The sequence below is a fragment of the Camelus dromedarius genome, chromosome 8 (genome assembly GCF_036321535.1).
Source record: "Camelus dromedarius isolate mCamDro1 chromosome 8, mCamDro1.pat, whole genome shotgun sequence".
NCBI classification, from domain to species: Eukaryota; Metazoa; Chordata; class Mammalia; order Artiodactyla; family Camelidae; genus Camelus; species Camelus dromedarius.
The window spans coordinates 14,230,699-14,374,877 of NC_087443.1; positions in this window are offsets into that span (position 1 = coordinate 14,230,699).

The following is a 144,179-nucleotide window of genomic DNA, read 5'->3' on the forward strand; positions in this document are numbered from 1 at the left end:
TCTTGTTGGGAACACAAAGTTTATTTTCAGTCGGAAACTGCACTACATTCATATATATGGGGAGGTACTAGCTCCAAATCGGTTGTACAGAGAAAACTGCAGGGATTTTAAACCGGCACTAGGAAACAGACTGAGATTCCACAATAAGTGTTTCTCCTGCCAACAGATCAATTTGTGCTTGTTGAACGAACGTCTCTCCACATGCTCAGTTCTGACAGTTAAGTGTGTGTTAAAGATTTCCTTCACATAGATTGTTGGGAACACAAGTTTTCTTTTCAGTTGAATACTGCACTACATACATATATATATCGATGTACAAGCTCTAACTCGGTTTTACAGTGAAAACTGTAGGAACTTCAAACCTGTACAAGGAAACAGACATACAATCTGCAGTATGTGTTTCTCCTGCAACGATTTTCCTTTGTGGTAGTTGAACGCACGTCTCTCCACATGCTAAGTTCTGAGAGATAAGTGTGTGTGAAAGCCGTCCTTCAACTAGCTTGTTGGGAACACAAAGATTCTTAGAGTTGGAAAATGCAATTCTTTCATATATACGGGTATTTACTACCTCCAACTGGGTTTTAAAGTGAAAAATTCAGGAACTTCATATCGGCACTTAGAAACACAATGAGAAACCACAGTATTAGTTTTACCTGCAAAACATTCCCTTTGTGCTAGTTGAACGAAGGTGTCTCCAGATGCTCAGTTCAGAGTTACGTGTGTGTGAAAGCCGTCCTTCACCTAGCTTGTTGGGAACACAAAGTTTCTTTAATGATGAATCTGCACTACATACATATATACGAGTAGGCACCAGCTCAAGCTGGGTTTTACTGTCAATAACTCAACCTGGCAGTTGGAAACAGACGGAGAAACCACAGTAAATTTTCCACCTGCAACATGTTCCCTTTCGGCTAGTTGAACGATAGTCTCTCCATATCCTCAGTTCTGAGATATAAGTGTGTGTGAAATCCTTTCTTCATATATCTTGTTCGGAACACAAAGTTTCTTTTCAGTCAGAAACTGCACTACATACTTATATAAGGGGGATGTAAAAGATCAATCTCGGTTTTACAGTGAGAACTGCAGGAACATCAAAACGGAACCAGGAAAAATCCTGAGAAACCACAGTAATGGTTTTTCCTGCAATATGTTCACATGATGCTAGTTGAATGAACGTCTCTACAGATGCACAGTTCTTAGAGATAAGTGTGTCTTAAAGCCGTCCTTCACCTATCTTCTGGGAACACCTAGAATCTTTACTGTTGGAAACTGAACTACATACATATATAACGGTAGGTACAAGCTCCAACACGGATTTACAGTGAAAACTGCAGGAACTTGAAACGGGCACTAGGAAACAGACTGAGAAAATAAAGTAAGTGTTTCCCCAGCAATCCGCTCCCTTGTGCTAGTTGAACGAACGTCTCTCCAAATGCTCAGGTCTGAGAGATAAGTGTGTGTGAAAGCCGTCCTTCACTAGCTTGTTGAAACACAAATTTTCTTTTCAGTTGGAATCTGCAGTACATTCATATATCTGGGGATTTCCTAGCTCAAACACGGTTTTAAGGTGAGAAATGCAGGAACTTCAAAACGGCACTAGGAAATAGGCAGAGAATCTACAGAAACTGTTTCACCTGCAAACATTTCCCTTTGTGCTAGTTGAACGAACTTCTCCCCACATGCTCTATTCTGAGCGATAAGTTTGTGTGAAAGCCGTCCTTCCCCTAGCTTGTTGGGAACACAAATTTTCTTTACTTTGGAAACGGCACTACATACATATATATGGTAAGGAACAAGCTCCAAATTGGCTTTACAGTAAAAACTGCAGGAACTTTAATCCGGCACTAGTTAAAATACTAAGAATGCACAATAAGTGTTTCTCCTGCAGACTGTTCCCTTTGTGCTACTTGAAAGAACGTCTCTCCAAGTGATCAGTTCTGAGAGACAAGTGTGTATGAAAGCCGACCTTCACCCAGCTTGTTGGGAACACAAACTTTCTTTTCAGTCGGAAAATGCACTACATAAAAATATATGGGGATGTACAAGCTCCAAATCGGTTTTAAAATGGAAAATGCAGGAACTTCAAATCGACACTAGGAAACAGTCTGAAAAATCACAGTAATTGTTTCTCCTGCAACCCGTTCCCTTTGTGCTAGTTGAAAGAAGGTCTCTGCACATTCTCAATTCAGAGATATAAGTGTGTGTGAAAGCAGTCCTAAACCTATGTTGTTGTGAACACATAGTTTCTTTCAGTTGAAATCTGCTCTACATACATATATATATGGGGAGGTACTAGCTCCAACTCGGTTTTACAGTGAAATCATCAAGAACGTCAAACCGGCAAGGAAAGAGTCTGAGAAACCACAGTAATTCTTTCCCTGCAACACGAGCCCATTTTCCTAGTTGAACGAACGTCTCTCCACATGCTCACTTCTGAGAGATAAGTGTGTGTTAAAGCCGCCTTCACCTACATAGTTCGGAACAAAAAATTTCTTTTTAGTTGGAAACTGCAAAACATAAATACATATGGGGAGGTTCTAGCTCCGAATAGGTTTTACAGTGAGAAATGCAGGAACTTCAAAACGGCTCTTGGAAACAGATTGAGAATCCACAGAAATTGTTTCTCCTTCAACCCGTGCCCTTTGTGCTAGTTGAACGAACATCTCTCCACATGCTCAGTTCTGAGAGGTAACTGTGTGTGAAAGCCGTCCTTCACCTAGCTTGTTGGGAACACAAAGTTTCTTTACTGATGGAAACGGCACTACATTAATATATAAGAGTAGGTACTAGCTCCAACTAAGTTTCATAGTTAAAACTGCAGGAAATTCAAACGGGCACTAGAAAAAAAGACAGAGAATCCGCAAAAATTTTTCTCCTGCAATCGGTACTCTTTTTGGTAGTTGAACTAACGTAACACCACATGCTCATTTCTGACAGATAATTGTGTGTGAAAGCCGTCCTTCACCTAGCTTGTTTGGAATACAAAGATTCTTTAAGTTTGAAATTGCACTACATACATATATATTGGTAGGTATTATCTCCAAATCGGTATTACAGTGAGAACTGCAGGAACATCAAAATGGCACTAGGAAACAGACTGAGAAACCATAGTAATTGTTTTTACTGCAACACATTCCGTTTCTGCTAGTTGAACGCACGTCTCTCCACATGCTCACTTCTGAGAGATAATTGTGTGTGAAAGCATCCTTTACCTAGCTTGTTGGGAACAGAAAGAATCTCTTCAGTTGAAACTGCCCTACATACATATAAATGGGTAGGTACTAGTTCCAAATGGTTTTATGGTGAGAACTTCAGGGACTTCAAAACGGCACTAGGAAAAAGATTGAGAAACCACAGTAATTCTTTCCCTGCAAACAGTGCCCTTTTTGCTAGTTGAACGAAAGTCTCTCCACCTGCTCACTTCTGAGAGATAAGTGTGTGTTAAATCCTTACTTCACCTAGATTGTTGAGAACACAAAGTTTCTTTTCTGTTGGAAACTGCACTACAAATATTTATATGTGGAAGTACTACCTCCAATAACGTTTTACAGGGAAAATTGCAGGAAATTCAAACTGGCGCTTGGAAACATACTGAGAAATCATAGAAAGTGTTTCTCCTGCAACACGCTCCCTTTGTGCAAGATGAACTCACGTCTCTCCACATGCTCAGTTCTGAGAAATAAGTGTGTGTGAAAGGAGACCTTCAACTAGCATGTTGGGAACACAAAGTTCCTTTTTAGTTGGAAACTGCACTACATACATATATATGAGTAGGTTCTAGCTCCAACACGGTTTTACATTGAGAACTGCAGGAACTTCAAAACGGCACTTGGAAAAAGTCTGAGAATCTACAGAAATTGTTTCCCCTGCAAACTTTTCCCTTTTTGCTAGTTGAACGAACGTCTCTCCACATGCTCAGTTGGGAGAGATAAGTGTGTGTTAAAGCCGTCCTTCACCTAGCTTGTTGGGAACACAAAGTTTCTTTACTGTTGGTACCTTCAATACATATATATATGGGTAGTTACTAGCTCCAACTTGGTTTTACAGTGAAAACTGCAAGAAATTCAAACCAGCAGTAGGAAACTGACAGAGAAACAACAGTAATTATTCTTCCTGCCACACGTTCCCTTTGTGCTATTTGAACGAACGTCTCTCCGTATCCTCAGTTCTGAGACGTAAGTGAGTGTGAAAACCGTCCCTCACATAGCTTGTTGGGAACACAAAGATTCTTTTCAGTCGGAAACTGCACTACATACATATATATGGGTAGGTACGTACTCAATCACGGTTTTACAGTGAGAAATGTAGGAACTTCAAACCAGCCCTAGGAAAAAGACTGAGAATCCAGAATAAGTGTTTCTCCTGCCAACAGTTCACTTTGTGCTTGTTGAACGCACGTCTCTCCACATGCTAAATTCTGAGAGGTAAGTGTGTGTGAAAGCCGTCCTTCAACTAGCTTTTTGGGAGCACAAAGATACTTTACAGTTGGAAAATGCAATACTTTCATATATATGGGTTTGTACTACATCCAACTCGGTTTTAAAGTGAAAAATTCATTAACTTCACACTGGCACTAGGAAAAAGAATGAGAAACAAAAGTAAATTATTTTCCTGCCACCCTTTCACTTTGTGCTAGTTATACGAACGTCACTTCACATGATCTGTACTGAGAGATAAGTGTGTGTTAAATCTGTCCTTCACCTAGCATGTTGGGAACACAGTTTCTTTCAGGTGGAAAGGGCAATACATACATATATATGGGGAGTTACTAGCTCCAACTCGGTTTTACAGTGAGAAATGCAGGAACATCAAACTGGCACTAGGAAACAGACTGACAATCCAGAATAATTGTTTCTCCTGCAAACAGTTTCCTTTGTGCTTGTTGAACGAACGTCTCTCCACATACGCAGTTCTGACAGATAATTGTGTGTTAAAGCCATCCTTCACATAGCATTTTGGGAACACAAGGTTCCTTTTCAGTTGGTAAATGCAATACAAATATATATATCGGGAGGTACTAGCTCCAAATCGGTTTTACAGTGAAAAATGAAGGAACTTCAAACCAGCACTAGGAAACACACACAGAATCCACAGTAAGTTTTTCCCATGAAACACGTTCCTTCTGTGCTATTTGAAAGAAATTCAACCACATGCTAAATTCTGAGAGATAAGTCTGTGTGAAAGCCGCCCTTCACCTAGCTTGTTTGGACACACAGTTTCTTTTCAGTTGGAGACTGCACTACATACAAATATATGTGGTGGTACAAGCACCAACTAGGTATTAGGGCGAGAACATCAGGAACTTCAATATGGCAGTAGGAAACAAACTGAGAAAAAACAATAAGTGTTTCTCCTGCAAAACTCTCTATTTGTGCTACTTAAATGAACGTCAATCCACATGCTCAGTTCTGAGAGATAAGTGTGTGTGAAAGCCTTCTTTCACCTAGCTTGTTGGAAACACAAAGTTTCTTTTCATTTGCCAACTACACTCAATAAACATATATGGGAATATACTACCTCCAACTCGATTTTACAGTGAAAACTGCAGGAACTTCAAACCGGCACTAGGAAACAGACTGAGAAACCAGAGTAAATGTTTATCTGGCAACCCGTTCCCTTTGTGCTAGGTGAACAAACGTCTCTCCACATGCTCAATTCTCAGGGATAAGTGTGTGTGAAAGCCAAACTTCACCTAGCTTGTTGGAACCACTAAGTTTCTTTTCACTTGGAAAATGCACTACATTCATATATATGGTGATGTAGTTGCTCCAAATCGGTTTTACGATGAAAACTGCAGGAACATCAAAACGGCACTAGGAAACAAACTGAGAAATCACAGTATTTGTTTTTCCTGCAAAACCTTCCCTTTTTGCTAGTTGAACGAAGCTGTCTCCAGATGCTCACTTCAGAGGTATAAGTGTGTGTGAAAGCATTTTTTCATATATCTTGTTGGGAACACAAAGTTTATTTTCAGTCAGAAACTGCACTACATTCATATATATGGGGAGGTACTAGCTCCAAATCGGTTGTACAGAGAAAACTGCAGGGATTTTAAACTGGCACTAGGAAACAGACTGAGATTCCACAATAAGTGTTTCTCCTGCCAACAGATCAATTTGTGCTTGTTGAACGAACGTCTCTCCACATGCTCAGTTCTGACAGTTAAGTGTGTGTTAAAGATTTCCTTCACATAGATTGTTGGGAACACAAGTTTTCTTTTCAGTTGGATACAGCACTACATACATATATATATGGAGGTACAAGCTCTAACTCGGTTTTACAGTGAAAACTGGAGGAACTTCAAACCGGTACAGGGAAACAGACCTACAATCTGCAGTATGTGTTTCTCCTGCAACAATTTTCCTTTGTGGTAGTTGAACGCACGTCTCTCCACATGCTAAGTTCTGAGAGATAAGTGTGTGTGAAAGCCGTCCTTCAACTAGCTTGTTGGGAACACAAAGATTCTTAAGAGTTGGAAACTGCAATTCATTCATATATATGGGTATTTGCTACCTCCAACTCCGTTTTAAATTGAAAAATTCAGGAACTTCAAATCGGCACTAACAAACACAATCAGAAACCACAGTATTAGTTTTTCCTGCAAAACATTCCCTTTGTGCTATTTGAACGAAGGTGTCTAGAGATGATCAGTTCAGAGAATTAAGTGTGTGTGAAAGCCGTAATTCACCTAGCTTGTTGGGAACAGAAAGTTTCTGTAATGATGAAACTGCACTACAAACATATATATGAGTAGGCACCAGCTCAAGCTGGGTTTTACTGTCAATAACTCAACCTGGCAGTTGGAAACAGACGGAGAAACCACAGTAAATTTTCCACCTGCAACATGTTCCCTTTCGGCTAGTTGAACGATAGTCTCTCCATATCCTCAGTTCTGAGATATAAGTGTGTGTGAAATCCTTTCTTCATATATCTTGTTCGGAACACAAAGTTTCTTTTCAGTCAGAAACTGCACTACATACTTATATAAGGGGGATGTAAAAGATCAATCTCGGTTTTACAGTGAGAACTGCAGGAACATCAAAACGGAACCAGGAAAAATCCTGAGAAACCACAGTAATGGTTTTTCCTGCAATATGTTCACATGATGCTAGTTGAATGAACGTCTCTACAGATGCACAGTTCTTAGAGATAAGTGTGTCTTAAAGCCGTCCTTCACCTATCTTCTGGGAACACCTAGAATCTTTACTGTTGGAAACTGAACTACATACATATATAACGGTAGGTACAAGCTCCAACACGGATTTACAGTGAAAACTGCAGGAACTTGAAACGGGCACTAGGAAACAGACTGAGAAAATAAAGTAAGTGTTTCCCCAGCAATCCGCTCCCTTGTGCTAGTTGAACGAACGTCTCTCCACATGCTCAGGTCTGAGAGATAAGTGTGTGTGAAAGCCGTCCTTCACTAGCTTGTTGAAACACAAATTTTCTTTTCAGTTGGAATCTGCAGTACATTCATATATCTGGGGATTTCCTAGCTCAAACACGGTTTTAAGGTGAGAAATGCAGGAACTTCAAAACGGCACTAGGAAATAGGCAGAGAATCTACAGAAACTGTTTCACCTGCAAACATTTCCCTTTGTGCTAGTTGAACGAACTTCTCCCCACATGCTCTATTCTGAGCGATAAGTTTGTGTGAAAGCCGTCCTTCCCCTAGCTTGTTGGGAACACAAATTTTCTTTACTTTGGAAACGGCACTACATACATATATATGGTAAGGAACAAGCTCCAAATTGGCTTTACAGTAAAAACTGCAGGAACTTTAATCCGGCACTAGTTAAAATACTAAGAATGCACAATAAGTGTTTCTCCTGCAGACTGTTCCCTTTGTGCTACTTGAAAGAACGTCTCTCCAAGTGATCAGTTCTGAGAGACAAGTGTGTATGAAAGCCGACCTTCACCCAGCTTGTTGGGAACACAAACTTTCTTTTCAGTCGGAAAATGCACTACATAAAAATATATGGGGATGTACAAGCTCCAAATCGGTTTTAAAATGAAAAATGCAGGAACTTCAAATCGACACTAGGAAACAGTCTGAAAAATCACAGTAATTGTTTCTCCTGCAACCCGTTCCCTTTGTGCTAGTTGAAAGAAGGTCTCTGCACATTCTCAATTCAGAGATATAAGTGTGTGTGAAAGCAGTCCTAAACCTATGTTGTTGTGAACACATAGTTTCTTTCAGTTGAAATCTGCTCTACATACATATATATATGGGGAGGTACTAGCTCCAACTCGGTTTTACAGTGAAATCATCAAGAACGTCAAACCGGCAAGGAAAGAGTCTGAGAAACCACAGTAATTCTTTCCCTGCAACACGAGCCCATTTTCCTAGTTGAACGAACGTCTCTCCACATGCTCACTTCTGAGAGATAAGTGTGTGTTAAAGCCGCCTTCACCTACATAGTTCGGAACAAAAAATTTCTTTTTAGTTGGAAACTGCAAAACATAAATACATATGGGGAGGTTCTAGCTCCGAATAGGTTTTACAGTGAGAAATGCAGGAACTTCAAAACGGCTCTTGGAAACAGATTGAGAATCCACAGAAATTGTTTCTCCTTCAACCCGTGCCCTTTGTGCTAGTTGAACGAACATCTCTCCACATGCTCAGTTCTGAGAGGTAACTGTGTGTGAAAGCCGTCCTTCACCTAGCTTGTTGGGAACACAAAGTTTCTTTACTGATGGAAACGGCACTACATTAATATATAAGAGTAGGTACTAGCTCCAACTAAGTTTCATAGTTAAAACTGCAGGAAATTCAAACGGGCACTAGAAAAAAAGACAGAGAATCCGCAAAAATTTTTCTCCTGCAATCGGTACTCTTTTTGGTAGTTGAACTAACGTAACACCACATGCTCATTTCTGACAGATAATTGTGTGTGAAAGCCGTCCTTCACCTAGCTTGTTTGGAATACAAAGATTCTTTAAGTTTGAAATTGCACTACATACATATATATTGGTAGGTATTATCTCCAAATCGGTATTACAGTGAGAACTGCAGGAACATCAAAATGGCACTAGGAAACAGACTGAGAAACCATAGTAATTGTTTTTACTGCAACACATTCCGTTTCTGCTAGTTGAACGCACGTCTCTCCACATGCTCACTTCTGAGAGATAATTGTGTGTGAAAGCATCCTTTACCTAGCTTGTTGGGAACAGAAAGAATCTCTTCAGTTGAAACTGCCCTACATACATATAAATGGGTAGGTACTAGTTCCAAATGGTTTTATGGTGAGAACTTCAGGGACTTCAAAACGGCACTAGGAAAAAGATTGAGAAACCACAGTAATTCTTTCCCTGCAAACAGTGCCCTTTTTGCTAGTTGAACGAAAGTCTCTCCACCTGCTCACTTCTGAGAGATAAGTGTGTGTTAAATCCTTACTTCACCTAGATTGTTGAGAACACAAAGTTTCTTTTCTGTTGGTAACTGCACTACAAACATTTATATGTGGAGGTACTACCTTCAACAACGTTTTACAGGGAAAATTGCAGGAAATTCAAACTGGCGCTTGGAAACATACTGAGAAATCATAGAAAGTGTTTCTCCTGCAACACGCTCCCTTTGTGCAAGATGAACTCACGTCTCTCCACATGCTCAGTTCTGAGAAATAAGTGTGTGTGAAAGGAGACCTTCAACTAGCATGTTGGGAACACAAAGTTCCTTTTTAGTTGGAAACTGCACTACATACATATATATGAGTAGGTTCTAGCTCCAACACGGTTTTACATTGAGAACTGCAGGAACTTCAAAACGGCACTTGGAAAAAGTCTGAGAATCTACAGAAATTGTTTCCCCTGCAAACTTTTCCCTTTTTGCTAGTTGAACGAACGTCTCTCCACATGCTCAGTTGGGAGAGATAAGTGTGTGTTAAAGCCGTCCTTCACCTAGCTTGTTGGGAACACAAAGTTTCTTTACTGTTGGTACCTTCAATACATATATATATGGGTAGTTACTAGCTCCAACTTGGTTTTACAGTGAAAACTGCAAGAAATTCAAACCAGCAGTAGGAAACTGACAGAGAAACAACAGTAATTATTCTTCCTGCCACACGTTCCCTTTGTGCTATTTGAACGAACGTCTCTCCGTATCCTCAGTTCTGAGACGTAAGTGAGTGTGAAAACCGTCCCTCACATAGCTTGTTGGGAACACAAAGATTCTTTTCAGTCGGAAACTGCACTACATACATATATATGGGTAGGTACGTACTCAATCACGGTTTTACAGTGAGAAATGTAGGAACTTCAAACCAGCCCTAGGAAAAAGACTGAGAATCCAGAATAAGTGTTTCTCCTGCCAACAGTTCACTTTGTGCTTGTTGAACGCACGTCTCTCCACATGCTAAATTCTGAGAGGTAAGTGTGTGTGAAAGCCGTCCTTCAACTAGCTTTTTGGGAGCACAAAGATACTTTAGAGTTGGAAAATGCAATACTTTCATATATATGGGTTTGTACTACATCCAACTCGGTTTTAAAGTGAAAAATTCATTAACTTCACACTGGCACTAGGAAAAAGAATGAGAAACAAAAGTAAATTATTTTCCTGCCACCCTTTCACTTTGTGCTAGTTATACGAACGTCACTTCACATGATCTGTACTGAGAGATAAGTGTGTGTTAAATCTGTCCTTCACCTAGCATGTTGGGAACACAGTTTCTTTCAGGTGGAAAGGGCAATACATACATATATATGGGGAGTTACTAGCTCCAACTCGGTTTTACAGTGAGAAATGCAGGAACATCAAACTGGCACTAGGAAACAGACTGACAATCCAGAATAATTGTTTCTCCTGCAAACAGTTTCCTTTGTGCTTGTTGAACGAACGTCTCTCCACATACGCAGTTCTGACAGATAATTGTGTGTTAAAGCCATCCTTCACATAGCATTTTGGGAACACAAGGTTCCTTTTCAGTTGGTAAATGCAATACAAATATATATATCGGGAGGTACTAGCTCCAAATCGGTTTTACAGTGAAAAATGAAGGAACTTCAAACCAGCACTAGGAAACACACACAGAATCCACAGTAAGTTTTTCCCATGAAACACGTTCCTTCTGTGCTATTTGAAAGAAATTCAACCACATGCTAAATTCTGAGAGATAAGTCTGTGTGAAAGCCGCCCTTCACCTAGCTTGTTTGGACACACAGTTTCTTTTCAGTTGGAGACTGCACTACATACAAATATATGTGGTGGTACAAGCACCAACTAGGTATTAGGGCGAGAACATCAGGAACTTCAATATGGCAGTAGGAAACAAACTGAGAAAAAACAATAAGTGTTTCTCCTGCAAAACTCTCTATTTGTGCTACTTAAATGAACGTCAATCCACATGCTCAGTTCTGAGAGATAAGTGTGTGTGAAAGCCTTCTTTCACCTAGCTTGTTGGAAACACAAAGTTTCTTTTCATTTGCCAACTACACTCAATAAACATATATGGGAATATACTACCTCCAACTCGATTTTACAGTGAAAACTGCAGGAACTTCAAACCGGCACTAGGAAACAGACTGAGAAACCAGAGTAAATGTTTATCTGGCAACCCGTTCCCTTTGTGCTAGGTGAACAAACGTCTCTCCACATGCTCAATTCTCAGGGATAAGTGTGTGTGAAAGCCAAACTTCACCTAGCTTGTTGGGAACACAAAGTTTCTTTTCAGTAGGAAAATGCACTACATTCTTATATATGGTGATGTAGTTGCTCCAAATCGGTTTTACGATGAAAACTGCAGGAACATCAAAACGGCACTAGGAAACAAACTGAGAAATAACAGTATATGTTGTTCCTGCAAAACATTATCTTTGTGCTAGTTGAACGAAGCTGTCTCCAGATGATCAGTTCAGAGGTATAAGTGTGTGTGAAAGCCGTACTTCATATATCTTGTTGGGAACACAAAGTTTATTTTCAGTCGGAAACTGCACTACATTCATATATATGGGGAGGTACTAGCTCCACCTCGGTTTTATAGGGAAAACTGAAGGAATTTCATACCGGCACTAGGAAACAGACTCAGAAACCACAGTAAGTGTTTCCCCAGCAATCTGCTCCCTTATGCTAGTTGAACGAACGTCTCTCCAAATGCTTAGTTCTGAGAGATAAGTGTGTGTGAATGCCGTCCTTCACCTAGCTTGCTGGGAACACAAAGTTTCTTTTCAGTGGGAAACTGCACTACATCCATATATATGTGGAGGTACAAGCTCCAAATCTGTTTTACTGTGAAAATTGCAGGAAATTCAAACCGGCACTAGGAAACAGACAGTGAAACCAGAGTAAATGTTTCTCCTGCAACCGGTTCATTTTGTGCCAGATGAAAGAACGTCTCTCCATATGCTCATTTCTGAGAGATAAGTGTGTGTGAAAGCCGTCCTTCACCTAGCTTGTTAGGAACACAATTTTTTCCTGTTGGAATCTGCACTACATCTATATATAATGGTATTTACAAGCTCCAACTCAGTTTTACAGTGAAAACTGCACGAAATTCAAACCAGGACTAGGAAACAGACTGAGAAACCAGAGTATAAGTTTCTCCAGCAACCCGTTCCCTTTCTGCAAGATGAACAAACGTCTCTCCACATGCTCAATTCTCAGGGATAAGTGTGTGTGAAAGCCAAACTTCACCTAGCTTGTTGGAACCACTAAGTTTCTTTTCACTTGGAAAATGCACTACATTCATATATATGGTGATGTAGTTGCTCCAAATCGGTTTTACGATGAAAACTGCAGGAACATCAAAACGGCACTAGGAAACAAACTGAGAAATCACACTATTTGTTTTTCCTGCAAAACCTTCCCTTTTTGCTAGTTGAACGAAGCTGTCTCCAGATGCTCAGTTCAGAGGTATAAGTGTGTGTGAAAGCATTTTTTCATATATCTTGTTGGGAACACAAAGTTTATTTTCAGTCAGAAACTGCACTACATTCATATATATGGGGAGGTACTAGCTCCAAATCGGTTGTACAGAGAAAACTGCAGGGATTTTAAACTGGCACTAGGAAACAGACTGAGATTCCACAATAAGTGTTTCTCCTGCCAACAGATCAATTTGTGCTTGTTGAACGAACGTCTCTCCACATGCTCAGTTCTGACAGTTAAGTGTGTGTTAAAGATTTCCTTCACATAGATTGTTGGGAACACAAGTTTTCTTTTCAGTTGGATACAGCACTACATACATATATATATGGAGGTACAAGCTCTAACTCGGTTTTACAGTGAAAACTGGAGGAACTTCAAACCGGTACAGGGAAACAGACCTACAATCTGCAGTATGTGTTTCTCCTGCAACAATTTTCCTTTGTGGTAGTTGAACGCACGTCTCTCCACATGCTAAGTTCTGAGAGATAAGTGTGTGTGAAAGCCGTCCTTCAACTAGCTTGTTGGGAACACAAAGATTCTTAAGAGTTGGAAACTGCAATTCATTCATATATATGGGTATTTGCTACCTCCAACTCCGTTTTAAATTGAAAAATTCAGGAACTTCAAATCGGCACTAACAAACACAATCAGAAACCACAGTATTAGTTTTTCCTGCAAAACATTCCCTTTGTGCTATTTGAACGAAGGTGTCTAGAGATGATCAGTTCAGAGAATTAAGTGTGTGTGAAAGCCGTAATTCACCTAGCTTGTTGGGAACAGAAAGTTTCTGTAATGATGAAACTGCACTACAAACATATATATGAGTAGGCACCAGCTCAAGCTGGGTTTTACTGTCAATAACTCAACCTGGCAGTTGGAAACAGACGGAGAAACCACAGTAAATTTTCCACCTGCAACATGTTCCCTTTCGGCTAGTTGAACGATAGTCTCTCCATATCCTCAGTTCTGAGATATAAGTGTGTGTGAAATCCTTTCTTCATATATCTTGTTCGGAACACAAAGTTTCTTTTCAGTCAGAAACTGCACTACATACTTATATAAGGGGGATGTAAAAGATCAATCTCGGTTTTACAGTGAGAACTGCAGGAACATCAAAACGGAACCAGGAAAAATCCTGAGAAACCACAGTAATGGTTTTTCCTGCAATATGTTCACATGATGCTAGTTGAATGAACGTCTCTACAGATGCACAGTTCTTAGAGATAAGTGTGTCTTAAAGCCGTCCTTCACCTATCTTCTGGGAACACCTAGAATCTTTACTGTTGGAAACTGAACTACATACATATATAACGGTAGGTACAAGCTCCAACACGGATTTACAGTGAAAACTGCAGGAACTTGAAACGGGCACTAGGAAACAGACTGAGAAAATAAAGTAAGTGTTTCCCCAGCAATCCGCTCCCTTGTGCTAGTTGAACGAACGTCTCTCCACATGCTCAGGTCTGAGAGATAAGTGTGTGTGAAAGCCGTCCTTCACTAGCTTGTTGAAACACAAATTTTCTTTTCAGTTGGAATCTGCAGTACATTCATATATCTGGGGATTTCCTAGCTCAAACACGGTTTTAAGGTGAGAAATGCAGGAACTTCAAAACGGCACTAGGAAATAGGCAGAGAATCTACAGAAACTGTTTCACCTGCAAACATTTCCCTTTGTGCTAGTTGAACGAACTTCTCCCCACATGCTCTATTCTGAGCGATAAGTTTGTGTGAAAGCCGTCCTTCCCCTAGCTTGTTGGGAACACAAATTTTCTTTACTTTGGAAACGGCACTACATACATATATATGGTAAGGAACAAGCTCCAAATTGGCTTTACAGTAAAAACTGCAGGAACTTTAATCCGGCACTAGTTAAAATACTAAGAATGCACAATAAGTGTTTCTCCTGCAGACTGTTCCCTTTGTGCTACTTGAAAGAACGTCTCTCCAAGTGATCAGTTCTGAGAGACAAGTGTGTATGAAAGCCGACCTTCACCCAGCTTGTTGGGAACACAAACTTTCTTTTCAGTCGGAAAATGCACTACATAAAAATATATGGGGATGTACAAGCTCCAAATCGGTTTTAAAATGAAAAATGCAGGAACTTCAAATCGACACTAGGAAACAGTCTGAAAAATCACAGTAATTGTTTCTCCTGCAACCCGTTCCCTTTGTGCTAGTTGAAAGAAGGTCTCTGCACATTCTCAATTCAGAGATATAAGTGTGTGTGAAAGCAGTCCTAAACCTATGTTGTTGTGAACACATAGTTTCTTTCAGTTGAAATCTGCTCTACATACATATATATATGGGGAGGTACTAGCTCCAACTCGGTTTTACAGTGAAATCATCAAGAACGTCAAACCGGCAAGGAAAGAGTCTGAGAAACCACAGTAATTCTTTCCCTGCAACACGAGCCCATTTTCCTAGTTGAACGAACGTCTCTCCACATGCTCACTTCTGAGAGATAAGTGTGTGTTAAAGCCGCCTTCACCTACATAGTTCGGAACAAAAAATTTCTTTTTAGTTGGAAACTGCAAAACATAAATACATATGGGGAGGTTCTAGCTCCGAATAGGTTTTACAGTGAGAAATGCAGGAACTTCAAAACGGCTCTTGGAAACAGATTGAGAATCCACAGAAATTGTTTCTCCTTCAACCCGTGCCCTTTGTGCTAGTTGAACGAACATCTCTCCACATGCTCAGTTCTGAGAGGTAACTGTGTGTGAAAGCCGTCCTTCACCTAGCTTGTTGGGAACACAAAGTTTCTTTACTGATGGAAACGGCACTACATTAATATATAAGAGTAGGTACTAGCTCCAACTAAGTTTCATAGTTAAAACTGCAGGAAATTCAAACGGGCACTAGAAAAAAAGACAGAGAATCCGCAAAAATTTTTCTCCTGCAATCGGTACTCTTTTTGGTAGTTGAACTAACGTAACACCACATGCTCATTTCTGACAGATAATTGTGTGTGAAAGCCGTCCTTCACCTAGCTTGTTTGGAATACAAAGATTCTTTAAGTTTGAAATTGCACTACATACATATATATTGGTAGGTATTATCTCCAAATCGGTATTACAGTGAGAACTGCAGGAACATCAAAATGGCACTAGGAAACAGACTGAGAAACCATAGTAATTGTTTTTACTGCAACACATTCCGTTTCTGCTAGTTGAACGCACGTCTCTCCACATGCTCACTTCTGAGAGATAATTGTGTGTGAAAGCATCCTTTACCTAGCTTGTTGGGAACAGAAAGAATCTCTTCAGTTGAAACTGCCCTACATACATATAAATGGGTAGGTACTAGTTCCAAATGGTTTTATGGTGAGAACTTCAGGGACTTCAAAACGGCACTAGGAAAAAGATTGAGAAACCACAGTAATTCTTTCCCTGCAAACAGTGCCCTTTTTGCTAGTTGAACGAAAGTCTCTCCACCTGCTCACTTCTGAGAGATAAGTGTGTGTTAAATCCTTACTTCACCTAGATTGTTGAGAACACAAAGTTTCTTTTCTGTTGGTAACTGCACTACAAACATTTATATGTGGAGGTACTACCTTCAACAACGTTTTACAGGGAAAATTGCAGGAAATTCAAACTGGCGCTTGGAAACATACTGAGAAATCATAGAAAGTGTTTCTCCTGCAACACGCTCCCTTTGTGCAAGATGAACTCACGTCTCTCCACATGCTCAGTTCTGAGAAATAAGTGTGTGTGAAAGGAGACCTTCAACTAGCATGTTGGGAACACAAAGTTCCTTTTTAGTTGGAAACTGCACTACATACATATATATGAGTAGGTTCTAGCTCCAACACGGTTTTACATTGAGAACTGCAGGAACTTCAAAACGGCACTTGGAAAAAGTCTGAGAATCTACAGAAATTGTTTCCCCTGCAAACTTTTCCCTTTTTGCTAGTTGAACGAACGTCTCTCCACATGCTCAGTTGGGAGAGATAAGTGTGTGTTAAAGCCGTCCTTCACCTAGCTTGTTGGGAACACAAAGTTTCTTTACTGTTGGTACCTTCAATACATATATATATGGGTAGTTACTAGCTCCAACTTGGTTTTACAGTGAAAACTGCAAGAAATTCAAACCAGCAGTAGGAAACTGACAGAGAAACAACAGTAATTATTCTTCCTGCCACACGTTCCCTTTGTGCTATTTGAACGAACGTCTCTCCGTATCCTCAGTTCTGAGACGTAAGTGAGTGTGAAAACCGTCCCTCACGTAGCTTGTTGGGAACACAAAGATTCTTTTCAGTCGGAAACTGCACTACATACATATATATGGGTAGGTACGTACTCAATCACGGTTTTACAGTGAGAAATGTAGGAACTTCAAACCAGCCCTAGGAAAAAGACTGAGAATCCAGAATAAGTGTTTCTCCTGCCAACAGTTCACTTTGTGCTTGTTGAACGCACGTCTCTCCACATGCTAAATTCTGAGAGGTAAGTGTGTGTGAAAGCCGTCCTTCAACTAGCTTTTTGGGAGCACAAAGATACTTTACAGTTGGAAAATGCAATACTTTCATATATATGGGTTTGTACTACATCCAACTCGGTTTTAAAGTGAAAAATTCATTAACTTCACACTGGCACTAGGAAAAAGAATGAGAAACAAAAGTAAATTATTTTCCTGCCACCCTTTCACTTTGTGCTAGTTATACGAACGTCACTTCACATGATCTGTACTGAGAGATAAGTGTGTGTTAAATCTGTCCTTCACCTAGCATGTTGGGAACACAGTTTCTTTCAGGTGGAAAGGGCAATACATACATATATATGGGGAGTTACTAGCTCCAACTCGGTTTTACAGTGAGAAATGCAGGAACATCAAACTGGCACTAGGAAACAGACTGACAATCCAGAATAATTGTTTCTCCTGCAAACAGTTTCCTTTGTGCTTGTTGAACGAACGTCTCTCCACATACGCAGTTCTGACAGATAATTGTGTGTTAAAGCCATCCTTCACATAGCATTTTGGGAACACAAGGTTCCTTTTCAGTTGGTAAATGCAATACAAATATATATATCGGGAGGTACTAGCTCCAAATCGGTTTTACAGTGAAAAATGAAGGAACTTCAAACCAGCACTAGGAAACACACACAGAATCCACAGTAAGTTTTTCCCATGAAACACGTTCCTTCTGTGCTATTTGAAAGAAATTCAACCACATGCTAAATTCTGAGAGATAAGTCTGTGTGAAAGCCGCCCTTCACCTAGCTTGTTTGGACACACAGTTTCTTTTCAGTTGGAGACTGCACTACATACAAATATATGTGGTGGTACAAGCACCAACTAGGTATTAGGGCGAGAACATCAGGAACTTCAATATGGCAGTAGGAAACAAACTGAGAAAAAACAATAAGTGTTTCTCCTGCAAAACTCTCTATTTGTGCTACTTAAATGAACGTCGATCCACATGCTCAGTTCTGAGAGATAAGTGTGTGTGAAAGCCTTCTTTCACCTAGCTTGTTGGAAACACAAAGTTTCTTTTCATTTGCCAACTACACTCAATAAACATATATGGGAATATACTACCTCCAACTCGATTTTACAGTGAAAACTGCAGGAACTTCAAACCGGCACTAGGAAACAGACTGAGAAACCAGAGTAAATGTTTATCTGGCAACCCGTTCCCTTTGTGCTAGGTGAACAAACGTCTCTCCACATGCTCAATTCTCAGGGATAAGTGTGTGTGAAAGCCAAACTTCACCTAGCTTGTTGGGAACACAAAGTTTCTTTTCAGTAGGAAAATGCACTACATTCTTATATATGGTGATGTAGTTGCTCCAAATCGGTTTTATGATGAAAACTGCAGGAACATCAAAACGGCACTAGGAAACAAACTGAGAAATAACAGTATATGTTGTTCCTGCAAAACATTCCCTTTGTGCTAGTTGAACGAAGCTGTCTCCAGATGCTCAGTTCAGAGGTATAAGTGTGTGTGAAAGCCGTACTTCATATATCTTGTTGGGAACACAAAGTTTATTTTCAGTCGGAAACTGCACTACATTCATATATATGGGGAGGTACTAGCTCCACCTCGGTTTTATAGGGAAAACTGCAGGAATTTCATACCGGCACTAGGAAACAGACTCAGAAACCACAGTAAGTGTTTCCCCAGCAATCTGCTCCCTTATGCTAGTTGAACGAACGTCTCTCCAAATGCTTAGTTCTGAGAGATAAGTGTGTGTGAATGCCGTCCTTCACCTAGCTTGCTGGGAACACAAAGTTTCTTTTCAGTGGGAAACTGCACTACATCCATATATATGTGGAGGTACAAGCTCCAAATCTGTTTTACTGTGAAAATTGCAGGAAATTCAAACCGGCACTAGGAAACAGACAGTGAAACCAGAGTAAATGTTTCTCCTGCAACCGGTTCATTTTGTGCCAGATGAAAGAACGTCTCTCCATATGCTCATTTCTGAGAGATAAGTGTGTGTGAAAGCCGTCCTTCACCTAGCTTGTTAGGAACACAATTTTTTCCTGTAGGAATCTGCACTACATCTATATATAATGGTATTTACAAGCTCCAACTCAGTTTTACAGTGAAAACTGCACGAACTTCAAACCAGGACTAGGAAACAGACTGAGAAACCAGAGTATAAGTTTCTCCGGCAAACCGTTCCCTTTCTGCAAGATGAACAAACGTCTCTCCACATGCTCAATTCTCAGGGATAAGTGTGTGTGAAAGCCTTCTTTCACCTAGCTTGTTGGAAACACAAAGTTTCTTTTCATTTGCCAACTACACTCAATAAACATATATGGGAATATACTACCTCCAACTCGATTTTACAGTGAAAACTGCAGGAACTTCAAACCGGCACTAGGAAACAGACTGAGAAACCAGAGTAAATGTTTATCTGGCAACCCGTTCCCTTTGTGCTAGGTGAACAAACGTCTCTCCACATGCTCAATTCTCAGGGATATGTGTGTGTGAAAGCCAAACTTCACCTAGCTTGTTGGGAACACAAAGTTTCTTTTCAGTAGGAAAATGCACTACATTCTTATATATGGTGATGTAGTTGCTCCAAATCGGTTTTATGATGAAAACTGCAGGAACATCAAAACGGCACTAGGAAACAAACTGAGAAATAACAGTATATGTTGTTCCTGCAAAACATTCCCTTTGTGCTAGTTGAACGAAGCTGTCTCCAGATGCTCAGTTCAGAGGTATAAGTGTGTGTGAAAGCCGTACTTCATATATCTTGTTGGGAACACAAAGTTTATTTTCAGTCGGAAACTGCACTACATTCATATATATGGGGAGGTACTAGCTCCACCTCGGTTTTATAGGGAAAACTGCAGGAATTTCATACCGGCACTAGGAAACAGACTCAGAAACCACAGTAAGTGTTTCCCCAGCAATCTGCTCCCTTATGCTAGTTGAACGAACGTCTCTCCAAATGCTTAGTTCTGAGAGATAAGTGTGTGTGAATGCCGTCCTTCACCTAGCTTGCTGGGAACACAAAGTTTCTTTTCAGTGGGAAACTGCACTACATCCATATATATGTGGAGGTACAAGCTCCAAATCTGTTTTACTGTGAAAATTGCAGGAAATTCAAACCGGCACTAGGAAACAGACAGTGAAACCAGAGTAAATGTTTCTCCTGCAACCGGTTCATTTTGTGCCAGATGAAAGAACGTCTCTCCACATGCTCATTTCTGAGAGATAAGTGTGTCTGAAAGCCGTCCTTCACCTAGCTTGTTAGGAACACAATTTTTTCCTGTTGGAATCTGCACTACATCTATATATAATGGTATTTACAAGCTCCAACTCAGTTTTACAGTGAAAACTGCACGAACTTCAAACAAGGACTAGGAAACAGACTGAGAAACCAGAGTATAAGTTTCTCTGGCAACCCGTTCCCTTTCTGCAAGATGAACAAACGTCTCTCCACATGCTCAATTCTCAGGGATAAGTGTGTGTGAAAGCCAAACTTCACCTAGCTTGTTGGAACCACTAAGTTTCTTTTCACTTGGAAAATGCACTACATTCATATATATGGTGATGTAGTTGCTCCAAATCGGTTTTACGATGAAAACTGCAGGAACATCAAAACGGCACTAGGAAACAAACTGAGAAATCACAGTATTTGTTTTTCCTGCAAAACCTTCCCTTTTTGCTAGTTGAACGAAGCTGTCTCCAGATGCTCAGTTCAGAGGTATAAGTGTGTGTGAAAGCATTTCTTCATATATCTTGTTGGGAACACAAAGTTTATTTTCAGTCAGAAACTGCACTACATTCATATATATGGGGAGGTACTAGCTCCAAATCGGTTGTACAGAGAAAACTGCAGGGATTTTAAACCGGCACTAGGAAACAGACTGAGATTCTACAATAAGTGTTTCTCCTGCCAACAGATCAATTTGTGCTTGTTGAACGAACGTCTCTCCACATGCTCAGTTCTGACAGTTAAGTGTGTGTTAAAGATTTCCTTCACATAGATTGTTGGGAACACAAGTTTTCTTTTCAGTTGGATACTGCACTACATACATATATATATCGATGTACAAGCTCTAACTCGGTTTTACAGTGAAAACTGTAGGAACTTCAAACCTGTACAAGGAAACAGACATACAATCTGCAGTATGTGTTTCTCCTGCAACGATTTTCCTTTGTGGTAGTTGAACGCACGTCTCTCCACATGCTAAGTTCTGAGAGATAAGTGTGTGTGAAAGCCGTCCTTCAACTAGCTTGTTGGGAACACAAAGATTCTTAGAGTTGAAAAATGCAATTCTTTCATATATACGGGTATTTACTACCTCCAACTGGGTTTTAAAGTGAAAAATTCAGGAACTTCATATCGGCACTTAGAAACACAATGAGAAACCACAGTATTAGTTTTACCTGCAAAACATTCCCTTTGTGCTAGTTGAACGAAGGTGTCTCCAGATGCTCAGTTCAGAGTTACGTGTGTGTGAAAGCCGTCCTTCACCTAGCTTGTTGGGAACACAAAGTTTCTTTAATGATGAATCTGCACTACATACATATATACGAGTAGGCACCAGCTCAAGCTGGGTTTTACAGTCAATACTGCAGGGGCTTCAACCTGGCAGTTGGAAACAGATGGAGAAACCACAGTAAATTATTCACTTGCAACATGCTCCCTTTCTGCTAGTTGAACGAATGTCTCTCCATACCCTCAGTTCTGAGATATAAGTGTGTGTGAAAGCCGTTCTTCACATATGTTGTTGGAACACAAAGTTTCTTTTCAGTCGGAAAATGCACTACATACTTATATAAGGGGACGTAAAAGATCCATCACAGTTTTACAGTGAGAACTGCAGGAACATCAAAACGGATCCAGGAAACATACTGAGAAACCACAGTAATGGTTTTACCTGCAACAGGTTCACATGATGCTAGTTGAATGAACGTCTCTCCAGATGCACAGTTCTGAGAGATAAGTGTGTCTTAAAGCCGTCCTTCACCTATCTTCTGGGAACACTAAGATTCTTTACTGTTGGAAACTGAACTACATACAAATATAACGGTAGGTACAAGCTCCAACACGGATTTACAGTGAAAACTGCAGGAACTTGAAACGGGCACTAGGAAACAGACTGAGAAAATAAAGTAAGTGTTTCCCCAGCAATCCGCTCCCTTGTGCTAGTTGAACGAACGTCTCTCCACATGCTCAGTTCTGAGAGATAAGTGTGTGTGAAAGCCGTCCTTCACTAGCTTGTTGAAACACAAATTTTCTTTTCAGTTGGAATCTGCAGTACATTCATATATCTGGGGATTTCCTAGCTGAAACACGGTTTTAAGGTGAGAAATGCAGGAACTTCAAAACGGCACTAGGAAATAGGCAGAGAATCTACAGAAACTGTTTCACCTGCAAACATTTCCCTTTGTGCTAGTTGAACGAACTTCTCCCCACATGCTCTATTCTGAGCGATAAGTTTGTGTGAAAGCCGTCCTTCCCCTAGCTTGTTGGGAACACAAATTTTCTTTACTTTGGAAACGGCACTACATACATATATATGGTAAGGAACAAGCTCCAAATTGGCTTTACAGTAAAAACTGCAGGAACTTTAATCCGGCACTAGTTAAAATACTAAGAATGCACAATAAGTGTTTCTCCTGCAGACTGTTCCCTTTGTGCTACTTGAAAGAACGTCTCTCCAAGTGATCAGTTCTGAGAGACAAGTGTGTATTAAAGCCGACCTTCACCCAGCTTGTTGGGAACACAAACTTTCTTTTCAGTCGGAAAATGCACTACATAAAAATATATGGGGATGTACAAGCTCCAAATCAGTTTTAAAATGAAAAATGCAGGAACTTCAAATCGACACTAGGAAACAGTCTGAAAAACCACAGTAATTGTTTCTCCTGAAACCAGTTCCCTTTGTGCTAGTTGAAAGAAGGTCTCTGCACATTCTCAATTCAGAGATATAAGTGTGTGTGAAAGCAGTCCTAAACCTATGTTGTTGTGAACACATAGTTTCTTTCAGTTGAAATCTGCTCTACATACATATATATATGGGGAGGTACTAGCTCCAACTCGGTTTTACAGTGAAATCACCAAGAACGTCAAACCGGCAAGGAAAGAGTCTGAGAAACCACAGTAATTCTTTCCCTGCAACACGAGCCCATTTTCCTAGTTGAACGAACGTCTCTCCACATGCTCACTTCTGAGAGATAAGTGTGTGTTAAAGCCGCCTTCACCTACATAGTTCGGAACAAAAAATTTCTTTTTAGTTGGAAACTGCAAAACATAAATACATATGGGGAGGTTCTAGCTCCGAATAGGTTTTACAGTGAGAAATGCAGGAACTTCAAAACGGCTCTTGGAAACAGATTGAGAATCCACAGAAATTGTTTCTCCTTCAACCCGTGCCCTTTGTGCTAGTTGAACGAACATCTCTCCACATGCTCAGTTCTGAGAGGTAACTGTGTGTGAAAGCCGTCCTTCACCTAGCTTGTTGGGAACACAAAGTTTCTTTACTGATGGAAACGGCACTACATTAATATATAAGAGTAGGTACTAGCTCCAACTAAGTTTCATAGTTAAAACTGCAGGAAATTCAAACGGGCACTAGAAAAAAAGACAGAGAATCCGCAAAAATTTTTCTCCTGCAATCGGTACTCTTTTTGGTAGTTGAACTAACGTAACACCACATGCTCATTTCTGACAGATAATTGTGTGTGAAAGCCGTCCTTCACCTAGCTTGTTTGGAATACAAAGATTCTTTAAGTTTGAAATTGCACTACATACATATATATTGGTAGGTATTATCTCCAAATCGGTATTACAGTGAGAACTGCAGGAACATCAAAATGGCACTAGGAAACAGACTGAGAAACCATAGTAATTGTTTTTACTGCAACACATTCCGTTTCTGCTAGTTGAACGCACGTCTCTCCACATGCTCACTTCTGAGAGATAATTGTGTGTGAAAGCATCCTTTACCTAGCTTGTTGGGAACAGAAAGAATCTCTTCAGTTGAAACTGCCCTACATACATATAAATGGGTAGGTACTAGTTCCAAATGGTTTTATGGTGAGAACTTCAGGGACTTCAAAACGGCACTAGGAAAAAGATTGAGAAACCACAGTAATTCTTTCCCTGCAAACAGTGCCCTTTTTGCTAGTTGAACGAAAGTCTCTCCACCTGCTCACTTCTGAGAGATAAGTGTGTGTTAAATCCTTACTTCACCTAGATTGTTGAGAACACAAAGTTTCTTTTCTGTTGGAAACTGCACTACAAATATTTATATGTGGAAGTACTACCTCCAATAACGTTTTACAGGGAAAATTGCAGGAAATTCAAACTGGCGCTTGGAAACATACTGAGAAATCATAGAAAGTGTTTCTCCTGCAACACGCTCCCTTTGTGCAAGATGAACTCACGTCTCTCCACATGCTCAGTTCTGAGAAATAAGTGTGTGTGAAAGGAGACCTTCAACTAGCATGTTGGGAACACAAAGTTCCTTTTTAGTTGGAAACTGCACTACATACATATATATGAGTAGGTTCTAGCTCCAACACGGTTTTACATTGAGAACTGCAGGAACTTCAAAACGGCACTTGGAAAAAGTCTGAGAATCTACAGAAATTGTTTCCCCTGCAAACTTTTCCCTTTTTGCTAGTTGAACGAACGTCTCTCCACATGCTCAGTTGGGAGAGATAAGTGTGTGTTAAAGCCGTCCTTCACCTAGCTTGTTGGGAACACAAAGTTTCTTTACTGTTGGTACCTTCAATACATATATATATGGGTAGTTACTAGCTCCAACTTGGTTTTACAGTGAAAACTGCAAGAAATTCAAACCAGCAGTAGGAAACTGACAGAGAAACAACAGTAATTATTCTTCCTGCCACACGTTCCCTTTGTGCTATTTGAACGAACGTCTCTCCGTATCCTCAGTTCTGAGACGTAAGTGAGTGTGAAAACCGTCCCTCACATAGCTTGTTGGGAACACAAAGATTCTTTTCAGTCGGAAACTGCACTACATACATATATATGGGTAGGTACGTACTCAATCACGGTTTTACAGTGAGAAATGTAGGAACTTCAAACCAGCCCTAGGAAAAAGACTGAGAATCCAGAATAAGTGTTTCTCCTGCCAACAGTTCACTTTGGGCTTGTTGAACGCACGTCTCTCCACATGCTAAATTCTGAGAGGTAAGTGTGTGTGAAAGCCGTCCTTCAACTAGCTTTTTGGGAGCACAAAGATACTTTACAGTTGGAAAATGCAATACTTTCATATATATGGGTTTGTACTACATCCAACTCGGTTTTAAAGTGAAAAATTCATTAACTTCACACTGGCACTAGGAAAAAGAATGAGAAACAAAAGTAAATTATTTTCCTGCCACCCTTTCACTTTGTGCTAGTTATACGAACGTCACTTCACATGATCTGTACTGAGAGATAAGTGTGTGTTAAATCTGTCCTTCACCTAGCATGTTGGGAACACAGTTTCTTTCAGGTGGAAAGGGCAATACATACATATATATGGGGAGTTACTAGCTCCAACTCGGTTTTACAGTGAGAAATGCAGGAACATCAAACTGACACTAGGAAACAGACTGACAATCCAGAATAATTGTTTCTCCTGCAAACAGTTTCCTTTGTGCTTGTTGAACGAACGTCTCTCCACATACGCAGTTCTGACAGATAATTGTGTGTTAAAGCCATCCTTCACATAGCATTTTGGGAACACAAGGTTCCTTTTCAGTTGGTAAATGCATTACAAATATATATATCGGGAGGTACTAGCTCCAAATAGGTTTTACAGTGAAAAATGAAGGAACTTCAAACCAGCACTAGGAAACACACACAGAATCCACAGTAAGTTTTTCCCATGAAACACGTTCCTTCTGTGCTATTTGAAAGAAATTCAACCACATGCTAAATTCTGAGAGATAAGTCTGTGTGAAAGCCGCCCTTCACCTAGCTTGTTTGGACACACAGTTTCTTTTCAGTTGGAGACTGCACTACATACAAATATATGTGGTGGTACAAGCACCAACTAGGTATTAGGGCGAGAACATCAGGAACTTCAATATGGCAGTAGGAAACAAACTGAGAAAAAACAATAAGTGTTTCTCCTGCAAAACTCTCTATTTGTGCTACTTAAATGAACGTCAATCCACATGCTCAGTTCTGAGAGATAAGTGTGTGTGAAAGCCTTCTTTCACCTAGCTTGTTGGAAACACAAAGTTTCTTTTCATTTGCCAACTACACTCAATAAACATATATGGGAATATACTACCTCCAACTCGATTTTACAGTGAAAACTGCAGGAACTTCAAACCGGCACTAGGAAACAGACTGAGAAACCAGAGTAAATGTTTATCTGGCAACCCGTTCCCTTTGTGCTAGGTGAACAAACGTCTCTCCACATGCTCAATTCTCAGGGATAAGTGTGTGTGAAAGCCAAACTTCACCTAGCTTGTTGGGAACACAAAGTTTCTTTTCAGTAGGAAAATGCACTACATTCTTATATATGGTGATGTAGTTGCTCCAAATCGGTTTTATGATGAAAACTGCAGGAACATCAAAACGGCACTAGGAAACAAACTGAGAAATAACAGTATATGTTGTTCCTGCAAAACATTCCCTTTGTGCTAGTTGAACGAAGCTGTCTCCAGATGCTCAGTTCAGAGGTATAAGTGTGTGTGAAAGCCGTACTTCATATATCTTGTTGGGAACACAAAGTTTATTTTCAGTCGGAAACTGCACTACATTCATATATATGGGGAGGTACTAGCTCCACCTCGGTTTTATAGGGAAAACTGCAGGAATTTCATACCGGCACTAGGAAACAGACTCAGAAACCACAGTAAGTGTTTCCCCAGCAATCTGCTCCCTTATGCTAGTTGAACGAACGTCTCTCCAAATGCTTAGTTCTGAGAGATAAGTGTGTGTGAATGCCGTCCTTCACCTAGCTTGCTGGGAACACAAAGTTTCTTTTCAGTGGGAAACTGCACTACATCCATATATATGTGGAGGTACAAGCTCCAAATCTGTTTTACTGTGAAAATTGCAGGAAATTCAAACCGGCACTAGGAAACAGACAGTGAAACCAGAGTAAATGTTTCTCCTGCAACCGGTTCATTTTGTGCCAGATGAAAGAACGTCTCTCCACATGCTCATTTCTGAGAGATAAGTGTGTCTGAAAGCCGTCCTTCACCTAGCTTGTTAGGAACACAATTTTTTCCTGTTGGAATCTGCACTACATCTATATATAATGGTATTTACAAGCTCCAACTCAGTTTTACAGTGAAAACTGCACGAACTTCAAACAAGGACTAGGAAACAGACTGAGAAACCAGAGTATAAATTTCTCTGGCAACCCGTTCCCTTTCTGCAAGATGAACAAACGTCTCTCCACATGCTCAATTCTCAGGGATAAGTGTGTGTGAAAGCCAAACTTCACCTAGCTTGTTGGAAACACTAAGTTTCTTTTCACTTGGAAAATGCACTACATTCATATATATGGTGATGTAGTTGCTCCAAATCGGTTTTACGATGAAAACTGCAGGAACATCAAAACGGCACTAGGAAACAAACTGAGAAATCACAGTATTTGTTTTTCCTGCAAAACCTTCCCTTTTTGCTAGTTGAACGAAGCTGTCTCCAGATGCTCAGTTCAGAGGTATAAGTGTGTGTGAAAGCATTTCTTCATATATCTTGTTGGGAACACAAAGTTTATTTTCAGTCGGAAACTGCACTACATTCATATATATGGGGAGGTACTAGCTCCAAATCGGTTGTACAGAGAAAACTGCAGGGATTTTAAACCGACACTAGGAAACAGACTGAGATTCCACAATAAGTGTTTCTCCTGCCAACAGATCAATTTGTGCTTGTTGAACGAACGTCTCTCCACATGCTCAGTTCTGACAGTTAAGTGTGTGTTAAAGATTTCCTTCACATAGATTGTTGGGAACACAAGTTTTCTTTTCAGTTGGATACTGCACTACATACATATATATATCGATGTACAAGCTCTAACTCGGTTTTACAGTGAAAACTGTAGGAACTTCAAACCTGTACAAGGAAACAGACATACAATCTGCAGTATGTGTTTCTCCTGCAACGATTTTCCTTTGTGGTAGTTGAACGCACGTCTCTCCACATCCTAAGTTCTGAGAGATAAGTGTGTGTGAAAGCCGTCCTTCAACTAGCTTGTTGGGAACACAAAGATTCTTAGAGTTGGAAAATTCAATTCATTCATATATACGGGTATTTACTACCTCCAACTGGGTTTTAAAGTGAAAAATTCAGGAACTTCATATCGGCACTTAGAAACACAATGAGAAACCACAGTATTAGTTTTACCTGCAAAACATTCCCTTTGTGCTAGTTGAACGAAGGTGTCTCCAGATGCTCAGTTCAGAGTTACGTGTGTGTGAAAGCCGTCCTTCACCTAGCTTGTTGGGAACACAAAGTTTCTTTAATGATGAATCTGCACTACATACATATATACGAGTAGGCACCAGCTCAAGCTGGGTTTTACAGTCAATACTGCAGGGGCTTCAACCTGGCAGTTGGAAACAGATGGAGAAACCACAGTAAATTATTCACTTGCAACATGCTCCCTTTCTGCTAGTTGAACGAATGTCTCTCCATACCCTCAGTTCTGAGATATAAGTGTGTGTGAAAGCCGTTCTTCACATATGTTGTTGGAACACAAAGTTTCTTTTCAGTCGGAAAATGCACTACATACTTATATAAGGGGACGTAAAAGATCCATCACAGTTTTACAGTGAGAACTGCAGGAACATCAAAACGGATCCAGGAAACATACTGAGAAACCACAGTAATGGTTTTACCTGCAACAGGTTCACATGATGCTAGTTGAATGAACGTCTCTCCAGATGCACAGTTCTGAGAGATAAGTGTGTCTTAAAGCCGTCCTTCACCTATCTTCTGGGAACACTAAGATTCTTTACTGTTGGAAACTGAACTACATACAAATATAACGGTAGGTACAAGCTCCAACACGGATTTACAGTGAAAACTGCAGGAACTTGAAACGGGCACTAGGAAACAGACTGAGAAAATAAAGTAAGTGTTTCCCCAGCAATCCGCTCCCTTGTGCTAGTTGAACGAACGTCTCTCCACATGCTCAGTTCTGAGAGATAAGTGTGTGTGAAAGCCGTCCTTCACTAGCTTGTTGAAACACAAATTTTCTTTTCAGTTGGAATCTGCAGTACATTCATATATCTGGGGATTTCCTAGCTGAAACACGGTTTTAAGGTGAGAAATGCAGGAACTTCAAAACGGCACTAGGAAATAGGCAGAGAATCTACAGAAACTGTTTCACCTGCAAACATTTCCCTTTGTGCTAGTTGAACGAACTTCTCCCCACATGCTCTATTCTGAGCGATAAGTTTGTGTGAAAGCCGTCCTTCCCCTAGCTTGTTGGGAACACAAATTTTCTTTACTTTGGAAACGGCACTACATACATATATATGGTAAGGAACAAGCTCCAAATTGGCTTTACAGTAAAAACTGCAGGAACTTTAATCCGGCACTAGTTAAAATACTAAGAATGCACAATAAGTGTTTCTCCTGCAGACTGTTCCCTTTGTGCTACTTGAAAGAACGTCTCTCCAAGTGATCAGTTCTGAGAGACAAGTGTGTATTAAAGCCGACCTTCACCCAGCTTGTTGGGAACACAAACTTTCTTTTCAGTCGGAAAATGCACTACATAAAAATATATGGGGAGGTACAAGCTCCAAATCGGTTTTAAAATGGAAAATGCAGGAACTTCAAATCGACACTAGGAAACAGTCTGAAAAACCACAGTAATTGTTTCTCCTGCAACCCGTTCCCTTTGTGCTAGTTGAAAGAAGGTCTCTGCACATTCTCAATTCAGAGATATAAGTGTGTGTGAAAGCAGTCCTAAATCTATGTTGTTGTGAACACATAGTTTCTTTCAGTTGAAATCTGCTCTACATACATATATATATGGGGAGGTACTAGCTCCAACTCGGTTTTACAGTGAAATCATCAAGAACGTCAAACCGGCAAGGAAAGAGTCTGAGAAACCACAGTAATTCTTTCCCTGCAACACGAGCCCATTTTCCTAGTTGAACGAACGTCTCTCCACATGCTCACTTCTGAGAGATAAGTGTGTGTTAAAGCCGCCTTCACCTACATAGTTCGGAACAAAAAATTTCTTTTTAGTTGGAAACTGCAAAACATAAATACATATGGGGAGGTTCTAGCTCCGAATAGGTTTTACAGTGAGAAATGCAGGAACTTCAAAACGGCTCTTGGAAACAGATTGAGAATCCACAGAAATTGTTTCTCCTTCAACCCGTGCCCTTTGTGCTAGTTGAACGAACATCTCTCCACATGCTCAGTTCTGAGAGGTAACTGTGTGTGAAAGCCGTCCTTCACCTAGCTTGTTGGGAACACAAAGTTTCTTTACTGATGGAAACGGCACTACATTAAAATATAAGAGTAGGTACTAGCTCCAACTAAGTTTCATAGTTAAAACTGCAGGAAATTCAAACGGGCACTAGAAAAAAAGACAGAGAATCCGCAAAAATTTTTCTCCTGCAATCGGTACTCTTTTTGGTAGTTGAACTAACGTAACACCACATGCTCATTTCTGACAGATAATTGTGTGTGAAAGCCGTCCTTCACCTAGCTTGTTTGGAATACAAAGATTCTTTAAGTTTGAAATTGCACTACATACATATATATTGGTAGGTATTATCTCCAACTCGGTATTACAGTGAGAACTGCAGGAACATCAAAATGGCACTAGGAAACAGACTGAGAAACCATAGTAATTGTTTTTACTGCAACACATTCCGTTTCTGCTAGTTGAACGCACGTCTCTCCACATGCTCACTTCTGAGAGATAATTGTGTGTGAAAGCATCCTTTACCTAGCTTGTTGGGAACAGAAAGAATCTCTTCAGTTGAAACTGCCCTACATACATATAAATGGGTAGGTACTAGTTCCAAATGGTTTTATGGTGAGAACTTCAGGGACTTCAAAACGGCACTAGGAAAAAGATTGAGAAACCACAGTAATTCTTTCCCTGCAAACAGTGCCCTTTTTGCTAGTTGAACGAAAGTCTCTCCACCTGCTCACTTCTGAGAGATAAGTGTGTGTTAAATCCTTACTTCACCTAGATTGTTGAGGACACAAAGTTTCTTTTCTGTTGGAAACTGCACTACAAATATTTATATGTGGAGGTACTACCTCCAACAACGTTTTACAGGGAAAATTGCAGGAAATTCAAACTGGCGCTTGGAAACATACTGAGAAATCATAGAAAGTGTTTCTCCTGCAACACGCTCCCTTTGTGCAAGATGAACTCACGTCTCTCCACATGCTCAGTTCTGAGAAATAAGTGTGTGTGAAAGGAGACCTTCAACTAGCATGTTGGGAACACAAAGTTCCTTTTTAGTTGGAAACTGCACTACATACATATATATGAGTAGGTTCTAGCTCCAACACGGTTTTACATTGAGAACTGCAGGAACTTCAAAACGGCACTTGGAAAAAGTCTGAGAATCTACAGAAATTGTTTCCCCTGCAAACTTTTCCCTTTTTGCTAGTTGAACGAACGTCTCTCCACATGCTCAGTTGGGAGAGATAAGTGTGTGTTAAAGCCGTCCTTCACCTAGCTTGTTGGGAACACAAAGTTTCTTTACTGTTGGTACCTTCAATACATATATATATGGGTAGTTACTAGCTCCAACTTGGTTTTACAGTGAAAACTGCAAGAAATTCAAACCAGCAGTAGGAAACTGACAGAGAAACAACAGTAATTATTCTTCCTGCCACACGTTCCCTTTGTGCTATTTGAACGAACGTCTCTCCGTATCCTCAGTTCTGAGACGTAAGTGAGTGTGAAAACCGTCCCTCACGTAGCTTGTTGGGAACACAAAGATTCTTTTCAGTCGGAAACTGCACTACATACATATATATGGGTAGGTACGTACTCAATCACGGTTTTACAGTGAGAAATGTAGGAACTTCAAACCAGCCCTAGGAAAAAGACTGAGAATCCAGAATAAGTGTTTCTCCTGCCAACAGTTCACTTTGTGCTTGTTGAACGCACGTCTCTCCACATGCTAAATTCTGAGAGGTAAGTGTGTGTGAAAGCCGTCCTTCAACTAGCTTTTTGGGAGCACAAAGATACTTTACAGTTGGAAAATGCAATACTTTCATATATATGGGTTTGTACTACATCCAACTCGGTTTTAAAGTGAAAAATTCATTAACTTCACACTGGCACTAGGAAAAAGAATGAGAAACATAAGTAAATTATTTTCCTGCCACCCTTTCACTTTGTGCTAGTTATACGAACGTCACTTCACATGATCTGTACTGAGAGATAAGTGTGTGTTAAATCTGTCCTTCACCTAGCATGTTGGGAACACAGTTTCTTTCAGGTGGAAAGGGCAATACATACATATATATGGGGAGTTACTAGCTCCAACTCGGATTTACAGTGAGAAATGCAGGAACATCAAACTGACACTAGGAAACAGACTGACAATCCAGAATAATTGTTTCTCCTGCAAACAGTTTCCTTTGTGCTTGTTGAACGAACGTCTCTCCACATACGCAGTTCTGACAGATAATTGTGTGTTAAAGCCATCCTTCACATAGCATTTTGGGAACACAAGGTTCCTTTTCAGTTGGTAAATGCAATACAAATATATATATCGGGAGGTACTAGCTCCAAATCGGTTTTACAGTGAAAAATGAAGGAACTTCAAACCAGCACTAGGAAACACACACAGAATCCACAGTAAGTTTTTCCCATGAAACACGTTCCTTCTGTGCTATTTGAAAGAAATTCAACCACATGCTAAATTCTGAGAGATAAGTCTGTGTGAAAGCCGCCCTTCACCTAGCTTGTTTGGACACACAGTTTCTTTTCAGTTGGAGACTGCACTACATACAAATATATGTGGTGGTACAAGCACCAACTAGGTATTAGGGCGAGAACATCAGGAACTTCAATATGGCAGTAGGAAACAAACTGAGAAAAAACAATAAGTGTTTCTCCTGCAAAACTCTCTATTTGTGCTACTTAAATGAACGTCAATCCACATGCTCAGTTCTGAGAGATAAGTGTGTGTGAAAGCCTTCTTTCACCTAGCTTGTTGGAAACACAAAGTTTCTTTTCATTTGCCAACTACACTCAATAAACATATATGGGAATATACTACCTCCAACTCGATTTTACAGTGAAAACTGCAGGAACTTCAAACCGGCACTAGGAAACAGACTGAGAAACCAGAGTAAATGTTTATCTGGCAACCCGTTCCCTTTGTGCTAGGTGAACAAACGTCTCTCCACATGCTCAATTCTCAGGGATAAGTGTGTGTGAAAGCCAAACTTCACCTAGCTTGTTGGGAACACAAAGTTTCTTTTCAGTAGGAAAATGCACTACATTCTTATATATGGTGATGTAGTTGCTCCAAATCGGTTTTATGATGAAAACTGCAGGAACATCAAAACGGCACTAGGAAACAAACTGAGAAATAACAGTATATGTTGTTCCTGCAAAACATTCCCTTTGTGCTAGTTGAACGAAGCTGTCTCCAGATGCTCAGTTCAGAGGTATAAGTGTGTGTGAAAGCCGTACTTCATATATCTTGTTGGGAACACAAAGTTTATTTTCAGTCGGAAACTGCACTACATTCATATATATGGGGAGGTACTAGCTCCACCTCGGTTTTATAGGGAAAACTGCAGGAATTTCATACCGGCACTAGGAAACAGACTCAGAAACCACAGTAAGTGTTTCCCCAGCAATCTGCTCCCTTATGCTAGTTGAACGAACGTCTCTCCAAATGCTTAGTTCTGAGAGATAAGTGTGTGTGAATGCCGTCCTTCACCTAGCTTGCTGGGAACACAAAGTTTCTTTTCAGTGGGAAACTGCACTACATCCATATATATGTGGAGGTACAAGCTCCAAATCTGTTTTACTGTGAAAATTGCAGGAAATTCAAACCGGCACTAGGAAACAGACAGTGAAACCAGAGTAAATGTTTCTCCTGCAACCGGTTCATTTTGTGCCAGATGAAAGAACGTCTCTCCATATGCTCATTTCTGAGAGATAAGTGTGTGTGAAAGCCGTCCTTCACCTAGCTTGTTAGGAACACAATTTTTTCCTGTAGGAATCTGCACTACATCTATATATAATGGTATTTACAAGCTCCAACTCAGTTTTACAGTGAAAACTGCACGAACTTCAAACCAGGACTAGGAAACAGACTGAGAAACCAGAGTATAAGTTTCTCCGGCAACCCGTTCCCTTTCTGCAAGATGAACAAACGTCTCTCCACATGCTCAATTCTCAGGGATAAGTGTGTGTGAAAGCCTTCTTTCACCTAGCTTGTTGGAAACACAAAGTTTCTTTTCATTTGCCAACTACACTCAATAAACATATATGGGAATATACTACCTCCAACTCGATTTTACAGTGAAAACTGCAGGAACTTCAAACCGGCACTAGGAAACAGACTGAGAAACCAGAGTAAATGTTTATCTGGCAACCCGTTCCCTTTGTGCTAGGTGAACAAACGTCTCTCCACATGCTCAATTCTCAGGGATAAGTGTGTGTGAAAGCCAAACTTCACCTAGCTTGTTGGGAACACAAAGTTTCTTTTCAGTAGGAAAATGCACTACATTCTTATATATGGTGATGTAGTTGCTCCAAATCGGTTTTATGATGAAAACTGCAGGAACATCAAAACGGCACTAGGAAACAAACTGAGAAATAACAGTATATGTTGTTCCTGCAAAACATTCCCTTTGTGCTAGTTGAACGAAGCTGTCTCCAGATGCTCAGTTCAGAGGTATAAGTGTGTGTGAAAGCCGTACTTCATATATCTTGTTGGGAACACAAAGTTTATTTTCAGTCGGAAACTGCACTACATTCATATATATGGGGAGGTACTAGCTCCACCTCGGTTTTATAGGGAAAACTGCAGGAATTTCATACCGGCACTAGGAAACAGACTCAGAAACCACAGTAAGTGTTTCCCCAGCAATCTGCTCCCTTATGCTAGTTGAACGAACGTCTCTCCAAATGCTTAGTTCTGAGAGATAAGTGTGTGTGAATGCCGTCCTTCACCTAGCTTGCTGGGAACACAAAGTTTCTTTTCAGTGGGAAACTGCACTACATCCATATATATGTGGAGGTACAAGCTCCAAATCTGTTTTACTGTGAAAATTGCAGGAAATTCAAACCGGCACTAGGAAACAGACAGTGAAACCAGAGTAAATGTTTCTCCTGCAACCGGTTCATTTTGTGCCAGATGAAAGAACGTCTCTCCATATGCTCATTTCTGAGAGATAAGTGTGTGTGAAAGCCGTCCTTCACCTAGCTTGTTAGGAACACAATTTTTTCCTGTAGGAATCTGCACTACATCTATATATAATGGTATTTACAAGCTCCAACTCAGTTTTACAGTGAAAACTGCACGAACTTCAAACCAGGACTAGGAAACAGACTGAGAAACCAGAGTATAAGTTTCTCCGGCAACCCGTTCCCTTTCTGCAAGATGAACAAACGTCTCTCCACATGCTCAATTCTCAGGGATAAGTGTGTGTGAAAGCCTTCTTTCACCTAGCTTGTTGGAAACACAAAGTTTCTTTTCATTTGCCAACTACACTCAATAAACATATATGGGAATATACTACCTCCAACTCGATTTTACAGTGAAAACTGCAGGAACTTCAAACCGGCACTAGGAAACAGACTGAGAAACCAGAGTAAATGTTTATCTGGCAACCCGTTCCCTTTGTGCTAGGTGAACAAACGTCTCTCCACATGCTCAATTCTCAGGGATAAGTGTGTGTGAAAGCCAAACTTCACCTAGCTTGTTGGGAACACAAAGTTTCTTTTCAGTAGGAAAATGCACTACATTCTTATATATGGTGATGTAGTTGCTCCAAATCGGTTTTATGATGAAAACTGCAGGAACATCAAAACGGCACTAGGAAACAAACTGAGAAATAACAGTATATGTTGTTCCTGCAAAACATTCCCTTTGTGCTAGTTGAACGAAGCTGTCTCCAGATGCTCAGTTCAGAGGTATAAGTGTGTGTGAAAGCCGTACTTCATATATCTTGTTGGGAACACAAAGTTTATTTTCAGTCGGAAACTGCACTACATTCATATATATGGGGAGGTACTAGCTCCACCTCGGTTTTATAGGGAAAACTGCAGGAATTTCATACCGGCACTAGGAAACAGACTCAGAAACCACAGTAAGTGTTTCCCCAGCAATCTGCTCCCTTATGCTAGTTGAACGAACGTCTCTCCAAATGCTTAGTTCTGAGAGATAAGTGTGTGTGAATGCCGTCCTTCACCTAGCTTGCTGGGAACACAAAGTTTCTTTTCAGTGGGAAACTGCACTACATCCATATATATGTGGAGGTACAAGCTCCAAATCTGTTTTACTGTGAAAATTGCAGGAAATTCAAACCGGCACTAGGAAACAGACAGTGAAACCAGAGTAAATGTTTCTCCTGCAACCGGTTCATTTTGTGCCAGATGAAAGAACGTCTCTCCACATGCTCATTTCTGAGAGATAAGTGTGTGTGAAAGCCGTCCTTCACCTAGCTTGTTAGGAACACAATTTTTTCCTGTTGGAATCTGCACTACATCTATATATAATGGTATTTACAAGCTCCAACTCAGTTTTACAGTGAAAACTGCACGAACTTCAAACCAGGACTAGGAAACAGACTGAGAAACCAGAGTATAAGTTTCTCCGGCAACCCGTTCCCTTTCTGCAAGATGAACAAACGTCTCTCCACATGCTCAATTCTCAGGGATAAGTGTGTGTGAAAGCCAAACTTCACCTAGCTTGTTGGAAACACTAAGTTTCTTTTCACTTGGAAAATGCACTACATTCATATATATGGTGATGTAGTTGCTCCAAATCGGTTTTACGATGAAAACTGCAGGAACATCAAAACGGCACTAGGAAACAAACTGAGAAATCACACTATTTGTTTTTCCTGCAAAACCTTCCCTTTTTGCTAGTTGAACGAAGCTCTCTCCAGATGCTCAGTTCAGAGGTATAAGTGTGTGTGAAAGCATTTCTTCATATATCTTGTTGGGAACACAAAGTTTATTTTCAGTCAGAAACTGCACTACATTCATATATATGGGGAGGTACTAGCTCCAAATCGGTTGTACAGAGAAAACTGCAGGGATTTTAAACCGGCTCTAGGAAACAGACTGAGATTCCACAATAAGTGTTTCTCCTGCCAACAGATCAATTTGTGCTTGTTGAACGAACGTCTCTCCACATGCTCAGTTCTGACAGTTAAGTGTGTGTTAAAGATTTCCTTCACATAGATTGTTGGGAACACAAGTTTTCTTTTCAGTTGGATACAGCACTACATACATATATATATGGAGGTACAAGCTCTAACTCGGTTTTACAGTGAAAACTGGAGGAACTTCAAACCGGTACAGGGAAACAGACCTACAATCTGCAGTATGTGTTTCTCCTGCAACAATTTTCCTTTGTGGTAGTTGAACGCACGTCTCTCCACATGCTAAGTTCTGAGAGATAAGTGTGTGTGAAAGCCGTCCTTCAACTAGCTTGTTGGGAACACAAAGATTCTTAAGAGTTGGAAACTGCAATTCATTCATATATATGGGTATTTGCTACCTCCAACTCCGTTTTAAATTGAAAAATTCAGGAACTTCAAATCGGCACTAACAAACACAATCAGAAACCACAGTATTAGTTTTTCCTGCAAAACATTCCCTTTGTGCTATTTGAACGAAAGTGTCTAGAGATGATCAGTTCAGAGAATTAAGTGTGTGTGAAAGCCGCCCTTCACCTAGCTTGTTGGGAACAGAAAGTTTCTGTAATGATGAAACTGCACTAAAAACATATATATGAGTAGGCACCAGCTCAAGCTGGGTTTTACTGTCAATAACTCAACCTGGCAGTTGGAAACAGACGGAGAAACCACAGTAAATTTTCCACCTGCAACATGTTCCCTTTCGGCTAGTTGAACGATAGTCTCTCCATATCCTCAGTTCTGAGATATAAGTGTGTGTGAAATCCTTTCTTCATATATCTTGTTCGGAACACAAAGTTTCTTTTCAGTCAGAAACTGCACTACATACTTATATAAGGGGGATGTAAAAGATCAATCTCGGTTTTACAGTGAGAACTGCAGGAACATCAAAACGGAACCAGGAAAAATCCTGAGAAACCACAGTAATGGTTTTTCCTGCAATATGTTCACATGATGCTAGTTGAATGAACGTCTCTACAGATGCACAGTTCTTAGAGATAAGTGTGTCTTAAAGCCGTCCTTCACCTATCTTCTGGGAACACCTAGAATCTTTACTGTTGGAAACTGAACTACATACATATATAACGGTAGGTACAAGCTCCAACACGGATTTACAGTGAAAACTGCAGGAACTTGAAACGGGCACTAGGAAACAGACTGAGAAAATAAAGTAAGTGTTTCCCCAGCAATCCGCTCCCTTGTGCTAGTTGAACGAACGTCTCTCCACATGCTCAGGTCTGAGAGATAAGTGTGTGTGAAAGCCGTCCTTCACTAGCTTGTTGAAACACAAATTTTCTTTTCAGTTGGAATCTGCAGTACATTCATATATCTGGGGATTTCCTAGCTCAAACACGGTTTTAAGGTGAGAAATGCAGGAACTTCAAAACGGCACTAGGAAATAGGCAGAGAATCTACAGAAACTGTTTCACCTGCAAACATTTCCCTTTGTGCTAGTTGAACGAACTTCTCCCCACATGCTCTATTCTGAGCGATAAGTTTGTGTGAAAGCCGTCCTTCCCCTAGCTTGTTGGGAACACAAATTTTCTTTACTTTGGAAACGGCACTACATACATATATATGGTAAGGAACAAGCTCCAAATTGGCTTTACAGTAAAAACTGCAGGAACTTTAATCCGGCACTAGTTAAAATACTAAGAATGCACAATAAGTGTTTCTCCTGCAGACTGTTCCCTTTGTGCTACTTGAAAGAACGTCTCTCCAAGTGATCAGTTCTGAGAGACAAGTGTGTATTAAAGCCGACCTTCACCCAGCTTGTTGGGAACACAAACTTTCTTTTCAGTCGGAAAATGCACTACATAAAAATATATGGGGATGTACAAGCTCCAAATCGGTTTTAAAATGAAAAATGCAGGAACTTCAAATCGACACTAGGAAACAGTCTGAAAAATCACAGTAATTGTTTCTCCTGCAACCCGTTCCCTTTGTGCTAGTTGAAAGAAGGTCTCTGCACATTCTCAATTCAGAGATATAAGTGTGTGTGAAAGCAGTCCTAAACCTATGTTGTTGTGAACACATAGTTTCTTTCAGTTGAAATCTGCTCTACATACATATATATATGGGGAGGTACTAGCTCCAACTCGGTTTTACAGTGAAATCATCAAGAACGTCAAACCGGCAAGGAAAGAGTCTGAGAAACCACAGTAATTCTTTCCCTGCAACACGAGCCCATTTTCCTAGTTGAACGAACGTCTCTCCACATGCTCACTTCTGAGAGATAAGTGTGTGTTAAAGCCGCCTTCACCTACATAGTTCGGAACAAAAAATTTCTTTTTAGTTGGAAACGGCAAAACATAAATACATATGGGGAGGTTCTAGCTCCGAATAGGTTTTACAGTGAGAAATGCAGGAACTTCAAAACGGCTCTTGGAAACAGATTGAGAATCCACAGAAATTGTTTCTCCTTCAACCCGTGCCCTTTGTGCTAGTTGAACGAACATCTCTCCACATGCTCAGTTCTGAGAGGTAACTGTGTGTGAAAGCCGTCCTTCACCTAGCTTGTTGGGAACACAAAGTTTCTTTACTGATGGAAACGGCACTACATTAATATATAAGAGTAGGTACTAGCTCCAACTAAGTTTCATAGTTAAAACTGCAGGAAATTCAAACGGGCACTAGAAAAAAAGACAGAGAATCCGCAAAAATTTTTCTCCTGCAATCGGTACTCTTTTTGGTAGTTGAACTAACGTAACACCACATGCTCATTTCTGACAGATAATTGTGTGTGAAAGCCGTCCTTCACCTAGCTTGTTTGGAATACAAAGATTCTTTAAGTTTGAAATTGCACTACATACATATATATAGGTAGGTATTATCTCCAAATTGGTATTACAGTGAGAACTGCAGGAACATCAAAATGGCACTAGGAAACAGACTGAGAAACCATAGTAATTGTTTTTACTGCAACACATTCCGTTTCTGCTAGTTGAACGCACGTCTCTCCACATGCTCACTTCTGAGAGATAATTGTGTGTGAAAGCATCCTTTACCTAGCTTGTTGGGAACAGAAAGAATCTCTTCAGTTGAAACTGCCCTACATACATATAAATGGGTAGGTACTAGTTCCAAATGGTTTTATGGTGAGAACTTCAGGGACTTCAAAACGGCACTAGGAAAAAGATTGAGAAACCACAGTAATTCTTTCCCTGCAAACAGTGCCCTTTTTGCTAGTTGAACGAAAGTCTCTCCACCTGCTCACTTCAGAGAGATAAGTGTGTGTTAAATCCTTACTTCACCTAGATTGTTGAGAACACAAAGTTTCTTTTCTGTTGGAAACTGCACTACAAATATTTATATGTGGAAGTACTACCTCCAACAACGTTTTACAGGGAAAATTGCAGGAAATTCAAACTGGCGCTTGGAAACATACTGAGAAATCATAGAAAGTGTTTCTCCTGCAACACGCTCCCTTTGTGCAAGATGAACTCACGTCTCTCCACATGCTCAGTTCTGAGAAATAAGTGTGTGTGAAAGGAAACCTTCAACTAGCATGTTGGGAACACAAAGTTCCTTTTTAGTTGGAAACTGCACTACATACATATATATGAGTAGGTTCTAGCTCCAACACGGTTTTACATTGAGAACTGCAGGAACTTCAAAACGGCACTTGGAAAAAGTCTGAGAATCTACAGAAATTGTTTCCCCTGCAAACTTTTCCCTTTTTGCTAGTTGAACGAACGTCTCTCCACATGCTCAGTTGGGAGAGATAAGTGTGTGTTAAAGCCGTCCTTCACCTAGCTTGTTGGGAACACAAAGTTTCTTTACTGTTGGTACCTTCAATACATATATATATGGGTAGTTACTAGCTCCAACTTGGTTTTACAGTGAAAACTGCAAGAAATTCAAACCAGCAGTAGGAAACTGACAGAGAAACAACAGTAATTATTCTTCCTGCCACACGTTCCCTTTGTGCTATTTGAACGAACGTCTCTCCGTATCCTCAGTTCTGAGACGTAAGTGAGTGTGAAAACCGTCCCTCACATAGCTTGTTGGGAACACAAAGATTCTTTTCAGTCGGAAACTGCACTACATACATATATATGGGTAGGTACGTACTCAATCACGGTTTTACAGTGAGAAATGTAGGAACTTCAAACCAGCCCTAGGAAAAAGACTGAGAATCCAGAATAAGTGTTTCTCCTGCCAACAGTTCACTTTGTGCTTGTTGAACGCACGTCTCTCCACATGCTAAATTCTGAGAGGTAAGTGTGTGTGAAAGCCGTCCTTCAACTAGCTTTTTGGGAGCACAAAGATACTTTACAGTTGGAAAATGCAATACTTTCATATATATGGGTTTGTACTACATCCAACTCGGTTTTAAAGTGAAAAATTCATTAACTTCACACTGGCACTAGGAAAAAGAATGAGAAACAAAAGTAAATTATTTTCCTGCCACCCTTTCACTTTGTGCTAGTTATACGAACGTCACTTCACATGATCTGTACTGAGAGATAAGTGTGTGTTAAATCTGTCCTTCACCTAGCATGTTGGGAACACAGTTTCTTTCAGGTGGAAAGGGCAATACATACATATATATGGGGAGTTACTAGCTCCAACTCGGTTTTACAGTGAGAAATGCAGGAACATCAAACTGGCACTAGGAAACAGACTGACAATCCAGAATAATTGTTTCTCCTGCAAACAGTTTCCTTTGTGCTTGTTGAACGAACGTCTCTCCACATACGCAGTTCTGACAGATAATTGTGTGTTAAAGCCATCCTTCACATAGCATTTTGGGAACACAAGGTTCCTTTTCAGTTGGTAAATGCAATACAAATATATATATCGGGAGGTACTAGCTCCAAATCGGTTTTACAGTGAAAAATGAAGGAACTTCAAACCAGCACTAGGAAACACACACAGAATCCACAGTAAGTTTTTCCCATGAAACACGTTCCTTCTGTGCTATTTGAAAGAAATTCAACCACATGCTAAATTCTGAGAGATAAGTCTGTGTGAAAGCCGCCCTTCACCTAGCTTGTTTGGACACACAGTTTCTTTTCAGTTGGAGACTGCACTACATACAAATATATGTGGTGGTACAAGCACCAACTAGGTATTAGGGCGAGAACATCAGGAACTTCAATATGGCAGTAGGAAACAAACTGAGAAAAAACAATAAGTGTTTCTCCTGCAAAACTCTCTATTTGTGCTACTTAAATGAACGTCAATCCACATGCTCATTTCTGAGAGATAAGTGTGTGTGAAAGCCTTCTTTCACCTAGCTTGTTGGAAACACAAAGTTTCTTTTCATTTGCCAACTACACTCAATAAACATATATGGGAATATACTACCTCCAACTCGATTTTACAGTGAAAACTGCAGGAACTTCAAACCGGCACTAGGAAACAGACTGAGAAACCAGAGTAAATGTTTATCTGGCAACCCGTTCCCTTTGTGCTAGGTGAACAAACGTCTCTCCACATGCTCAATTCTCAGGGATAAGTGTGTGTGAAAGCCAAACTTCACCTAGCTTGTTGGGAACACAAAGTTTCTTTTCAGTAGGAAAATGCACTACATTCTTATATATGGTGATGTAGTTGCTCCAAATCGGTTTTATGATGAAAACTGCAGGAACATCAAAACGGCACTAGGAAACAAACTGAGAAATAACAGTATATGTTGTTCCTGCAAAACATTCCCTTTGTGCTAGTTGAACGAAGCTGTCTCCAGATGCTCAGTTCAGAGGTATAAGTGTGTGTGAAAGCCGTACTTCATATATCTTGTTGGGAACACAAAGTTTATTTTCAGTCGGAAACTGCACTACATTCATATATATGGGGAGGTACTAGCTCCACCTCGGTTTTATAGGGAAAACTGCAGGAATTTCATACCGGCACTAGGAAACAGACTCAGAAACCACAGTAAGTGTTTCCCCAGCAATCTGCTCCCTTATGCTAGTTGAACGAACGTCTCTCCAAATGCTTAGTTCTGAGAGATAAGTGTGTGTGAATGCCGTCCTTCACCTAGCTTGCTGGGAACACAAAGTTTCTTTTCAGTGGGAAACTGCACTACATCCATATATATGTGGAGGTACAAGCTCCAAATCTGTTTTACTGTGAAAATTGCAGGAAATTCAAACCGGCACTAGGAAACAGACAGTGAAACCAGAGTAAATGTTTCTCCTGCAACCGGTTCATTTTGTGCCAGATGAAAGAACGTCTCTCCACATGCTCATTTCTGAGAGATAAGTGTGTCTGAAAGCCGTCCTTCACCTAGCTTGTTAGGAACACAATTTTTTCCTGTTGGAATCTGCACTACATCTATATATAATGGTATTTACAAGCTCCAACTCAGTTTTACAGTGAAAACTGCACGAACTTCAAACCAGGACTAGGAAACAGACTGAGAAACCAGAGTATAAGTTTCTCCGGCAACCCGTTCCCTTTCTGCAAGATGAACAAACGTCTCTCCACATGCTCAATTCTCAGGGATAAGTGTGTGTGAAAGCCAAACTTCACCTAGCTTGTTGGAACCACTAAGTTTCTTTTCACTTGGAAAATGCACTACATTCATATATATGGTGATGTAGTTGCTCCAAATCGGTTTTACGATGAAAACTGCAGGAACATCAAAACGGCACTAGGAAACAAACTGAGAAATCACAGTATTTGTTTTTCCTGCAAAACCTTCCCTTTTTGCTAGTTGAACGAAGCTGTCTCCAGATGCTCAGTTCAGAGGTATAAGTGTGTGTGAAAGCATTTCTTCATATATCTTGTTGGGAACACAAAGTTTATTTTCAGTCGGAAAATGCACTACATTCATATATATGGGGAGGTACTAGCTCCAAATCGGTTATACAGAGAAAACTGCAGGGATTTTAAACCGGCACTAGGAAACAGACTGAGATTCCACAATAAGTGTTTCTCCTGCCAACAGATCAATTTGTGCTTGTTGAACGAACGTCTCTCCACATGCTCAGTTCTGACAGTTAAGTGTGTGTTAAAGATTTCCTTCACATAGATTGTTGGGAACACAAGTTTTCTTTTCAGTTGGATACTGCACTACATACATATATATATCGATGTACAAGCTCTAACTCGGTTTTACAGTGAAAACTGTAGGAACTTCAAACCTGTACAAGGAAACAGACATACAATCTGCAGTATGTGTTTCTCCTGCAACGATTTTCCTTTGTGGTAGTTGAACGCACGTCTCTCCACATCCTAAGTTCTGAGAGATAAGTGTGTGTGAAAGCCGTCCTTCAACTAGCTTGTTGGGAACACAAAGATTCTTAGAGTTGGAAAATGCAATTCATTCATATATACGGGTATTTACTACCTCCAACTGGGTTTTAAAGTGAAAAATTCAGGAACTTCATATCGGCACTTAGAAACACAATGAGAAACCACAGTATTAGTTTTACCTGCAAAACATTCCCTTTGTGCTAGTTGAACGAAGGTGTCTCCAGATGCTCAGTTCAGAGTTACGTGTGTGTGAAAGCCGTCCTTCACCTAGCTTGTTGGGAACACAAAGTTTCTTTAATGATGAATCTGCACTACATACATATATACGAGTAGGCACCAGCTCAAGCTGGGTTTTACAGTCAATACTGCAGGGGCTTCAACCTGGCAGTTGGAAACAGATGGAGAAACCACAGTAAATTATTCACTTGCAACATGCTCCCTTTCTGCTAGTTGAACGAATGTCTCTCCATACCCTCAGTTCTGAGATATAAGTGTGTGTGAAAGCCGTTCTTCACATATGTTGTTGGAACACAAAGTTTCTTTTCAGTCGGAAAATGCACTACATACTTATATAAGGGGACGTAAAAGATCCATCACAGTTTTACAGTGAGAACTGCAGGAACATCAAAACGGATCCAGGAAACATACTGAGAAACCACAGTAATGGTTTTACCTGCAACAGGTTCACATGATGCTAGTTGAATGAACGTCTCTCCAGATGCACAGTTCTGAGAGATAAGTGTGTCTTAAAGCCGTCCTTCACCTATCTTCTGGGAACACTAAGATTCTTTACTGTTGGAAACTGAACTACATACAAATATAACGGTAGGTACAAGCTCCAACACGGATTTACAGTGAAAACTGCAGGAACTTGAAACGGGCACTAGGAAACAGACTGAGAAAATAAAGTAAGTGTTTCCCCAGCAATCCGCTCCCTTGTGCTAGTTGAACGAACGTCTCTCCACATGCTCAGTTCTGAGAGATAAGTGTGTGTGAAAGCCGTCCTTCACTAGCTTGTTGAAACACAAATTTTCTTTTCAGTTGGAATCTGCAGTACATTCATATATCTGGGGATTTCCTAGCTGAAACACGGTTTTAAGGTGAGAAATGCAGGAACTTCAAGACGGCACTAGGAAATAGGCAGAGAATCTACAGAAACTGTTTCACCTGCAAACATTTCCCTTTGTGCTAGTTGAACGAACTTCTCCCCACATGCTCTATTCTGAGCGATAAGTTTGTGTGAAAGCCGTCCTTCCCCTAGCTTGTTGGGAACACAAATTTTCTTTACTTTGGAAACGGCACTACATACATATATATGGTAAGGAACAAGCTCCAAATTGGCTTTACAGTAAAAACTGCAGGAACTTTAATCCGGCACTAGTTAAAATACTAAGAATGCACAATAAGTGTTTCTCCTGCAGACTGTTCCCTTTGTGCTACTTGAAAGAACGTCTCTCCAAGTGATCAGTTCTGAGAGACAAGTGTGTATTAAAGCCGACCTTCACCCAGCTTGTTGGGAACACAAACTTTCTTTTCAGTCGGAAAATGCACTACATAAAAATATATGGGGAGGTACAAGCTCCAAATCGGTTTTAAAATGGAAAATGCAGGAACTTCAAATCGACACTAGGAAACAGTCTGAAAAACCACAGTAATTGTTTCTCCTGCAACCCGTTCCCTTTGTGCTAGTTGAAAGAAGGTCTCTGCACATTCTCAATTCAGAGATATAAGTGTGTGTGAAAGCAGTCCTAAATCTATGTTGTTGTGAACACATAGTTTCTTTCAGTTGAAATCTGCTCTACATACATATATATATGGGGAGGTACTAGCTCCAACTCGGTTTTACAGTGAAATCACCAAGAACGTCAAACCGGCAAGGAAAGAGTCTGAGAAACCACAGTAATTCTTTCCCTGCAACACGAGCCCATTTTCCTAGTTGAACGAACGTCTCTCCACATGCTCACTTCTGAGAGATAAGTGTGTGTTAAAGCCGCCTTCACCTACATAGTTCGGAACAAAAAATTTCTTTTTAGTTGGAAACTGCAAAACATAAATACATATGGGGAGGTTCTAGCTCCGAATAGGTTTTACAGTGAGAAATGCAGGAACTTCAAAACGGCTCTTGGAAACAGATTGAGAATCCACAGAAATTGTTTCTCCTTCAACCCGTGCCCTTTGTGCTAGTTGAACGAACATCTCTCCACATGCTCAGTTCTGAGAGGTAACTGTGTGTGAAAGCCGTCCTTCACCTAGCTTGTTGGGAACACAAAGTTTCTTTACTGATGGAAATGGCACTACATTAATATATAAGAGTAGGTACTAGCTCCAACTAAGTTTCATAGTTAAAACTGCAGGAAATTCAAACGGGCACTAGAAAAAAAGACAGAGAATCCGCAAAATTTTTCTCCTGCAATCGGTACTCTTTTTGATAGTTGAATTAACGTAACACCACATGCTCATTTCTGACAGATAATTGTGTGTGAAAGCCGTCCTTCACCTAGCTTGTTTAGAATACAAAGATTATTTAAGTTTCAAATTGCACTACATACATATATATTGGTAGGTATTATCTCCAAATCGGTACTACAGTGAGAGCTGCAGGAACATCAAAATGGCACTAGGAAACAGACTGAGAAACCATAGTAATTGTTTTTACTGCAACACATTCCGTTTCTGCTAGTTGAACGCACGTCTCTCCACATGCTCACTTCTGAGAGATAATTGTGTGTGAAAGCATCCTTTACCTAGCTTGTTGGGAACAGAAAGAATCTCTTCAGTTGAAACTGCCCTACATACATATAAATGGGTAGGTACTAGTTCCAAATGGTTTTATGGTGAGAACTTCAGGGACTTCAAAACGGCACTAGGAAAAAGATTGAGAAACCACAGTAATTCTTTCCCTGCAAACAGTGCCCTTTTTGCTAGTTGAACGAAAGTCTCTCCACCTGCTCACTTCTGAGAGATAAGTGTGTGTTAAATCCTTACTTCACCTAGATTGTTGAGAACACAAAGTTTCTTTTCTGTTGGAAACTGCACTACAAATATTTATATGTGGACGTACTACCTTCAACAACGTTTTACAGGGAAAATTGCAGGAAATTCAAACTGGCGCTTGGAAACATACTGAGAAATCATAGAAAGTGTTTCTCCTGCAACACGCTCCCTTTGTGCAAGATGAACTCACGTCTCTCCACATGCTCAGTTCTGAGAAATAAGTGTGTGTGAAAGGAGACCTTCAACTAGCATGTTGGGAACACAAAGTTCCTTTTTAGTTGGAAACTGCACTACATACATATATATGAGTAGGTTCTAGCTCCAACACGGTTTTACATTGAGAACTGCAGGAACTTCAAAACGGCACTTGGAAAAAGTCTGAGAATCTACAGAAATTGTTTCCCCTGCAAGCTTTTCCCTTTTTGCTAGTTGAACGAACGTCTCTCCACATGCTCAGTTGGGAGAGATAAGTGTGTGTTAAAGCCGTCCTTCACCTAGCTTGTTGGGAACACAAAGTTTCTTTACTGTTGGTACCTTCAATACATATATATATGGGTAGTTACTAGCTCCAACTTGGTTTTACAGTGAAAACTGCAAGAAATTCAAACCAGCAGTAGGAAACTGACAGAGAAACAACAGTAATTATTCTTCCTGCCACACGTTCCCTTTGTGCTATTTGAACGAACGTCTCTCCGTATCCTCAGTTCTGAGACGTAAGTGAGTGTGAAAACCGTCCCTCACATAGCTTGTTGGGAACACAAAGATTCTTTTCAGTCGGAAACTGCACTACATACATATATATGGGTAGGTACGTACTCAATCACGGTTTTACAGTGAGAAATGTAGGAACTTCAAACCAGCCCTAGGAAAAAGACTGAGAATCCAGAATAAGTGTTTCTCCTGCCAACAGTTCACTTTGTGCTTGTTGAACGCACGTCTCTCCACATGCTAAATTCTGAGAGGTAAGTGTGTGTGAAAGCCGTCCTTCAACTAGCTTTTTGGGAGCACAAAGATACTTTACAGTTGGAAAATGCAATACTTTCATATATATGGGTTTGTACTACATCCAACTCGGTTTTAAAGTGAAAAATTCATTAACTTCACACTGGCACTAGGAAAAAGAATGAGAAACAAAAGTAAATTATTTTCCTGCCACCCTTTCACTTTGTGCTAGTTATACGAACGTCACTTCACATGATCTGTACTGAGAGATAAGTGTGTGTTAAATCTGTCCTTCACCTAGCATGTTGGGAACACAGTTTCTTTCAGGTGGAAAGGGCAATACATACATATATATGGGGAGTTACTAGCTCCAACTCGGTTTTACAGTGAGAAATGCAGGAACATCAAACTGGCACTAGGAAACAGACTGACAATCCAGAATAATTGTTTCTCCTGCAAACAGTTTCCTTTGTGCTTGTTGAACGAACGTCTCTCCACATACGCAGTTCTGACAGATAATTGTGTGTTAAAGCCATCCTTCACATAGCATTTTGGGAACACAAGGTTCCTTTTCAGTTGGTAAATGCAATACAAATATATATATCGGGAGGTACTAGCTCCAAATCGGTTTTACAGTGAAAAATGAAGGAACTTCAAACCAGCACTAGGAAACACACACAGAATCCACAGTAAGTTTTTCCCATGAAACACGTTCCTTCTGTGCTATTTGAAAGAAATTCAACCACATGCTAAATTCTGAGAGATAAGTCTGTGTGAAAGCCGCCCTTCAGCTAGCTTGTTTGGACACACAGTTTCTTTTCAGTTGGAGACAGCACTACATACAAATATATGTGGTGGTACAAGCACCAACTAGGTATTAGGGCGAGAACATCAGGAACTTCAATATGGCAGTAGGAAACAAACTGAGAAAAAACAATAAGTGTTTCTCCTGCAAAACTCTCTATTTGTGCTACTTAAATGAACGTCAATCCACATGCTCATTTCTGAGAGATAAGTGTGTGTGAAAGCCTTCTTTCACCTAGCTTGTTGGAAACACAAAGTTTCTTTTCATTTGCCAACTACACTCAATAAACATATATGGGAATATACTACCTCCAACTCGATTTTACAGTGAAAACTGCAGGAACTTCAAACCGGCACTAGGAAACAGTCTCAGAAATCACAGTAAGTGTTTCCCCAGCAATCTGCTCCCTTATGCTAGTTGAACGAACGTCTCTCCAAATGCTTAGTTCTGAGAGATAAGTGTGTGTGAATGCCGTCCTTCACCTAGCTTGCTGGGAACGCAAAGTTTCTTTTCAGTGGGAAACTGCACTACATCCATATATATGTGGAGGTACAAGCTCCAAATCTGTTTTACTGTGAAAATTGCAGGAAATTCAAACCGGCACTAGGAAACAGACAGTGAAACCAGAGTAAATGTTTCTCCTGCAACCGGTTCATTTTGTGCCAGATGAAAGAACGTCTCTCCACATGCTCATTTCTGAGAGATAAGTGTGTGTGAAAGCCGTCCTTCACCTAGCTTGTTAGGAACACAATTTTTTCCTGTTGGAATCTGCACTACATCTATATATAATGGTATTTACAAGCTCCAACTCAGTTTTACAGTGAAAACTGCACGAACTTCAAACCAGGACTAGGAAACAGACTGAGAAACCAGAGTATAAGTTTCTCCGGCAACCCGTTCCCTTTCTGCAAGATGAACAAACGTCTCTCCACATGCTCAATTCTCAGGGATAAGTGTGTGTGAAAGCCAAACTTCACCTAGCTTGTTGGAACCACTAAGTTTCTTTTCACTTGGAAAATGCACTACATTCATATATATGGTGATGTAGTTGCTCCAAATCGGTTTTACGATGAAAACTGCAGGAACATCAAAACGGCACTAGGAAACAAACTGAGAAATCACAGTATTTGTTTTTCCTGCAAAACCTTCCCTTTTTGCTAGTTGAACGAAGCTGTCTCCAGATGCTCAGTTCAGAGGTATAAGTGTGTGTGAAAGCATTTCTTCATATATCTTGTTGGGAACACAAAGTTTATTTTCAGTCGGAAAATGCACTACATTCATATATATGGGGAGGTACTAGCTCCAAATCGGTTGTACAGAGAAAACTGCAGGGATTTTAAACCGGCACTAGGAAACAGACTGAGATTCCACAATAAGTGTTTCTCCTGCCAACAGATCAATTTGTGCTTGTTGAACGAACGTCTCTCCACATGCTCAGTTCTGACAGTTAAGTGTGTGTTAAAGATTTCCTTCACATAGATTGTTGGGAACACAAGTTTTCTTTTCAGTTGGATACTGCACTACATACATATATATATCGATGTACAAGCTCTAACTCGGTTTTACAGTGAAAACTGTAGGAACTTCAAACCTGTACAAGGAAACAGACATACAATCTGCAGTATGTGTTTCTCCTGCAACGATTTTCCTTTGTGGTAGTTGAACGCACGTCTCTCCACATCCTAAGTTCTGAGAGATAAGTGTGTGTGAAAGCCGTCCTTCAACTAGCTTGTTGGGAACACAAAGATTCTTAGAGTTGGAAAATGCAATTCATTCATATATACGGGTATTTACTACCTCCAACTGGGTTTTAAAGTGAAAAATTCAGGAACTTCATATCGGCACTTAGAAACACAATGAGAAACCACAGTATTAGTTTTACCTGCAAAACATTCCCTTTGTGCTAGTTGAACGAAGGTGTCTCCAGATGCTCAGTTCAGAGTTACGTGTGTGTGAAAGCCGTCCTTCACCTAGCTTGTTGGGAACACAAAGTTTCTTTAATGATGAATCTGCACTACATACATATATACGAGTAGGCACCAGCTCAAGCTGGGTTTTACAGTCAATACTGCAGGGGCTTCAACCTGGCAGTTGGAAACAGATGGAGAAACCACAGTAAATTATTCACTTGCAACATGCTCCCTTTCTGCTAGTTGAACGAATGTCTCTCCATACCCTCAGTTCTGAGATATAAGTGTGTGTGAAAGCCGTTCTTCACATATGTTGTTGGAACACAAAGTTTCTTTTCAGTCGGAAAATGCACTACATACTTATATAAGGGGACGTAAAAGATCCATCACAGTTTTACAGTGAGAACTGCAGGAACATCAAAACGGATCCAGGAAACATACTGAGAAACCACAGTAATGGTTTTACCTGCAACAGGTTCACATGATGCTAGTTGAATGAACGTCTCTCCAGATGCACAGTTCTGAGAGATAAGTGTGTCTTAAAGCCGTCCTTCACCTATCTTCTGGGAACACTAAGATTCTTTACTGTTGGAAACTGAACTACATACAAATATAACGGTAGGTACAAGCTCCAACACGGATTTACAGTGAAAACTGCAGGAACTTGAAACGGGCACTAGGAAACAGACTGAGAAAATAAAGTAAGTGTTTCCCCAGCAATCCGCTCCCTTGTGCTAGTTGAACGAACGTCTCTCCACATGCTCAGTTCTGAGAGATAAGTGTGTGTGAAAGCCGTCCTTCACTAGCTTGTTGAAACACAAATTTTCTTTTCAGTTGGAATCTGCAGTACATTCATATATCTGGGGATTTCCTAGCTGAAACACGGTTTTAAGGTGAGAAATGCAGGAACTTCAAGACGGCACTAGGAAATAGGCAGAGAATCTACAGAAACTGTTTCACCTGCAAACATTTCCCTTTGTGCTAGTTGAACGAACTTCTCCCCACATGCTCTATTCTGAGCGATAAGTTTGTGTGAAAGCCGTCCTTCCCCTAGCTTGTTGGGAACACAAATTTTCTTTACTTTGGAAACGGCACTACATACATATATATGGTAAGGAACAAGCTCCAAATTGGCTTTACAGTAAAAACTGCAGGAACTTTAATCCGGCACTAGTTAAAATACTAAGAATGCACAATAAGTGTTTCTCCTGCAGACTGTTCCCTTTGTGCTACTTGAAAGAACGTCTCTCCAAGTGATCAGTTCTGAGAGACAAGTGTGTATTAAAGCCGACCTTCACCCAGCTTGTTGGGAACACAAACTTTCTTTTCAGTCGGAAAATGCACTACATAAAAATATATGGGGAGGTACAAGCTCCAAATCGGTTTTAAAATGGAAAATGCAGGAACTTCAAATCGACACTAGGAAACAGTCTGAAAAACCACAGTAATTGTTTCTCCTGCAACCCGTTCCCTTTGTGCTAGTTGAAAGAAGGTCTCTGCACATTCTCAATTCAGAGATATAAGTGTGTGTGAAAGCAGTCCTAAATCTATGTTGTTGTGAACACATAGTTTCTTTCAGTTGAAATCTGCTCTACATACATATATATATGGGGAGGTACTAGCTCCAACTCGGTTTTACAGTGAAATCACCAAGAACGTCAAACCGGCAAGGAAAGAGTCTGAGAAACCACAGTAATTCTTTCCCTGCAACACGAGCCCATTTTCCTAGTTGAACGAACGTCTCTCCACATGCTCACTTCTGAGAGATAAGTGTGTGTTAAAGCCGCCTTCACCTACATAGTTCGGAACAAAAAATTTCTTTTTAGTTGGAAACTGCAAAACATAAATACATATGGGGAGGTTCTAGCTCCGAATAGGTTTTACAGTGAGAAATGCAGGAACTTCAAAACGGCTCTTGGAAACAGATTGAGAATCCACAGAAATTGTTTCTCCTTCAACCCGTGCCCTTTGTGCTAGTTGAACGAACATCTCTCCACATGCTCAGTTCTGAGAGGTAACTGTGTGTGAAAGCCGTCCTTCACCTAGCTTGTTGGGAACACAAAGTTTCTTTACTGATGGAAATGGCACTACATTAATATATAAGAGTAGGTACTAGCTCCAACTAAGTTTCATAGTTAAAACTGCAGGAAATTCAAACGGGCACTAGAAAAAAAGACAGAGAATCCGCAAAATTTTTCTCCTGCAATCGGTACTCTTTTTGATAGTTGAATTAACGTAACACCACATGCTCATTTCTGACAGATAATTGTGTGTGAAAGCCGTCCTTCACCTAGCTTGTTTAGAATACAAAGATTATTTAAGTTTGAAATTGCACTACATACATATATATTGGTAGGTATTATCTCCAAATCGGTACTACAGTGAGAGCTGCAGGAACATCAAAATGGCACTAGGAAACAGACTGAGAAACCATAGTAATTGTTTTTACTGCAACACATTCCGTTTCTGCTAGTTGAACGCACGTCTCTCCACATGCTCACTTCTGAGAGATAATTGTGTGTGAAAGCATCCTTTACCTAGCTTGTTGGGAACAGAAAGAATCTCTTCAGTTGAAACTGCCCTACATACATATAAATGGGTAGGTACTAGTTCCAAATGGTTTTATGGTGAGAACTTCAGGGACTTCAAAACGGCACTAGGAAAAAGACTGAGAAACCACAGTAATTCTTTCCCTGCAAACAGTGCCCTTTTTGCTAGTTGAACGAAAGTCTCTCCACCTGCTCACTTCTGAGAGATAAGTGTGTGTTAAATCCTTACTTCACCTAGATTGTTGAGAACACAAAGTTTCTTTTCTGTTGGAAACTGCACTACAAATATTTATATGTGGAGGTACTACCTTCAACAACGTTTTACAGGGAAAATTGCAGGAAATTCAAACTGGCGCTTGGAAACATACTGAGAAATCATAGAAAGTGTTTCTCCTGCAACACGCTCCCTTTGTGCAAGATGAACTCACGTCTCTCCACATGCTCAGTTCTGAGAAATAAGTGTGTGTGAAAGGAGACCTTCAACTAGCATGTTGGGAACACAAAGTTCCTTTTTAGTTGGAAACTGCACTACATACATATATATGAGTAGGTTCTAGCTCCAACACGGTTTTACATTGAGAACTGCAGGAACTTCAAAACGGCACTTGGAAAAAGTCTGAGAATCTACAGAAATTGTTTCCCCTGCAAGCTTTTCCCTTTTTGCTAGTTGAACGAACGTCTCTCCACATGCTCAGTTGGGAGAGATAAGTGTGTGTTAAAGCCGTCCTTCACCTAGCTTGTTGGGAACACAAAGTTTCTTTACTGTTGGTACCTTCAATACATATATATATGGGTAGTTACTAGCTCCAACTTGGTTTTACAGTGAAAACTGCAAGAAATTCAAACCAGCAGTAGGAAACTGACAGAGAAACAACAGTAATTATTCTTCCTGCCACACGTTCCCTTTGTGCTATTTGAACGAACGTCTCTCCGTATCCTCAGTTCTGAGACGTAAGTGAGTGTGAAAACCGTCCCTCACATAGCTTGTTGGGAACACAAAGATTCTTTTCAGTCGGAAACTGCACTACATACATATATATGGGTAGGTACGTACTCAATCACGGTTTTACAGTGAGAAATGTAGGAACTTCAAACCAGCCCTAGGAAAAAGACTGAGAATCCAGAATAAGTGTTTCTCCTGCCAACAGTTCACTTTGTGCTTGTTGAACGCACGTCTCTCCACATGCTAAATTCTGAGAGGTAAGTGTGTGTGAAAGCCGTCCTTCAACTAGCTTTTTGGGAGCACAAAGATACTTTACAGTTGGAAAATGCAATACTTTCATATATATGGGTTTGTACTACATCCAACTCGGTTTTAAAGTGAAAAATTCATTAACTTCACACTGGCACTAGGAAAAAGAATGAGAAACAAAAGTAAATTATTTTCCTGCCACCCTTTCACTTTGTGCTAGTTATACGAACGTCACTTCACATGATCTGTACTGAGAGATAAGTGTGTGTTAAATCTGTCCTTCACCTAGCATGTTGGGAACACAGTTTCTTTCAGGTGGAAAGGGCAATACATACATATATATGGGGAGTTACTAGCTCCAACTCGGTTTTACAGTGAGAAATGCAGGAACATCAAACTGGCACTAGGAAACAGACTGACAATCCAGAATAATTGTTTCTCCTGCAAACAGTTTCCTTTGTGCTTGTTGAACGAACGTCTCTCCACATACGCAGTTCTGACAGATAATTGTGTGTTAAAGCCATCCTTCACATAGCATTTTGGGAACACAAGGTTCCTTTTCAGTTGGTAAATGCAATACAAATATATATATCGGGAGGTACTAGCTCCAAATCGGTTTACAGTGAAAAATGAAGGAACTTCAAACCAGCACTAGGAAACACACACAGAATCCACAGTAAGTTTTTCCCATGAAACACGTTCCTTCTGTGCTATTTGAAAGAAATTCAACCACATGCTAAATTCTGAGAGATAAGTCTGTGTGAAAGCCGCCCTTCAGCTAGCTTGTTTGGACACACAGTTTCTTTTCAGTTGGAGACTGCACTACATACAAATATATGTGGTGGTACAAGCACCAACTAGGTATTAGGGCGAGAACATCAGGAACTTCAATATGGCAGTAGGAAACAAACTGAGAAAAAACAATAAGTGTTTCTCCTGCAAAACTCTCTATTTGTGCTACTTAAATGAACGTCAATCCACATGCTCAGTTCTGAGAGATAAGTGTGTGTGAAAGCCTTCTTTCACCTAGCTTGTTGGAAACACAAAGTTTCTTTTCATTTGCCAACTACACTCAATAAACATATATGGGAATATACTACCTCCAACTCGATTTTACAGTGAAAACTGCAGGAACTTCAAACCGGCACTAGGAAACAGACTGAGAAACCAGAGTAAATGTTTATCTGGCAACCCGTTCCCTTTGTGCTAGGTGAACAAACGTCTCTCCACATGCTCAATTCTCAGGGATAAGTGTGTGTGAAAGCCAAACTTCACCTAGCTTGTTGGGAACACAAAGTTTCTTTTCAGTAGGAAAATGCACTACATTCTTATATATGGTGATGTAGTTGCTCCAAATCGGGTTTATGATGAAAACTGCAGGAACATCAAAACGGCACTAGGAAACAAACTGAGAAATAACAGTATATGTTGTTCCTGCAAAACATTCCCTTTGTGCTAGTTGAACGAAGCTGTCTCCAGATGCTCAGTTCAGAGGTATAAGTGTGTGTGAAAGCCATAATTCATATATCTTGTTGGGAACACAAAGTTTATTTTCAGTCGGAAACTGCACTACATTCATATATATGGGGAGGTACTAGCTCCACCTCGGTTTTATAGGGAAAACTGCAGGAATTTCATACCGGCACTAGGAAACAGACTCAGAAATCACAGTAAGTGTTTCCCCAGCAATCTGCTCCCTTATGCTAGTTGAACGAACGTCTCTCCAAATGCTTAGTTCTGAGAGATAAGTGTGTGTGAATGCCGTCCTTCACCTAGCTTGCTGGGAACACAAAGTTTCTTTTCAGTGGGAAACAGCACTACATCCATATATATGTGGAGGTACAAGCTCCAAATCTGTTTTACTGTGAAAATTGCAGGAAATTCAAACCGGCACTAGGAAACAGACAGTGAAACCAGAGTAAATGTTTCTCCTGCAACCGGTTCATTTTGTGCCAGATGAAAGAACGTCTCTCCACATGCTCATTTCTGAGAGATAAGTGTGTCTGAAAGCCGTCCTTCACCTAGCTTGTTAGGAACACAATTTTTTCCTGTTGGAATCTGCACTACATCTATATATAATGGTATTTACAAGCTCCAACTCAGTTTTACAGTGAAAACTGCACGAACTTCAAACCAGGACTAGGAAACAGACTGAGAAACCAGAGTATAAGTTTCTCCGGCAACCCGTTCCCTTTCTGCAAGATGAACAAACGTCTCTCCACATGCTCAATTCTCAGGGATAAGTGTGTGTGAAAGCCAAACTTCACCTAGCTTGTTGGAACCACTAAGTTTCTTTTCACTTGGAAAATGCACTACATTCATATATATGGTGATGTAGTTGCTCCAAATCGGTTTTACGATGAAAACTGCAGGAACATCAAAACGGCACTAGGAAACAAACTGAGAAATCACACTATTTGTTTTTCCTGCAAAACCTTCCCTTTTTGCTAGTTGAACGAAGCTGTCTCCAGATGCTCAGTTCAGAGGTATAAGTGTGTGTGAAAGCATTTCTTCATATATCTTGTTGGGAACACAAAGTTTATTTTCAGTCGGAAAATGCACTACATTCATATATATGGGGAGGTACTAGCTCCAAATCGGTTGTACAGAGAAAACTGCAGGGATTTTAAACCGGCACTAGGAAACAGACTGAGATTCCACAATAAGTGTTTCTCCTGCCAACAGATCAATTTGTGCTTGTTGAACGAACGTCTCTCCACATGCTCAGTTCTGACAGTTAAGTGTGTGTTAAAGATTTCCTTCACATAGATTGTTGGGAACACAAGTTTTCTTTTCAGTTGGATACTGCACTACATACATATATATATCGATGTACAAGCTCTAACTCGGTTTTACAGTGAAAACTGTAGGAACTTCAAACCTGTACAAGGAAACAGACATACAATCTGCAGTATGTGTTTCTCCTGCAACGATTTTCCTTTGTGGTAGTTGAACGCACGTCTCTCCACATGCTAAGTTCTGAGAGATAAGTGTGTGTGAAAGCCGTCCTTCAACTAGCTTGTTGGGAACACAAAGATTCTTAGAGTTGGAAAATGCAATTCATTCATATATACGGGTATTTACTACCTCCAACTGGGTTTTAAAGTGAAAAATTCAGGAACTTCATATCGGCACTTAGAAACACAATGAGAAACCACAGTATTAGTTTTACCTGCAAAACATTCCCTTTGTGCTAGTTGAACGAAGGTGTCTCCAGATGCTCAGTTCAGAGTTACGTGTGTGTGAAAGCCGTCCTTCACCTAGCTTGTTGGGAACACAAAGTTTCTTTAATGATGAATCTGCACTACATACATATATACGAGTAGGCACCAGCTCAAGCTGGGTTTTACAGTCAATACTGCAGGGGCTTCAACCTGGCAGTTGGAAACAGATGGAGAAACCACAGTAAATTATTCACTTGCAACATGCTCCCTTTCTGCTAGTTGAACGAATGTCTCTCCATACCCTCAGTTCTGAGATATAAGTGTGTGTGAAAGCCGTTCTTCACATATGTTGTTGGAACACAAAGTTTCTTTTCAGTCGGAAAATGCACTACATACTTATATAAGGGGACGTAAAAGATCCATCACAGTTTTACAGTGAGAACTGCAGGAACATCAAAACGGATCCAGGAAACATACTGAGAAACCACAGTAATGGTTTTACCTGCAACAGGTTCACATGATGCTAGTTGAATGAACGTCTCTCCAGATGCACAGTTCTGAGAGATAAGTGTGTCTTAAAGCCGTCCTTCACCTATCTTCTGGGAACACTAAGATTCTTTACTGTTGGAAACTGAACTACATACAAATATAACGGTAGGTACAAGCTCCAACACGGATTTACAGTGAAAACTGCAGGAACTTGAAACGGGCACTAGGAAACAGACTGAGAAAATAAAGTAAGTGTTTCCCCAGCAATCCGCTCCCTTGTGCTAGTTGAACGAACGTCTCTCCACATGCTCAGTTCTGAGAGATAAGTGTGTGTGAAAGCCGTCCTTCACTAGCTTGTTGAAACACAAATTTTCTTTTCAGTTGGAATCTGCAGTACATTCATATATCTGGGGATTTCCTAGCTGAAACACGGTTTTAAGGTGAGAAATGCAGGAACTTCAAGACGGCACTAGGAAATAGGCAGAGAATCTACAGAAACTGTTTCACCTGCAAACATTTCCCTTTGTGCTAGTTGAACGAACTTCTCCCCACATGCTCTATTCTGAGCGATAAGTTTGTGTGAAAGCCGTCCTTCCCCTAGCTTGTTGGGAACACAAATTTTCTTTACTTTGGAAACGGCACTACATACATATATATGGTAAGGAACAAGCTCCAAATTGGCTTTACAGTAAAAACTGCAGGAACTTTAATCCGGCACTAGTTAAAATACTAAGAATGCACAATAAGTGTTTCTCCTGCAGACTGTTCCCTTTGTGCTACTTGAAAGAACGTCTCTCCAAGTGATCAGTTCTGAGAGACAAGTGTGTATTAAAGCCGACCTTCACCCAGCTTGTTGGGAACACAAACTTTCTTTTCAGTCGGAAAATGCACTACATAAAAATATATGGGGAGGTACAAGCTCCAAATCGGTTTTAAAATGGAAAATGCAGGAACTTCAAATCGACACTAGGAAACAGTCTGAAAAACCACAGTAATTGTTTCTCCTGCAACCCGTTCCCTTTGTGCTAGTTGAAAGAAGGTCTCTGCACATTCTCAATTCAGAGATATAAGTGTGTGTGAAAGCAGTCCTAAATCTATGTTGTTGTGAACACATAGTTTCTTTCAGTTGAAATCTGCTCTACATACATATATATATGGGGAGGTACTAGCTCCAACTCGGTTTTACAGTGAAATCACCAAGAACGTCAAACCGGCAAGGAAAGAGTCTGAGAAACCACAGTAATTCTTTCCCTGCAACACGAGCCCATTTTCCTAGTTGAACGAACGTCTCTCCACATGCTCACTTCTGAGAGATAAGTGTGTGTTAAAGCCGCCTTCACCTACATAGTTCGGAACAAAAAATTTCTTTTTAGTTGGAAACTGCAAAACATAAATACATATGGGGAGGTTCTAGCTCCGAATAGGTTTTACAGTGAGAAATGCAGGAACTTCAAAACGGCTCTTGGAAACAGATTGAGAATCCACAGAAATTGTTTCTCCTTCAACCCGTGCCCTTTGTGCTAGTTGAACGAACATCTCTCCACATGCTCAGTTCTGAGAGGTAACTGTGTGTGAAAGCCGTCCTTCACCTAGCTTGTTGGGAACACAAAGTTTCTTTACTGATGGAAACGGCACTACATTAATATATAAGAGAAGGTACTAGCTCCAACTAAGTTTCATAGTTAAAACTGCAGGAAATTCAAACGGGCACTAGAAAAAAAGACAGAGAATCCGCAAAATTTTTCTCCTGCAATCGGTACTGTTTTTGGTAGTTGAACTAACGTAACACCACATGCTCATTTCTGACAGATAATTGTGTGTGAAAGCCGTCCTTCACCTAGCTTGTTTAGAATACAAAGATTATTTAAGTTTGAAATTGCACTACATACATATATATTGGTAGGTATTATCTCCAAATCGGTACTACAGTGAGAGCTGCAGGAACATCAAAATGGCACTAGGAAACAGACTGAGAAACCATATTAATTGTTTTTACTGCAACACATTCCGTTTCTGCTAGTTGAACGCACATCTCTCCACATGCTCACTTCTGAGAGATAATTGTGTGTGAAAGCATCCTTTACCTAGCTTGTTGGGAACAGAAAGAATCTCTTCAGTTGAAACTGCCCTACATACATATAAATGGGTAGGTACTAGTTCCAAATGGTTTTATGGTGAGAACTTCAGGGACTTCAAAACGGCACTAGGAAAAAGATTGAGAAACCACAGTAATTCTTTCCCTGCAAACAGTGCCCTTTTTGCTAGTTGAACGAAAGTCTCTCCACCTGCTCACTTCTGAGAGATAAGTGTGTGTTAAATCCTTACTTCACCTAGATTGTTGAGAACACAAAGTTTCTTTTCTGTTGGAAACTGCACTACAAATATTTATATGTGGACGTACTACCTTCAACAACGTTTTACAGGGAAAATTGCAGGAAATTCAAACTGGCGCTTGGAAACATACTGAGAAATCATAGAAAGTGTTTCTCCTGCAACACGCTCCCTTTGTGCAAGATGAACTCACGTCTCTCCACATGCTCAGTTCTGAGAAATAAGTGTGTGTGAAAGGAGACCTTCAACTAGCATGTTGGGAACACAAAGTTCCTTTTTAGTTGGAAACTGCACTACATACATATATATGAGTAGGTTCTAGCTCCAACACGGTTTTACATTGAGAACTGCAGGAACTTCAAAACGGCACTTGGAAAAAGTCTGAGAATCTACAGAAATTGTTTCCCCTGCAAGCTTTTCCCTTTTTGCTAGTTGAACGAACGTCTCTCCACATGCTCAGTTGTGAGAGATAAGTGTGTGTTAAAGCCGTCCTTCACCTAGCTTGTTGGGAACACAAAGTTTCTTTACTGTTGGTACCTTCAATACATATATATATGGGTAGTTACTAGCTCCAACTTGGTTTTACAGTGAAAACTGCAAGAAATTCAAACCAGCAGTAGGAAACTGACAGAGAAACAACAGTAATTATTCTTCCTGCCACACGTTCCCTTTGTGCTATTTGAACGAACGTCTCTCCGTATCCTCAGTTCTGAGACGTAAGTGAGTGTGAAAACCGTCCCTCACATAGCTTGTTGGGAACACAAAGATTCTTTTCAGTCGGAAACTGCACTACATACATATATATGGGTAGGTACGTACTCAATCACGGTTTTACAGTGAGAAATGTAGGAACTTCAAACCAGCCCTAGGAAAAAGACTGAGAATCCAGAATAAGTGTTTCTCCTGCCAACAGTTCACTTTGTGCTTGTTGAACGCACGTCTCTCCACATGCTAAATTCTGAGAGGTAAGTGTGTGTGAAAGCCGTCCTTCAACTAGCTTTTTGGGAGCACAAAGATACTTTACAGTTGGAAAATGCAATACTTTCATATATATGGGTTTGTACTACATCCAACTCGGTTTTAAAGTGAAAAATTCATTAACTTCACACTGGCACTAGGAAAAAGAATGAGAAACAAAAGTAAATTATTTTCCTGCCACCCTTTCACTTTGTGCTAGTTATACGAACGTCACTTCACATGATCTGTACTGAGAGATAAGTGTGTGTTAAATCTGTCCTTCACCTAGCATGTTGGGAACACAGTTTCTTTCAGGTGGAAAGGGCAATACATACATATATATGGGGAGTTACTAGCTCCAACTCGGTTTTACAGTGAGAAATGCAGGAACATCAAACTGGCACTAGGAAACAGACTGACAATCCAGAATAATTGTTTCTCCTGCAAACAGTTTCCTTTGTGCTTGTTGAACGAACGTCTCTCCACATACGCAGTTCTGACAGATAATTGTGTGTTAAAGCCATCCTTCACATAGCATTTTGGGAACACAAGGTTCCTTTTCAGTTGGTAAATGCAATACAAATATATATATCGGGAGGTACTAGCTCCAAATCGGTTTTACAGTGAAAAATGAAGGAACTTCAAACCAGCACTAGGAAACACACACAGAATCCACAGTAAGTTTTTCCCATGAAACACGTTCCTTCTGTGCTATTTGAAAGAAATTCAACCACATGCTAAATTCTGAGAGATAAGTCTGTGTGAAAGCCGCCCTTCAGCTAGCTTGTTTGGACACACAGTTTCTTTTCAGTTGGAGACTGCACTACATACAAATATATGTGGTGGTACAAGCACCAACTAGGTATTAGGGCGAGAACATCAGGAACTTCAATATGGCAGTAGGAAACAAACTGAGAAAAAACAATAAGTGTTTCTCCTGCAAAACTCTCTATTTGTGCTACTTAAATGAACGTCAATCCACATGCTCATTTCTGAGAGATAAGTGTGTGTGAAAGCCTTCTTTCACCTAGCTTGTTGGAAACACAAAGTTTCTTTTCATTTGCCAACTACACTCAATAAACATATATGGGAATATACTACCTCCAACTCGATTTTACAGTGAAAACTGCAGGAACTTCAAACCGGCACTAGGAAACAGACTGAGAAACCAGAGTAAATGTTTATCTGGCAACCCGTTCCCTTTGTGCTAGGTGAACAAACGTCTCTCCACATGCTCAATTCTCAGGGATAAGTGTGTGTGAAAGCCAAACTTCACCTAGCTTGTTGGGAACACAAAGTTTCTTTTCAGTAGGAAAATGCACTACATTCTTATATATGGTGATGTAGTTGCTCCAAATCGGTTTTATGATGAAAACTGCAGGAACATCAAAACGGCACTAGGAAACAAACTGAGAAATAACAGTATATGTTGTTCCTGCAAAACATTCCCTTTGTGCTTGTTGAACGAAGCTGTCTCCAGATGCTCAGTTCAGAGGTATAAGTGTGTGTGAAAGCCGTACTTCATATATCTTGTTGGGAACACAAAGTTTATTTTCAGTCGGAAACTGCACTACATTCATATATATGGGGAGGTACTAGCTCCACCTATGTTTTATAGGGAAAACTGCAGGAATTTCATACCGGCACTAGGAAACAGACTCAGAAACCACAGTAAGTGTTTCCCCAGCAATCTGCTCCCTTATGCTAGTTGAACAGACGTCTCTCCAAATGCTTATTTCTGAGAGATAAGTGTGTGTGAATGCCGTCCTTCACCTAGCTTGCTGGGAACACAAAGTTTCTTTTCAGTGGGAAACTACACTACATACATATATATGGGGATTTTCTAGCTCAAACACGGTTTTACGGTGATAATTGCAGGAAATTCAAAACGGCTCTAGGATATTGTCTGAGAATTTACAAAATTTCTTTCTCCTGCAAACATTTCCCTTTGTGCTAGTTGAACGAATTTCTCTCCACATGCTCAATTCTGAGAAATAAAGTGTGTTAAAGCCGTACTTCACCTTGCTTATTAGGAACACAAGGATTCTTTTCAGTTTAAAAATGCACTACATATAAATATATGGGGAGATACTAGCTCCAAATCTGGGTTTACATTTAAAACTGCAGGAACTTCAAAACGGCACTAGGAAATACACAATCCACAGAAATTGTTTCTCCTTCAAACCGTGCCCTTTGTGCTAGTGGAATGAACATCTCTCCACATGGTCAGTTCTGAGAGGTAACTGTGTGTGAAAGCCGTCCTTCACCTAGCTTGTTGGGAACACAAAGTTTCTTTACTTTTGGAAACGGCACTATATTAATATATAAGGGTAGGTACAAGCTCCAACTCGGTTTTACAGTAAAAACTGCAGGAACTTCAAACGGGCACTAGGAAAAATACAGAGAATGCACAAAAATATTTCTCCTGCAACCGGTAATCTTTGTGGTAGTTGAAATAACGTAACACCACATGCTCATTTCTGATAGATAATTGTGTGTGAAAGCCGTCCTTCTCCTAGCTTGTTTGGAATACAAAGATTCTTTAAGTTGGAAACTGCACTACATACATATATATTGGTAGGTATTATCTCCAAATCGGTATTACAGTGAGAACTGCAGGAACATCAAAATGGCACTAGGAAACAGACTGAGAAACCACAGTAATTGTTTTTCCTGCAACACGTTCCGTTTCTGCTAGTTGAACGAACGTCTCTCCACATGCTCAGTTCTGAGAGATAAGTGGGTTTTAAAGCCGTCATTCACATAGCTTGTTGGGAACACAAAGTTTCTTTTCAGTGGGAAACTGCACTAAATCCATATATATGTGAAGGTACAAGCTCCAAATCTGTTTACTGTGAAAATTGCAGGAAATTCAAACCGGCACTAGGAAACAGACAGTGAAACCAGAGTAAATGTTTCTCCTGCAACCGGTTCATTTTGTGCAAGATGAAAGAACGTCTCTCCACATGCTCATATCTGAGAGATAAGTGTGTGTGAAAGCCGTCCTCCACCTAGCTTGTTGGGAACACAATTTTTTCCTGTTGGAATCTGCACTACATATATATATATTGGTATTTACTAGCTCCAACTCAGTTTTAAAGTGAAAACTGAACAAACTTCAAACCGGGACTAGGAAACTTACTGAGAAACCAGAGTATATGTTTCTCCGGCAACCCGTTCTCTTTCTGCAAGATGAACAAACGTCTCTCCACATGCTCAATTCTCAGGGATAAGTGTGTGTGAAAGCCAAACTTCAAATAGCATTTTGGGACCACAAAGTTTCTTTTCAGTTGGTAAATGCACTACATTCATATATATGGGGAGGTACTAGCTCCAAATCGGTTGTACAGTGAAAACTGCAGGAATTCTAAACCGGCACGAGGAAACAGACTAAATATCCACAATAAGTGTTTCTCCTGCCAACAGATCAATTTGTGCTTGTTGAACGAATGTCTCTCCACATGCTCAGTTCTGACAGTTAAGTGTGTGTTAAAGATTTCCTTCACATAGATTGTTGGGAACACAAGTTTTCTTTTCAGTTGGATACTGCACTACATACATATATATATGGAGGTACAAGCTCTAACTCGGTTTTACAGTGAAAACTGGAGGAACTTCAAACCGGTACAAGGAAACAGACATACAATCTGCAGTATGTGTTTCTCCTGCAACAATTTTACTTTGTGGTAGTTGAACGCACGTCTCTCCACATGCTAAGTTCTGAGAGATAAGTGTGTGTGAAAGCCATTCTTCAACTAGCTTGTTGGGAACACAAAGATTCTTAAGAGTTGGAAACAGCAATTCATTCATATATATGGGTATTTACTACAACCAACTAGGTTTTAATGTGAAAAATTCAGGAACATCAAATCGGCACTTAGAAACAGAATGAGAAACCACAGTATTAGTTTTTCCTGCAAAACATTCCCTTTGTGCTAGTTGAACGAAGGTGTCTCCAGATGCTCAGTTCAGAGAATTAAGTGTGTGTGAAAGCCGTCCTTCACCTAGCTTGTTGGGAACAAAGTTTCTGTAATGATGAAACTGCACTACAAACATGTATATGAGGAGGCACCAGCTCAAGCTGGGTTTTACAGTCAATACTGCAGGGACTTCAACCTGGCAGTTGGAAAAAGACGGAGAAACCACAGTAAATTTTCCACCTGCAACATGATCCCTTTCTGCTAGTTGAACGAAAGTCTCTCCATATCCTCAGTTCTGAGATATAAGTGTGTGTGAAAGCCGTTCTTCACATATGTTGTTGGGAACACAAAGTTTCTTTTCAGTCGGAAACTGCACTACATACTTATATAAGGGGACGTAAAAGATACATCTCGGTTTTACAGTGAGAACTGCAGGAACATCAAAACGGAACCAGGAAACATACGGAGAAACCAAAGTAATGGTTTTTCCTGCAACAAGTTCACATGATGCTAGTTGAATGAACATCTCTCCAGATGCAAAGTTCTGAGAGATAAGTGTGTCTTAAAGCCGTCCTTCACCTATCTTCTGGGAACACCTAGATTCTTTACTGTTGGAAACTGAACTACATACATATAAAACGGTAGGTACAAGCTCCAACACAGATTTACAGTGAAAACTGCAGGAACTTGAAACCGGCACTAGGAAACAGACTGAGAAAATACAGTAAGTGTTTCCCCAGCAATCCGCTCCCTTGTGCTAGTTGAACGAACGTCTCTCCACATGCTCAGTTCTGAGAGATAAGTGTGTGTGAAAGCCGTCCTTCACTAGCTTGTTGAAACACAAATTTTCTTTTCAGTTGGAAACTGCACTACATACATATATATGGGGATTTCCTATCTCAAACACGGTTTTAAGGTGAGAAATGCAGGAACTTCAAAACGGCACTAGGAAATAGGCAGAGAATCTACAGAAATTGTTTCTCCTGCAAACGTTTCCCTTTGTGCTAGTTGAACGAACATCTCCCCACATGATCTATTCTGAGAGATAAGTTTGTGTGAAAGCCGTCCTTCCCCTAGCTTGTTGGGAACACAAATTTTCTTTACTTTGGAAACGGCACTACATACATATATATGGTAAGGAACAAGCTCCAAATTGGCTTTACAATAAAAACTGCAGGAACTTCAATCCGGCACTAGTTAAAATACTAAGAATGCACAATAAGTGTTTTTCCTGCAGACTGTTCCCTTTGTGCTACTTGAAAGAACATCTCTCCAAATGCTCAGTTCTGAGAGACAATTGTATTTGAAAGCCGTCCTTCACCTAGCTTGTTGGGAACACAAAGTTTCTTTTCAGTCAGAAAATGTACTACATAAAAATATATGGGGTGTGTATAAGCTCCAAATCGGTTTTAAAATGAAAAATGCAGGAAATTCAAATCGACACTAGGAAACAGTCTGAAAAACCACAGTAATTGTTTCTCCTGTAACCCGTTTCCTTTGTGCTAGTTGAAAGAATGTCTCTCCACAATCTCAGTTCAGAGATAAATGTGTGTCTGAAAGCCGTCCTAAAACTAGCTTGTTGGGAACACATAGTTTCTTTCAGTTGAAAACTGTAATACATACATATATATGTGGAGGTATTAGCTCCAACTTGGTTTTACTGTGAAATCTTCAAGAACGTCTAACCGGCAAGGAAATAAACCGAGAAACCACAGTAATTCTCTCATTGCAACCCGTGCCCTTTTTGGTAGTTGAACGAACGTCTCTCCACATGCTCACTTCTGAGAGATAAGTGTGTGTTAAATCCTTACTTCACCTAGATTGTTGGGAACACAAAGTTTCTTTTTAGTTGGAAACTGCACTACATATATATATATGGGGAGATACTAGCTCCAAATAGGTTTTACAATGAAAATTGCAGGAACTTCAAACTGTCACTTGGAAACATACTGAGAAATCCTAGAAAGTGTTTCTCCTGCAACACGCTCCTTTTGTGCTAGTTGAACGAACGTCTGTCTTCATGATAATTTCTGAGAGATAAGTGTGTTTGAAAGCTGTCTTTCACCTAACTTGTTGGGAACATAAAGTTTCTTTCAGCTGTAAACTGCACTACATACATATATATGGGTAAGTATTAGCTCCAACGCGGTTTCATAGTGAGAATTCCAAGAATATCAAAACGGCACTAGGAATAGACTGAGAAACAACAGTAAATTTTTTCCAACAACACGTTCTCATTGTGCTAGTTGAAAGAACGTCTTTCCACAAGCTTAGTTCTGAGAGATAATTGGGTGTTAAACATTCCTTCACATACCTTGTTGGGAACAGAAAGTTTTTTCAGTTGGAAACTGCACTACATACATCTATATGGGGAGGTATTAGCTCCAAATCGGTTTTTATCTGTGAAAACTGCAGGAACATCAAACCAGAACTAGGAAACAGACTGCGAAACCACAGTAATTGTTTCTCCTGCAAACTGCTCCCTTTGTGCTTGTTGAACGAAGTCTCTCCACATGTTCAATTCTGAGAAATAAGAGTGAGCTAAAGCCATACTTCACCCAGCTTATTAGGAACACAAGGATTCTTTTCAGTTTTAAAATTCGCTACAGAAATATATATGGGGAGATACTAGCTCCAAATCTGGGTTTACATTTAAATATGCAGGTACTTCAAAACGGCACTAGGAAATAGAGAATCCACAGAAATTGTTTCTCCTTCAACCCGTGCCCTTTGTGCTAGTTGAATGAACATCTCTCCACATGGTCAGTTCTGAGAGGTAACTGTGTGTGAAAGCCGTCCTTCACTTAGCTTGTTGGGAACACAAAGTTTCTTTACTGTTGGAAACGGCACTATATTAATATATAAGGGTAGGTACTAGCTCCAACTCGGTTTTACAGTAAAAACTGCAGGAACTTCAAACGGGCACTAGGAAAAATACAGAGAATGCACAAAAATTTTTCTCCGGCAACCGGTATTCTTTGTGGTAGTTGAACTAACGTAACACCACATGATCATTTCTGATAGATAATTGTGTGTGAAAGCCGTCCTTCTCCTAGCTTGTTTGGAATACAAAGATTCTTTTATTTGGAAACTGCACTACATACATATATATTGGTAGGTATTATCTCCAAATCGGTATTACAGTGAGAACTGCAGGAACATCAAAATGGCACTATTAACCAGACTGAGAAACCACAGTAATTGTTTTTCCTGCAACACGTTCCGTTTCTGCTAGTTGAACGAACGTCTCTCCACATGCTCAGTTCTGAGGGATAAGTGGGTTTTAAAGCCGTCATTCACATAGCTTGTTGGGAACACAAAGTTTCTTTTCAGTGGGAAACTGCACTACATCCATATATATGTGGAGGTACAAGCTCCAAATCTGTTTTACTGTGAAAATTGCAGGAAATTCAAACCGGCACTAGGAAACAGACAGTGAAACCAGAGTAAATGTTTCTCCTGCAACCGGTTCATTTTGTGCCAGATGAAAGAACGTCTCTCCACATGCTCATTTCTGAGAGATAAGTGTGTGTGAAAGCCGTCCTTCACCTAGCTTGTTGGGAGCACAATTTTTTCCTGTTGGAATCTGCACTACATCTATATATAATGGTATTTACAAGCTCCAACTCAGTTTTACAGTGAAAACTGCACGAACTTCAAACCGGGACTAGGAAACAGACTGAGAAACCAGAGTATAAGTTTCTCCGGCAACCCGTTCCCTTTCTGCAAGATGAAAAAACGTCTCTCCACATGCTCAATTCTCAGGGATAAGTGTGTGTGAAAGCCAAACTTCACCTAGCTTGTTGGAACCACTAAGTTTCTTTTCACTTGGAAAATGCACTACATTCATATATATGGTGATGTAGTTGCTCCAAATCGGTTTTACGATGAAAACTGCAGGAACATCAAAACGGCACTAGGAAACAAACTGAGAAATCACACTATTTGTTTTTCCTGCAAAACCTTCCCTTTTTGCTAGTTGAACGAAGCTGTCTCCAGATGCTCAGTTCAGAGGTATAAGTGTGTGTGAAAGCATTTCTTCATATATCTTGTTGGGAACACAAAGTTTATTTTCAGTCGGAAACTGCACTACATTCATATATATGGGGAGGTACTAGCTCCAAATCGGTTGTACAGAGAAAACTGCAGGTATTTTAAACCGGCACTAGGAAACAGACTGAGAATCCACAATAAGTGTTTCTCCTGCCAACAGATCAATTTGTGCTTGTTGAACGAACGTCTCTCCACATGCTCAGTTCTGACAGTTAAGTGTGTGTTAAAGATTTCCTTCACATAGATTGTTGGGAACACAAGTTTTCTTTTCAGTTGGATACTGCACTACATACATATATATATGGAGATACAAGCTCTAACTCGGTTTTACAGTGAAAACTGTAGGAACTTCAAACCTGTACAAGGAAACAGACATACAATCTGCAGTATGTGTTTCTCCTGCAATGATTTTCCTTTGGGGTAGTTGAACGCACATCTCTCCACATGCTAAGTTCTGAGAGATAAGTGTGTGTGAAAGCCGTCCTTCCCCTAGCTTGTAGGGAACACAAATTTTCTCTATTTTGGAAACAGCACTACATAGATATATATGATAAGGAACAAGCTCCAAATTGGCTTTACAGTAAAAACTGCAGGAACTTTAATCCGGCACTAGTTAAAATACTAAGAATGCACAATAAGTGTTTCTCCTGCAGACTGTTCCCTTTGTGCTACTTGAAAGAACGTCTCTCCAAGTGATCAGTTCTGAGAGACAAGTGTGTATTAAAGCCGACCTTCACCCAGCTTGTTGGGAACACAAACTTTCTTTTCAGTCGGAAAATGCACTACATAAAAATATATGGGGTGGTACAAGCTCCAAATCGGTTTTAAAATGGAAAATGCAGGAACTTCAAATCGACACTAGGAAACAGTCTGAAAAACCACAGTAATTGTTTCTCCTGCAACCCGTTCCCTTTGTGCTAGTTGAAAGAAGGTCTCTGCACATTCTCAATTCAGAGATATAAGTGTGTGTGAAAGCAGTCCTAAACCTATGTTGTTGTGAACACATAGTTTCTTTCAGTTGAAATCTGCTCTACATACATATAAATGGGTAGGTACTAGTTCCAAATGGTTTTATGGTGAGAACTTCAGGGACTTCAAACCGGCACTAGGAAAAAGATTGTGAAACCACAGTATTTCATTCCCTGCAAACAATGCCCTATTTGCTAGTTGAACGAAAGTCTCTCCACCTGCTCACTTCTGAGAGATAAGTGTGTGTTAAATCCTTACTTCACCTAGATTGTTGAGAACACAAAGTTTCTTTTCTGTTGGTCACTGCACTACAAACATTTATATGTGGAGGTACTACCTCCAACAAAGTTTTACAGGGAAAATTGCAGGAAATACAAACTGGCGCTTGGAAACATACTGAGAAATCATAGAAAGTGTTTCTCCTGCAACACGCTCCCTTTGTGCAAGATGAACTCACGTCTCTCCACATGCTCAGTTCTGAGAAATAAGTGTGTGTGAAAGGAGTCCTTCAACTAGCATGTTGGGAACACAAAGTTCCTTTTTAGTTGGAAACTGCACTACATACATATATATGAGTAGGTTCTAGCTCCAACACGATTTTAAAGTGAGAACTGCAGGAACTTCAAAACGGCACTTGGAAAAAGTCTGAGAATCTACAGAAATTGTTTCCCCTGCAAACTTTTCCCTTTTTGCTAGTTGAACGAACGTCTCTCCACATGCTCAGTTGGGAGAGATAAGTGTGTGTAAAGCCTTCCTTCACCTAGCTTGTTGGGAACACAAAGTTTCTTTACTGTTCGTACCTTCAATACATATATATATGGGTAGTTACTAGCTCCAACTTGGATTTACAGTGAAAACTGCAAGAAATTCAAACCAGCAGTAGGAAACTGACAGAGAAACAACAGTGATTATTCTTCCTGCCACACGTTCCCTTTGTGCTATTTGAACGAACGTCTCTCCGTATCCTCAGTTCTGAGACGTAAGTGAGTGTGAAAATTTCAAACCAGCCCTAGGAAATAGACTGAGAATCCACAATAAGTGTTTCTCCTGCCAACAGTTCACTTTGTGCTTGTTGAACGCACGTCTCTCCACATGCTAAATTCTGAGAGATAAGTGTGTGTGAATGCCGTGCTTCAACTCGCTTGTTGGGAGCACAAAGATACTTTACAGTTATAAAATGCAATACTTTCATATATATGGGTTTGTACTACATCCAACTCGGTTTTAAAGTGAAAAATTCATTAACTTCACACTGGCACTAGGAAAAAGAATGAGAAACAAAAGTAAATTATTTTCCTGCCACCCTTTCACTTTGTGCTAGTTATACGAACGTCACTTCACATGATCTGTACTGAGAGATAAGTGTGTGTTAATGCCGTCCTTCACCTAGCATGTTGGGAACACAGTTTCTTTCAGGTGGAAAGGGCAATACATACATATATATGGGGAGTTACTAGCTCCAACTCGGTTTTACAGTGAGAAATGCAGGAACATCAAACTGGCACTAGGAAACAGACTGACAATCCAGAATAATTGTTTCTCCTGCAAACAGTTTCCTTTGTGCTTGTTGAACGAACGTCTCTCCACATACGCAGTTCTGACAGATAATTGTGTGTTAAAGCCATCCTTCACATAGCATTTTGGGAACACAAGGTTCCTTTTCAGTTGGTAAATGCAATACAAATATATATATCGGGAGGTACTAGCTCCAAATCGGTTTTACAGTGAAAAATGAAGGAACTTCAAACCAGCACTAGGAAACACACACAGAATCCACAGTAAGTTTTTCCCATGAAACACGTTCCTTCTGTGCTATTTGAAAGAAATTCAACCACATGCTAAATTCTGAGAGATAAGTCTGTGTGAAAGCTGCCCTTCACCTAGCTTGTTTGGACACACAGTTTCTTTTCAGTTGGAGACTGCACTACATACAAATATATGTGGTGGTACAAGCACCAACTTGGTATTAGGGCGAGAACATCAGGAACTTCAATACGGCAGTAGGAAACAAACTGAGAAAAAACAATAAGTGTTTCTCCTGCAAAACTCTCTATTTGTGCTACTTAAATGAACGTCAATCCACATGCTCATTTCTGAGAGATAAGTGTGTGTGAAAGCCTTCTTTCACCTAGCTTGTTGGAAACACAAAGTTTCTTTTCATTTGCCAACTACACTCAATAAACATATATGGGAATATACTACCTCCAACTCGATTTTACAGTGAAAACTGCAGGAACTTCAAACCAGCACTAGGAAACAGACTGAGAAACCAGAGTAAATGTTTATCTGGCAAACCGTTCCCTTTGTGCTAGGTGAACAAACGTCTCTCCACATGCTCAATTCTCAGGGATAAGTGTGTGTGAAAGCCAAACTTCACCTAGCTTGTTGGGAACACAAAGTTTCTTTTCAGTAGGAAAATGCACTACATTCTTATATATGGTGATGTAGTTGCTCCAAATCGGTTTTATGATGAAAACTGCAGGAACATCAAAACGGCACTAGGAAACAAACTGAGAAATAACAGTATATGTTGTTCCTGCAAAACATTCCCTTTGTGCTAGTTGAACGAAGCTGTCTCCAGATGCTCAGTTCAGAGGTATAAGTGTGTGTGAAAGCCGTACTTCATATATCTTGTTGGGAACACAAAGTTTATTTTCAGTCGGAAACTGCACTACATTCATATATATGGGGAGGTACTAGCTCCACCTCGGTTTTATAGGGAAAACTGCAGGAATTTCATACCGGCACTAGGAAACAGACTCAGAAACCACAGTAAGTGTTTCCCCAGCAATCTGCTCCCTTATGCTAGTTGAACGAACGTCTCTCCAATTGCTTATTTCTGAGAGATAAGTGTGTGTGAATGCCGTCCTTCACCTAGCTTGCTGGGAACACAAAGTTTCTTTTCAGTGGGAAACTACACTACATACATATATATGGAGATTTTCTAGCTCAAACACGGTTTTACGGTGATAATTGAGGAAATTCAAAACGGCTCTAGGATATTGTCTGAGAATTTACAAAATTTCTTTCTCCTGCAAACATTTCCCTTTGTGCTAGTTGAACGAATTTCTCTCCACATGCTCAATTCTGAGAAATAAGAGTGTGTTAAAGCCGTACTTCACCTTGCTTATAAGGAACACAAGGATTCTTTTCAGTTTAAAAATGCACTACATATAAATATATGGGGAGATACTAGCTCCAAATCTGGGTTTACATTTAAAACTGCAGGAACTTCAAAACGGCACTAGGAAATACACAATCCACAGAAATTGTGTCTCCTTCAAGCCGTGCGCTTTGTGCTAGTGGAATGAACATCTCTCCACATGGTCAGTTCTGAGAGGTAACTGTGTGTGAAAGCCGTCCTTCACCTAGTTTGTTGGGAACACAAAGTTTCTTTACTTTTGGAAACGGCACTATATTAATATATAAGGGTAGGTACAAGCTCCAACTCGGTTTTACAGTAAAAACTGCAGGAACTTCAAACGGGCAGTAGGAAAAATACAGAGAAACCGCAAAAATTTTTCTCCTGCAACCGGTACTCTTTGTGGTAGTTGAACTAACGTAACACCACATGCTCATTTCTGATAGATAATTGTGTGTGAAAGCCGTCCTTCTCCTAGCTTGTTTGGAATACAAAGATTCTTTAAGTTGGAAACTGCACTACATACATATATATTGGTAGGTATTATCTCCAAATCGGTATTACAGTGAGAACTGCAGGAACATCAAAATGGCACTAGGAAACAGACTGAGAAACCACAGTAATTGTTTTTCCTGCAACACGTTCCGTTTCTGCTAGTTGAACGAACGTCTCTCCACATGCTCAGTTCTGAGAGATAAGTGGGTTTTAAAGCCGTCATTCACATAGCTTGTTGGGAACACAAAGTTTCTTTTCAGTGGGAAACTGCACTAAATCCATATATATGTGAAGGTACAAGCTCCAAATCTGTTTACTGTGAAAATTGCAGGAAATTCAAACCGGCACTAGGAAACAGACAGTGAAACCAGAGTAAATGTTTCTTCTGCAACCGGTTCATTTTGTGCAAGATGAAAGAACGTCTCTCCACATGCTCATATCTGAGAGATAAGTGTGTGTGAAAGCCGTCCTCCACCTAGCTTGTTGGGAACACAATTTTTTCCTGTTGGAATCTGCACTACATATATATATGTTGGTATTTACTAGCTCCAACTCAGTTTTATAGTGAAAACTGAACAAACTTCATACCGGGACTAGGAAACTTACTGAGAAACCAGAGTATATGTTTCTCCGGCAACCCGTTCTCTTTCTGCAAGATGAACAAACGTCTCTCCACATGCTCAATTCTCAGGGATAAGTGTGTGTGAAAGCCAAACTTCAAATAGCATTTTGGGACCACAAAGTTTCTTTTCAGTTGGTAAATGCACTACATTCATATATATGGGGAGGTACTAGCTCCAAATCGGTTGTACAGTGAAAACTGCAGGAATTCTAAACCGGCACGAGGAAACAGACTAAAAATCCACAATAAGTGTTTCTCCTGCCAACAGATCAATTTGTGCTTGTTGAACGAATGTCTCTCCACATGCTCAGTTCTGACAGTTAAGTGTGTGTTAAAGATTTCCTTCACATAGATTGTTGGGAACACAAGTTTTCTTTTCAGTTGGATACTGCACTACATACATATATATATGGAGGTACAAGCTCTAACTCGGTTTTACAGTGAAAAATGGAGGAACTTCAAACCGGTACAAGGAAACAGACATACAATCTGCAGTATGTGTTTCTCCTGCAACAATTTTACTTTGTGGTAGTTGAACGCACGTCTCTCCACATGCTAAGTTCTGAGAGATAAGTGTGTGTGAAAGCCATTCTTCAACTAGCTTGTTGGGAACACAAAGATTCTTAAGAGTTGGAAACAGCAATTCATTCATATATATGGGTATTTACTACAACCAACTAGGTTTTAATGTGAAAAATTCAGGAACATCAAATCGGCACTTAGAAACAGAATGAGAAACCACAGTATTAGTTTTACCTGCAAAACATTCCCTTTGTGCTAGTTGAACGAAGGTGTCTCCAGATGCTCAGTTCAGAGAATTAAGTGTGTGTGAAAGCCGTCCTTCACCTAGCTTGTTGGGAACAAAGTTTCTGTAATGATGAAACTGCACTACAAACATGTATATGAGGAGGCACCAGCTCAAGCTGGGTTTTACAGTCAATACTGCAGGGACTTCAACCTGGCAGTTGGAAAAAGACGGAGAAACCACAGTAAATTATCCACCTGCAACATGATCCCTTTCTGCTAGTTGAACGAAAGTCTCTCCATATCCTCAGTTCTGAGATATAAGTGTGTGTGAAAGCCGTTCTTCACATATGTTGTTGGGAACACAAAGTTTCTTTTCAGTCGGAAACTGCACTACATACTTATATAAGGGGACGTAAAAGATACATCTCGGTTTTACAGTGAGAACTGCAGGAACATCAAAACGGAACCAGGAAACATACGGAGAAACCAAAGTAATGGTTTTTCCTGCAACAAGTTCACATGATGCTAGTTGAATGAACATCTCTCCAGATGCAAAGTTCTGAGAGATAAGTGTGTCTTAAAGCCGTCCTTCACCTGTCTTCTGGGAACACCTAGATTCTTTACTGTTGGAAACTGAACTACATACATATAAAACGGTAGGTACAAGCTCCAACACAGATTTACAGTGAAAACTGCAGGAACTTGAAACCGGCACTAGGAAACAGACTGAGAAAATACAGTAAGTGTTTCCCCAGCAATCCGCTCCCTTGTGCTAGTTGAACGAACGTCTCTCCACATGCTCAGTTCTGAGAGATAAGTGTGTGTGAAAGCCGTCCTTCACTAGCTTGTTGAAACACAAATTTTCTTTTCAGTTGGAAACTGCACTACATACATATATATGGGGATTTCCTATCTCAAACACGGTTTTAAGGTGAGAAATGCAGGAACTTCAAAACGGCACTAGGAAATAGGCAGAGAATCTACAGAAATTGTTTCTCCTGCAAACGTTTCCCTTTGTGCTAGTTGAACGAACATCTCCCCACATGATCTATTCTGAGAGATAAGTTTGTGTGAAAGCCGTCCTTCCCCTAGCTTGTTGGGAACACAAATTTTCTTTACTTTGGAAACGGCACTACATACATATATATGGTAAGGAACAAGCTCCAAATTGGCTTTACAATAAAAACTGCAGGAACTTCAATCCGGCACTAGTTAAAATACTAAGAATGCACAATAAGTGTTTTTCCTGCAGACTGTTCCCTTTGTGCTACTTGAAAGAACATCTCTCCAAATGCTCAGTTCTGAGAGACAATTGTATTTGAAAGCCGTCCTTCACCTAGCTTGTTGGGAACACAAAGTTTCTTTTCAGTCAGAAAATGTACTACATAAAAATATATGGGGTGTGTATAAGCTCCAAATCGGTTTTAAAATGAAAAATGCAGGAAATTCAAATCGACACTAGGAAACAGTCTGAAAAACCACAGTAATTGTTTCTCCTGTAACCCGTTTCCTTTGTGCTAGTTGAAAGAATGTCTCTCCACAATCTCAGTTCAGAGATAAATGTGTGTCTGAAAGCCGTCCTAAAACTAGCTTGTTGGGAACACATAGTTTCTTTCAGTTGAAAACTGTAATACATACATATATATGTGGAGGTATTAGCTCCAACTTGGTTTTACTGTGAAATCTTCAAGAACGTCTAACCGGCAAGGAAATAAACCGAGAAACCACAGTAATTCTCTCATTGCAACCCGTGCCCTTTTTGGTAGTTGAACGAACGTCTCTCCACATGCTCACTTCTGAGAGATAAGTGTGTGTTAAATCCTTACTTCACCTAGATTGTTGGGAACACAAAGTTTCTTTTTAGTTGGAAACTGCACTACATATATATATATGGGGAGATACTAGCTCCAAATAGGTTTTACAATGAAAATTGCAGGAACTTCAAACTGTCACTTGGAAACATACTGAGAAATCCTAGAAAGTGTTTCTCCTGCAACACGCTCCTTTTGTGCTAGTTGAACGAACGTCTGTCTTCATGATAATTTCTGAGAGATAAGTGTGTTTGAAAGCTGTCTTTCACCTAACTTGTTGGGAACATAAAGTTTCTTTCAGCTGTAAACTGCACTACATACATATATATGGGTAAGTATTAGCTCCAACGCGGTTTCATAGAGAGAATTCCAAGAATATCAAAACGGCACTAGGAATAGACTGAGAAACAACAGTAAATTTTTTCCAACAACACGTTCTCATTGTGCTAGTTGAAAGAACGTCTTTCCACATGCTTAGTTCTGAGAGATAATTGGGTGTTAAACATTCCTTCACATACCTTGTTGGGAACAGAAAGTTTTTTCAGTTGGAAACTGCACTACATACATCTATATGGGGAGGTATTAGCTCCAAATCGGTTTTTATCTGTGAAAACTGCAGGAACATCAAACCAGAACTAGGAAACAGACTGCGAAACCACAGTAATTGTTTCTCCTGCAAACTGCTCCCTTTGTGCTTGTTGAACGAAGTCTCTCCACATGTTCAATTCTGAGAAATAAGAGTGAGCTAAAGCCATACTTCACCCAGCTTATTAGGAACACAAGGATTCTTTTCAGTTTTAAAATTCGCTACAGAAATATATATGGGGAGATACTAGCTCCAAATCTGGGTTTACATATAAATATGCAGGAACTTCAAAACGGCACTAGGAAATAGAGAATCCACAGAAATTGTTTCTCCTTCAACCCGTGCCCTTTGTGCTAGTTGAATGAACATCTCTCCACATGGTCAGTTCTGAGAGGTAACTGTGTGTGAAAGCCGTCCTTCACTTAGCTTTTTGGGAACACAAAGTTTCTTTACTGTTGGAAACGGCACTATATTAATATATAAGGGTAGGTACTAGCTCCAACTCGGTTTTACAGTAAAAACTGCAGGAACTTCAAACGGGCACTAGGAAAAATACAGAGAATGCACAAAAATTTTTCTCCTGCAACCGGTATTCTTTGTGGTAGTTGAACTAACGTAACACCACATGATCATTTCTGATAGATAATTGTGTGTGAAAGCCGTCCTTCTCCTAGCTTGTTTGGAATACAAAGATTCTTTTATTTGGAAACTGCACTACATACATATATATTGGTAGGTGTTATCTCCAAATCGGTATAACAGTGAGAACTGCAGGAACATCAAAATGGCACTAGGAAACAGACTGAGAAACCACAGTAATTGTTTTTCCTGCAACACGTTCCGTTTCTGCTAGTTGAACGAACGTCTCTCCACATGCTCAGTTCTGAGAGATAATTGGGTTTTAAAGCCGTCATTCACATAGCTTGTTGGGAAAACAAAGTTTCTTTTCAGTGGGAAACTGCACTACATCCATATATATGTGGAGGTACAATCTCCAAATCTGTTTTACTGTGAAAATTGCAGGAAATTCAAACCGGCACTAGGAAACAGACAGTGAAACCAGAGTAAATGTTTCTCCTGCAAATGGTTCATTTTGTGCAAGGTGAAAGAACGTCTCTCCACATGCTCATATCTGAGAGATAAGTGTGTGTGAAACCCGTCCTTCACCTAGCTTGTTGGGAACACAATTTTTTCTTGTTGGAATCTGCACTACATATATATATATTGGTATTTACTAGCTCCAACTCAGTTTTACAGTGAAAACTGCACGAACATCAAACTGGGACTAGGAAACAGACTGAGAAACCAGAGTTTAAGTTTCTCCAGCAACCCGTTCCCTTTCTGCAAGATGAACAAACGTCTCTCCACATGCTCAATTCTCAGGGATAAGTGTGTGTGAAAGCCAAACTTCAACTAGTTTGTTGGGACCACAATTTTTCTTTTCACTTGGAAAATGCACTACATTCATATATATGGTGATGTAGTTGCTCCAAATCTGTTTTACGATGAAAACTGCAGGAACATCAAAACGGCACTAGGAAACAAACTGAGAAATGACAGTATTTATTTTTCCTGCTAAACCTTCCCTTTGTGCTAGTTGAAGGAAGCTGTCTCCAGATGATCACTTCAGAGGTATAAGTGTGTGTGAAAGCCTTTCTTCATATATCTTGTTGGGAACACAAAGTTTATTTTCAGTTGGAAACTGCACTACATTCATATATATGGGGAGGTACTAGCTCCAAATCGGTTGTACATTGAAAACTGCAGGAATTTTAAACCGGCACTAGGAAACAGACTGAGAATCCACAATAAGTGTTTCTCCTGCCAACAGATCAATTTGTGCTTGTTGAACGAACGTCTCTCCACATGCTCAGTTCTGACAGTTAAGTGTGTGTTAAAGATTTCCTTCACATAGATTGTTGGGAACACAAGTTTTCTTTTCAGTTGGATACTGCACTACATACATATATATATGGAGGTACAAGCTCTAACTCGGTTTTACAGTGAAAAATGGAGGAACTTCAAACCGGTACAAGGAAACAGTCATACAATCTGCAGTATGTGTTTCTCCTGCAACAATTTTACTTTGTGGTATTTGAACGCACGTCTCTCCACATCCTAAGTTCTGAGAGATAAGTGTGTGTGAAAGCCGTCCTTCAACTAGCTTGTTGGGAACACAAAGATTCTTAAGATTTGGAAACTGCAATTCATTCATATATATGGGTATTTACTACCTCCAACTCGGTTTTAAAGTGAAAAATTCAGGAACTTCAAATCGGCACTTAGAAACAGAATGAGAAACCACAGTATTAGTTTTTCCTGCAAAACATTCCCTTTGTGCTAGTTGAACGAAGGTGTCTCCAGATGCTCAGTTCAGAGAATTAAGTGTGTGTGAAAGCCGTCCTTCACCTAGCTTGTTGGGAACACAAAGTTTCTGTAATGATGAAACTGCTACAGACATATATATGAGTAGGCACCAGCTCAAGCTGGGTTTTACAGTCAATACTGCAGGGGCTTCAACCTGGCAGTTGGAAACAGACGGAGAAACCACAGTAAATTTTCCACCTGCAACAGGTTCCCTTTCAGTAGTTGAACGAAAGTCTCTCCATATCCTCAGTTCTGAGATATAAGTGTGTGTGAAAGCCGTTCTTCACATATGTTGTTGGGGACACAAAGTTTCTATTCAGTCGGAAAATGCACTACATACTTATATAAGGGGACGTAAAAGATCCATCTCAGTTTTACAGTGAGAACTGCAGGAACATCAAAACGGAACCAGGAAACATACTGAGAACCACAGTAATGGTTTTTCCTGCAACATGTTCACATGATGCTAGTTGAATGAACGTCTCTCTAGATGCACAGTTCTGAGAGATAAGTGTGTCTTAAAGCCGTCCTTCACCTATCTTCTGGGAACACTATGATTCTTTACTGTTGGAAACTGAACTACATACATATATAACGGTAGGTACAAGCTCCAACACGGATTTACAGTGAAAACTGCAGGAACTTGAAACGGGCACTAGGAAACAGACTGAGAAAATACAGTAAGTGTTTCCCCAGCAATCCGCTCCCTTCTGCTAGTTGAACGTACGTCTCTCCACATGCTCAGTTCTGAGAGATAAGTGTGTGTGAAAGCCGTCCTTCACTAGCTTGTTGAAACACAAATTTTCTTTTCAGTTGGAAACTGCACTACATTCATATATCTGGGGTTTTTCTAGCTCAAACACGGTTTTAAGGTGAGAAATGCAGGAACTTCAAAACGGCACTAGGAAATAGGCAGAGAATCTACAGAAAATGTTTCTCCTGCAAACATTTCTCTTTGTGCTAGTTGAACGAATTTCTCTCCACATGCTCTATTCTGAGAGATAATTTTGTGTGAATGCCGTCCTTCACCTAGTTTGTTGGGAACAAAAAATTTTCTTTTCAGTTGGAAATTGCACTACATACATATATAAGGGGATTTTCTATCTCAAACACGGTTTTACGGTGAGAACTGCAGTTACTTCAAAACGGCACTAGGAAACAAACAGAAATCACAGTATTTGTTTTTCCTGCTAAAACTTCCCTTTGTGCTAGTTGAAAGAAGATGTCTCCAGATGCTCAGTTCAGAGATATAAGTGTGTGTGAAAGCCGCCCTTCAACTATCTTGTTGGAAACACAAAGTTTCTTTTAATTTGGAAGCTGAAATACATATATATATCAGGGGAGGTACTAGATCCAACTCGGTTTTACAGTGAAAAGTGCAGGAACTTGAAACCAGCATTAGGAAACAGAGAAACCAGAGTAAACTTTCGCCTGCATCATGTTCCATTTGTGCTAGTTGAAGGTACGTCTCTCCACATGATCAGTTCTGAGAAATAAGTTCATGTGAAAGCCGTCCTTCACCTAGATTGTTGGGAACACAAAGTTTCTTTAATGATGAAACTGCACTACATACATATATATGGGTAGGCACGAGCTCAATCTCTGTTTTACAGTCAATACTGCAGAGACTTCAACCCAGCAGTAGGAAACAGATGGAGAAAACACAGTAAATTTTTCACCTGCAACACGTTCCCTTTGTGCTAGTTGAACGAAAGTCTCTCCATATACTCAGTTCTGAGATATAAGTGTGTGTTAAAGCCGTTCTTCATATATCTTGTTGGGAACACAAAGTTTATTTTCAGTCGAAAGCTGCACTAAATTCATATATATGGGGAGGTATTAGCTCCAACACCGTTTTATAGGGAAAACTAAAGGAATATCATACTGGCACTAGGAAAGAGAGTGAGAAACCACAGTATGTGTTTCCCCAGAAATCTGCTCCTTTTTGCTATTTGAACGAACGTCTCTCCACATGCTTAGTTCTGAGAGATAATTGTGTGTGAATGCCGTTCTTCACCTAGCTTGTTGGGAACACAAATTTTCTTTTCAGTTGGAAACTACAACTCATAAATATATCAGGGGATTTTCTAGCTCAAACACGGTTTTATTGTGAGAACAGCAGGAAATTCAAAACAGCACTAGGAAAAAGTCTGAGAATCTACAGAATTTGTTTCTCCTGCAAACAGATCCCTTTGTGCTAGTTGAACTAATTCCTCTCCACATGCTCAGTTCTGAGATACAAGTGTGTGTGAAATCCTTACTTCACCAAGATTGTTGGGAACACAAAGTTTCTTTACTGTTGGGAAATGCACTATATACATATATATGGGAAGATAATAGCTCCAACTAGGTTTTACAATGAAAATTGCAGGAACTTCAAACTGTCACTTGGAAACATACTGAGAAATCATAGAAAGTGTTTCTCCTGCAACACGCTCCTTTTGTGCTAGTTGAACGAACATCTGTCCTCATGCTAAGTTCTGAGAGATAAGTGTGTTTGAAAGCTGTCTTTCACCTAACTTGTTGGGAACATAAAGTTTCTTTCAGCTGTAAACTGCACTACATACATATATATGGGTAAGTATTAGCTCCAACGCGGTTTCATAGTGAGAATTGCAAGAATATCAAAACGGCACTAGGAACAGGCTGAGAAACCACAGTAAATTTTTTTAAACAACACGTTCCCATTGTGTTAGTTGAAAGAACGTCTCTCCACATGCTTAGTTCTGAGAGATAATTGGGTGTTAAACATTCCTTCACATACCTTGTTGGGAACAGAAAGTTTGTTTTCAGTTGGAAACTAAACTACATACATATATATGGGGAGGTATTAGCTCCAAATCGGTTTTTATCTGTGAAAACTGCAGGAACATCAAACCGGCACTAGGAAACAGACTGCGAAACCACAGTAATTGTTTCTCCTGCAAACTGCTCCCTTTGTGCTTGTTGAATGAAGTCTCTCCACATGCTCAATTCTGAGAAATAAGAGTGTGTTAAAGCCGTACTTCACCCAGCTTATTAGGAACACAAGTTTCCTTTTCAGTTTTAAAATGCACTACATAAATATATATGGGGAGATACTAGCTCCAAATCTGTGTTTACATTTAAAAATGCAGGAACTTCAAAAATGCACTAGGAAATAGAGAATCCACAGAAATTGTTTCTCCTACAACCCATGCCCTTTGTGCTAGTTGAATGAACATCTCTCCACATGCTCAGTTCTGAGAGGTAACTGTGTGTGAAAGCAGTCCTTCACCTAGCTTGTTGGGAACACAAAGTTTCTTTACTGTTGGAAACAGCACTATATTAATATATAAGGGTAGGTACTAGCTCCAACTCGGTTTTACAGTTAAAACTGCAGGAACTTCAAACGGGCACTAGGAAAAATACAGAGAATGCACAAAAATTTTTCTCCTGCAACCGGTAATCTTTGTGGTAGTTGAACTAACGTAACATCACATGCTCATTTCTGATAGATAATTGTGTGTGAAAGCCGTCTTTCTCCTAGCTTGTTTGGAATACAAAGGTTCTTTAAGTTGGAAACTGCACTACATACATATGTATTGGTAGGTATAATCTCCAAATCGGTATTACAGTGAGAACTGCAGGAACATCAAAATGGCACTAGGAAACAGACTGAGAAACCACAGTAATTGTTTTTACTGCAACACATTCCGTTTCTGCTAGTTGAACGCACGTCTCTCCACATGCTCAGTTCTGAGAGATAATTGTGTGTGAAAGCATCCTTTACCTAGCTTGTTGGGAACAGAAAGAATCTCTTCAGTTGAAGCTGCCCTACATAAATATAAATGGGTAGGTATTAGTTCCAAATGGTTTTATGGTGAGAACTTCAGGGATTTCAAAACGGCACTAGGAAAAAGATTGAGAAAGCACAGTAATTCTTTCCCTGCAAACTGTGCCCTTTTTGCTAGTTGAACGAAAGTCTCTCCACCTGCTCACTTCTGAGAGATAAGTGTGTGTTAAATCCTTACTTCACCTAGATTGTTGAGAACACAAAGTTTCTTTTCTGTTGGTGACTGCACTACAAACATTTATATGTGGAGGTACTACCTCCAACAAGGTTTTACAGGGAAAATTGCAGGAAATTCATACTGGCCCTTGGAAACATAATGAGAAATCATAGAAAGTGTTTCTCCTGCAACACGCTCACTTTGTTCAAGATGAACTCACGTCTCTCAACATACTCAGGTCTGAGAGATAAGTTTGTGTGAAAGGAGCACTTCAACAAGCATGTTGGGAACACAAAGTTCCTTTTAGGTTGGAAACTGCACTACATACATATAAAAGAGGAGGTTCTAGCTCCAACACGGTTTTATGGTGAGAACTGCAGGAACTTCAAAACGGCAAATGGAAAAAGTCTGAGAATCTACAGAAATTGTTTCCCCTGCAAATATTTCCCATTTTGCTAGTTGAACGAATGTCTCTCAACATGCTCTGTTGTGAGAGATAAGTGTGTGTTAAAGCCGTCCTTCACCTAGCTTGTTGGGAACACAAAGTTTCTTTACTGTTGGAAACGGCACTATATTAATATATAAGGGTAGGTACTAGCTCCAACTCGGTTTTACAGTAAAAACTGCAGGAACATCAAACGGGCACTAGGAAAAATACAGAGAATGCACAAAATTTTTTCTCCTGCAAACGGTACTCTTAGTGGTAGTTGAACAAACGTAACAACACATGTTCATTTCTGATAGATAATTGTGTGTGAAAGCCGTCCTTCTCCTAGCTTGTTTGGAATACAAACATTCTTTAAGTTGGAAACTGCAATACATACATATATATTGGTAGGTATTATCTCCAAATCGGTATTACAGTGAGAACTGCAGGAACATCAAAATGGCACTATTAACCAGACTGAGAAACCACAGTAATTGTTTTTCCTGCAACACTTTCCGTTTCTGCTAGTTGAACGAACGTCTCTCCACATGCTTAGTTCTGAGAGATAAGTGGGTTTTAAAGCCGTCATTCACATAGCTTGTTGGGAACACAAAGTTTCTTTTCAGTGGGAAACTGCACTACATCCATATATATGTGGAGGTACAAGCTCCAAATCTTTTTTACTGTGAAAATTGCAGGAAATTCAAACCGGCACTAGGAAACAGACAGTGAAACCAGAGTAAATGTTTCTCCTGCAACCGGTTCATTTTGTGCCAGATGAAAGAACGTCTCTCCACATGCTCATTTCTGAGAGATAAGTGTGTGTGAAAGCCGTCCTTCACCTAGCTTGTTGGGAGCACAATTTTCTCCTGTTGGAATCTGCACTACATATATATATAATGGTATTTACAAGCTCCAACTCAGTTTTACAGTGAAAACTGCACGAACTTCAAACCGGGACTAGGAAACAGACTGAGAAACCAGAGTATAAGTTTCTCCGGCAACCCGTTCCCTTTCTGCAAGATGAAAAAACGTCTCTCCACATGCTCAATTCTCAGGGATAAGTGTGTGTGAAAGCCAAACTTCACCTAGCTTGTTGGAACCACTAAGTTTCTTTTCACTTGGAAAATGCACTACATTCATATATATGGTGATGTAGTTGCTCCAAATCGGTTTTACGATGAAAACTGCAGGAACATCAAAACGGCACTAGGAAACAAACTGAGAAATCACACTATTTGTTTTTCCTGCAAAACCTTCCCTTTTTGCTAGTTGAACGAAGCTGTCTCCAGATGCTCAGTTCAGAGGTATAAGTGTGTGTGAAAGCCGTACTTCATATATCTTGTTGGGAACACAAAGTTTATTTTCAGTCGGAAACTGCACTACATTCATATATATGGGGAGGTACTAGCTCCAAATCGGTTGTACAGAGAAAACTGCAGGTATTTTAAACCGGCACTAGGAAACAGACTGAGAATCCACAATAAGTGTTTCTCCTGCCAACAGATCAATTTGTGCTTGTTGAACGAACGTCTCTCCACATGCTCAGTTCTGACAGTTAAGTGTGTGTTAAAGATTTCCTTCACTTAGATTGTTGGGAACACAAGTTTTCTTTTCAGTTGGATACTGCACTACATACATATATATATGGAGATACAAGCTCTAACTCGGTTTTACAGTGAAAACTGGAGGAACTTCAAACCTGTACAAGGAAACAGACATACAATCTGCAGTATGTGTTTCTCCTGCAATGATTTTCCTTTGTGGTAGTTCAACGCACATCTCTCCACATGCTATGTTCTGAGAGATAAGTGTGTGTGAAAGCCGTCCTTCAACTAGCTTGTTGGGAACACAAATTTTCTCTATTTTGGAAACAGCACTACATAGATATATATGATAAGAACAAGCTCCAAATTGGCTTTACAGTAAAAACTGCAGGAACTTTAATCCGGCACTAGTTAAAATACTAAGAATGCACAATAAGTGTTTCTCCTGCAGACTGTTCCCTTTGTGCTACTTGAAAGAACGTCTCTCCAAGTGATCAGTTCTGAGAGACAAGTGTGTATTAAAGCCGACCTTCACCCAGCTTGTTGGGAACACAAACTTTCTTTTCAGTCGGAAAATGCACTACATAAAAATATATGGGGAGGTACAAGCTCCAAATCGGTTTTAAAATGAAAAATGCAGGAACTTCAAATCGACACTAGGAAACAGTCTGAAAAACCACAGTAATTGTTTCTCCTGCAACCCGTTCCCTTTGTGCTAGTTGAAAGAAGGTCTCTGCACATTCTCAATTCAGAGATATAAGTGTGTGTGAAAGCAGTCCTAAACCTATGTGATTGTGAACACATAGTTTCTTTCAGTTGAAATCTGCTCTACATACATATATATATGGGGAGGTACTAGCTCCAACTCGGTTTTACAGTGAAATCATCAAGAACGTCAAACCGGCAAGGAAAGAGTCTGAGAAACCACAGTAATTCTTTCCCTGCAACACGAGCCCATTTTCCTAGTTGAACGAACGTCTCTCCATATGCTCACTTCTGAGAGATAAGTGTGTGTTAAAGCCGCCTTCACCTACATAGTTCGGAACAAAAAATTTTTTAGTTGGAAACTGCAAAACATAAATACATATGGGGAGGTTCTTGCTCCGAATAGGTTTTACAGTGAGAAATGCAGGAACTTCAAAACGGCTCTTGGAAACAGATTGAGAATCCACAGAAATTGTTTCTCCTTCAACCCGTGACTTTGTGCTAGTTGAACGAACATCTCTCCACAAGCTCAATTCTGAGAGAGAATTGTGTGTGTAAGCCAAATTTCACTTAGCTTGTGGGGATCACAATGTTTCTTTTCAGTTGCAAACTACACTTCATACATTTATATGGGGGATGTACCTGCTCCAATTTGGTTTTACAGTTAAAACTGCAGGAACTTCAAACCGGCACTAGGATACCGATTAAGAACCCAGAGTATGTGTTTCTCCTGTAACCCATTCATTTTGCGCTAGATGAATGAACTTCTGTCCACAAACTCAGTTCTCAGAGATAAGGGTAGATGAAAGCCGAACTTCACCTAGCCTGTTGGGAACTCAAAGATTCTTTTCAGTAGCAAACTGCACTACATACATATATATGGGTTGGTACAAGCTCCAACTCTATTTTACAGTGAAAACTGCAGGAACAACACACCGACACTAGGAAACAAACTGAGAAACCAGAGTACGTTTTTCAACTGAAACCCATTCCGTTTGAACTACATGAATGAAAGTCTCTCCTCATGCTCAGTTCTGAGGAATAAGTGTTTGTGAAAGCCGTCCTTCAACTTACTTATTTGGAACACAAAGTTTCAATTCAGTAGCAAACTTAAGTACATACATATATATAGGGAGGTAATTTCTCCAAATCGATTTACAGTGAAAACTGCAGGAACTTGAAACGGGAATTGTGAAACAGACTGAGAAAACCGAGCCAAAATTTCTCCTGAAATCCATTACTTCTCTGCGTGATTAACAAACGTCTCAACACATGCTCAGTTATGAGAGATAATTGTGTGTGAAACCGTCCTTCACCTAACTTTTTGGGAACACAATGTTTAGTTTCAGTTGCAAACTACATTTCCTAAATATATATGGGAAATTACTACCTCCAACTCCACTTTACAGTGAAAATTGCAGGAACTTCAAACAGGCACTTGGAAACAGACTAAGATACCAGAGTATGTGTTTCTCCTCTAACCCGTTCCTTTTGAGCTAGATGTACGAACGTCTCTATACATGTTCATTTCTCAGAGATAATTGTGTGTGAAAGCCGTCCTACAAACAAATTGTTGGGAACACAAAGTTTCTTTTCATTTGTAAACTTCACTATATACATATATTTCCAGATGTACAACCTCCAACTCAATATTACAGTGAAAACTGCAGGAACTTCAAACCGGCTCTTGGAAACAGACTGAGAAATCAGTGCAGTTGTTTCTATTGCAAACCGCTCCATTTGTGCTAGGTGAAAGATCATCTCTCCACATGCTAATTTCTGAGAGATACTTGTGTGTGAAAGCCGTCCTTCACTTAGTTTGTAGGGAACCCAAAGTTTCTTTTCAGTTGCAAACTACACTACATTCATATATATAGGGAGGTACTATATCCAAATCGGATATTCAATGTAAACGGCAGGAACTTGTAACCGGCACTGGGAAATAGACTGAGAAACCAGCGTCTATGTTACCCCTGCAAACCATTACTTTTGTGCTAGTTGAAATAATGTATCTCATCATGCTCAGTTCTGAGATAAGTGTGTGTGAAACCGTCCTTCACATAGCTTGTGGGGAAGACAAAGTTTCTTTTCAGGTGCAAACTACACTTCATACATTATTATGGGAGATGTACTAGCTCCAAAACGGCTTTACAGTGAAAAATGTAGGAAGTTCAAACTGGCACTTGGAAACAGGCTAAGAATCCAGAGTATGTGTTTCTCCTGTAACACGTTCTATTTCTGCTAGATGAATGAACATCTGTACACTTGCTCATTTCTCAGAGATAAGTGTACATGGAAGCCGAACTTCACCTAGCTTGTTCTGAACACAAAGATTATTCTCAGCAGCAAACTGCACTACATACATATATATGGGTTGGTACAAACTCCAACACTGTTTTACAGTGAAAACTGCAGGAACTACAAACTGGCATTAGGAAAAAAACTGAGAAACCAGAGTACGTTTTTCTCCTGAAACCCATTCCATTTGAGTTACATCAATGAACGTCTATCCACATGCCCAGTTCTCAGAGACAAGTGTGTGTGAAATTCGTCCTTCACCTAGCTTGTTGGGAATACAAAGTTTCTTATCAGTTGCAATCTACACTGCATACATATATAAGGGGAGGTTGTAGGTTTAACTCGGGTTTACACTGGAAAGTGCAGGAACTTTAAACCGGCACTAAGAACCAGACTGAGGATCCAGAGAAATTGTTTCTCCTGCAACCCATACCCTTTGTGTTAGATGAAGGAATATCTCTCCATATGCTCAGATCTGAGAGATAAGTGTGTGTGAAATCCATCCTTTAACTAGCTTGTTGGGAACACAAAGTTTCTTTTCAGTTGCAAACAACACTTCATCCATATATAACGGGAGGTACTAGCTCCAACTCGTCTTTACAGTGAAACCTGCAGGAACTTCATACCGGCATTTGGAAACAGACTGAGATAGCAGAGTATGTGTTTCTCATGTAAACCTTTCCGTTTGTCCTAGATGAACGAACGTCTCTTCACATGCTCAGTTCTCAGATTCAACTGTGTGTGAAAGCAGTCCTTCACGTAACATGTTTAGAACAGAAAGTTTCCATTCAGTTGTAAACACAATTCTTACGTATATATGGGGATGTACGAGCTCCAACTCGTGTTTACAGTGAAAACTTCAGGAACTTCATACAGACATTACAATACAGACTGAGAACATAGAGAACATGTTTCTCCTGTAACCCATTCCATTTGTACTAGATGAACGAACATCTATCCACACACAAATTTCTGAAGATTAATTGAGTGTGAAACCCATACTTCACTTAGCTTTTTGGGAACACAAAGTTTCTTTTCAGTTGCAAACTACACTACATTCATATATAAAGAGTGGTAATTACTCCAACTCGGTTTTACAGTGAAACTGGCAGGAACTTGAAACCGGCACTGGGAAATAGATTGAGAAACCAGAGTCAAAGTTACCCCTGCAAACCATTCCTTTTATGCTAGATTAACGAACGTATCTCCACAAACTCAGTTCTGAGAGATAAGTTTGTGTGAAAGCCGTCCTTCATCTTAATTGTTGGGAACACAAAGTTTCTTTCCATTTGCAAAATACACTTCATATATTTATATGGGGAGGTAGTAGCTCCAAATCGGCTTTACAGTGAAAACTGCAGGAACTTCAAACCGGCACTTGGAAACAGTGTTAGATACCAGAGTAAGTGTTTCTCGTGTAACCCATTCCCTTTGTGCTAGTTGAACGAAAGTCTCTCCACATGCTAATTTCTGAGAGATAAGTGTGTGTGAAAGCCTTCCTTCACCTAGCTTGTTGGCAACACAAAGTTTCTTTTCAGTTGCAAACTACACTACATACATATATATAGGGGGGTACAAGCTCCTACTCAGTTTTACAGTGAAAACTACTGGAATTTCAAACCGGCACTAGTAAACAAACTGAGAAACCACAGTAAATGTTTCCAATGCAATCCATTTCTTTTGTATTAGATGAAAGAATGTCTATCCACATGCTCAGTTCTGAGAGATAAGTGTGTGTGAAAGCCGTCCTTCACCAAGCTTGTTGGCAACACAAAGTTTCTTTTCAGTTGAATACTACACTACATACATATATATGGGAAATTACTAGCCCCATCTCGGTTTTAAAGTGAAAACAGCAGAAACTTCAAACCGGTACTACAAAAGAGACTGAGAAACAAGAGTACGTGTTTCTCCTGCAACCCTTTCCCTTTGTGCTAGATGAAAGAAGGTCTCTCCACACGCTAAGTTCTGAAGTATAACTGAGTGTGAAAGCCTTCCTTCACCTAGCTTGTTGGGAACACAAAGATTCTTTTCAGTTACAATCTACACTATATTCATATACTAAGGGATGTACTTTCTCCAACTCGCTTTTACACTTAAAACGGCAGAGACTAGAAATTTGCACTGGGAAATATACTGAGAAACCAGAGACAAACTTACTCCTGCAAATTATTCCATTTTTGCTAGATGAACGAACGTCTCTCCACAACCTCAATTCTGAGAGATATTTGTTTGTGAAAGCCGTCCTTCATCTTACCTGTTTGGAACACAATGTATCCATTCAGTTGCAAACTAAAGTAAATACATATATATTGGGAGGTAATTACTCCAAATTGGTTTACAGTGAAAACTGCAGGAACTTGAAACCGGTACTGGAAAATAGACTTAGAAACCAGAGTCAAAGTTACCACAGCAATCCATTCCTTTTCTTCTAGATAAACAAAAGTCTCTCCACATGCTCAGTTCTGAGAGATGAGTGTGTGAGAAATTCTTCCTTCAACTAGCTTGTTTGGAACACAAAGATTCTTTTCAGTTGCAAACTACACTACATAAATATATACAGGGCGGTACAAGTTCCAACTCACTATTACAGTAATACCTGCTGGAATTTCAAACAGGCACTAGGAAACAGAATGACAAAACCACAGTAATTTTTTCAGTTGCAAACTACATTTCATAAATATATATGGGGATTTACTAGCTCCAACTCCGCTTTACAGTGAAACTTGCAGGAACTTCAAACAGGCACTTGGAAACAGACTAAGATACCAGAGTATGTGTTTCTCCTGTAACCCGTTCCTTTTGTGCTAGGTGTACAAACGTCTATATACATGCTCAGTTCTCAGAGATATGTGTGTGTGAAAGCCGTCCTACAAACAAATTGTTGGGAACACAAAGTTTCTTTTCATTTGTAAACTACACTAGATACATATATTTCCGGATGTACTAGCTCCAACTCGATTTTACAGTGAAAACTGCAGGAACTCAAAACCGGCTGTTGGAAACAGACTGAGAAACAAGAGTAGTTGTTTCTCTTGCAAACCGTTCCCTTTGTGCTAGGTGAAATATCATCTCTCCACATACTAATTTCTGAGAGATAATTGTGTGTGAAAGCCGTCCTTCAATTAGATTGTAGGAAACCCAAGGTTTCTTTTCAGTTGCAAACTACACTACATACATATATATAGGGAGGTACTTTATCCAATTCGGATTTTCAGTGTAAACGGCAGGAACTTGAAACCGGCACTGGGAAATAGTCTGAGAAACCAGAGTCTATGTTACTCGAGCAAACCATTCCTTTTGTGCTAGATGAACGAAAGTATCTCAACAAGCTCATTTCTGAGAGTTAAGTGGGTGTGAAACCGTCCTTCACATAGTTTGTGGGGAAAACAAAGTTTCTTTTCAGGTGTAAACTACACTTCATACATTTTTATGGGAGATGTACTAGCTCAAAATCGGCTTTAAAGTGAAAACTGCAGAAACTTCAAACCGGCACTACAAAACAGTCTGAGAATCGAGAGAAAGTGTTTCTCTTGCAACCCATTCCCTTTGTGCTAGTTGAACGATCATCTCTCCACATGCTCATTTCTGAGAGATAATTGTGTGAGAAAGCGGCCCTACATTTAGCTTATAGGGAACACAAAATTTAATTTCAGTTGCTATCTATAATACATACATAATTATGGTGAGGAACAAGCTGCAAATCGGCTTTACAGTGAAAACTGCAGGAACTTCCAACCGTCACTTTGAGACAGACTGAGAAACCAAAGTAAGTGTTTCACATATAACCCGTTCCCTATGTGCTAGATGAATGAAAGTCTCTCCACATGCTCAGTTCTGAGAGATAAGTGTGTGTGAAAGACGTCCTTCACTTAGTTTGTAGGGAACACAAAGTTTCTTTTCATTTGCAAAATACACTTCATACATATATATGGGGAGGAAGTAGCTCCAAATCGGATTTACACTGAAAGCAGCAGGAATTTCAAACCGCCACTTGGAAACCGTCTAAGAACCCAGAGTTAGTGTTTCTCATGTAACCAATTCCATTTGTGCTAGATGAACGAATGTCTCTCCACATGCTCAGTTCTGAGAGACAAGTTTGTGAGAAATCCTTCCTTCAAATAGCTTGTTGGGAACAGAAAGTTTCTTTTCATTTGCAAAATACACTTCATACATATATATGGGGAGGTAGTAGCTCCAAATCGGCTTTACAGTGAAAACTGCAGGAACTTCAAACCGGCACTTGGAAACAGTGTTATATACCAGAGTAAGTGTTTCTCGTGTAACCCATTCCCTTTGTGCTAGATGAACAAAAATCTCTCCAAATGCTAAGTTCTGAGAGATAAGCATGTGTGAAAGCCATCCTTCACCTAGCTTGTTGGGAACACAAAGATTCTTTTCAGTTGCAAACTTCACTAAATTCATATATATAGGGATGTACATTCTCCAACTCGCTTTTACATAGAAAACGGCAGAAACTTGAAACCGACACTGGGAAATAGACTGAGAAACCAGAGACAAAGTTACTCCTGTAAACAATTTCATTTGTGCTAGATGAACGAAGGTCTCTCCACAAGCTCAGTTCTGATAAATATGTGGTTGTGAAAGCCGTCCTTCACCTTACTTGTTTGGAACACAAAGTTTCAATTCAGTTGCAAACTAATGTACATACATATATATAGGGAGGTAATTTCTAAAAATTGATTTACAGTGAAAACTGCAGGAACTTGAAACGGGAATTGTGAAACAGACTGAGAAACCAGAGTCAAATTGTCTCTTCCAATCCATTACTTTTGTGCGAGAGGAACAAACGTCTCAACACAAGCTCAGTTCTGAGAGATAATTGTGTGTGAAACCGTCCTTCACCTAACTTTTTGGGAACACAAAGTTTAGTTTCAGTTGCAAACTACATTTCATAAATATGTATGGGGAAGTACTAGCTCCAACTCCACATTGCAGTGAAAATTGCACGATCTTCAAACTGGCACTTGGAAACAGACTAAGATACCAGAGTATGTGTTTCTCCTGTAACCCGTTCCTTTTATGCTAGATGTACGAACGTCTCTATACATGCTCAGTTCTCAGAGATAAGTGTGTGTGAAAGCCGTCCTACAAACATATTGTTGGGAACACAAAGTTTCTTTTCATTTGTAAACTACACTACATACATATATTTCCGGTTGTACTAGCTCCAACTCGATTTTACAGTGAAAACTGCAGGAACTTCAAACCAGCTCTTAGAAACAGAATGAGAAACCAGAGTAGTTGTTTCTCTTGCAAACCATTCCCTTTGTGCTAGGTGAAAGATCATCTCTCCACATGCTAATTTCTGAGAGATAATTGTGTGAAAGCCGTCCTTCACTTAGTTTGTACGGAACCCAAAGTTTCTTTTCAGTTGCAAACTACACTACATTCATATATATAGGGAGGTACATTATCCAATGCGGATTTTCAGTGTAAATGGCAGGAACTTGAAACCGGCACTGGGAAATAGTCTGAGAAACCAGAGCCTATGTTACTCCTGCAATCCATTCCTTTTGTGCTAGATGAGCGAAAGTATCTCAACAAGCTCATTTCAGAGAGATAATTGTGTGTGAAACCATCCTTCACATAGCTTGTGGGGAAACAAAGTTTTTTTCAGGTGCAAACTACACTTCATACATTTTTATGTGAGATGTACTAGCTCCAAGTCGGCTTTACAGTGAAAAATGCAGGAAGTTAAAACTGGCACTGGAAAACAGGCTAAGAATCCAGAGTATGTGTTTCTCCTGTAACCTGTTCCATTTCTACTAGATGAATGAACGTCTGTCCAGATGCTCAGTTCTCAGAGATAAGTGTACATGAAAGCTGACCTTCACCTAGCTTCTTGGGAACACAAAGATTATTCTCAGTAGCCAACTGCACTACATATATATATATGGGTTGGTACATGCTCCAACACTGTTTTACAGTGAAAACTGCAGGAACTACAAACTGGCATTAGGAAAAAAACTGAGAAACCTGAGTACGTTTTTCTCCTGAAACCCATTCCATTTGAGCTACATGAATGAACGTCTATCCACATGCCCAGTTCTCAGAGAAAAGTGTGTGTGAAATCCGTCCTTCACCTAGCTTGTTGGGAATACAGTTTCTAATCTGTTGCAATCTACACTGCATACATATATATGGGGAGGTTGTAGGTTTAACTCGGGTTTACACTGGAAAGTGCAGGAACTTTAAACCGGCACTAAGTACCAGACTGAGAAACCAGAGCAATTGTTTCTCCTGCAACCCATTCCCTTTGTGTTAGATGAAGGAATATCTTTCCACCTGCTCAGTTCTTGGAGATAAGTGTGTTTGAAATCCGTCCTTTATCTAGCGTGTTGGGAACACAAAGTTTCTTTTCAGTTGCAAAACACACTTCATCCATATATAAAGGGAGGTACTAGCTCCAACTCGTCTTTACAGTGAAACCTGCAGGAACTTCATACCGGCACTTGGAAACAGACTGAGATAGCAGAGTATTTGTTTCTCCTGTAAACCGTTCCCTTTGTCCTAGATGAACGAACGTCCATTCACATGCTCAGTTCTCAGATTTAAGTGTGTGAGAAAGCAGTCCTTCACGTAACTTGTTTAGAACATAAAGTTCCTTTTCAGTTGTAAACTCAATTCTTACATATATATGGGGATGTATGAGCTGTAACTCATGTTTACAGTGAAAACTTCAGGAACTTCATACAGGCACTACAATACAGACTGAGAACCCAGAGAACGTGTTTCTCCAGTAACCCATTCCATTTGTGCTAGATGAAGGAAAGTCTATCCACACGCAAATTTCTGAAGATTAATTGAGTGTGAAAGCCGTATTTAACCTAGTTTTTGGGAACACAAATTTCTTCTCAGTTGCAAACTACACTACATTCATATATAAAGGGAGGAACTTTCTCCAACTCGGTTTTACAGTGCAACTGGCAGGAACTTGAAAACGGCACTGGGAAATAGATTGAAAAACCAGAGTCAAAGTTACCCCTGCAAACCATTCCTTTTATGCTAGATGAAGGAACGTCTCTCCACAATCTCAGTTCTGAGAGATAAGATTGTATGAAAGCCGTCCTTCACCTTACTTGTTGGAAACACAAAGTTTCTTTTCATTTGCAAAATACACTTCATACATATATATAGGGAGGTAGTAGCTCCAAATCAGTTTTACAGTGAAAACTGCAGGATCTTCATACCGGCACATAGAAACAGAGTTAGATAACAGAGTAAGTGTTTCTCCTGTAACCCATTCCCTTTTTGCTAGATGAAAGAATGTCTCTTCTCATGCTCAGTTCTGAGGTATAAGTGTGTGTGAAAGACTCCCTTCACTTTGCTTCTTGGGAATACAAAGTTTCTTTTCAATTGCAAACAGTAGTACATACATATGTGTGGGAATTACTAGCTCCAACTCGGTTTTACCGTGAAAACTGCAGGAACTTCAAACCGGCACTAGGTAACAGACTGAGAAAGCAGAGTAAAAGTTTCTCCTGCAACACGTTCCCTTTGTGATAGATGAAAGAACGTCTCTCCACATGCTCATTTCTGAGGGATAATTGATTGTGAAAGCCATTCTTCACTTAGCTTGTTGGGAACACAAAGTTTCTTTTTACTTAAATACTATAATATGTTAATATATATGGTGAGATACATGATCTAACTCGGCTTTACAGTGAAAACTGCAGGAACTTCAAACAGTGACATGGATTCAGCCTGAGAAACCAGAGTTAGTGTTTCACACGTAACCAGTTCCTTTTGTGCTAGATGAACGAACGTCTACCCACATGTTCAGTTCTGAGAGATAAGTGTGTTTGAAAGCCATACTTCAACTAGCTTGTTGGGAACACAAAGTTTCTTTTCAGTTGCAAACTAAAATACATACATATATACAGGTATGTACTAGCTCCAACTCGCTTTTACACAGATACCTGCTGGAATTTCAAACCAGCACTAAGAAACATACTGACAAAATAAGTAATTTTTTTTCCTGCAACACTTTTCCTTTGTACTAGATGAACGAATGTCTGTTTACATTTTCATTTCTTTGAGATAATTGTGTGTGAAAGCCGTTCTTCACCAAGCTTGTTGGGATCACAAAGTTTCTTTTCACTTTCAGACAACACTTCATTAATATATATGGGGAGGTACTAGCTACATCTCGGTTTTATAGTGAAAACTACAGGTAATTCAAAACGGCACTACGAAACAGACTGATAAACCACAGTAAATATTTCTCCTGCAACCCATTATTTTGTGCTAGATGAATGAAAGTCTCACCACATGCTCAGTTTGGAGAAATAATTTTGTGTAAATGCCGCCCTTCAGCTAACTTTTTGTGAACACAAAGTTTCTATTGTGTTGCAAAATACAGTACATACATATAGGTAGGCATGTACTTTCTCCAACTCGGATTACAGTATAAACTGCAGTAACTTTAAACCTGATCTGGGATCAGACTGAGAAACCAGAGACAAAGTTTCTCTTGCAATCTATTCCTATTGTGCTAGAAGAACAAACGTCTCCACACATGCTCAGTTCTGAGAGATAAATGTGTGTGAAAGCTGTCTTTCAACTACATCGTTTTGATAGCAAAGTTTCTTCTCAGTTGCAAACTACTCTTCATACATATATAAAGGGAGGTACTAGCTCCAACTCGTCTTTACAGTGAAACCTGCAGGAACTTCATACCGGCACTTGGAAACAGACTGAGATAGCAGAGTATTTGTTTCTCCTGTAAACCGTTCCCTTTGTCCTAGATGAAGGAACATCTCTTCCCATGCTCAGTTCTCAGATTTAAGTGTGTGTGAAAGGCGTTTTTCAACTAGCTTTTTTAGAACACAAACGTTCTTTTCAGTTGCAAAATACACTACATAAATATATTTGTGGAAATAGTGGCTCCAACAAGGTATTACAGTGAAAACTGCAGGAAATTCAAGCCGGCACTAGGAAACGGAGAAACCTGAGAAACTGTTTCTATTGCAACAAGTTCCCTTTGTGCTAGATGAAAGAACATCTCTCCACATGCTCATTTCTGAGAGATAATTGTGTGTGAAAGCCGACGTTTTCTTATCTAGTAGGGAAAACAAAATTTCTTTTTAGTTGCAAACTCTATTACATACATATATTTATTGTAAGATACAAGGTTCAACTCGGCTTTAAAGTGAAAACTGCAGGAACTTCAAACCTCCACTTGGAAACAGACTGAGAAACCAGAGTAATTGTTTCCCATTTAACAAATTACGTTTGTGCTAGATGAACGAACGTCTCTCCACATGCTCAGTTCAGAGATAAGAGAGTGTGAAAGCCGTCCTTCATCTAGCTTTTTGGGAACACAAAGATTCTTTTCATTTGCAAACTAAAGTACATACATATATATAGAGAGGTACATTCTCAAACTCGGATTTACAGTGAGAACTGCTGGAACTTCATACCAGCACTATGAAACAGACTGAGAAAACAGGGTACATGTTTATGCTGCAACCCTTTCCCTTTGTGCTAGATGAACGAAAGTGTCTCCACACGCTATATTCTGAAGTTTAACTGAGTGTGAAAGCCGAACTTCACCTAGCTTCTTGGGAAAACTAAGTTTATTTTGAGTTGGTAACTACAGTACATACACGTATATAGGGAGGTACTTTCTCCAACTCGAATTTACAGTGAGAACTGCAGGAACTTGAATCCGGCACTGGGAAATACTCTGAGAAACCAGAGTCAAAGTTATCCTGCAAACCATTCCTTTTGTGCTACATGAACGAACGTCTCTCCACATACTGAGTTCTGAGATATAAGTGTGTTTGAAAACCGTACTTCACCTTACTTGTTGGGAACACAAAGTTTCTTTTCATTTGCAAACTACACTTCAGAAACTTATATGGGTAGGTAGTAGCTCCAAAACTGCTTTTCAGTGAAAACTGCAGGATCTTCAATCCGGAACTTAGAAACAGACTGAGAAACCAGAGTATGTGTTTCTCCTGTAACTCATTCCTTTTGTGCTACATAAACGAACGTCTCTCCACATGCTCATTTCTCAGAGAGAAGTGTTTGTGAAAGCCGTCCTTCACCTAGCTTATGGGAACACAAAGATTCTTTTCAGTAGCAAACTAAACTACATAAATATAAATGGGTTGGTACAAGCTCCAAATCTGTTTTACAGTGAAAACTGCAGGAACTAAATACCGGCAGTAAGAAACAAACTGAGAAACCAGAGAACGTGTTTCTCCTGCAACCCGTTCCCTTAGTTTTACATGAATGAACGTCTCTCAACATGCTCAGTTCTGAGTGATATGTGTGTGTGAAAGCGTAACTTCACATAGCTTTTTGGGAGAACAAAATAACTTTGCAGTTGCAAATTACACTACATAAATATATATCGGGAATTAGTAGCTCCAACTCGGTTTTACAGTGAAAATTACAGGAAATTAAAACCGGAACTAGGAAACAGACTGAGAAAGCAGAGTAAGTATTTCTCCTGCACCCGTTCCCTTTGTGATAGATGAACGAAATTCTCTCCACATTCTCAGTTCTGAGAAATAATTTTGGGTGGAAGCCATTCTTCAACTATCTTATTGGGGACACGAAGTTTCTTTTCAGTTTCATACAACACTACATACGTATATACATGTTGGTACAAAATCCAACACGGATTTACAGTGAAAAGTGCAGGAAATTAAACCGGCACTACTTAACATTCTGTGAAGCCAGAGTAATTGTTTCCCCTGCAACACTTTCCCTTTTTGCTAGATGAAGGAACATCTCTCCACATGCTCATTTCTGAGAGAAAAGTGTGTGTGAAATCCGCCTTTAACTGGCTTGTTGGGAACACAATGTTTCTTTTCATTTGAAATCTACACTTCATACACATATATCGGTAGGTAGTAGCTCTAAATCGAATTTGCAGTGAAATATGCAGGAACTTCAAATCGGCACTTGGAAACAAACTGAAATAACAGAGTAAGTGTTTTCCTTGTAAACCGTTCTCTTATTACTAGATGAAAGAACGTCTCTCCACATGCTCAGTTCTCAGAGATAAGTGAGTGTGAAAGCCGTCCTTCACATAGCTTGTTGGGAACACAAAGATTCTTTTCAGTGGGAAATTACAGTACACACTTATATATGGCTAGGTACTAGCTCCAACACTGTTTTACAGTGAAAAAGGCTGGAAATTCAAACCGGCAAAAGGAAACATATTTAGATACCAGAGTAAGTGTTTATCTTTTAATTTATTCCCTTTTGTCCTAGATGAACGAACGTCTCGCCACATGCTCAGGTCTCAGAAAAAATTGTGTGCAATAGCCGTCCTTCACATAGCTTGTTGGGAACACAAAGTTTCTTATCAGTTGCAATCTACACTGCGTACATATATATGGCGATGTATCAGCTTCAAATCGGTTTTACACTGAAAACTGCAGGAACTTTAAACCAGCACTACGAAACAAACTGAGAAAACAGAGTAAATGTTTTCCTGCAAACCATTTCCTTTGTGTTAGATGAAGGAACATCTCTCCCCATGCTCAGATCTGAGAGATAATTGTGTGTGAATTTCTTCCTTTAACTTGCTTGTATGGAACTCAAAGTTTCTTTTCTGTTGCAAACTACACTTCATACATATATAAGGTGTGGTACGAGCTCCAACTCATCTTTACAGTGAAAACAGCAGGAACTTCAAACCAGCACTAGGAAACAGACTGAGAAAGCAGAATAAATTTTTCACCTGCTATAAGTTACCTTTGTACTAGATGAACGAATATCTCTCCAAATGCTCAGTTCTCAGAGAAAAGTGTGTGTGAAAGCCGTACTTCACATAAATTGTCCGGAACACAAAGTTTCACTTCAGTTGCAAACTACACTACATACATATATTAGTGAAGGTAGTATCTCCATTTCGATTTTACAGTGAAAACTGCAGGAACTTCAAAGCGGCACTAGGAAACAGGCTGAAATACATGAGAAAGTGTTTCCCTTGCAACCAGTTAACTTTGTGATACGTGAAAAAACATCTCTCCACATGCGCATTTCTGAGTGATAATTGTGTGAGAAAGCCGTACTTCACTTAGCTTGTAGGAAAAACCAAATTTCTTTTCAGTTTGAAAACTATAATACATACATGTATATGTTAAGGTACAAGCTCCAACTCGGCTTTACACTGAAAACAGCAGGAATTTCAAACCACCATTTGGAAACAGACTGAGAAAAAAGAGTAAGTGTTTCTCATGTAACCATTTCCCTTTGTGCTAGATGAATGAACGTCTCTCCACATGCTCAGTCCTGAGAGATAATTTGTGTGAAATCCGCCCTTTAACAAGCTTGTTGGGAACACAAAGTTTCTTCCCTTTTGCAAACTACAATACATATATATATTTGGGGAATTACTAGCTCCAAATCGGTTTGACATTGAAAACTGCTGGAACATCAAACCGGCATTAGAAAGCAGCCTGAGAAAGCAGACAAAGTTTTTCACCTGCTACCGTTCCATTTGTACTTGATGAATGAACTTCTGTCCTCATGCTCAGTTCTGAGAGAAATGTGTGTGTGAAAGACTTCCTTTACTTAGCTTGTTGGGAACACAAAGTTTCTTTTTATTTGCAAACTACATTACATACATATGTGTGGGAATTACTAGCTCCAACTTGTTTTACCATAAAAACTGCAGGAAATTCATACCGGCACAAGGAAACAGACTGAGAAACAGAATAAGTATTATCCTTCTACCCGTTCATTTTGTGCTAGATGAACGAACGTCTCTTCACATGCTCAGATCTGTGAGGTAAGTGTGTGTGAAAGCCGTCCTTCACATAACATGTTGGGAACACAAAGTTTCTTTTCATTTGCAAACTACAAATCATACATAGATATGCTTAGGTAGTAGGTCCAACACGGTTTTACACTGTAAACTGCAGGAAATACAAACCGGAACTTGAAAACAATCTGAGAAAACAAATTAATTGTTTCACTTGCAACCCGTTCCAATTGTGCTGGTGAAAGAATATCTCTCCACATTGTCTTTTCTGAGAAATAATGGTATGTGAAAGCCGTCCTTCACTTAACTTGTAGATAAAAAAATTTCTTTTAGGTAGCAAATTATTATACATACGTATATATGGTGAGGTAGAAGCTTCAACACGGTTTTACAATTGAATCGGCAGGAACTTCAAATAGGCACTAAGAAACAGACTGAGAAAATAGAGTAAGTGTTTCTCTTGCAAACTGTTCCGTTTGTGCTAGATGAACAAATGTCTCTGCACATGCTCAGTTCTGAGAAATAAGTATGTGTGAAAGCCGTTCTTCAACTAGCTTGTTGACTACACAAAGATTCTTTTCATTTGCAAATTACACTACATACTTATGTACGGGGAGGTACTAGCTTCGACATGGTTTTACAGTGAAAACTGCAGGAACTTCAAACCGGAACTACGAAACAGGCTGAGAAAGCAGAGAAAGTGTTTCTCCTGCATCCCATTCCCTTTTTGCTAGATGAATGAACGTCTCTCCACATGCTCAGATCTGAGAGTTAAGTGTGTGTGAAAACCGATCTTCACCTAGCTTGTTGGGAATACTAGGTTTCTTTTCGTTTGCAAACTAAAATACATAAATCTATATAGGGAGGTACATTCTCCAACTCGGTTTTGCAGTGAACACTGCAGGAATTTCAAACCTACACTAGGAAACAGACTGAGAAACCAGAGTAAAAGTTCCTCCTGCAAACTGTTCCTTTTTTGCCAGATAAACGAACGTCCCTACACATGCTGTAGTCTGAGAGATAAATGTGTGTGAAAGCCGAACTTCACGCAGCTTGTTGGTAACACAAAGTTTCTTTCCAGTGGCAAACTACACTTTATACATATATATGGGGAGGTACAAGCTCCAACTCTCATTTACAGAGAAAACTGCAGCAACTTCAACCCGGCACTTGGAAACAGACTGAGAAACCAGAGACAGTGTTTCAACTCTAACCCGTTCCATTTGTGCTAGATGAACGAATGTCTGTCCACATGCTCAGTTCTCAGAGATAAGTTTTTGTGAAAGCCGTCCTTCACCTAGCTTGTTGGGAACACAAAGATTCTTTTCAGTAGCAAGCTAGACTACAGAAATAAATATGGTGATGTACTACATCAAACTCGGTTGTATAGTGAAAACTGCAACAACAACAAACCGGCACTAGGAAACAGACAGAGAAACCAGAGTGTTTCTCCTGCAACACATTCCTTTAGAGCTACATGAATGGACGATCTCCAATTGCTCACTTCTGAAAGTTAAGCATATGTGAAAGCCTTCCTTCACTGAACTTGTTATGAACACAAATTTTGTATCCAGTTGCAAACTACACTACATACATATTTATGGTGTATTACTAGCTCCAACTCGGTTTTACACTGAAAACTGCAGGAATTTCAAACAGGCACTAGAAACCAGACTGAAAAATCAGACTAACTTTTTCACCTGCTACCATTCCATTTGTACATGCTGAAGGAAAATCTCTCCACATGCTCAATTCTGACAGATAAGTGTGTGTGAAAGCCGAACTTCACCTAGCTTGTTGGGAACACAAAGTTTATTTTGAGTTGCTAACTACAGTACATACACGTATATAGGGAGATACTTTCTCCAACTCGGATTTACAGTGAGAACTGCAGGAACTTGAATCCGGCACTGGGAAATACTCTGAGAAACCCGAGTCAAAGTTACTCCTGCAAAACATTCCTTTTGTGCTAGATGAACGAACGTCTCTCCACATGCTCAGTTCTGAGATATAAGTGTGTGTGAAAACCGTACTTCAACATACTTGTTGGGAACACAAAGTTTCTTTGCATTTGCAAACTACACTTCATAAACATATATGGGGAGGTAGTAGCTCCAACACTGCTTTTCAGTGAAAACTGCAGGATCTTCAATCCGGAACTTAGAAACAGACTGAGAAACCAGAGTATGTGTTTCTCCTGTAACTCATTCCTTTTTATGCTACATAAACAAACGTCTATCCACATGCTCATTTCTCAGAGAGAAGTGTTTGTGAAAGCCATCTTTCACTTAGCTTATGGGAACACAAAGATTCTTTTCAGTAGCAAACTAAACTACATACATATAAATGGGTTGGTACAAGCTCCAAATCTCTTTTACAGTGAAAACTGCAGGAACGAAATACCGGCAGTAAGAAACAAACTGAGAAACCAGAGAACGTGTTTCTCCTGCAACCCGTTCCCTTAGTTTTACATGAATGAACGTCTCTCAACATGCTCAGTTCTGAGTGAAATGTGTGTGTGAAAGCGTAACTTCACATAGCTTGTTGGGAGAACAAATTATCTTTGCAGTTGCAAATTACACTACATATATATATATCGGGAATTACTAGCTCCAACTCGGTTTTACAGTGAAAACTACAGGAACTTAAAACCGGAACTAGGAAACAGACTGAGAAATCAGAGTAAGTATTTCTCCTGCACCCGTTCCCTTTGTGATAGATGAACAAAATTCCCTCCACATGCTCAGTTCTGAGAAATAATTTTGGGTGGAAGCCATTCTTCAACTATCTTGCTGGGGACACGAAGTTGCTTTTAATTTGCAAACAACACTACATACGTATATACATGTTGGTACAAAATCCAACACGGTTTTACAGTGAAAACTGCAGGAATTTAAACCGGCACTACGAAACATACTGTGAAGCCAGAGTAAGTGTTTCTCCTGCAACATTTTCCCTTTTTGCTAGATGAAGGAACATCTCTCCACATGCTCATTTCTGAGAGATAATTCTGTGAGAAAGCCATACTTCAATTAGCTTTAAGGAAAACATAATTTCTTTTCAGTTTGAAAACAATAATACATACATGTATATGTTAAGGTACAAGCTCCAACTCGGCTTTATATTGAAAATAGCAGGAATTTCAAACTGCCATTTGGAAACAGACTGAGAAAAAAGAGTAAGTGTTTCTCATGTAACCATTTCCCTTTGTGCTAGATGAATGAACGTCTCTCCACATTCTCAGTCCTGAAAGATAAGTTGTGTGAAATCCGTCCTTAAACAAGCTTGTTGGGAACACAAAGTTTCTTTCCATTTGCAAACTACAATACATATATATATTTGGGGAATTACTAGCTCCAAATCGATTTTACATTGAAAACTGCAGGAACATCAAACCGGCATTAGAAAGCAGACTGAGAAAGCAGAAAAAGTTTTTCACCTGCTACCGTTCCATTTGTACTTGATGAATGAACTTCTGTCCTCATGCTCCGTTCTGAGAGAAATGTGTGTGTGAAAGCCTTCCTTTACTTAGCTTGTTGGGAACACAAAGTTTCTTTTTATTTGCAAACTACATTACATAAATATGTGTGGGAATTCCTAGCTCCAACTCTGTTTTACCATAAAAACTGCAGGAAATCCAAACCGGCACAAGGAAACAGACTGAGAAACAGAATAAGTATTATCCTTCTTCCCGTTCATTTTGTGCTAGATGAACGAACGTCTCTTCACATGCTCAGTTCTGTGAGGTAAGTGTGTGTGAAAGCCGTCCTTCACATAACATGTTGGGAACACAAAGTTTCTTTTCATTTGCAAACTACAAATCATACATAGATATGCTTAGGTAGTAGGTCCAACACGGTTTTACAGTGTAAACTGCAGGAACTACAAACCGGCAATTGAAAACATACTGAGAAAACAAATTAATAGTTTCACTTGCAACCCGTTCCAATTGTGCTAGGTGAACGAATATCTCTCCACATTCCCTTTTCTGAGAAAAAATGGTATGTGAAAGCCGTCCTTCACTTAACTTGTACATAAAAAAAAGTTTATTTTAGGTAGCAAATTATTATAAATACGTATATATGGTGAGGTACAAGCTTCAACACGGTTTTACAATTGAATCGGCAGGAACTTCAAATACACATTAAGAAACAGACTGAGAAAGTAGAGTAAGTGTTTCTCTTGCAAACTGTTCCGTTTGTGCTAGATGAACGAATGTCTCTGCACATGCTCAGTTCTGAGAAATAACTATGTGTGAAAGCCGTTCTTCAACTAGCTTGTTGACTACACAAAGATTCTTTTCATTTGCAAATTACACTACATACTTATATACGGGGAGGTACTAGCTTCGACATGGTTTTACAGTGAAAACTGCAGGAACTTCAAACCGGAACTACGAAACAGGCTGAGAAAGCAGAGAAAGTGTTTCTCCTGCATCCCATTCCCTTTTTCCTAGATGAATGAACGTCTCTCCACATGCTCAGTTCTGAGAGATAAGTTTGTGTGAAAATCGATCTTCACATATCTTGTTGGGAATACTAGGTTTCTTTTCGTTTGCAAACTAAAAAACATAAATCTATTTAGGGAGGTACATTCTCCAACTCGGTTTTGCTGTGAACACTGCAGGAATTTCAAACCTACACTAGGAAACAGACTGAGAAACCAGAGTAAACGTTCCTCCTGCAAACTGTTCCTATTTTGTCAGATAAACGAACGTCCCTACACATGCTGTAGTCTGAGAGATAAATGTTTGTGAAAGCCGAACTTCAACTAGCTTGTTGGAAACACGAAGTTTCTTTCCAGTGGCAAACTACACTTTATAAATATATATGGGGAGGTACAAGATCCAACTCTCCTTTACAGTGAAAATGGCAGCAACTTCAACACGGCACTTGGAAAGAGACTGAGAAACCAGAGACAGAGTTTGAACTATAACCCGTTCCATTTGTGCTAGATGAACGAATGTCTGTCCACATGCTCATTTCTCAGAGATAAGTTTTAGTGAAAGCCGACCTTCACCTAGCTTGTTGGGAACACAAATATTCTTTTCAGTTGCAAGCTAGACTACATAAATAAATATGAGTTTGTACTACATCAAACTCGGTTGTATAGTGAAAACTGCAACAACAACAACCCGGCACTAGGAAACAGACAGAGAAACCAGAGTAAGTGTTTCTCCTGCAACAAATTCCCTTAGAGCTACATGAATGGATGATAATCAATTGCTCAATTCTGAAAGTTAAGCATGTGTGAAAGCCTTCCTTCACCTAAATTGTTGGGAACACAAATTTTCTTTCCAGTTGCCAACTACACTACATACATATATATGGTGTATTACTAGCTCCAACTCGATTTTACAGTGAAAGCTGCAGGAACATCAATCTGGCACTAGAATACTCACTGAGAAAGCAGACTAATTTTTTCACCTGCAACCATTCCATTTGTACTTGATGAAGGAACATCTCTCCACATGCTCAGTTCTGACAGATAAGTGTGTGTGAAAGCCTAACTTCAATAAGCTTGTTGGGAACACAAAGTTTCTTTTCATTTGCAAACTACATTACATACATATGTATGGGGAATAACTAGCTGAAGCTCGGTTTTACAGTGAAAACTGCAGGAACTTCAAACTGGCACTAGGAAACAGACTGAGAATGCAGAGTAAATATTTCTCCTGCTACCCGTTCCCTTTGTGATAGATGAACGAATGTCTCTCCACATGCTCAGTTCTGAGAAATAATTTTGTGTGAATGCCATCCTTCACCTAGCTTGTTGGGAAAAAAAAGATACTTTTCATTGCAATATTCAATACATACGTATATAAAGGGAGGTTCTATCTCCAACTAGGTTTTACTGTGTAATCTGCAGGAACTTCAAACCGGCTCTAGGAAACAAACTGAGAAACCACAGTAATTGTTTCTCCTGCAACCCATGCAAATTGTGTTAGATGAAAAAATATTTCTCCACAAGCTCTGTTCTGAGATACATGTGTGTGTGAAATCTGCCCTTTAACTAGCTTGTTGGGAACACAAAGATTCTTTTCAGTTGCAAACTACAGTTCATACATATATATGCTTAGGTAGTAGGTCCAACTCGGTTTTACAGTGTAAACTGCAGGAAATTCAAACCGGATCTTGAAAACAAACTGAGAAAACAAATTAAGTGTTTCTCTTGCAACAAGTTCCATTTGTGCTAGGTGAACGAATATCTCTCCACATTCTCTTTTCTGAGAGATAATTGTATGTGAAAGCCATCCTTCACTTAACTTGTAAAGAACAAAATTTCTTTTAAGTAGCAAATTATAATACATACATATATATGGTGAAGTACAAACTTCAACTCGGGTTTAAAATTTAATCTGCAGGAACATCAGATAGGCACTAGGAAACAGACTGAGAAACCACAGTAAAAGTTTCTCCTGCAAACCGTTCCTTTTCGGCTAGTTGAACGAACTTCCCTACACATGTTGAAATCTGAGAGATAAATGTGTGTGAAAGCCGAACTTCACCTAGCTTGTTGGTAACACAAAGTTTCTTTCCAGTGGCAAACTACACTTCATGCATATATATGGGGAGGTAAAAGCTCCAACTCGCCTTTACAGAGAAAACTACAGCAACTTCAATCCAGCACTTGGAAACTGACTGAGAATCTAGGGTCAGTCTTTATCCTGTAATCTGTTCCATTCGTGCTAGATGAACGAACGTCTCTCCACATGCTCAGTTCTGAGAATAAATATGTGTGAAAGCCGTTCTTCAGCTAGCTTGTTGAATACACAAAGTTACTTTTATTTTTCAAACTACACTACATATTTATATAAGGGGAGGTACTAGCTTCAACGTGTTTTTACAGTGAAAACTGCAGGAATGACAAACCGGAACTAAAAAACAGACTGAGAAAGCATATTAAGTGTTTCCCCTGCATCCCATTCCCTTTTGGCTAGATGAATGAACGTCTCTCCACATGCTCAGTTCTGAGAGATAAGTGTGTGTGAAAACCGTTCATCACTTAGCTTGTTGGAAACACAAGGTTACTTTTCATTTGCAAACTAAAATACATACATCTCTATAGGGAGGTACATTCTCCAACTCGATTTTGCAGTGAACACTGCAGGAAATTTAAACAGGAACTGTGAAACAGACTGAGTAACCAGCGTCAAATATTCTCCTGCAAACCGTTCCTTTTCTGCTAGATGAACGAAAGTCCCTACACATGCTGAAATCTGAGAGAAAAATGTGTGTGAAAGCCGAACTTCACCTAGCTTGTTGGTAACACGAAGTTTCTTTCCATTGGCAAACTACAATTCATACATATATATGGAGAGGTACAATCCCCAACTCGCATTTACAGGGAAAACTGCAGCAAATTCAAACCGGTACTTGGAAACGGAATGAGAAACCAGAGCCACTTTTTCTCCTGTAAACCGTTCCATTTTTGCTAGATGAACGAATGTCTCTCCACAACCTCAGTTCTCAGAGATAACTGTTTCTGAAAGCCGTCCTTCACCTAGCATGTTGGGAACACAAAGTTTCTTATAAGTTGCTATCTACACTGCATACATATATATGTGTATGTACTGGCTTGAACTCCGATTTACATTGGAAAATTTAGGTACTTTAATCCGGCACTAAGGAACAGACTGGGAAACCAGAGTAATTGTTTTTCTGCAACCCATTCCCTTTGTGTTAGGTGAAGTAACATCTCTCCACATTTTCAGTTCTGAGAGATAACTGTGTGTGAAATCCGTCCTTTAACTAGCTTGTTTTGAACACAAAGTTTCTTTTCAGTTGCAAACTACTCTTCATACATATATAATGGGAGGTACAAGCTCCAACGCATCTTTTCAGTGAAAACTGCAGGAACTTCAAACCGGCACTTGGAAACAGACTGAGATAGAAGAGTATGTGTTTCTCCTGTAAACCGTTCCATTTGTCCTAGATGAAGGAACATCTCTTCCCATGCTCAGTTCTCAGATTTAAGTGTGTGTGAAAGCCGTCTTTCAACTAACTTGTTTAGAACACAAACGTTCTTTTCAGTTGCAAAATACACTACATACATATATTTGCGGAAATAGTGGCTCCAACTAGGTTTTACAGTGAAAACTGCAGGAAATTCAAGCCGGCACTAGGAAACTGAGAAACCTGAGAAATTGTTTTTTTGCAACCAGTTCCCTTTGTGCTAGATGAAAGAACATCTCTCCACATGCTCATTTCTGAGAGATAATTGTGTGTGAAAGCCGACGTTTTCTTATCTAGTAGGGAAAACAAAATTACTTTTTAGGTGCAAACTCTATTACATACATATATTTATTGTAAGATATTAGGTTCAACTCGGCTTTACAGTGAAAACTGCAGGAACTTCAAACCTCCACTTGGAAACAGACTGAGAAACCAGAGTAATTGTTTCCCATTTAACAAATTCAGTTTGTGCTAGATGAACGAACGTCTCTCCACATGCTCAGTTCAGAGATAAGAGAGTGTGAAAGCCGTCCTTCATCTAGCTTTTTGGGAACACAAAGATTCTTTTCATTTGCAAACTACAGTACATATATATATAGAGAGAGGTACTTTCTCAAACTCGGATTTACAGTGAGAACTGCTGGAACTTCATAACAGCACTACGAAACAGACTGAGGAAACAAGGTTCATGTTGCTCCTGCAACCCTTTCCCTTTGTGCTAGATGAACGAAAGTGTCTCCACACGCTATGATCTGAAGGTTAACTGAGTGTGAAAGCCGAACTTCACCTAGCTTGTTGGGAACACAAAGTTTATTTTGAGTTGCTAACTACAGTACATACACATATATAGGGAGGTACTTTTTCCAACTCGGATTTACAGTGAGAACTGCAGGAACTTGAATCCGGCACTGGGAAATACTCTGAGAAACCAGAGTCAAAGTTAATCCTGCAAACCATTCCTTTTGTGCTAGATGAACGAACGTCTCTCCACATGCTGTGTTCTGAGATATAAGTGTGTGTGAAAACCGTACTTCACCTTACTTGTTGGGAACACAAAGTTTCTTTCATTTGCAAATTACACTTCATAAACATATATGGGTAGGTAGCAGCTCCAACACTGCTTTTCAGTGAAAACTGCAGGATCTTCAATCCGGAACTTAGAAACAGACTGAGAAACCAGAGTATGTGTTTCTCCTGTAACTCATTCCTTTTGTGCTACATAAACGAACGTCTCTCCACATGCTCATTTCTCAGAGAGAAGTGTTTGTGAAAGCCGTCCTTCACCTAGCTTATGGGAACACAAAGATTCTTTTCAGTAGCAAACTAAACTACATACATATAAATGGGTTGGTACAAGCTCCAAATCTGTTTACAGTGAAAACTGCAGGAACTAAATACCGGCAGTAAGAAACAAACTGAAAAACCAGAGAAATTGTTTCTCCTGCAACCCGTTCCCTTAGTTTTAGATGAATGAACGTCTCTCAACATGCTCAGTTCTGAGTGATATGTGTGTGTGAAAGCGTAACTTCACATAGCTTGTTGGGAGAAAAAATTATCTTTGCAGTTGCATATTACACTATATATATATATATATCGGGAATTACTAGCTCCAGCTCGGTTTTACAGTGAAAACTACAGGAACTTAAACCCGGAACTAGGAAACAGACTGAGAAAGCAGAGTAAGAATTTCTCCTGCACCCGTTCCCTTTGTGATAGATGAACGAAATTCTCTCCACATGCTCAGTTCTGAGAAATAATTTTGGGTGGAAGCCATTCTTCAACTCTCTTGCTGGGGACACGAAGTTTCTTTTCATTTGCAAACAACACTACATACGTATATACATGTTGGTACAAAATCCAACACGGTTTTACAGTGAAAACTGCAGGAAATTAAACCGGCGCTATGAAACATACCGTGAAGCCAGAGTAAGTGTTTCTCCTGCAACACTTTCCCTTTTTGCTAGATGAAGGAACATCTCTCCACATGCTCATTTCTGAGAGAAAAGTGTGTGTGAAATCAGTCTTTAACTAGTTTGTTGGGAACACAATGTTTCTTTTCAGTTGAAATCTACACTTCATACACATATATCGGTAGGTAGTAGCTCTAAATCGACTTTGCAGTGAAATCTGCAGGAATTTCAAATCGGCACTTGGAAACAGACTGAAATAACAGAGTAAGTGTTTTTCTTCTAAACCGTTCTCTTATTACTAGATAAAAGAACGTCTCTCCACATGCTCAGGTCTCAGAGATAAGTGAGTGTGAAAGCCGCCCTTCACATAGCTTGTTGGGAACACAAAGATTCTTTTCAGTGGGAAATTGCAGTACACACTTATATATGGGGATGTACTATCTCCAACACTGTTTTACAGTGAAAAAGGCTGGAAATTCAAACCGGCACAAGGAAACATATTTAGATACCAGAGTAAGTGTTTATCTTTTAATTCATTCCCTTTTGTCCCAGATTAACAAAAGTCTCTCCACATGCTCAGGTCTCAGAGGAAATTGTGTGCAAAAGCCGTCCTTCACATAGCTTGTTGGGAACACAAAGTTTCTTATCAGTTGCAATCTACACTGCGTACATATATATGGGGATGTATCAGCTTCAAATCGGTTTTACACTGAAAACTGCAGGAACTTTAAACCAGCACTACGAAACAGACTGAGAAAACAGAGTAACTGTTTTCCTGCAAACCATTTCCTTTGTGTTAGATGAAGGAACATCTCTCCCCATGCTCAGTTCTGAGAGATAATTGTGTGTGAATTTCATTCTTTAACTTGCTTGTAGGGAACTCAAAGTTTCTTTTCTGTTGCAAACTACAATTCATACATAAATAAGGTGTGGTACGAGCTCCAACTCATCTTTACAGTGAAAACAGCAGGAACTTCAAAAGAGCACTAGGAAACAGACTGAGAAAGCAGACTAAATTTTTCACCTGCTATACGTTTCCTTTGTACTAGATGAAGGAATATCTCTCCAAATGCTCAGTTCTCAGAGAAAAGTGTGTGTGATAGCCGTACTTCACATAAATTTTCCTGAAAACATAGATTCACTTCAGTTGCAAACTACACTACATACACATATTTGTGAAGGTAGTATCTCCATCTCAGTATTACAGTGAAAACTGCAGGAACTTCAAACCGGCACTAGGAAACAGACTGAGAAACATGAGAAAGTGTTTCTCTTGCAACCAGTTAACTTTTTGATATGTGAACAAACATCTCTCCACATGCTCATTTCTGAGAGATAATTGTGTGAGAAAGCCGTACTTCACTTAGTTTGTAGGAAAAACAAAATTTCTCTTCAGTTTGGAAACTATAATACATACATGAATATGTTAAGTTACAAGCTCCAACTCGGCTTTACATTGAAAACAGCAGGAATTTCAAACAGCCATTTGGAAACAGACTGAGAGAAAAGAGTAAGTGTTTCTCATGTAACCATTTCCCTTTGTGCTAGATGAATGAACGTCTCTCCGCATGCTCAGTCCTGAGAGATAAGTTGTGTAAAATCCGTCCTTTAACAAGCTTGTTGGGAACACAAAGTTTCTTTTTATTTGCAAACTACATTACATACATATGTGTGGGAATTACTAGCTCCAACTCTGTTTTACCATAAAAACTGCAGGAAATTCAAACCGGCACAAGGAAACAGACTGAGAAACAGATTAAGTATTATCCTTCTACCCGTTCATTTTGTGCTAGATGAACGAACGTCTCTTCACATGCTCAGTTCTGTGAGGTAAGTGTGTGTGAAAGCCGTCCTTCACATAACATTTTGGGAACACAAAGTTTCTTTTCAGTTGCAAACTACAAATCATACATAGATATGCTTAGGTAGTAGGTCCAACACGGTTTTACACTGTAAACTGCAGGAACTACAAACCGGAAATAGAAAACATACTGAGAAAACAAATTAATTGTTTCACTTGCAACCCGTTCCAATTGTGCTAGGTGAAAGAATATCTCTCCACATTCTCTTTTCTGAGAAATAATGGTATGTGAAAGCCGTCCTTCACTTAACTTGTAAAGAACAAAATTTCTTTTAAGTAGCAAATTATAATACATACATATATATGGTGAAGTACAAGCTTCAACACGGGTTTACAATTGAATCTGCAGGAACATCAGATAGGCACAAGGAAACAGACTGAGAAACCACTGTAAAAGTTTCTCCTGCAATCCGTTCCTTTTCTGCTAGATGAACGAACTTCCCTACACATGCTGAAATCTGAGAGTTAAATGTGTGTGTAAGCCGATCTTCACATAGCTTGTTGGTAACACAAAGTTTTTTTCCAGTGGGAAACTACACTACATGCATATATATGGGGAGGTACAAGCTCCAACTCGCCTTTACAGAGAAACCTGCAGCAACTTCAAACCAGCACTTGGAAACTGACTGAGAATTTAGGGTCAGTGTTTCTCCTGTAATCTGTTCCATTTGTGCTAGATGAACGAATGTCTCTCCACATTCTCAGTTCAGAGATAAGACAGTGTGAAAGCCGTCCTTCATCTAGCCTTTTGGGAACACAAAGATTCTTTTCATTTGCAAACTACAGTACATACATATATATAGAGAGGTACTTTCTCAAACTCGGATTTACAGTGAGAACTGCTGGAACTTCATACCAGCACTATGAAACAGACTGAGAAAACAAGGTTCATGTTTGTCCTGCAACACTTTCCCTAAGTGCTAGATGAAGGAAAGTGTCTCCAGACGCTATGTTCTGAAGGTTAACTGAGTGTGAAAGCCGACCTTCACCTAGCTTGTTGGGAACACAAAGTTTATTTTGAGTTGCTAACTACAGTACATACACGTATATAGGGAGGTACTTTCTCCAACTCGGATTTACAGTGAGAACTGCAGGAACTTGAATCCGGCACTGGGAAATACTCTGAGAGACCAGAGTCAAAGATACTACTGCAAAACATTCCTTTTGTGCTAGATGAACGAACGTCTCTCCACATGCTGTGTTCTGAGATATAAGTGTGTGTGAAAACCGTACTTCACCTTACTTGTCGTTAACACAAAGTTTCTTTTCATTTGCAAACTACACTTCATAAACATATATGGGGAGGTAGTAGCTCCAACACTGCTTTTCAGTGAAAACTGCAGGATCTTCAATCCGGAACTTAGAAACAGACTGAGAAACCAGAGTACGTGTTTCTCCTGTAACTCATTCCTTTTTTGCTACATAAACGAACGTCTCTCCACATGCTCATTTCTCAGAGAGTAGTGTTTGTGAAAGCAGTCCTTCACCTAGCTTATGGGAACACAAAGATTCTTTTCAGTAGCAAACTAAACTACATATATATAAATGGGTTGGTACAAGCTCCAAATCTCTTTTACAGTGAAAACTGCAGGAACTAAATACCGGCAGTAAGAAACAAACTGAGAAACCAGAGAACGTGTTTTTCCTGCAACCCGTTCCCTTAGTTTTAGATGAATGAACGTCTCTCAACATGCTCAGTTCTGAGTGATATGTGTGTGTGAAAGCGTAACTTCACATAGCTTGTTGGGAGAAAAAATTATATTTGCAGGTGCAAATTACACTACATATATATATATCGGGAATTACTAGCTCCAACTCGGTTTTAGTGAAATCTACAGGAACTTAAAACCGGAACTAGGAAACAGACTGAGAAAGCAGAGTAAGTATTTCTCCTGCACCCGTTCCCTTTGTGATAGATGAACGAAATTCTCTCCACATGCTCAGTTCTGAGAAATAATTTTGGGTGGAAGCCATTCTTCAACTATCTTGCTGGGGACACGAAGTTTCTTTTCAGTTGCAAACGACACTACATACGTATATACATGTTGGTACAAAATGCAACACGGTTTTACAGTGAAAACTGCAGGAAATTAAACCGGCACTAAGAAACATAGTGTGAAGCCAGAGTAAGTGTTTCTCCTGCAACACTTTCCCTTTTTGCTACATGAAGGAACATCTCTCCACATGCTCATTTCTGAGAGAAAAGTGTGTGTGAAATCCGCCTTTAACTAGCTTGTTGGGAACACAATGTTTCTTTTCAGTAGAAATCTACACTTCATACACATATATCGGTAGGTAGTAGCTCTAAAACGACTTTGCAGTGAAATCTGCAGGAACTTCAAATCGGCACTTGGAAACAGAGTGAAATAACAGAGTAAGTGTTTTTCTTATAAACAGTTCGCTTATTACTAGATGAAAGAACGTATCGCCACATGCTCAGCTCTCAGAGGAAATTGTGTGCAAAAGCCGTCCTTCACATAGCTTGTTGGGAACACAAAGTTTCTTATCAGTTGCAATCTACACTGCGTACATATATATGGGGATGTACCAGCTTCAAATCGGTTTTACACTGAAAACTGCAGGAACTTTAAACCAGCACTACGAAACAGACTGAGAAAACAGAGTAACTGTTTTCCTGCAAACCATTTCTTTTGTGTTAGATGAAGGAACATCTCTCCACATGCTCAGTTCTGAGAGATAATTGTGTGTGAATTTCATCCTTTAACTTGCATGTAGGGAATTCAAAATTTCTTTTCTGTTGCAAACTACACTTCATACATATATAAGGTGTGGTACGAGCTCCAACTCATCTTTACAGTGAAAACAGCAGGAACTTCAAAAGAGCACTAGGAAACAGACTGAGAAAGCAGACTAAATTTTTCACCTGCTATACGTTTCCTTTGTACTAGATGAAGGAATATCTCTCCAAATGCTCAGTTCTCAGAGAAAAGTGTATGTGAAAGCCGTACTTCACATAAATTTTCCTGAAAACATAGATTCACTTCAGTTGCAAACTACACTACATACACATATTTGTGAAGGTAGTATCTCCATCTCAGTATTACAGTGAAAACTGCAGGAACTTCAAACCGGCACTAGGAAACAGACTGAGAAACATGAGAAAGTGTTTCTCTTGCAACCAGTTAACTTTTTGATACGTGAACAAACATCTCTCCACATGCTCATTTCTGAGAGATAATTGTGTGAGAAAGCCGTACTTCACTTAGCTTGTAGGAAAAACAAAATTTCTTTTCAGTTTGGAAACTATAATACATACATTTATATGTTAAGGTACAAGCTCCAACTCGGCTTTACATTGAAAACAGCAGGAATTTCAAACCGCCATTTGGAAACAGACTGAGAAAAAAGAGTAAGTGTTTCTCATGTAACCATTTCCCTTTGTGCTAGATGAATGAACGTCTCTCCACATGCTCAGTCCTGAGAGATAAGTTGTGTGAAATCCGTCCTTTAACAAGCTTGTTGGGAACACAAAGTTTCTTTCCATTTGCAAACTACAATACATATATATATATTTGGGGAATTACTAGATCCAAATCGGTTTTACTTTGAAAACTGCAGGAACATCAAACCGGCATTAGAAAGCAGACTGAGAAAGCAGACAAAGTTTTTCACCTGCTACCGTTCCATTTGTATTTGATGAATGAACTTCTGTCCTCATGCTCAGTTCTGAGAGAAATGTGTGTGTGAAAGCCTTCCTTTACTTAGCTTGTTGGGAACACAAATTTTATTTTTATTTGCAAACTACATTACATACATATGTGTGGGAATTACTAGCTCCAACTCTGTTTTACCATAAAAACTGCAGGAACATCAAACCGGCACAAGGAAACAGACTGAGAAACAGAATAAGTATTATCCTTCTACCCGTTCATTTTGTGCTAGATGAACGAACGTCTCTTCACATGCTCAGATCTGTGAGGTAAGTGTGTGTGAAAGCAGTCCATCACATAACATGTTGGGAACACAAAGTTTCTTTTCATTTGCAAACTACAAATCATACATAGATATGCTTAGGTAGTAGGTCCAACACGGTTTTACACTGTAAACTGCAGGAACTACAAACCGGAAATAGAAAACATACTGAGAAAACAAATTAATTGTTTCACTTGCAACCCGTTCCAATTGTGCTAGGTGAAAGAATATCTCTCCACATTCTCTTTTCTGAGAAATAATGGTATGTGAAAGCCGTCCTTCACTTAACTTGTAAAGAACAAAATTTCTTTTAAGTAGCAAATTATAATACATACATATATATGGTGAAGTACAAGCTTCAACACGGGTTTACAATTGAATCTGCAGGAACATCAGATAGGCACAAGGAAACAGACTGAGAAACCACTGTAAAAGTTTCTCCTGCAATCCGTTCCTTTTCTGCTAGATGAACGAACTTCCCTACACATGCTGAAATCTGAGAGTTAAATGTGTGTGTAAGCCGATCTTCACATAGCTTGTTGGTAACACAAAGTTTTTTTCCAGTGGGAAACTACACTACATGCATATATATGGGGAGGTACAAGCTCCAACTCGCCTTTACAGAGAAACCTGCAGCAACTTCAAACCAGCACTTGGAAACTGACTGAGAATTTAGGGTCAGTGTTTCTCCTGTAATCTGTTCCATTTGTGCTAGATGAACGAATGTCTCTCCACATTCTCAGTTCAGAGATAAGACAGTGTGAAAGCCGTCCTTCATCTAGCCTTTTGGGAACACAAAGATTCTTTTCATTTGCAAACTACAGTACATACATATATATAGAGAGGTACTTTCTCAAACTCGGATTTACAGTGAGAACTGCTGGAACTTCATACCAGCACTATGAAACAGACTGAGAAAACAAGGTTCATGTTTGTCCTGCAACACTTTCCCTAAGTGCTAGATGAAGGAAAGTGTCTCCAGACGCTATGTTCTGAAGGTTAACTGAGTGTGAAAGCCGACCTTCACCTAGCTTGTTGGGAACACAAAGTTTATTTTGAGTTGCTAACTACAGTACATACACGTATATAGGGAGGTACTTTCTCCAACTCGGATTTACAGTGAGAACTGCAGGAACTTGAATCCGGCACTGGGAAATACTCTGAGAGACCAGAGTCAAAGATACTACTGCAAAACATTCCTTTTGTGCTAGATGAACGAACGTCTCTCCACATGCTGTGTTCTGAGATATAAGTGTGTGTGAAAACCGTACTTCACCTTACTTGTCGTTAACACAAAGTTTCTTTTCATTTGCAAACTACACTTCATAAACATATATGGGGAGGTAGTAGCTCCAACACTGCTTTTCAGTGAAAACTGCAGGATCTTCAATCCGGAACTTAGAAACAGACTGAGAAACCAGAGTACGTGTTTCTCCTGTAACTCATTCCTTTTTTGCTACATAAACGAACGTCTCTCCACATGCTCATTTCTCAGAGAGTAGTGTTTGTGAAAGCAGTCCTTCACCTAGCTTATGGGAACACAAAGATTCTTTTCAGTAGCAAACTAAACTACATATATATAAATGGGTTGGTACAAGCTCCAAATCTCTTTTACAGTGAAAACTGCAGGAACTAAATACCGGCAGTAAGAAACAAACTGAGAAACCAGAGAACGTGTTTTTCCTGCAACCCGTTCCCTTAGTTTTAGATGAATGAACGTCTCTCAACATGCTCAGTTCTGAGTGATATGTGTGTGTGAAAGCGTAACTTCACATAGCTTGTTGGGAGAAAAAATTATATTTGCAGGTGCAAATTACACTACATATATATATATCGGGAATTACTAGCTCCAACTCGGTTTTAGTGAAATCTACAGGAACTTAAAACCGGAACTAGGAAACAGACTGAGAAAGCAGAGTAAGTATTTCTCCTGCACCCGTTCCCTTTGTGATAGATGAACGAAATTCTCTCCACATGCTCAGTTCTGAGAAATAATTTTGGGTGGAAGCCATTCTTCAACTATCTTGCTGGGGACACGAAGTTTCTTTTCAGTTGCAAACGACACTACATACGTATATACATGTTGGTACAAAATGCAACACGGTTTTACAGTGAAAACTGCAGGAAATTAAACCGGCACTAAGAAACATAGTGTGAAGCCAGAGTAAGTGTTTCTCCTGCAACACTTTCCCTTTTTGCTACATGAAGGAACATCTCTCCACATGCTCATTTCTGAGAGAAAAGTGTGTGTGAAATCCGCCTTTAACTAGCTTGTTGGGAACACAATGTTTCTTTTCAGTAGAAATCTACACTTCATACACATATATCGGTAGGTAGTAGCTCTAAAACGACTTTGCAGTGAAATCTGCAGGAACTTCAAATCGGCACTTGGAAACAGAGTGAAATAACAGAGTAAGTGTTTTTCTTATAAACAGTTCGCTTATTACTAGATGAAAGAACGTATCGCCACATGCTCAGCTCTCAGAGGAAATTGTGTGCAAAAGCCGTCCTTCACATAGCTTGTTGGGAACACAAAGTTTCTTATCAGTTGCAATCTACACTGCGTACATATATATGGGGATGTACCAGCTTCAAATCGGTTTTACACTGAAAACTGCAGGAACTTTAAACCAGCACTACGAAACAGACTGAGAAAACAGAGTAACTGTTTTCCTGCAAACCATTTCTTTTGTGTTAGATGAAGGAACATCTCTCCACATGCTCAGTTCTGAGAGATAATTGTGTGTGAATTTCATCCTTTAACTTGCATGTAGGGAATTCAAAATTTCTTTTCTGTTGCAAACTACACTTCATACATATATAAGGTGTGGTACGAGCTCCAACTCATCTTTACAGTGAAAACAGCAGGAACTTCAAAAGAGCACTAGGAAACAGACTGAGAAAGCAGACTAAATTTTTCACCTGCTATACGTTTCCTTTGTACTAGATGAAGGAATATCTCTCCAAATGCTCAGTTCTCAGAGAAAAGTGTATGTGAAAGCCGTACTTCACATAAATTTTCCTGAAAACATAGATTCACTTCAGTTGCAAACTACACTACATACACATATTTGTGAAGGTAGTATCTCCATCTCAGTATTACAGTGAAAACTGCAGGAACTTCAAACCGGCACTAGGAAACAGACTGAGAAACATGAGAAAGTGTTTCTCTTGCAACCAGTTAACTTTTTGATACGTGAACAAACATCTCTCCACATGCTCATTTCTGAGAGATAATTGTGTGAGAAAGCCGTACTTCACTTAGCTTGTAGGAAAAACAAAATTTCTTTTCAGTTTGGAAACTATAATACATACATTTATATGTTAAGGTACAAGCTCCAACTCGGCTTTACATTGAAAACAGCAGGAATTTCAAACCGCCATTTGGAAACAGACTGAGAAAAAAGAGTAAGTGTTTCTCATGTAACCATTTCCCTTTGTGCTAGATGAATGAACGTCTCTCCACATGCTCAGTCCTGAGAGATAAGTTGTGTGAAATCCGTCCTTTAACAAGCTTGTTGGGAACACAAAGTTTCTTTCCATTTGCAAACTACAATACATATATATATATTTGGGGAATTACTAGATCCAAATCGGTTTTACTTTGAAAACTGCAGGAACATCAAAACGGCATTAGAAAGCAGACTGAGAAAGCAGACAAAGTTTTTCACCTGCTACCGTTCCATTTGTATTTGATGAATGAACTTCTGTCCTCATGCTCAGTTCTGAGAGAAATGTGTGTGTGAAAGCCTTCCTTTACTTAGCTTGTTGGGAACACAAATTTTATTTTTATTTGCAAACTACATTACATACATATGTGTGGGAATTACTAGCTCCAACTCTGTTTTACCATAAAAACTGCAGGAACATCAAACCGGCACATGGAAACAGACTGAGAAACAGAATAAGTATTATACTTCTACCCGTTCATTTTGTGCTAGATGAACGAACGTCTCTTCACATGCTCAGTTCTGTGAGGTAAGTGTGTGTGAAAGCAGTCCATCACATAACATGTTGGGAACACAAAGTTTCTTTTCATTTGCAAACTACAAATCATACATAGATATGCTTAGGTAGTAGGTCCAACACGGTTTTACACTGTAAACTGCAGGAACTCAAACCGGAAATAGAAAACATACTGAGAAAACAAATTAATTGTTTCACTTGCAACCCGTTCCAATTGTGCTAGGTGAACGAATATCTCTCCACATTCTCTTTTCTGAGAAATAATGGTATGTGAAAGCCGTCCTTATCTTAACTTGTAAAGAACAAAATTTCTTTTAAGTAGCAAATTATAATACATACATATATATGGTGAAGTACAATCTTCAGCTCGGGTTTACAATTGAATCTGCAGGAACATCAGATAGGCACTAGGAAACAGACTGAGAAACCACAGTAAAAGTTTCTCCTGCAAACCGTTCCTTTTCTGATACATGAACGAACTTCCCTACACATGCTGAAATCTGAGAGATAAATGTGTGTGAAAGCCGAACTTCACCTATCTTGTTGGTAACACAAAGTTTCTTTCCAGTGGCAAACTACACTTCATGCATATATATGGGGTGGTACAAGCTCCAACTCGCCTTTACAGAGAAACCTGCAGCAACTTCAAACCAGCACTTGGAAACTGACTGAGAATCTAGGGTCAGTGTTTCCCCTTTAAACTGTTCAATTTGTGCTAGATGAACGAACGTCCCTCCACATGCTCAGTTCTGAGAAATAAATATGTGTGAAAGCCGTTCTTCAGCTAGCTTGTTGAATACACAGTGTTACTTTTCTTTTTCAAAATACACTACATATTTATATACGGGGAGGTACTAGCTTCAACGTGTTTTTACAGTGAAAACTGCAGGAACGACAAACCGGAACTACAAAACAGACTGAGAAAGCAGATTAAGTGTTTCCCCTGCATCCCATTCCCTTTTTGCTAGATGAATGAACGTCTCTCCACATGCTCAGTTCTGAGAGATAAGTGTGTGTGAAAACCGTTCATCACTTAGCTTGTTGGAAACACAAGGTTTCTTTTCATTTGCAAACTAAAATACATATATCTATATAGGGAGGTACATTCTCCAAATCGGTTTTGCAGTGAACACTGCAGGAAATTTAAACAGGCACTGTGAAACAGACTGAGTAACCAGCGTCAAAGATTCTCCTGCAAACCGTTCCTTTTCTGCTAGATGACCGAAAGTCCCTACACATGCTGAAATCTGAGAGAAAAATGTGTGTGAAAGCCGAACTTCACCTAGCTTGTTGGTAACGCGAAGTTTCTTTCCAGTGGCCAACTACAATTCATACATATATATGGGGAGGTACAATCCCCAACTCGCATTTACAGTGAAAACTGCAGCAACTTCAAACCGGTACTTGGAAACAGAATGAGAAACCAGAGTCAGTGTTTCTCCTGTAACCCGTTCCATTTTTGCTAGATGAACGAATGTCTCTCCACAACCTCAGTTCTCAGAGATATTTGTTTCTGAATGCCGTCCTTCACCTAGCTTGTTGGGAACACAAAGTTTCTTATAAGTTGCTATCTACACTGCATACATATATATGTGTATGTACTGGCTTGAACTCGGTTTTACATTGGAAAATTTAGGAACTTTAAACCGGCACTAAGGAACAGACTGGGAAACCAGAGTAATTGTTTCCCTGCAACCCATTCCCTATGTGTTAGATGAAGTAACATCTCTCCACATAATCAGTTCTGAGAGATAACTGTGTGTGAAATCCGTCCTTTAACTAGCTTTTTTTGAACACAAATTTTCTTTTCAGTTGCAAACTACTCTTCATACATATATAATGGGAGGTACTAGCTCCAACGCAACCTTTCAGTGAAAACTGCAAGAACTTCAAACCGGCACTTGGAAACAGACTGAGATAGAAGGGTATGTGTTTCTCCTGTAAACCGTTCCATTTGTCCTAGATGAAGGAACATCTCTTCCCATGCTCAGTTCTCAGATTTAAGTGTGTGTGAAAGCCGTCTTTCAACTAGCTTTTTTAGAACACAAACGTTCTTTTCAGTTGCAAAATACACTACATACATATATTTGCGGAAATAGTGGCTCCAAATAGGTTTTACAGTGAAAACTGCAGGAATTTCAAGCCGGCACTAGGAAACTGAGAAACCTGAGAAATTGTTTCTTTTGCAACCAGTTCCCTTTGTGCTAGATGAAAGAACATCTCTCCACATGCTCATTTCTGAGAGATAATTGTGTGTGAAAGCCGACGTTTTCTTATCTAGTAGGGAAAACAAAATTTCTTTTTAGTTGCAAACTCTATTACATACATATATTTATTGTAAGATACAAGGTTCAACTCGGCTTTACAGTGAAAACTGCAGGAACTTCAAACCTCCACTTGGAAACAGACTGAGAAACCAGAGTAATTGTTTCCCATTTAACAAATTCCGTTTGTGCTAGATGAACGAACGTCTATTCACATGCTCAGTTCAGAGATAAGAGAGTGTGAAAGCCGTCCTTCATCTAGCTTTTTGGGAACACAAAGATTCTTTTCATTTGCAAACTACAGTACATACATATATATAGAGAGGTACTTTCTCAAACTCGGATTTACAGTGAGAACTGCTGGAACTTCATACCAGCACTACGAAACAGACTGAGAAAACAAGGTTCATGTTTCTCCTGCCACCCTTTCCCTTTGTGCTAGATGAACGAAAGTGTCTCCACACGCTATGTTCTGAAGGTTAACTGAGTGTGAATGCCGACCTTCAAATAGCTTGTTGGGAACACAAAGATTATTTTGAGTTGCTAACTACAGTACATACACGTATATAGGGAGGTACTTTCTTCAACTCGGATTTACAGTGAGAACTGCAGGAACTTGAATCCGGCACTGGGAAATACTCTGAGAAACCAGAGTCAAAGTTAATCCTGCAACCATTCCTTTTGTGCTAGATGAACGAACGTCTCTCCACATGCTCTGTTCTGAGATATAAGTGTGTGTGAAAACCGTACTTCACCTTACTTGTTGGGAACACAAAGTTTCTTTTCATTTGCAAACTACACTTCATAAACATATATGGGGAGTTAGTAGCTCCAACACTCCTTTTCAGTGAAAACTGCAGGATCTTCAAACCGGAACTTAGAAACAGACTGAGAAACCAGAGTATGTGTTTCTCCTGTAACTCATTCCTTTTGTGCTACATAAACGAACGTCTCTCCACATGCTCATTTCTCAGAGAGGAGTGTTTGTGAAAGCCGTCCTTCACCTAGCTTATGGGAACACAAAAATTCTTTTCAGTAGCAAACTAAACTACATACATATAAACGGGTTGGTACAAGCTCCAAATCTCTTTTACAGTGAAAACTGCAGGAACTAAATACCGGCAGTAAGAAACAAACTGAGAAACCAGAGAACGTGTTTCTCCTGCAACCCGTTCCCTTAGTTTTACATGAATGAACGTCTCTCAACATGCTCAGTTCTGAGTGATATGTGTGTGTGAAAGCGTAACTTCACATAGCTTGTTGGGAGAACAAATTATCTTTGCAGTTGCAAATTACACTACATATATATATATCGGGAATTACTAGCTCCAGCTCGGTTTTACAGTGAAAACTACAGGAACTTAAAACCAGAACTAGGAAAAAGACTGTGAAAGCAGAGTAAGTATTTCTCCTGCACCCGTTCCCTTTGTGATAGATGAACGAAATTCTCTCCACATGCTCAGTTCTGAGAAATAATTTTGGGTGGAAGCCATTCTTCAACTCTCTTGCTGGGGACACGAAGTTTCTTTTCAGTTGCAAACAACACTACATACGTATATACATGTTGGTACAAAATCCAACACGGAATTACATTGAAAACTGCAGGAAATTAAACCGGCGCTATGAAACATACTGTGAAGCCAGAGTAAGTGTTTCTCCTGCAACACTTTCCCTTTTTGCTAGATGAAGGAACATCTCTACACATGCTCATTTCTGAGAGAAAAGTGTGTGTGAAATCCGCCTTTAGCTAGCTTGTTGGGAACACAATGTTTCTTTTCAGTTGAAATCTACACTTCATACACATATATCGGTAGGTAGTAGCTCTAAATCGACTTTGCAGTGAAATCTGCAGGAACATCAAATCAGCACTTGGAAACAGATTGAAATAACAGAGTAAGTGTTTTTCTTTAAACCGTTCTCTTATTACTAGATGAAAGAACGTCTCTCCACATGCTCAGTTCTGAGAGATATGTGAGTGTGAAAACCGTTCATCACTTAGCTTGTTGGAAACACAAGGTTTCTTTTCATTTGCAAACTAAAATACATATATCTATATAGGGAGGTACATTCTCCAAATCGGTTTTGCAGTGAACACTGCAGGAAATTTAAACAGGCACTGTGAAACAGACTGAGTAACCAGCGTCAAAGATTCTCCTGCAAACCGTTCCTTTTCTGCTAGATGACCGAAAGTCCCTACACATGCTGAAATCTGAGAGAAAAATGTGTGTGGAAGCCGAACTTCACCTAGCTTGTTGGTAACGCGAAGTTTCTTTCCAGTGGCCAACTACAATTCATAAATATATATATGGGGAGGTACAATCCCCAACTCGCATTTACAGTGAAAACTGCAGCAACTTCAAACCGGTACTTGGAAACAGAATGAGAAACCAGAGTCAGTGTTTCTCCTGTAACCCGTTAAATTTTTGCTAGATGAACGAATGTCTCTCCACAACCTCAGTTCTCAGAGATATTTGTTTCTGAAAGCCGTCCTTCACCTAGCATGTTGGGAACACAAAGTTTCTTATAAGTTGCAATCTACAATACGTACATATATATGGGGATGTATCAGCTTCAAATCGGTTTTACACTGAAAACTGCAGGAACTTTAAAAAAGCTCTATGAAACAGACTGAGAAAACAGAGTAACTGTTTACCTGCAAACCATTTCCTTTGTGTTAGATGAAGGAACATCTCTCCACATGCTCAGATCTGAGAGATAATTGTGTGTGAATTTCGTCCTTTAAGTTGATTGTATGGAACTCAAAGTTTCTTTTCTGTTGCAAACAACACTTCATACACATATAAGGTGTGGTACGAGCTCCAACTCATCTTTACAGTGAAAACAGCAGGAACTTCAAACAAGCACTAGGAAACAGACTGAGAAAGAAGACTAAATTTTTCACCTGCTATACGTTTCCTTTGTACTAGATGAACGAATATCTCTCCAAATGCTCAGTTCTCAGAGAAAAGTGTGTGTGAAAGCCATACTTCACATAAATTGTCCGGAACACAAAATTTCACTTCAGTTGCAAACTACACTACATTCATATATTTGTGAAGGTAGTATCTCCATCTCGGTTTTACAGTGAAAACTGCAGGAACTTCAAACCAGCACTAGGAAACAGACTGAGAAACATGAGAAAGTGTTTCTCTTGCAACCAGTTAACTTTGTGATACGTGAACAAACATCTCTCCACATGCTCATTTCTGAGAGATAATTGTGTGAGAAAGCCGTACTTCACTTAGCTTGTAGGAAAAACAAAATTTCTTTTCAGTTTGTAAACTACAATACATACATGTATATGTTAAGGTACAAGCTCCAACTCGGCTTTACATTGAAAACAGCAGGAATTTCAAACCGCCATTTGGAAACAGACTGAGAAAAAAGAGTAAGTGTTTCTCATGTAACCATTTCGCTTTGTGCTAGATGAATGAACGTCTCTCCACATGCTCAGTCCTGAGAGATAAGTTGTGTGAAATCTGTCCTTTAACAAGCTTGTTGGGAACACAAAGTTTCTTTCCATTTGCAAACTACAATACATATATATTTTTGGGGAATTACTAGCTCCAAATCGGTTTTACATTGAAAACTGCAGGAACATCAAACTGGCATTAGAAAGCAGACTGAGAAAGCAGACAAAGTTTTTCACCTGCTACCGTTCCATTTGTACTTGTTGAATGAACTTCTGTCCTCATGCTCTTTTCTGAGATAAATGTGTGTGTGAAAGCCTTCCTTTACTTAGCTTGTTGGGAACACAAACTTTCTTTTTATTTGCAAAATACATTACATACATATGTGTGGGAATTACTAGCTCCAACACTGTTTTACCATAAAAACTGCAGGAAATTCAAACCGGCACAAGGAAACAGACTGAGAAACAGATTAAGTATTACCTTCTAACCGTTCATTTTGTGCTAGATGAACGAGCGTCTCTTCACATGCTCAGTTCTGTGAGGTAAGTGTATGTGAAAGCCGTCCTTCACATAACATGTTGGGAACACAAAGTTTCTTTTCAGTTGCAAACTACAAATCATACATAGATATGCTTAGGTAGTAGGTCCAACACGGTTTTACACTGTAAACTGCAGGAACTACAAACTGGCAATAGAAAACATACTGAGAAAACAAATTAATTGTTTCACTTGCAACCCGTTCCAATTGTGCTAGGTGAACGAATATCTCTCCACATTCTCTTTTCTGAGAAATAATGGTATGTGAAAGCCGTCCTTCACTTAACTTGTAGATAAAAAAAGTTTCTTTTAGGTAGCAAATTATTACACATACATATATATGGTGAGGTACAAGCTTCAACACGGTTTTACAATTGAATCGGCAGGAACTTCAAATAGGCACTAAGAAACAGACTGAGAATATAGAGTAAGTGTTTCTCTTGCAAACTGTTCCGTTTGTGCTGGATGAACGAATGTCTCTGCACATGCTCAGTTCTGAGAAATAAGTATGTGTGAAAGCCGTTCTTCAACTAGCTTGTTGACTACACAATGATTCTTTTCATTTGCAAATTACACTACATACATATATACGGGGAGGTACTAGCTTCGACATGGTTTTACAGTGAAAACTGCAGGAACTTCAAACCGGAACTACAAAACAGACTGAAAAAGCAGAGAAAGTGTTTCTCCTGCATCCCATTCCCTTTTTGCTAGATGAATGAACGTCTCTCCACATGCTCAGTTCTGAGAGATAAGTGTGTGTGAAAACAGATCTTCACTTAGCTTGTTGGGAATACTAGGTTTCTTTTCATTTGCAAACTAAAATACATAAATCTATATAGGGAGGTACATTCTCCTACTCGGTTTTGCAGTGAACACTGCAGGAAATTCAAACCGACACTAGGAAACAGACTGAGAAACCAGAGTAAAAGTTCCTCCTGCAAACTGTTCCTTTTATGCCAGATAAACGAACGTCCCTACACATGCTGTAGTCTGAGAGATAAATGTGTGTGAAAGCCGAACTTCACCCAGCTTGTTGGTAATACAAAGTTTCTTTCTAGTGGTAAACTGCACTTTATACATATATATGGGGAGGTACAAGCTCCAACTCTCGTTTACAGTGAAAATTGCAGCAACTTCAACCCGGCACTTGGAAACAGACTGAGAAACCAGAGACAGAGTTTCAACTATAATCCGTTCCATTTGTGCTAGATGAAAGGATGTCTGTCCACATGCTCAGTTCTCAGAGGTAAGTTTTTGTGAAAGCCGTCCTTCACCTAGCTTGTTGGGAACACAAAGATTCTTTTCAGTTGCAAGCTAGACTACATAAATAAATATGAGGATGTACTACATCAAACTCGGTTGTATAGTGAAAACTGCAACAACAACAAACCGGCACTAGGAAACAGACAGAGAAACCAGAGGAAGTGTTTCTCCTGCAACACATTCCCATAGAACTACATGAATGGACGATCTCCAATTGCTCACTTCTGAAAGTTAAGCGTGTGTGAAAGCCGTCCTTCACCAAACTTCTTGGGAACACAAATTTCCTTTCCAGTTGCAAACTACACTACGTACATATATATGGTGTATTACTAGCTCCAACTCGGTTTTACAGTGAAAACTGCAGGAACTTCAAACTGGCACTAGAAAGCAGACTGAGAAAGCAGACTAACTTTTTCACCTGCTACCATTCCATTTGTACTTGATGAACGAACATCTCTCCACATGCTCAGTTCTGAGAAATAATTTTGTGTGAATGCCATCCTTCACCTAGCTTGTTGGGAAAACAAAGATACTTTTCATTTCAATCTTCACTACATACGTATATAAAGGGAGGATCTATCTCCAACTCGGTTTTACTGTGTAATCTGCAGGAACTTCAAACCCGCTCTAGGAAACAAACTGAGAAAACACAGTAAATATTTTTTCTGCAACCCATGCAAATTGAGTTAGATGAAGAAATATTTCTCCACAAGCTCTGTTCTGAGATACATGTGTGTGTGAAATCTGCCCTTTAACTAGCTTGTTGGGAACACAAAGATTCTTTTCAGTTGCAAACTACAGTTCATACATATATATGCTTAGGTAGTAGGTCCAACTCGGTTTTAAAGTGTAAACTGCAGGAAATTCAAACCGGAACTTGAAAACAATCTGAGAAAACAAATTAAGTGTTTCTCTTGCAACAAGTTCCATTTGTGCTAGGTGAACGAATATCTCTCCACATTCTCTTTTCTGAGAGATAATTGTATGTGAAAGCCGTCCTTCACTTAACTTGTAAAGAACAAAATTTCTTTTAAGTAGCAAATTATAATACATTCATTTATATGGTGAAGTACAAGCTTCAACTCGGTTTTAAAATTGAATCTGCAGGAACATCAGATAGGCACTAGGAAACAGACTGAGAAACCAAAGTAAAAGTTTCTCCTGCAAACCGTTCCTTTTCTGCTAGATGAATGAACTTCCCTACACATGCTGAAATCTGAGAGATAAATGTGTGTGAAAGCCGAACTTCACCTAGCTTGTTGGTAACACAAAGTTTCTTTCCAGTGGCAAACTACACTTCATGCATATATATGGGGAGGTACAAGTTCCAACTCGCCTTTACAGAGAAAACTGCAGCAACTTCAAACCAGCACTTGGAAACTGACTGAGAATCTAGGGTCAGTGTTTCTCCTGAAATCTGTTCCATTTGTGCTAGATGAACGAACGTCTCTCCACATGCTCAGTTCTGAGAAATAAATATGTATGAAAGCCGTTCTTCAGCTAGCTTGTTGAATACACAAAGTTACTTTTCTTTTTCAAAATACACTACATATTTATATACGGGGAGGTACTAGCTTCAACGTGTTTTTACAGTGAAAACTGCAGGAACGACAAACCGGAACTACAAAACAGACTGAGAAAGCAGATTAAGTGTTTCCCCTGCATCCCATTCCCTTTTTGCTAGATGAATGAACGTCTCTCCACATGCTCAGTTCTGAGAGATAAGTGTGTGTGAAAACCGTTCATCACTTAGCTTGTTGGAAACACAAGGTTTCTTTTCATTTGCAAACTAAAATACATATATCTATATAGGGAGGTACATTCTCCAAATCGGTTTTGCAGTGAACACTGCAGGAAATTTAAACAGGCACTGTGAAACAGACTGAGTAACCAGCGTCAAAGATTCTCCTGCAAACCGTTCCTTTTCTGCTAGATGACCGAAAGTCCCTACACATGCTGAAATCTGAGAGAAAAATGTGTGTGAAAGCCGAACTTCACCTAGCTTGTTGGTAACGCGAAGTTTCTTTCCAGCGGCCAACTACAATTCATACATATATATGGGGAGGTACAATCCCCAACTCGCATTTACAGTGAAAACTGCAGCAACTTCAAACCGGTACTTGGAAACAGAATGAGAAACCAGAGTCAGTGTTTCTCCTGTAACCCGTTCCATTTTTGCTAGATGAACGAATGTCTCTCCACAACCTCAGTTCTCAGAGATATTTGTTTCTGAAAGCCGTCCTTCACCTAGCTTGTTGGGAACACAAAGTTTCTTATAAGTTGCTATCTACACTGCATACATATATATGTGTATGTACTGGCTTGAACTCGGTTTTACATTGGAAAATTTAGGAACTTTAAACCGGCACTAAGGAACAGACTGGGAAACCAGAGTAATTGTTTCCCTGCAACCCATTCCCTATGTGTTAGATGAAGTAACATCTCTCCACATAATCAGTTCTGAGAGATAACTGTGTGTGAAATCCGTCCTTTAACTAGCTTTTTTTGAACACAAATTTTCTTTTCAGTTGCAAACTACTCTTCATACATATATAATGGGAGGTACTAGCTCCAACGCAACTTTTCAGTGAAAACTGCAAGAACTTCAAACCGGCACTTGGAAACAGACTGAGATAGAAGAGTATGTGTTTCTCCTGTAAACCGTTCCATTTGTCCTAGATGAAGGAACATCTCTTCCCATGCTCAGTTCTCAGATTTAAGTGTGTGTGAAAGCCGTTTTTCAACTAGCTTTTTTAGAACACAAGCGTTCTTTTCAGTTGCAAAATACACTACATACATATATTTGCGGAAATAGTGGCTCCAAATAGGTTTTACAGTGAAAACTGCAGGAATTTCAAGCCGGCACTAGGAAACTGAGAAACCTGAGAAATTGTTTCTTTTGCAACCAGTTCCCTTTGTGCTAGATGAAAGAACATCTCTCCACATGCTCATTTCTGAGAGATAATTGTGTGTGAAAGCCGACGTTTTCTTATCTAGTAGGGAAAACAAAATTTCTTTTTAGTTGCAAACTCTATTACATACATATATTTATTGTAAGATACAAGGTTCAACTCGGCTTTACAGTGAAAACTGCAGGAACTTCAAACCTCCACTTGGAAACAGACTGAGAAACCAGAGTAATTGTTTCCCATTTAACAAATTCCGTTTGTGCTAGATGAACGAACGTCTATTCACATGCTCAGTTCAGAGATAAGAGAGTGTGAAAGCCGTCCTTCATCTAGCTTTTTGGGAACACAAAGATTCTTTTCATTTGCAAACTACAGTACATAAATATATAGAGAGAGGTACTTCCTCAAACTCGGATTTACAGTGAGAACTGCTGGAACTTCATACCAGCACTACGAAACAGACTGAGAAAACAAGGTTCATGTTTCTCCTGCCACCCTTTCCCTTTGTGCTAGATGAACGAAAGTGTCTCCACACGCTATGTTCTGAAGGTTAACTGAGTGTGAATGCCGACCTTCACCTAGCTTGTTGGGAACACAAAGTTTATTTTGAGTTGCTAACTACAGTACATACACGTATATAGGGAGGTACTTTCTCCAACTCGGATTTACAGTGAGAACTGCAGGAACTTGAATCCGGCACTGGGAAATACTCTGAGAAACCAGAGTCAAAGTTAATCCTGCAACCATTCCTTTTGTGCTAGATGAACGAACGTCTCTCCACATGCTCTGTTCTGAGATATAAGTGTGTGTGAAAACCGTACTTCACCTTACTTGTTGGGAACACAAAGTTTCTTTTCATTTGCAAACTACACTTCATAAACATATATGGGGAGTTAGTAGCTCCAACACTGCTTTTCAGTGAAAACTGCAGGATCTTCAAACCGGAACTTAGAAACAGACTGAGAAACCAGAGTATGTGTTTCTCCTGTAACTCATTCCTTTTGTGCTACATAAACGAACGTCTCTCCACATGCTCATTTCTCAGAGAGGAGTGTTTGTGAAAGCCGTCCTTCACCTAGCTTATGGGAACACAAAAATTCTTTTCAGTAGCAAACTAAACTACATACATATAAACGGGTTGGTACAAGCTCCAAATCTCTTTTACAGTGAAAACTGCAGGAACTAAATACCGGCAGTAAGAAACAAACTGAGAAACCAGAGAACGTGTTTCTCTTGCAACCCGTTCCCTTAGTTTTACATGAATGAACGTCTCTCAACATGCTCAGTTCTGAGTGATATGTGTGTGTGAAAGCGTAACTTCACATAGCTTGTTGGGAGAACAAATTATCTTTGCAGTTGCAAATTACACTACATATATATATATCGGGAATTACTAGCTCAAGCTCGGTTTTACAGTGAAAACTACAGGAACTTAAAACCGGAACTAGGAAACAGACTGAGAAAGCAGAGTAAGTATTTCTCCTGCACCCGTTCCCTTTGTGATAGATGAACGAAATTCTCTCCACATGCTCAGTTCTGAGAAATAATTTTGGGTGGAAGCCATTCTTCAACTCTCTTGCTGGGGACACGAAGTTTCTTTTCAGTTGCAAACAACACTACATACGTATATACATGTTGGTACAAAATCCAACACGGTTTTACAGTGAAAACTGCAGGAAATTAAACCGGCGCTATGAAACATACTGTGAAGCCAGAGTAAGTGTTTCTCCTGCAACACTTTCCCTTTTTGCTAGATGAAGGAACATCTCTACACATGCTCATTTCCGAGAGAAAAGTGTCTGTGAAAACCACCTTTAACTAGCTTGTTGTGAACACAATGTTTCTTTTCAGTTGAAATCTACACTTCATACACATATATCGGTAGGTAGTAGCTCTTAATCGACTTTGCAGTGAAATCTGCAGGAACTTCAAATCGGCACTTGGAAACAGATTGAAATAACAGAGTAAGTGTTTTTCTTTAAACCGTTCTCTTATTACTAGATGAAAGAACGTCTCTCCACATGCTCAGTTCTCAGAGATATGTGAGTGTGAAAGCCGTCCTTCACATAGCTTGTTGGGAACACAAAGATTCTTTTCAGTGGGAAATTACAGTACACACTTATATATGGGGAGGTACTAGCTCCAATACTGTTTTACAGTGAAAAAGGCTGGAAATTCAAACTGGCACAAGGAAACATATTTAGATACCAGAGTAAGTGTTTATCTTTTAATCCATTCCCTTTTGTCCCAGATGAACGAACGTCTCGCCACATGCTCAGGTCTCAGAGGAAATTGTGTGCAATAGCCGTCCTTCACATAGCTTGTTGGGAACACAAAGTTTCTTATCACTTGCAATCTACACTGCATACATATTTATGGGGATGTATCAGGTTCAAATCGGTTTTACACTGAAAACTGCAGGAACTTTAAACCAGCACTACGAAACAGACTGAGAAAACAGAGTAACTGTTTTCCTGCAAACCATTTCCTTTGTGTTAGATGAAGGAACATCTCTCCACATGCTCAGTTCTGAGAGATAATTGTGTGTGAATTTCGTCCTTTAACTTGCTTGTAGGGAACTCAATGTTACTTTTCTGTTGCAAACTACACTTCATACATATGTAAGGTATGGTACGAGTTCCAACTCATCTTTACAGTGAAAACAGCAGGAACTTCAAACCAGCACTAGGAAACAGACTGAGAAAGCAGACTAAATTTTTCACCTGCTATACGTTACCTTTGTACTAGATGAACGAATATCTCTCCAAATGCTCAGTTCTCAGAGAAAAGTGTGTGTGAAAGCCGTGCTTCACATAAATTTTCCAGAACATTAAGTTTCACTTTAGTTGCAAACTACACTACATTCATATATTTGTGAAGGTAGTATCTCCATCACGGTTTTACAGTGAAAACTGCAGGAACTTCAAACCAGCACTAGGAAACAGACTGAGAAACATGAGAAAGTGTTTCTCTTGCAACCAGTTAACTTTGTGATATGTGAACAAACATCACTCCACATGCTCATTTCTGAGAGATAATTGTGTGAGAAAGCCGTACTTCAATTAACTTGTAGGAAAAACAAAATTTCTTTTCAGTTTGAAAACTATAATACATACATATATATGTTAAGGTACAAGCTCCAACTCGGCTTTTCATTGAAAACAGCAGGAATTTCAAACCGCCATTTTGAAACAGACTGAGAAAAAGAGTAAGTGTTTCTCATGTAGCCATTTCCCTTTGTGCTAGATGAATGAACGTCTCTCCACATGCTCAGTCCTGAGAGATAAGTTGTGTGAAATCTGTCCTTTAACAAGCTTGTTGGGAACACAAAGTTTCTTTCCATTTGCAAACTACAATACATATATATATTTGGGGAATTACTAGCTCCAAATCGGTTTTACATTGAAAACTGCAGGAACATCAAACCGGCATTAGAAAGCAGACTGAGAAAGCAGACAAAGTTTTTCACCTGCTACCGTTCCATTTGTACTTGATGAATGAACTTCTGTCCTCATGCTCAGTTCTGAGAGAAATGTGTGTGTGAAAGCCTTCCTTTACTTAGCTTGTTGGGAACACAAAGTTTCTTTTTATTTGCAAACTACATTACATATATATGTGTGGGAATTACTAGCTACAACTTGTTTTACCATAAAAACTGCAGGAAATTCAAACCGGCAAAAGGAAACAGACTGAGAAACAGAATAAGTATTATCCTTCTAACCGTTCATTTTGTGCTAGATGAACGAACGTCTCTTCACATGCTCAGTTCTGTGAGGTAACTGTGTGTGAAAGCCGTCCTTCACATAACATGTTGGGAACACAAAGTTTCTTTTCAGTTGCAAACTACAAATCATACATAGATATGCTTAGGTAGTAGGTCCAACACGGTTTTACAGTGTAAACTGCAGGAAATACAAACCGGCAATAGAAAACATACTGAGAAAACAAATTAATTGTTTCACTTGCAACCCGTTCCAATTGTGCTAGGTGAACGAATATCTCTCCACATTCTCTTTTCTGAGAAATAATGGTATGTGAAAGACGTCCTTCACTTAACTTGTAGATAAAAAAAGTTTCTTTTAGGTAGCAAATTATTACACATACGTATATATGGTGAGGTACAAGCTTCAACACGGTTTTACAATTGAATCGGCAGGAACTTCAAATAGGCACTAAGAAACAGACTGAGAAAATAGAGTAAGTGTTTCTCTTGCAAACTGTTCCGTTTGTGCTAGATGAACGAATGTCTCTGCACATGCTCAGTTCTGAGAAATAAGTATGTGTGAAAGCCGTTCTTCAACTAGCTTGTTGACTACACAAAGATTCTTTTCATTTGCAAATTACACTACATACATATATACGGGGAGGTACTAGCTTCGACATGGTTTTACAGTGAAAACTGCAGGAACTTCAAACCGGAACTACAAAACAGACTGAGAAAGCAGAGAATGTGTTTCTCCTGCATCCCATTCCCTTTTGCTAGATGAATGAACTTCTCTCCACATGCTCAGTTCTGAGAGAAAAGTGTGTGTGAAAACCGATCTTCACCTAGCTTGTTGGGAATACTAGGTTTCTTTTCATTTGCAAACTAAAATACATACATCTATATAGGGAGGTACATTCTCCAAATCGGTTTTGCAGTGAACACTGCAGGAAATTTAAACAGGAACTGTGAAACAGACTGAGTAACCAGCGTCAAAGTTTCTCCTGCAAACAGTTCCTTTTCTGTTAGATGACCGAAAGTCCCTACACATGCTGAAATCTGAGAGAAAAATGTTTGTGAAAGCCAAACTTCACCTTGCTTGTTGGTAACACGAAGTTTCTTTCCAGTGGCAAACTACAATTCATAGATATATATGGGGAGGTACAATCTCCAACTCACCTTTACAGTGAAAACTGCAGCAAATTCAAACTTCTACTTGGAAACAGAATGAGAAACCAGAGTCAGTGTTTCTCCTGTAACCCGTTCCATTTTTGCTAGATGAACGAACGTCTCTCCACAACTTCAGTTCTCAGAGATATTTGTTTCTGAAAGCCATCCTTCAACTAGCTTGTTGGGAAAACATAGTTTCTTATAAGTTGCTATATACACTGCATACATATATATTTGTATGTACTGGCTTGAACTCTATTTTACATTGGAAAATTTAGGAAATTTAAACCGGCACTAAGGAACAGACTGAGAAACCAGAGTAATTGTTTTCCTGCAACCCATTCCCTTTGTGTTAGATGAAGTAACATCTCTCCACATGATAAGTTCTGAGAGATAACTGTGTGTGAAATCCGTCCTTTAACTAGCTTGTTTTGAACACAAAGTCTCTTTTCAGTTGCAAAATAATCTTCATACATATATAATGGGAGGTACTAGCTCCAACGCATCTTTTCAGTGAAAACTGCAGGAACTTCAAACCGGCACTTGGAAACAGACTGAGATAGAAGAGTATGTGTTTCTCCAGTAAACCGTTCCATTTGTCCTAGATGAAGGAACATCTCTACCCATGCTCAGTTCTCAGATTTAAGTGTGTGTGAAAGCCGTCTTTCAACTAGCTTTTTTAGAACACAAACGTTCTTTTCAGTTGCAAAATACACTACATACATATATTTGCGGAAATACTGGCTCCAACTAGGTTTTACAGTGAAAACTGCAGGAAATTCAAACCGGCACTAGGGAACTGAGAAATCTGAGAAATTGTTTCTCTTGCAACCAGTTCCCTTTGTGCTAGATGAAAGAACATCTCTCCACATGCTCATTTCTGAGAGATAATTGTGTGTGAAAGCCGACGTTTTCTTATCTAGTAGGGAAAACTAAATTACTTTTTAGTTGCCAACTCTATTACATACATATATTTATTGTAAGATACTAGGTTCAACTCGGCTTTGCAGTGAAAACTGCAGGAACTTCAAACCTCCACTTGGAAACAGACTGAGAAACCAGAGTAATTGTTTCACATTTAACAAATTCCGTTTGTGCTAGATGAACGAACGTCTCTCCACATGCTCAGTTCAGAGATAAGAGAGTGTGAAAGCCGTCCTTCATCTAGCTTTTTGGGAACACAAAGATTCTTTTCATTTGCAAACTACAGTACATACACATATATATAGAGGTACTTTCTCAAACTCGGATTTACAGTGAGAACTGCTGGAACTTCATACCAGCACTACGAAACAGACTGAGAAAACAAGGTTCATGTTTCCCCTGCAACCCTTTCCCTTCGTGCTAGATGAACGAAAGTGTTTCCACACGCTATGTTCTGAAGTTTAACTGAGTGTGAAAGCCGACCTTCACCTAGCTTGTTGGGAACACAAAGTTTATTTTGAGTTGCTAACTACAGTACATACACGTATATAGGGAGGTACTTTCTCCAACTCGGATTTACAGTGAGAACTGCAGGAACTTGAATCCGGCACTGGGAAGTACTCTGAGAAACCAGAGTCAAAGTTAATCCTGCAAACCATTCCTTTTGTGCTAGATGAACGAACGTCTCTCCACATGCTGTGTTCTGAGATATAAGTGTGTGTGAAACCGTACTTCACCTTACTTGTTGGGACCACAAAGTTTCTTTTCATTTGCAAACTACACTTCATAAACATATATGGGGAGGTAGTAGCTCCAACACTGCTTTTCAGTGAAAACTGCAGGATCTTCAAACCGGAACTTAGAAACAGACTGAGAAACCAGAGTATGTGTTTCTCCTGTAACTCATTCCTTTTGTGCTACATAAACGAACGTCTCTCCACATGGTCATTTCTCAGAGAGAAGTGTTTGTGAAAGCCATCCTTCACCTAGCTTATGGGAACACAAAGATTCTTTTCAGTAGCAAACTAAACTACATACATATAAATGGGTTGGTACAAGCTCCAAATCTCTTTTAGAGTGAAAACGGCAGGAACTAAATACCAGCAGTAAGAAACAAACTGAGAAACCAGAGATCGTGTTTCTCCTGCAACCAGTTCCCATAGTTTTACATGAATGAACGTCTCTCAACATGCTCAGTTCTGATTGATATGTGTGTGTGAAAGCGTAACTTCACATAGCTTGTTGGGAGAACAAATTATCTTTGCAGTTGCAGATTACACTACATATATATATATATCGGGAATTACTAGCTCCAACTCGATTTTACAGTGAAAACTACAGGAACCTATAACCGGAACTAGGAAACAGACTGAGAAAGCAGAGTAAGTATTTCTCCTGCACCCGTTCCCTTTGTGATAGATGAACGAAATTCTCTCCACATGCTCATTTCTGAAAAATAATTTTGGGTGGAAGCCATTCTTCAACTATCTTGTTGGGGACACGAAGTTTCTTTTCAGTTGCAAACAACACTACATACGTATGTGCATGTTGGTACAAAATCCAACACGGTTTTACAGAGAAAACTGCAGGAAATTAAACCGGCACTATGAAACATACTGTGAAGCCAGAGTAAGTGTTTCTCCTGCAACACTTTCCCTTTTTGCTACATGAAGGAACATCTCTCCACATGCTCATTTCTGAGAGAAAAGTGTGTGTGAAATCCGCCTTTAACTAGCTTGTTGGGAACACAATGTTTCTTTTCAGTTGAAATCTACACTTCATACACATATATAGGTAGGTAGTAGCTCTAAATCGACTTTGCAGTGAAATCTGCAGGAACTTCAAATCGGCACGTGGAAACAGACGGAAATAACAGAGTAAGTGTGTTTCTTGTAAACCGTTCTCTTATTACTAGATGAAAGAACGTCTCTCCACATGCTCAGTTCTCAGAGATAAGTGAGTGTGAAAGCCGTCCTTCACATAGCTTGTTGGGAACACAAAGTTTCTTATTAGTTGCAATCTACACTGCGTACATATATATGGGGATGTATCAGGTTCAAAACCGTTTTACACTGAAAACTGCAGGAACTTTAAACCAGCACTATGAAACAGTCTGAGAAAACACAGTAACTGTTTTCCTGCAAACCATTTCCTTTGTGTTAGAAAAAGGAACATCTCTCCACATGCTCAGTTCTGAGAGATAATTGTGTGTGAATTTCGTCCTTTAACTTGCTTGTAGGGAACTCAAAGTTTCTTTTCTGTTGCAAACTACACTTCATACATATATAAGGTGTGGTACGAGCTCCAACTCATCTTTACAGTGAAAACAGCAGGAACTTCAAACCAGCACTAGGAAACAGACTGAGAAAGCACATTAAATTTTTCACCTGCTATACGTTACCTTTGTACTAGATGAACGCATATCTCTCCAAATGCTCAGTTCTCAGAGAAAAGTGTGTGTGAAAGCCGTACTTCACATAAATTTTCCAGAACATTAAGTTTCACTTTAGTTGCAAACTACACTACATTCATATATTTGTGAAGGTAGTATCTCCATCTCGGTTTTACAGTGAAAACTGCAGGAACTTCAAACCAGCACTAGGAAACAGACTGAGAAACATGAGAAAGTGTTTCTCTTGCAACCAGTTAACTTTGTGATATGTGAACAAACATCACTCCACATGCTCATTTCTGAGAGATAATTGTGTGAGAAAGCCGTACTTCAATTAACTTGTAGGAAAAACAAAATTTCTTTTCAGTTTGAAAACTATAATACATACATATATATGTTAAGGTACAAGCTCCAACTCGGCTTTTCATTGAAAACAGCAGGAATTTCAAGCCGCCATTTTGAAACAGACTGAGAAAAAGAGTAAGTGTTTCTCATGTAGCCATTTCCCTTTGTGCTAGATGAATGAACGTCTCTCCACATGCTCAGTCCTGAGAGATAAGTTGTGTGAAATCTGTCCTTTAACAAGCTTGTTGGGAACACAAAGTTTCTTTCCATTTGCAAACTACAATACATATATATATTTGGGGAATTACTAGCTCCAAATCGGTTTTACATTGAAAACTGCAGGAACATCAAACCGGCATTAGAAAGCAGACTGAGAAAGCAGACAAAGTTTTTCACCTGCTACCGTTCCATTTGTACTTGATGAATGAACTTCTGTCCTCATGCTCAGTTCTGAGAGAAATGTGTGTGTGAAAGCCTTCCTTTACTTAGCTTGTTGGGAACACAAAGTTTCTTTTTATTTGCAAACTACATTACATATATATGTGTGGGAATTACTAGCTACAACTTGTTTTACCATAAAAACTGCAGGAAATTCAAACCGGCAAAAGGAAACAGACTGAGAAACAGAATAAGTATTATCCTTCTAACCGTTCATTTTGTGCTAGATGAACGAACGTCTCTTCACATGCTCAGTTCTGTGAGGTAACTGTGTGTGAAAGCCGTCCTTCACATAACATGTTGGGAACACAAAGTTTCTTTTCAGTTGCAAACTACAAATCATACATAGATATGCTTAGGTAGTAGGTCCAACACGGTTTTACAGTGTAAACTGCAGGAAATACAAACCGGCAATAGAAAACATACTGAGAAAACAAATTAATTGTTTCACTTGCAACCCGTTCCAATTGTGCTAGGTGAACGAATATCTCTCCACATTCTCTTTTCTGAGAAATAATGGTATGTGAAAGACGTCCTTCACTTAACTTGTAGATAAAAAAAGTTTCTTTTAGGTAGCAAATTATTACACATACGTATATATGGTGTGGTACAAGCTTCAACACGGTTTTACAATTGAATCGGCAGGAACTTCAAATAGGCACTAAGAAACAGACTGAGAAAATAGAGTAATTGTTTCTCTTGCAAAGTGTTCCGTTTGTGCTAGATGAACGAATGTCTCTGCACATGCTCAGTTCTGAGAAATAAGTATGTGTGAAAGCTGTTCTTCAACTAGCTTGTTGACTACACAAAGATTCTTTTCATTTGCAAATTACACTACATACATAAATACGGGGAGGTACTAGCTTCGACATGGATTTACAGTGAAAAATGCAGGAACTTCAAACCGGAACTACAAAACAGACCGAGAAAGCAGAGAAAGTGTTTTTCCTGCATCCCATTCCCTTTTTGCTAGATGAATGAACGTCTCTCCACATGCTCAGTTCTGAGAGATAAGTGTGTGTGAAAACCGATCTTCACTTAGCTTGTTGGGAATACTAGGTTTCTTTTCATTTGCAAACTAAAATACATAAATCTATATAGGGAGGTACATTCTCCAACTCGGTTTTGCAGTGAACACTGCAGGAAATTCAAACCGACACTAGGAAACAGACTGAGAAACCAGAGTAAAAGTTCCTCCTGCAAACTGTTCCTTTTTTGCCAGATAAACGAACGTCCCTACACATGCTGTAGCCTGAGAAATAAATGTGTGTGAAAGCCGAAATTCACCCAGCTTGTTGGTAACACAAAGTTTCTTTCTAGTGGCAAACTACACTTTATACATATATATGGGGAGGTACAAGCTCCAACTCTCGTTTACAGTGAAAACTGCAGCAACTTCAAACCGGCACTTGGAAACAGACTTAGAAACCAGAGACAGAGTTTAAACTATTACCCGTTCCATTTGTGCTAGATGAAAGGATGTCTGTCCACATGCTCAGTTCTCAGAGATAAGTTTTTGTGAAAGCCGTCCTTCACCTAGCTTGTTGGGAACACAAAGATTCTTTTCAGTTGCAAACTACACTACGTAAATAAATATGAGGATGTACTACATCAAACTCGGTTGTATAGTGAAAACTGCAACAACAACAAACCGGCACTAGGAAACAGACAGAGAAACCAGAAGAAGTGTTTCTCCTGCAACACATTCCCATAGAACTACATGAATGGACGATCTCCAATTGCTCACTTCTGAAAGTTAAGCGTGTGTGAAAGCCGTCCTTCACCAAACTTCTTGGGAACACAAATTTCCTTTCCAGTTGCAAACTACACTACGTACATATATATGGTGTATTACTAGCTCCAACTCGGTTTTACAGTGAAAACTGCAGGAACTTCAAACTGGCACTAGAAAGCAGACTGAGAAATCAGACTAACTTTTTCACCTGCTACCATTCCATTTGTATTTGATGAACGAACATCTCTCCACATGCTCAGTTCTGACAGATAAGTGTTTGTGAAAGCCTAACTTCAATAAGCTTGTTGGGAACACAAAGTTTCTTTTCAATTGCAAACTACATTACATACATATGTATGGGGAATAACTAGCTGAAGCTCGGTTTTACAGTGAAAACTGCAGGAACTTCAAACTGGCACTAGGAAACAGACTGAGAATGCAGAGTAAATATTTCTCCTGCTACCCGTTCCCTTTGTGATAGACGAACGAATGTCTCTCCACATGCTCAGTTCTGAGAAATAATTTTGTGTGAATGCCATCCTTCACCTAGCTTGTTGGGAAAACAAAGATACTTTTCATTTCAATCTTCACTACATACGTATATAAAGGGAGGATCTATCTCCAACTCGGTTTTACTGTGTAATCTGCAGGAACTTCAAACCCGCTTTAGGAAACAAACTGAGAAACCACAGTAAATATTTTTCCAGCAACCCATGCAAATTGAGTTAGATGAAGAAATATTTCTCCACAAGCTCTGTTCTGAGATACATGTGTGTGTGAAATCTGCCCTTTAACTAGCTTGTTGGGAACCCAAAGATTCTTTTCAGTTGCAAACTACAGTTCATACATATATATGCTTAGGTAGTAGGT